The 144,179-nt window shown below is 43.7% G+C and overlaps 2 protein-coding genes and 1 pseudogene across 2 annotated transcripts; 1 reads left to right on the forward strand and 2 right to left on the reverse strand.

The window, feature by feature from the left end:
* Positions 1-2,322: 2,322 nt before the first annotated feature.
* On the forward strand, positions 2,323-69,465 carry LOC147431362 (3-oxoacyl-[acyl-carrier-protein] synthase I, chloroplastic-like). Its single transcript, XM_086493966.1, has 8 exons — positions 2,323-2,525; positions 56,128-56,474; positions 67,472-67,903; positions 68,050-68,223; positions 68,304-68,417; positions 68,537-68,638; positions 68,898-68,964; positions 69,036-69,465. Exons 1-8 carry the CDS (start codon positions 2,411-2,413, stop codon positions 69,101-69,103), a joined length of 1,419 nt encoding a protein of 472 aa, XP_086350092.1. The 5' UTR covers positions 2,323-2,410; the 3' UTR covers positions 69,104-69,465.
* A 7,019-nt stretch (positions 69,466-76,484) lies between these two features.
* Positions 76,485-77,875, reverse strand: LOC147431363 (polyubiquitin-like). Its single transcript, XM_086493967.1, has one exon. It carries the CDS (start codon positions 77,777-77,779, stop codon positions 76,634-76,636), a length of 1,146 nt encoding a protein of 381 aa, XP_086350093.1. The 5' UTR covers positions 77,780-77,875; the 3' UTR covers positions 76,485-76,633.
* Positions 77,876-144,099: 66,224 nt separating this feature from the next.
* LOC147431364 (uncharacterized) overlaps positions 144,100-144,179 on the reverse strand; it is a 1,743-nt pseudogene continuing 1,663 nt past the window's right edge.

Raw genomic sequence — 144,179 nt, forward strand, 5'->3', positions numbered from 1 at the left:
CTCTTGATGGGAGAAACTATAATACAAATGCCTATTGGAGGGGGGACCGGCTCCGTATGAATTCGGTCCTCAACTATTGTCATGTTCTCTAAACTCTCTCTCTTGAAAAAGTATTGTTCATGCCAAGTAAACTAAGTACCATGTTTATGTTGCTACTATCAATTAAGTTCACTCGCTATGCTCACAAAGTAATCTCACAAAAGCGCTTTATCTAAATTCCTAATTCCGCTACTCTCAAAGTTCATAGGCCATTTCCATTACAATCTCCTTCTCCAAGCTTGTTGAGAAGTGGAGAGCTTACACCAATACTCTTGGAATGCAAATCCAACCAAGAGCCTTGCTTCAATGCTTAAGCTTGCCATCTTCTTCATCTTCATTACTATGCTATTATGCTATGCTAAGCAAGAAGAGTGATGATAAGTGATGAACTATTTCTTTCTCCTATGAATGCTTCTTCTTCCTTCCCTACCCTCCTTCCCCGCTAGCTCTCTCCACCTTTGAAGGTATTTGAGGCCTTGGGACTGAGGCTGGGGATGGTTAATGCTTTTTGCAAAGGATTATGTTATGCTTGTGATGCATGAAGTTTCCCATCTTCATTGCATCACCTAGGTCACAAAGGAACACAAAGCTTGTATTGTACCAAGTCTCTCTCTATGGGAGAATCTATAATACACAAGCCTATTGGAGGGGGGACGGGCTCCACATAAATATGGTCCTCAACTGTTGTCATCTTCTTTAATTCTCTCTCTTGCAAAAGTATTGTTCATGCCAAGTTAATTAAGTATAATGGTTATGTTGCTACCACTAATTAAGTTCACCCTCTATGTTCTCAAAGCAGTCTCACAAAAATGCTCACTCTAATTCTCTTAATTCCGCTATTCGCAAAGTTCATAGGCCATTTCCACTCTCTTAACTTATGTCTTGGGCTATCAAGCTTCTCAGTGTCATCTTTTTGTGTAAGAGCGTGTAAGAATTTGTCTCCTATCCTTCCTTGTGTACTATTATGTGTAGGTGTGTGTGAACGTCAACATCAATCCTTCTATCTCTATCTTTTCCCTTCTTAGTCACGGCAAAGTCAATTGTACTATTTCATGGCCAAGGGTGCAAGCCCGCCCTTGCTCCCAACAATAGAGTAGAAATTGAATACGAGCAGGATTAGGACTAGAATCAAAGCATGATTGCGAGTGTAATGCACAAAGGTTTTATGAAAAAAGAGGGTAATTAGGTTTTTTAATTCTCTAAGCAAGTGTTTTGTGATTGATGTGTGCAATACAAAAGGAATTTAGATTTTATCAGCCCTTGTCTTGCCAAAAAAGGAACTTTTTGAGGCAATTTCTATGTCTCAAACCTCCTTGACATTATATACCAAGGGGTCTTAATGACTCCAGGGTGGTGGGATCAACGGTGGGGTTGAACAGTGCGGATCTCAAGGTTGGGGAACGATGTAAAAAAGTCAATGGTGTTGACTCGTAACTCAGGGATTTGAACCCATCGCCTCATAGATGGTAGCACGGTGAGCTTACCACACAGGTGCGTGTGGCTCGTTGAAACCATTGTGAGTTCATAATGAATAAAATTAATTGATGTTTACTCCTCCCCATATCTTTGTTTACTTTTTAATATGCGACGTCTACATGCGTCTCTACTTTGTTACCTGGAGTTCTCTCCCATTGATCCCACGTTGGACCTCTGGATGTAGGTTCATGTGATGTGAGTAGGCTTTGACAACAAGCCGAAGTTTTGATATATAGAAGGTGCGTATGTTTGTGCATATACCTAGACCACCACTCTAGCTTCATTCACTACACTGTGCCGAGGCTGAGCCTCATGACTAAGTGGCATAGGCATGGGAGGGTGGGATCTACGGTGGGAGCATTGTGGGTCGTAGATCCCAGTGGCGGCACCAAAAGTAATTTAGGGTACCTTAGATTACCTTAGATTACTTTTAATTATAAAAAATAATCTAAGGTACAAGTAATCTACGATACCCTAGATTACTTTCGGTTGTCGCTCTTGTGCATACATGTTTTAAGTAAATTAGGGCTCCACCTTTCACAATGCGCACATGGCGTAGTGGTTAAGGTGTACGTCTCTCATGGGTGAGGGTCATGAATTCTAAACCCACGCCCGCAAAAATGGGTACCTTAGATTACTTCAAAACTCGGATACCTTAGATTACTTCAAAACTTAGATTACTTAGATTACAAAAGTAATCTAAGATATCCACATTCCAGATCTACGGCCCACAATCCCTCCCATGCTCGTCACTTAGTCTTGAGGGAGGCCAAGACCGAGGCTAAAGGTGCTCCATAACTAGTGATTCTATCGGGCTTTTATGGGTGGTACCTTCATTTCCGGATCAACTCCTTAGCTCTTGTCCTCTTAGTTGAAGCTTCTTCTGCGTTCACCGATGGCGACCTCCTCTGCCGTCCGTCATTTTCATGGCCTTCGAGCTGCCGATTCTTCCCCCTCCACATCAAATTGTGGCTTTGCCTCTTCTGTAGCACCGGCACGTGTTAGTTCAGGTGAGCAGAGAGAGAGAGAGTGAGTGAGTGAGTGCATGCAACCATGCATGCATCATGAGTGTTGCCCGTGCCCAATTCTGCTTGCATGCAAGTGTTAATCTGTTTGCATGATAGAGGTCGACAAAAAGTTTTTTTAGAGCGCCGTTGGACACAGTTCAATTTCTGTCCATGTCATGGAAAGTTGGTGTGTGGGCAAATGCACACCCCCAAATGCAATCACTTGATTGAGCACAATCTAGGACGTCGTGACATCCTGGATTGCGATCAAAATATTGGCACTTTTCAACCAGATTCCGGCAAGCAATGAAGACACATGTTGAGCATCTATACCTTTGATTACAAGGAACATTTTCTTTGTCTAGGGTTTAATTTTCTTGACTGCATCATCAAAATGCAATAGCTACTCTATGTTGATTGCTAAATGTGGGGTTGCTCAAGGTCCTTATTTGCAAGTAATTTTTTTCTGTAAAAATACACCTGCTTCCAATGTGTCATTTGCACAGAACAGTGTGAAATAGTTTCTGTAGTGCCCTGTTATGCAACAAGACATTGCTACATTAGTATTACAATCTCAGTACTATGCATCATTTGTGAGAGGTGCAACAAGCAGGTCGAAGGGCAGTTTTCATGTTCTTTTTTTGAAATTTTACCCGTGGTAGCGCATTGAGACATTGCGACCTACATTTAATCTGACGAATGTGAAAGCGAGTATTTCACATTCATCAATTGAAGTGCAAAGCATCTATCTGTTTTGAGACATGCTGCATTGAATGTGCTGGGTAAAGCGTAAAAGTGATTTTTCAGCCACATTTCGGCTTTTTCTTCAGGCACGTTAAAAAATGGTCAGGCGTCTTAACATGCAATATATGGTACACCAAACTATGGTACATTTGTTTCTATCGAATGTGGCAATGGAAGGTGGAGTTGACACAAAAGGTGGCAATTGGTGTAAAGCCTCTCCTTCAGTAGTGGGAAATGTAGATCTTTCACAAAGGAACCTTTATAGTTCTGTCGTGGGCGCCCGCACAGAGTAGGGGCATTTTGAAAAAGTCATGGGAAGAGGTTGCTGAAGAGGCCAATGGGCTGCCAAAAAAGCTAGCAAACGTGCTCCAATCTAGCAAAGAATGAAAGAGAGAGAGGGTACTTCTATAGTGGTTTTTGGACCTAGAATTCCTCTATTCATTGTGATGAGCCGATGACATGGCACTACCAGGTGAAGCGGCTGGCAAAGGAGACAGCAAGGGATCCTCCTCTGAGCATTGGAAGCCATGAATTGCGGTGCAAAATCTACTGCAAATTGTTTTGGAAAACACGGACTGTATGGGTCCTGTTGATGTGGTAGTTCTATGGTGGGACAGTGCAAGTAATTGAAAGTAGATGACTATTCTTTTAGCACTTTTGAAAATTACTTGTGCTTTTAATTTGCTTTAAGCCCAAATATCTATAAAATAGAAATTTGAGGACAAGGCCAAGTTATAAATCAGATTTGAGTGACTGTCTCACAAAAGAATTGTTGTACCTATCCTTTCTAATTAATAAAGAAATACTACCAGGGGGCCTCGACTTGAGGGACAATCCTCTCTAGAGAGGAACTCCGCCTCTTTTATGTCGTCTACAAAGTGCAAAGAGTGATTTGATTTGCTCACTTTCAATGTCTCAATAACAGCTTGTGTGTTGAGTGAGTTGTCCAACCGGTGGGTGATTACAGTGGTATCACAGCTTAGCCTTCTTGTTGTTCTTACCGGTCACTTTCGATGGAGGCTAAACCTAACCCCAATCTGACTTCACGAGAGGCAACAAATGGCTTTTGTGATGATTCCATTTGATTGTGAATATTTGGTGGATCTGTTGGGAATTACAAACTGCTATTGCTTAAGAGCTATATACACCGTTTGTGGAAGGTGAATGTTTTCCAACTTTGTATAAAATTTTGGAATGTACTTTAACTCGGTTGGTAATTTCTTTTCAATCTCAAGCGTCGCTTGTGCATCTCTCCATTGGCAGTGCTGACGTGGTAGTCTTATTACGTTGGGAGGCGTTTGGGTGCCATGAGTTTTAAAAGGAGTTGACTTTTATGAACTTCAGTTAAAGATATCCCATGATTTTAGTGCTTTTTAGCACGCGTAAAAGTAAAAAGTGATTTTTTAGCCATGGGCCTATAAAATTATAAATTAGTTGGTAGGGCCCCAATTGTAAAAACAGATCCAAAAAGTGTGTGGGCGTGCACACAATTGTAAACTGTGATTAATTACTAAGAAATACCGGTAGGGGTGCTCCACTTGAGGGTTGAACTTCTCAAAAGAGGAACTACTCCTCTTGTCATTCACCAAGTGTGATTTATTGTGTTCAGTTTCAGTTGGCGTGTCTAAATGGATCATACATTTGGTGAGTGACTACAACGGTCAACCATTAGCTTTATGTGCACTTTGTGTTAGGAAAAGAAGCCCTTAAGTTTGGTGGATTAGCCTCGGAGCTCGAGGAAGCAGATCCATAAAGTTTGTCTCCCAAATCTGGAAGCACAGTTCAATTGACTTTTCCTTAGAGAGTTTGCACAAATGTGCATATATGCACGCACATAGTTTTAGGGTACTAGGAGGTCAACATCTCACATCTTAGTGAGGAACATGCACAGAGTTTTTGGGTACTAGGAGACAAACATCTCACATCTTAGTGAGAAAATTTGGCCTTGGAACTAGACATGCTGCATTTATCATAGGCTACACGTAGGTGTCACCAAAAGTGTAATAATGCCTATCAAACACGTACACATGATTTTTTTGAAGAGGGTTTCAAAATAAAAACTATCTAATGGACTTGTTTGGACATGCATGTCTTGTGAACAGGTTCACAAATTGTAGGTACGAAATCTGGTAGACTCAATCATAGTTATAGGAAATTTTGAAAAGAAAGCAGAATAGAAACAAAATTTTTTACAATGGAGAAATGGAAATGCTCAATTATCATGTAGAGCCTTTTGGGGGTGGTGTTTGCAAAAGGTTTGGACACACATGTAAGGTGCAGCGGAATGAATGATGAACTTTGCTCAAGCTGAGTGCTCCGAACTGTGCTCAAGGTTCCTTTTACTTATGGAAGGGAGAGCCTTCCATTCTTAGTGAGAGAGTGCAATGGACACAACTGTGCGTGAAGGTGCATGGGTTTGAGAGATGGAGAGAGAAGAGAATACGACACCAGAGACGTAAAACCCTCCTTCGAAGGCCCCACTCTCGATGGCAAGAGTGGTCTACTATTGATTGCACAATCTGGTACAAGTGTATGTGGAAGCTAACTGATGCAAGTCGAATGGGCTGTGTCGAGGTCGACGGTGATGAGATTATGGCTGAAAACTGAATGCTTGATGAATCTGCAAGGGGTCGAAGTTGTCGGGCTGATCTGCTACTGTTTTGCTTGCTAAATTGTTCGCTGGAATTGCTGCCCAAAAACAGTCTATGGCTGAAACAAAACGCTGGATTGGGCTGCTTGTAGGCGCTTTTGGGACTGTTTGAAAACACTGCTACACTGTGCACTTGCTGGCTGAAATCTCCTTGTTGAAAACATTGGATGGATTTGCAAAAACGTTGAAAGGGCTGGTTGAAAAACGCTAGGCAGCAGGGCACCCAAAACGCTAACTGAAGAGGCTTTGTGCTGCTGAATTCGCTGGCTGAAAACACTGCTTGGAATCGCCAAGGCCAGGCTGAATTTGCTGATGAAGCTTGGTGATGAAGCTTGAAGCTTGGTTCTTCTTCTTCCGAAATGTCCTTTGAAGGTGTTCTCTGAAACACTTTCAATCAAGAAACATGGAAAACGTTGTGCATTGACCATGAGTTAGGCAACTGCAATTTCATTGAAACCTCATTTATCTTTTTAATGACTGGAAATGGACCACACATTCGAAAAGACAACTTGGGACACTTCTTTCCAACTTGCTTAAGACATTGCTTCATGATTCTTAAATATACCCAATCCCCTTCCTTGATCGAAACATCTTGACGATGCTTATTAGCCTGCCGTAAATAAGATTCCTGAGCTTTGCTTAGTCAAAGCTTCACACTCTCAGAAATCTCATCCAATGATCGACTTTCAGCATTGGCATCAGACATTTGACTGACCGAACGAGTCAAAAGTGACTGGAGCCAATAAAAGAATCTTTCTATTTTTTCCAAAGTGATGTTCATTCCCGTGTGCCCACTCGTGAGAGAATCATGTGCATCACTCCAATGTGCACTAGGCATAGACTGGAGCCACTTAAGGGCTTGATGATCTGTGCGAACTATAAACTCTCTACCATGAAGAAAATGCTTCCAATGCTTAAGAGAGTGAATGACATACAAAAGTTCTTTATCATAAACTGAATAATTCTTTTTTGCACTATTGAGCTTCCGGCTAAGGAAAGCTACAGGACGACCATGTTGCTGGAGCACACCGCCTATGGCGACATTGCTCGCATCCGTCCATATCTCAAAGGGATCATCCAAAGAGGCAAGGATAAGACATGGTGCTTCTGTCACCGCAACCTTGAGAGCTGCGAAAGCCTCAATGGCTGCATCGGGGCAAGTCTACGCGTTGACGGCGAGTCTTGACCCCTTTCAAAACATCTGTCATAGGTGCAACAATGCGTGCAAAATTCTCTATGTGCGAACTATATGCTTAACATAAACCAAGAAAAGAACACACATCATACGCAGTGTTGGGCAAATCCCAATTACGTATCTGTTCCACCTTCGCGGGATCTAGCTTGACGCCTTCTGCAGAAATGATATAACCCGGATAAGTGACTTCAGTAAGAAAAAATTCAGACTTCTTAGCTGCAATGTACAATTGACACTCATCCAAACGGGTTAGTACCGTTTCGATATCCCTTTCATGTTGTTCCCACGATGCAGAAAAAATGAGAATATCATAAAGAAAGATGAACACACATACACCGACCATATTGTCGAAACGGCCTACCATGAGACGATTAAATGTACTCACGACACCTGTCAATCCAAAAGGCATAACAACATACTCCCTTTGCCCTCGCTCGGTGTGAAAAGTGGTTTTGAAGATGTCGCCTTTGAATACCTGTACCTGATGGTATCCACTCTTGAGATTGACCTTGCTGAAAACCTTTGCCCCATTGAGCCTATCAAGGATATACTCAATGCGAGGCATCAGGAACTTGTTCTTGACGGTCATCTTGTTCAAAGCCCTATAATCAACACACAAACGAGACGAACCCTCCTTCTTGCGAACAAACAAAATAGGAGCAGTAAAAGGACTTACACTAGGACGTATGAATCCTCTAGCCACCAACTTCGTGAGTTGTCGCTCTAACTCTTCCTCCTGTGTCTTGTTCAAACGGTAGGGAGCCTTACTGACATGCTGTGCCCTCTCCATAAGCTCGATGCGATGGTCCTCCGGCCGCTCGGGTGGGAGACGGGGTGGAAGACATCCTGCAAAAAGAGATGCTTAAACTTGGTAAACAAATCAGAATACTTAGTTGGAGCCTGAATGCTCTGGGAAACTGGAGCAGCATAGATGAATGCCGCTTGTGCTTCTCGTCGTAATTCACACTTTACCTGCACATGAGAAATGAGAGGCAAAGAATGGAGACCCTCCTCAGCATGAATGATGATGGGGAAGTCAGTCTTGGCATTTAATGTGAGAGTGTTAGCCTCCAAATCAATGAGAGGGTTATGCTCACAAAACCATCGAATACCCAAAAGCATATCACACCCTAAAAGAGGAGACATGAGAAATTTCCTACAAAAAGCAGCTTGTTGAACCGTAAACAACACATCAAGGAACTCTTTCGTGATGAGAGAGTCCATACCGGGAGTGAAGCCAGAAACCTTGAGAGGAGATTTCTGACTAACCTCTAGGCTGGCTCTCTCAACAAGAGAGACACTAATTACATCATGCATACTGCCTGGATCAAACGATATGATAAAACGCTGACCCTTTACATGACCATAACACTTCATGAGAGACTCATCAATGTGTGTGTCAGAGACATGAGAAGATTCAGTTTGGTTCATTAAAGTGCTTGTGGTTGCTGTGGGTGCCTTTGGTTCTATGGGTGGGGCTGTCTTAGCACAGGCCTTCTTAATGTGATCCTTGACGCGACATTGATAAGATCTACCTTCCTTAGCATAAATCACTTGTTCCTCAGCCGTGATGTATCCTCCTATAATTCCTTGTGCAGCTTTTTCATTGGGGTTAGCTTGGGTTTTGCAGGTGCTTTAGCTTTACCCTTAGATTCATTATTAGAGTTCTTTTTCGAAGAATTAGAGGAAGATGGGCTAGAATAGTTACCATTCTTACCATTCTGAGAATTCTAAGAGGTTCCTTGAGAAGTCTTGTTCTCCTTAGGCTTTCCCTTGTTGTGCTTCATCTCCTGTGCGAGAGCAATCGCTACCGCCTTGTTGAGATCGATTGGATCAAGTACCTCCACATCAAACTTGATATACTCGTCCAATCCATAAAGGAATGCCTCCTTGCGCTCTGCATCCGATTTGCGTAATTGAGTGTCGAGCTGCAAAAGACGATTAGAGAAAGATATAACGGGCATATCATTTTGCTTGAGAGCGCGCCAATCGTCCTTCAATTGTGCGAGGTACTGAGGTGGCATAAATTGCGCCTTGAGCTTGTCTTGGAAATCAGCCCAAGTGAAGGAAAGGGGCGTGAATTCGTCGGCTTCCTCTAGGTGCACGGCCAATTGTGCCTCTTGCCATGCGTGTTACCAATTTATGGCATCACCGGCAAGGTACATGGCTGCCATCAAAACTTTGCTATTTCCTGTCTTCTTAGTTGTCGCAAAATAAGCATTATATTGATGCAACCAAGAATGAATAACCGTGGCATCCATCTTACCATCATACTTACTGAAGGTCAACTTTTCTGTGACTGGGTTGTTGGAGTCCGAATCTCGGCTTGCGCCACTTAATGAACTACCAACATATTTGGCTGGCTCGGACTTTGAAGCGAGGACATGTCGGACCAACTCTTGCATGCGTTGTTCACTCTGTGCCGCATGCTCGTCGTGTCATTCTTCAGCCGCCAAGCGCACTTGATCATGCTCACGCTCAAAGGTGTCTTGTCTGAGTTGGCGTTCACGCTCCAAGGCTTCCCGTCGTTCTGCTTTTCTTTCTAGTTGTGCCATCGCAACCCGAGTCATTTCTTGTTGTTGTGCCATCATCTCCATCATTGACTTATTGACTTGACCATCGCCTCCATAGGATTTGGTACAACTCGTGGCGTAGATGGGGAAGGGGGAGGGTCGAGAAAACCTCTTGGTGGGGAAAACTCTTCTTCGCCACTCCCATGCTCACCACCTCCATGCGAAGTATCCATTCCGCTTCGGGTGATGACCATGCACTGTGATCTTTGGTTCTTAAGTTCACGAGGAACTTGGGTTCTTGTGAGTCTTGGGTTCTTGGATTCTTGGGGGTCTTGAGTTCTTGAGGTTCCCGAGGGTCGTGAGGTTTTTGAGGTTCTTGAGGGTCTTGAGGTTCTTGAGGTGCTTGAGGGTCTTCTTTCGCTTACAATCTGTGTTAGAGAAGGATCTTCTCTTCACCCGAGTTCTACTCTTTTCTGCGAGCGCACCCCTTGGCGGCCTTGCGCTCACACCAAGGTTGCTTTTTCCCACCTCACGTCGATTGGCCGGCCGCTAAGTGCATGGTCCGCTCTCAATGAGTGAAAAGAGGCACAAGGGGAGGCTCGACAAGCCCTTCTTTCTTGGGTTTCCTGTCACTCTTCAAAAACACGATTAGGACTCGACACGCCCAAGAGGTCTTGGGTTACGTGTGACCGCAACAAGCAAAACAAAATTCCGTGGCTCTTGTGGTTCTTTCCTTGAGTGATACAGAACACTGCCAAAGCTCTGATACCAATGTAAGGTGTAGTGGGATGAATGATGAACTTTGCTCAAGATGAGTGCTCCGAAGTGTGCTCAAGGTTCCTTTAACTTATGGAAGGGAGAGTGACACCGGCCTGTTAACTTCAAAAAGGGTGGTAGACTTTAGAATTAAACCTTATTTTCTTTCACCCATTTAATTTGTCGCCCACTTTACTTGTACTTTCAAGACACAACAAAGGGGAAGGGGATACAGGCTGCCAGATTGCACATGTATGAGAAGACCGACACCAGATTGGCCCCTAACTTAGGCGCCCCTTTCGGTATTTCTTTATTGTTTAAAAGAGGGCATAAACGCTGTGGTTCCCTACAAGCTGCCCCGCTCAAGCTTGGCTGAATTTCAACTGTTCCGGCCCGATTTCGGCAGCATAACTGTACTAGGACCTTTCACAGTCAGTATTCCCACGCATTGACTGACTCTCCCGACGCATACGGGCACTTTGCAAAACCTGGCGAGAATCTGCAGCACGCTGAATTCTCTGTTTTCAGCCCCGACAATGCGCCAGATCACCTATACAGCGGTCCCCTCGCGTCCCCGAACCTCCTGGGGGTATTAGGGTCCGTTCAGGGCCAAAACCCTAAACCTTCAAAAATACACAGCAGGCTGTAATTTACTGTTTCGGGCTCCGTTTCGCGTGCCGGTCGCATCCGTAGCAAGTCCTCGAGCTCTCGCACCTGTAGGGCTACTTGCCCTTTGAATCGGACGAGATTTCGGGCGTGAAACCTCTCCGAATCACCTGTACCTGTGGGGGATTAGCTGCTAGCTAATCCAGTACCTGTGCAAGAGGCTCTTGCCTCGGCAATCGCGCATGAACCCACACAACTGTACATTGGTCAATTGAAAAGCCCACTAGAGGGGCATAACATACTGCCATAGGGGAGAGAGAGGGTAGTGCGTAGCGTGCAGGGCATCACTCCTGGCAGTGCATTGTACATAAGAGGGAAAGGAAGCACTCCATAGCTCTTAACCTGTGGACAGAAGCTGCAAATGAGCCCTCCTCCCTTCAAATTCAGCGCCACTTCTTCCTTGAGGAGGCAAGTGCACAGAAATGTGCCACTTGGCCCATTTATAAGCATTTTCCCGTTTCGGGTTCGTTGCTTAAAAATATCCTGACCGGTTGCCCAGTTGACTTTGCGGCAGAGTAATAAAATGTTCCCCTTGTCATTCCGGAGGTAATGACGCGAATACATTTTTAGGTCCCAAAATAGCATTTCCCTAAATTTTAGGAGATGCTGCCATTGTATCTTTCTAGGTCATCCGACCCTCTTTGTACACTGCAGCCACATCAAAAATTGAAATGTAGCCTATGTAGCAAAGGATTCCACTTTGGCTAGTCAATGACCCCACTTTGGCTAACCATAGTCCTTGTCCAACCTTAGTGCTCTCTTGCCCTCAGGCGTGGACTCCTTTGAACAGTTCCACACTAGGTATGCAATGCAGGGCAGTTAGATTTCAGGAGGGGTGTTTCCAAAAAGTGAAAGTAAATAAATAATAAGAAAGAAATCAACAAAAAGGATAGATAGTAGTCACACGCTGGTGACATACCCCCCTCTTGAAATCTCAAACGTCCTCGTTTGCATCTATGTCGTACATGCTCACAGTCAACACTGATGTATTCAACACCTGTCGACACATGTACGACACATACATGCTCATTGTCAACCCTGGTGTATTCAACACCTCGTCGACACATGTATTGCCTGCGTGTGAACCCTGTCCCAATGACATAGTGGTAGCTTCGCACTCTGCCATTGCTTTGAGTCGCTAACTTTCCAATGACAAAATGGTAGCTACACATTTTGCCACTGTCTTATAGTACACGTTCCCAGTAACACTTTCGAGCATACCCAAACCGACAGTTTAAGAATGCAGTTACACATGTACCCTTTAATAGAAGCAATTACTGTATCCTTGACAAACTGACAAGAAATACTCACTTCTATAGCACTAACCAAACTTTTGGACATTCCTTAAGAGCAATTGCCAAACCGACAATCTGCACAGCTCTAACATTCATGTAACATGTACTTGATTTGAGCTCACTTTAAATACCATGTACATCATTTGTTTCAGAAGCCATTGTCACAATGACAATCCACGTAGCTTTGAAACTCAAGGGGTCAAGGTAGGTTGCAAATCGAAGGCTTCAAGGTAAAGTGATAACACAGTTGGTGACTCTGCAAGTTCACCTTCTTCCATCCACTTAGCATCCATTGGTGGATAGTTTCTGAACTTTACCAAGTAACGCCTAGCAACCTTGCCTTTCACTTTTCTTTCCTTATGTGCCAAAATCTGTTCCGGGACCAAGATCTCGTCAAGTTTCTCGACTTCCGGCTGCTCTTCAGCTGGCATATCCTCTGGCACATCACCCACATAGGGTCTGAGAAGACTCACATGAAACGCATTGTGAATCTTCCAACTCTCTGGCAATTTCAGCCTATATGCAACATCATCGATTATGTCGCATACTTGAAAAGGGCCATAGCAACGCATGTTGAGCTTTGGAAACAGTCTTTCCTTGCCCTTCATCATCTTTAACCTTGTCTTTTCAAAGCGTAGAAGCACCCAATCACCAAGTGAAAATACCACTTCACGACGGTGACGATCAACTGCTTTCTTTTGCTTTGTCTGAGTCTTTTCCAAGGCCACTTTGACCTTCTTGTACATTTCATCCATGTCTTGAACATACTTATCTGCTTCAAATATCTTGTCCTTTGTATGCAGTATGGGAGGAACTTTCTTGCCACCTTCAACTATCTCAAAAGGTGCCTTGCCAGTTGATGAATGCACTGTATTATTATATCCATACTCCACCAATGGCAAATACTGCTCCCACTTTCCTTTATGCTCTGACACGTAGCACTTTAGCAAATCTAGGACAATAGAATTTGCCTCTTCTGACTGCCCATCTGTTCGAGGATGAAATGACGAAGAGAATTTGAGCGTTGTGCCCATATTCTCAAACAAGTGGATCACGGTCGCTAACAATCGACTGTGGCATGCCATGATACTTGAAAATATTGCTCATAAACAAGCGTGCCATCTGATCTGGCTTTATCTTCTTCCTGACGGCCCATTAGACTTGCATCAGTTAGCTTCCATATACACTTGTACCAGATTGTGCAATCAATAGTAGACCACTCTCGCCATCGAGAGTGGGGCCTTTGGAGGAGGGTTTTACAACGTCTCTGGTGTCGTATTCTCTTCTCTCTCTATCTCTCAGTCTCATGCACCTTCATGCACAGTGTCCATTCACTTTGTTTGTGTCCATTGCACTCTCTCACTAAGAACGGAAGGCTCTCTGTCACTAGCGTGTGACTACTATCTATCCTTTTTGTTGATTTCTTTCTTATTATTTATTTACTTTCACTTTTTGGAAACACCCCTCGTGAAATCTAACTGCCTTGCATTGCATAACTAGTGTGGAATTGTTTAGAGGAGTCCACGCCTGAGGGCAAGAGAGCACTAAGGTTGGACAAGGACTATGGTTAGCCAAAGTGGGGTCATTGACTAGCCAAAGTGGAATCCTTTGCTACATAGGCTACATTTCAGTTTTTGATGTGGCTGCAGTATACAAAGAGGGTCGGATGACCTAGAAAGATACAATGGCAGCATCTCATGGCCTGCAGTTCTTTTTCATAGACTTGCATAGTCTTTTCTGGCCCTTGCAAGATTCTACTCTCATAGGCTACTACCCTCCCATCTTGCATTAGCACTGCACCAATGCTACTACCACAGGCGTCGCACTGGACCACAAATGACTTCCTAAGATTTGGCAACACAATGATTGGATCTGAAGTCATCTTTTCCTTTAAGAGATTAAAAGCTGAAATCTCTTTTTGTGTCCATCTAAAGGTGACTGCCTTCTTTTGAAGAGCATGTAAAGGTGAAGCAATCTCAGCGAAATTTCGGATAAACCTTCTGTAATAGGAGCATAGTCCCAAGAAACTTCGGACATCGTGCACCGTCTTCAAATCTGGCCATGACTTTATCGCTTCAGCTTTTGCAGGATCCATTCTGACACCATCCTTTGAGACAATGTGTCCCAGAAAGTGAATCTCTTCCAGAAAAAATTCACTTTTCTTTGCATTGATGAGCAACCTATGACTGCGTAGCTCTTTGAACACAATGGCCAAGTGATGCCTATGCTCCTCTTCATTCTTTGAGTAGACTATCATGTCATCAAAGAATGTACCAACAAACTGCTGGTGTGGACGGAAAGTTCTGTCCATCATCCTATTGAACGTAGCAGGAGCATTTGTGAGACCAAAGGGCATCACTAAAAAATTCATAAAGGCCAAAACGTTTTCTAAAAGGTCTTGTGCACATCCTCTGATCTAATGCGGATCTGATGGTACCCTCTCTTAGATCTATCCATGCTAAACATAGCTACTCCTTCTAATTTGTCCAGAATATCATCAATTCTAGGTATAGGAACCTATTCTTGATGGTATTTCTTGTTCAGTGCACGGTAGTCGATGCAGATACGCCATGAGCCATCATTTTTCTGCACCACCAACACTGGAGAACAGATGGAGATGAACTGGGCTGAATCAGCCCCCTTTCTAACAGCTCATGCACCTTGGCCCATTATCTCTTTTCTGCTGAGCCGCACTAACCCTGTACGGAGGCTTATTTGGTGGCTACTGCCTGGCACCAAATCTATCGCATGGTCCTCGGTCTCTTCTGGCGGTAATTGAGACGGTAATGATCGGAATAACAGTCACTATACTGTTGTAAAAACATTGACCTTTCCTTATCTAACACAGATAAATTTGATTCATCACAATTGTAAAAACAAGTGGCAAAAAGTATTACGCAAAAAAAGAATGAGCCGCACTAACCCTGTACGGAGGCTTATTTGGTGGGCTACTGCCTGGCACCAAATCTATCGCATGGTCCTCGGGTCTCTCTGGCGGTAATTGAGACGGTAATGAATCGGAATAACAGTCACTATACTGTTGTAAAAACATTGACCTTTCCTTATCTAACACAGATAAATTTGATTCATCACAATCTGACACTTCACGTGCAAAAACCAAGTACGCAAAAAGATGCTTTTTCATTACAGAAGTAATAGCAGAAGCTGATACAGTGGGAATAGACTCTCCTTTAAGCTTTACATCCGGAATGTGAGTCTTTCCCCTGCTCTGTACATTGATCTTTTTGTTGTAGGCATCCATGATTCCCTGTACATGAAACAACCAAGGAATACCTAGCAACACATCACATCCGTCCAATGGCATGATGTAAAATTCTTCAGCATCTACATAGGACTGGATATGTGGGTGCAACTTTCCAATGATGGGTGTCACAACCACTGTATGGCCAGCACATGCAAAACCTGCCTCTGCTATATACCCCATCTCTTCAGGTCTGATTCCCAACTTTGAAGCCAATTCTGGGGAAATGAAGTTGGCTTTGGCACATGGATCAAAGAAGATAAGCACTGTTTGATCCCTGACCTTTCCCCATGCTCTGCAAAGCTCACTTGCATCTGAATTTGGCTTGTCGCCCACCATATCTGGCACTAGACCAGCCATGTGCCTCTTTCCTTTCCTGTCCTCCTTGTCTTCAGAATCAGCTGGCCTTTTCTTTTGAGGACAATTGTAAGCAATGTGGCCAGGCTGCTCACAGATAAAGCATTTGTTCTCTGACCTCAGGACCTTCTTTTGCTCTTCCGACTTGCGAGGAAAACGTCTTTTCCATTTCTTTGCTGGTCCCTTTTCTGATTCAGCCGTAGCTTTGCCTTTCCCTGCGTTGGCTGGCTCCTGAGTCCCTTTAGGAACTTCATTGGGAACGTACTTCTTCGCTGAATTTTTCTTTGTTGATCCTTCCTTGACGCCATTATTAAATTCACAATCTTCACCCTTGAGCAAACCATTGCCAGTGTTTGCTACCTCGATGAGCTGCGTGAAAGTAGTGACTTTGGTCTTTGTGCAGTACTTTCTCAATCCTTTGGGTAGGCCACAACAGTATTTTTCAATTTGTTCTGTCAATGGCACAAACCTAGAGGAATTTACTGGAAGTAGAGCTTTCCAAAACTTCCAATTGTAGTCATCGAGATTCTTGCAAGTGGCAGCATTAAGCTGGTGCCATTCTGACATGACATCTGCTTCAATGTCATCACATAACCATGTTGCTGCAAAAATCTGCTTGAAGTAAATCCATGTGGACGAAGCTTGCCCTTGAAGCAATAAAGTTGTCCACCATTGTCCCGCATTCCCTGTCAAGAAAGTGGCTGCCTTGTGGACCTTGGAAGCCTCTGTAAAGTTTCCCCCTGCATAGGTCTTGTCAAATTGTTGCAGGAATGAGAGAGCCTTCTTCCTGTCATCGAACCCTGTAAAGGTCGTGAATGCCACACCTTTGCCACCTTCTTTGTACGGAGTTGGCTTCTCCAGCGGCGTTAAGTTGTCATATGGAAGTGACTGAAACATGGGAACATTGTTAGGGTTCATCTGTGTTCCTTGACCGCTATTAAGTTGACCTGGAAATGCCATATTTGGCTGTTGATTTGTAATTCCAGCCATACCAAAATTTGCCTGTGGCATCCCAAATTGGCCTTGAGTGCTTTGAAACCCTGGTAGCATGCCCGTGACACCATACATGGGGTTAGGCATCATTGTTTGAGCACCCCCGAACACTGTTCGTGGCGTGTAAAACTGATTTCCAGGTGCATGACCAGCCATGCTCTGGAATACTGATCCACCTCCAAAATTGCCAGGGTGTACTAAGGTGGTGGGAAGACTTGTTGCATAGCCTGTAGGTTGCTTCCGTGCCCATTAAAACCAGCTATAGGCTGCTGAAAGGTGGCTGGCTGAACTGGTACAGCTTGAAAGACTGGCATTTCAGCCACCTGTTCTTGCACCTTAGGCACAGGTTGTGGAGACTGTATGTTCTCCGTCAAGTGTACAAGTGTTTCCATTGACTCTGCAGTATGAATCACCTGTGCTTGAGCCTTAACAGGCTTTTGCATATGATCCAGTGACCCAACTTGTTGTTGAGACGGAAGAGGAGGTTGCAGAAAGGCTAAAAACCTCGGGTTTCGCATTACTTGTGTGAACATAGCCACAACAGTAGCCAACTGGGTCCTGAATATATCATCATCCGTCTGTGGTGGTCTTGAAGACTCACCCACTTCATGTGTCTGTTGACCCTGCGAAGAGGAAACCTCTTCAGTCACATCATTTGGTCTGTCAGCCATAATTGCAATTTTTTGTGTCTGGTCTATGATCCCTTGTGTCTTCAAGCCCAAACTGACCAAGGCTCACTTCTATGGGAAAAAGTGATTTAATCCGGGGATGGAACCATGAAACCGGCCTGTTAACTTCAAAAAGGGCGGTAGACTTTAGACTTAAACCTTATTTGCTTTCACCCATTTAATTTGTCGCCCACTTTACCTGTACTTTCAAGACACAACAAAGGGGAAGGGGATACAGGCTGCTAGATTGCACCTGTATGAGAAGACCGACACCAGATTGGCCCCTGACTTAGGCGTCCCTTTCGGTATTTCTTTATTGTTTAAAAGAGGGAATAAACGCTGTGCTTCCCTACAAGCTGCCCCGCACAAGCTTGGCTGAATTTCAACTATTCCGGCCCGATTTCGGCAGCATAACTGTACTAGGACCCTTCACAGTGAGTATTCCCACGCATTGACTGACTCTCCCGACGCATACGGGCACTTTGCAAAACCTGGCGAGAATCTGCAGCACGCTGAATTCTCTGTTTTCAGCCCCGACAATGCGCCAGATCACCTGTACAGCGGTCCCCTCGCGTCCCCGAACCTCCTGGGGGTATTAGGGTCCGTTCAGGGCCAAAACCCTAAACCTGAAAAAATACACAGCAGGCTGTAATTTACTGTTTCGGGCTCCGTTTCGTGTGCCGTTCGCATTTGTAGCAAGTCCTCGAGCTCCCGCACGTGTAGGGCTACTTGCCCTTTGAATCGGACGAGATTTCGGGCGTGAAACCTCTCCGAATCACCTGTACCTGCGGGGGATTAGCCGCTAGCTAATCCAGTACCTGTGCAAGAGGCTCTTGCCTCGGCAATCACTCATGAACCCACACAATTGTACATTGGTCAATTGAAAAGCCCACTAGAGGGGCATAACATACTGCCATAGGGGAGAGAGAGGGTAGTGCGTAGCGTGCAGGGCATCACTCCTGGCACCGCACTGTACATAAGAGGGAAAGGAAGCACTCCATAGCTCTTAACCTGTGACAGAAGCTGCAAATGAGCCCTCCTCCCTTCAAATTCAGTGCCACTTCTTCCTTGAGGAGGCAAGTGCATAGAAATGTGCCACTTGGCGCATTTACAAGCATTTTCCCGTTTCGGGTTCGCCGCTTAAAAATATCCTGACCGGTTGCCTAGTTGACTTTGCGGCAGCGTAATAAAATGTTCCCCTTGTCATTCCGGAGGTAATGACGCGAATACATTTTCAGGTCCCAAAATAGCAATTCCCTAAATTTTAGGAGATGTTGCCATTGTATCTTTCTAGGTCATCCGACCCTCTTTGTACACTGCAGCCACATCAAAAATTGAAATGTAGCCTATGTAGCAAAGGATTCCACTTTGGCTAGTCAATGACCCCACTTTGGCTAACCATAGTCCTTGTCCAACCTTAGTGCTCTCTTGCCCTCAGGCCTGGACTCCTCTGAACAGTTCCACACTAGGTATGCAATGCAGGGCAGTTAGATTTCTCAAGGTGTGTTTCCAAAAAGTGAAAGTAAATAAAAAATATGAAAGAAATCAACAAAAAGGATAGATAGTAGTCACACGCTTGTGACAGAGAGCCTTCCGTTCTTAGTGAGAGAGTGCACTGGACACAAACAAAGTGAATGGACACTGTGCATGAAGGTGCATGAGACTGAGAGATAGAGAGAGAAGAGAATACGACACCAGAGACGTTGTAAAACCCTCCTCCAAAGGCCCCACTCGATGCGAGAGTGGTCTACTATTGATTGCACAATCTGGTACAAGTGTATGTGGAAGCTAACTGATGCAAGTTTAATGGGCTGTGTCGAGGTCGACGGTGATGAGACTATGGTTGAAAACTGAATGCTTGATGAATCTGCAAGGGGTCGAAGTTGTCGGGCTGATCTGCTACTGTTTTGCTTGCTAAATTGTTTATTGAAACTGCTGCCTAAAAACGCTGTTTGTGGCTGAAACAAAACGCTGGATTGGGCTGTTTGTAGGCGCTTTTGGGACTGCTTGAAAACACTGCTACATTGTGCACTTGCTGGCTGAAATCGCCTTGCTGAAAACGCTGGATGGCTGTTGCAAAAACGCTAAAAGGGCTGGCTGAAAAATGCTAGGCAGCAGGGCACCCAAAGCGCTAACTGAAGAGGCTTTGTGTTGCTGAATTCACTGGCTGAAAACACTGCTTGGAATCGCCAAGGCCAGGCTGAATTTGTTGATGAAGCTTGGTGAACAAAACGTCAGCCAAGGGGGGGAAATCTTGTTGAGAGAGAGAGAGGGGGAACCTGTTGCGCTTTGGCCTGTGTTCTCCTTGCTCTTCTGCCAAATGGTGCTAGCCCTGGTTCTCTTATATATTATCTTACCCATTTTGCCCTACTCAGTTCCCAACAAAAGTCACTTAAAATAATAAGTAAAAAATGTCAAAAATAGGGAAAATATGTTTAATGCACTCGAAAATTCCCTTGATGGATTCTAGTGGTAATGCTGATGAACATGCTGTGTGCAACCAGAGGATATGCATTGACTTTAAGTGCCTGGGCATGCACGGTCTGCGAACAGACTCACAAAAGTGCCAAAACACTTCCTAAGCTAGACTGATTGGAGTGATTGAACCCTTGTCATGCTGTAGCTTGTTCACGGACACAGAGGGTGTCACGTGACACACAAGCAAGAAATCAATAGCAACTCACGAATAGAAACTTCAACAATTGAACTGGAAGAGAGAGAGAGAGAGAGAGAGAGAGAGAGAGAGAGAGAGAGAGAGAGAGAGAGAGAGAGAGAGAGAGAGAGAGAGAGAGAGAGATGATGATGTATTTACGTCCTTGGTGGGCCAAAATGACCCATGGGACCCAAAATCTCATACATGAGACTCCCCCCTTCCCATGTGAAGGAGGGGGCGTGTCATGATTCTGTGGTGATCTTGTTTGTGAGTGTGGTGTGATGTTCGAGCACTTTGGCAAGATAGATGCCTAGTGCTACTGGAGAGGGATGTGTTCTTGAAAGAAGCTCCTCAAATGTAGTACATCCTTGAATAAGTTGAGGAAAGTCGACCCGAATGTACGCATATACTGGACATTCAAGGGTTACATGTGCCTCATTTTCCAATGAATTCAAGTTGCATTGAGTGCATCTCCTTATGTTTGCATCAATATTCAGCTATCCTCCCGTTTCACTTTTGAGCACGTGTGATCTTGTCCGCATCAAGGTGATGGCCCGTCTCGCACTGTAGGACATGGGTGTCTTGATATGCATTTGGATTTCCCCGGTTTTGTAATCTTCCCAATATCGTGTGTTTATGTGCTTGCAATAGTATTCAAACTTGGACCTTTGCATTGCATTCTTCCATTTGCTATGAAGGGCCTCAAGTAATTGTAGTTCAAAATTCAGCTCGTGCTCATGCTTGGTACCTTCCTCTACATGCATGTCCACATATGCTCCCACATTCCATTTAGAGAACCATTTCCTGATATCCTCAACAAGGCTAGAGGTGAGAAACTTGCTTTTGTTTTGCGGCTTACATCCTTCCTCCCATGCTATGTGAGGCAAACGGTTATTAGGCATCAATTTCACCTTCAAGAGATATCTATGCATTCTTTGCAAAGCAAGCATTTCCAATGGTCTTTGTCTAGTCTCCAATAGCATCACTGAGTATGGTGTTGTGGTGTTTATCCCCATATGTCCCCTACCCCATACAATAGCGTTTGGACCACACACGCATTGAAAGCCATGGACTTTATTTCCCACCTTCTAATGACGCTTTGTTTACACATGTTTTCAAACTCGTAATACCTTGCTTGTCCTACCTCAATTCTTGTTTTTGCACATTGCCCCCATCTATGATTCGAAGGTATAATGATGCCCAAGTATTTAAAGCTGTCAACTGCTTGAATCTCTTGCCCATCATACATAAGGGCGGGTTGATCCTTTGATTTGTGTGTACAAGTCGCCATACATTTTGTTTTGTGACATTCACTGAGAGTCATATAGCTTCGCAGAAAGCATGTACCACATCCAAAAGTTTTTGCAAAAGAGATATGCTATGCGCTAAAAGAACCACATCATCAGCATAAATGAGGAGTAGCAAAGTAATGAGGCCTATGTTTGGTGCATCTTCATTATCTTGCGTCGTTTGGCATATAAAGTCCTCAAGCTCATCTATGCATAGCCCAAATAATGTTGGGGACAAAGGACACCCTTGTTTGACGCCTATTGTGCTAAAGAACTCTTTGGAGAAGCCTATTTGCATTTTCAGTTTACATCGAACCGCATGGTATAGGCGTGCCACCGCAACCCTCAAATTCATGGGAACCCCAATGGTCTCCATGCGGGACCATAACCCATGACGAGATACCGTATCAAACGCTTTCTTAAAGTCCACAAAACAGCAGTACATAGTTTCCCCTTTGAGTCGCGCCTCTTCCATCATAATCCGGAGTGTAATCAAGTGGTCTATGGTACTATGTTTTGCTCTAAAACCTGCTTGACTGATAGCCCTCTTTCCACTGTTTTCAGTCCATGTGCTAAAATCTTTTTCTATCAGACTCCCGAAAAGTTTTGCCATGCAAGAGCCCACCATGATGGTGCGGTAGTTCGTGAGTAGGTTACGGTCTCCTCCTTTTAAACAAAGCTTTGACCCAATTCTCTTGCCAATTTTCAAGCATATCTTGGTGAATAGCTTGATTCATCATGCAGTGTCTCCATTTATTAGCTTCATTACCCGACCATTTCAGCATTTCAGAGTTGAAGTGCAAAATGTCAAGAGGCTTTCCCAGTGGCTAGTTTTTTCAAACCTCTCAAAGCCGCTGCAAAAGTTATAGGTTCCTTAGTGTCAACGTGAATTTTAGCATTCATCATTATTTGAGCATCGGTGGGAGCATAGAGTGTTTGAGCATATACATACATTTCGTCCATGCTGAAATTTCCCAGTATATCCTCATTTTTTCCTTTCATGTTGCGCCATGCTTTCTTGGGTTCTTTCTTAAATCGAATCACCTCTTGCTCCTCCTTCAAAAGTTCATGCATCCTTCTCTTTTTCCTTTTCAACATTCTGTATTCCTTGGCTGCATTTTCCCACTCCTTCGTGGACTTATTGAAGCACTTTAGCTTGTGTTTGGCTGCTTTACACTCTTCATCAAACCATGGGTTATGAGGGAGACCCTTCACTTGTTGTTGGTCTCTTTTAGATCGCCCCATAGTGACCTCCGTTGCCTCTTCTATTGCTTGACGAAAGGTAGCCCAATTTTCTGAAATGTTTCGGGATATGCATTGTCTACTCAATAGGCTGTCCAGAAAAGTGGCGTAATCAAATTTCTTTGTAACTTGCATTTGATATGCCCAACTTGTCGCCTTTTGGAGGCGTTGTATAGGCATGTGTGGGAGGTCTAGACATACATGAATTGGAGTATGGTCCGAGTTCGGTGACCGAGCACCAATTTTAAAGTGTCCAATTAAATCCAATGCATTGTGGCTAACTAACGCATAATCATTAGTGCTAATAATCTTATTCTTCCTGTTTGGACGAGCAACGAAGTTGAGATCACATATTGTCAAGTTTGGTTCTTTGCTCTTCGTAGGTTTGTAGTAGTATTCATTTTTCGATTTCGTATTTAGCTTACCTGAGGACTTAAGAATGTGTTTCGTTAGAAGCTGTTGTGTGAAGTTTGATTTCTAGGATTAAGTTTTTAAGATGTCTTATCCTTTTTTTTTTTTCTTTTGCTTAAAGTTGAGTACTTGTTTTAAGCCAAATACGGTGCGTCAACTTATTTTACACATGCTTTTTCTAAAAACATTTTTAAGTTAATAATGTTTTGTTTTATCTAGTTTTGTTTCATAGCAAACAAAGTGATTTAGTTAGTTTGTTTGTTTGTTTTTGTTTTTCTTTTCTTTTCTTGTGTCCCTTGCTTTTATAGTTTTATGAGTGCTTTATTCCCTCTTATAATTCGTGAGTTCAGACTATTCTGAACTTATGAAGGTATATAATCATTAGTGCTTCTTCCATGGTTTGATGTATAGCATGTGTATGTTCCGGAGCTTGCAAATTTCTTGGTGCCATTCATGACTACAAGTTGCATAGAATTCATTATAGATATCAAAGCCGAACCTTGTTCATTCATGAGGTGATCGCATGAGCATCTATCCCACATTGTATCTAATACGAGATCGCCATCTTTGTCTGCGGGATGGATTGAGTAGTCAACCAATTGAACCTGTATGTTGGCTATGCGAGCATTAAGATCCCCGAGTATCATCACTGCCTCCTTTGGTGTGTAGGTTGCAATATCTGTATATAAGTTGGCAAAAGGGTCATTCTTGGAGAGATTATGCAAATCATAGAACGGGGATTCCAGATGTGGGATTTAGCATCCCGCAATGAACATCGATCTCCCAAATGTACATATCTCAGCCCATATGTATCGTTTGTGTTCATCTATCTTGCATATCTTAACCCGATTTTGCATTTCCTCCTTGTATATTATAACAACACTCCCTTGCCCGCGCATCTTGGTACCAGGCCACCAAACCGAGTGTGTAATATATCCTTGAATACTTGGCAGTCTACATGTGTCCTGTTCCCACGTTTCAAGTAGAAAAAGTATGTCTGCTTGTGGTAGAACCTCTGTCAATCCTTCCCATTTGTGCCAAGGGAAACCTCGGCAATTCCAACTTGTGACGTGTATGTTCGTGGTCCCATGGGTTTCCCCCTGTCATGCTTCTGGTGATGTTGCCCCTGTGGAGGTGGTGTTCTTTTTCATTCGTTCTTCATATGCCTATCTTCTTTCTTTTTGTTTCGCTGGTCTCCTGTCTTCACTGATGTAAATTGGGTTGTCCCTTAGATAAATGCGAGCATTTTCGAGTATGATGGCTCTTTTACGTGCATCCAACATTGTGCATACAATCGCGCGATTGTTCTCAGGCCTCTGCTTACCCACACGGTGTGCCCCATACACCACTACATCATGCATGCCAAATGTGTTTGCAAGGAGGTCCATGACCTCCGTATTCAACATGAGTACTTTCTCATTGTCAGATTCGGGTATGCCTCGGATCACAATATTCATACTGCGTTTCTCTCGCTCATTATACTCATCTACATTTCCATACGTCTCATGTGTCTGCGGCATGGCATTTGGAGTACTTACTACATGTGCCTAGGAGGTCATATTTCTTGTTGCATTATCACTCGTGTGCAAGCTTCTCATCGTGTGTAGCTAGAGTGTCTTGCACATTGGAGACCTGTTTGCTTAATGCATCTTGCAGGGCTTGAATTTTCTCATCTTGATGTTGCATTTTCATATTTTGTATTTGGATTGTGTGCTCCAATTCCTGATTCTTTAGTGCAAGATTTTTAATGTCCTCACCCTACCTCATCACCATTTCCTGTAAGGATGAGATAAAGCCCCAAATATCTTGCATCGAGCATATCACAGATTTCTCGGTTCCTGCACCTGTGTCTTTACCTATCCTTGTATTTGTACCCGTACGTGTATCCATCTTGGATGGGGTGTTTGGTTATCCTTTGCATTCGTCATGTTTCTTGTCGGTGACGATCGCACGGAAAGCCCACTTCTCGAAACCCGCAAGTTGACTGGTTCACTCATTCATATGGGTCGGGAACCTTGCTGCAATGGTGCGCACAGGGGTGACCCACAGCAGTGGCGGGGGTCCGTGTAGCTACAGCAGCTTCAATGCTTACAGTGGCCGCTTCCAGATGCACTGGCCCCAAAGATTGGTGCCCCTTTCGGTATTTTTTAATCTATTGATGATCACAAAAGTACAACTTGCCATGGATCTCTCCTTTGCAGTGCTCTCAAGCTCATCTACCAAAGAGAGGGCCCTAGACTCACTTATAAAGGTTACATGGGCCCCTAAACAGGGCGCCCTCGTAGTAGCTTTTCATCTTCAAAAGCAGTGTCAAACAACGTAGCCCAAAATCTGCGCAAATCTAGCCATAGAGCAATGTTAGCAGGGCAGTGTGATTTGCGGCGTTTTTTATGGAATTTGTCACAAGACGGGCACCACGTGCCAATAGAAAAGAACAGGCTGAACAGACTTTTAGCACTTCAATAACAATTGAACTAAGAGAGAGAGAGAGAGAGACGACACGTGACACGGAGTGGCGAAATTCCACCCCAGAGAGGATTGGCCCCAAACCTTGGAGCCACTTTCAATATTTCTTTATATTGCATCAACTCAGTACAAGCCGGTACTCCAACCTCTGCACCTTCTACTGGAAGCATGCGCGAGAATGAGCCATTGGCACATATTTAAAGGCCCTTGGCCTGAAAAGCAGTTATAGTGAAAAGCCTTCAAAACTCAAAAGCTTCTGGTCCAAAAGCAATGCCAAAAAAGCTGCCAACGTAAATCATGGAAATCCGTACATTCCTGTCACGTCAGCACTGCCAGCGTAAAAGCAAAAATCCGTACAGTTCTGCCACGTCAGCAGTGAGCGGAATTTTTGACCCATCCTTCCTTGGTGGTCTCCAATTTGTCCTTGATGCTTGCGGTGAGGGCTTTGGTGATCTCCTCTTTGAGGGTTTCCTTGGCTTCCGCTTTGATCTCTCCTTTGGGGGTGAGCGATGCGATAGAAGCACGAAGGAGTTTGATTTGCTCTTTCATCTCTTCCTTTTCTTTCCTCCGTTCCTCCTCCTCCTCTCTCTCTGCCTCTCCCACTTCTCCTTCTCCTTCTCCTTCTCCTTCTCCTACTTCCATGCTTCCTGCTCCTTGGTGAGGCTCTCCGCTTCTTTCTCGAGCTTTACAAGGCGGTTGATGATGTTGGTGATAGAGGCATTGACGATCTTCTTGTTGTCTTTGATCTTGTTGTCCAATTTGCTTGTCTCCTTCCCGACCTCTTCCTTCATCGTGGCCATCTTTCCCGTTTTTTCCTTGTTTTCGTGGTTGACCGTGGACGTGTCAATGCAGTGGAGATGCCATTGTGTGTGTGTGCGCGCGTGCGTAGATGTGTGTGTGTGTGTGGGTGTATGTGCGGCTGGTTGGGCAACAACAAAACAAAGGTGTCAAGAAGCAAGAAGGGGGGGGGTTGGACAGAGCTAGACGACGACAAGGAAGGGGGGTTGCATGGGTTGGGGGGGGGGGGGAGGGGGGGATGTGGAGCAGTAGTTAGAGGTGGGTGGGCAGCAGCCAGCGTGAGGGGGCGAGGGTGCAGGAGAGTGAGCAACAGGTAGCGTGCGCGCGCGCGCGAGAGAGAGAGAGAGAGAGAGAGAGAGAGAGAGAGAGAGAGAGAGAGAGAGAGAGAGAGAGAGAGAGAGAGAGAGAGAGAGAGAGAGAGAGAGAGAGAGAGAGCGCTAACGAACATAGCAATGAATAAGATGATTATACAATGGGGGCAGATGTGCCTTTATATAGCAATTTGGGGTACTGAATAAAGTGCCCTACCCAAAATTAACCCGAATAAGTAAGATGAATGCCTAACAATCATAATAAATAATGGGACATTGGGGCCACCCTGGGCGTTCACTTGAGGTGCATAAACTTTCTCACCTACGTTGTTCTTATCTTTGTATTAGCCTACATATGAATCATGCCATTGTCTTGAGGGAAACATATGGTGTAGTTTGCCGGTTTCCTTACGAGGGAGTGTTTTGGCAGTTTTCTACATTTGCCATGTTTCTCCCACTTATAAAGGGTTATTTCCCCCTATTTCCGGCAACTATGGACTCTATAGAGAAACCTTGGCTATTGAAGATGTAGTAGTAGTGTCACGAGCACATCTAACCCTATGTGCATGGGGACAAGCTAACTCCTACTTCTAGGACAACCTAGGAAGTGTTCTCGCACCTTTGTGAGCCTGTACTCAGGTCTAGGCACTGTAGCGTAGTTGCATACCCTCTGATTACACGTGATCACCGCTAGTGTTTGCTAGGTGTAAAAGCATCAAGTCTAAAATCATCTAGTCCCAAAAGCTAGTGCTTATAATTGCAAAAAGCTACTAGCGCAATTTGCGGAATTTTCGTACAACTACCTTGTCATTAGCCAACGCAATTTGTGAAAATTTTGTACGACAGCAAGCGCATGAACTGCGGGGTTCGTAATGTTGCCACGTCACTTGCTTGTCACATACGCCTCTCTTAAAGAAGGGTAATCATTCTTGATTACACCTCAAAACAACTAAAGAACAGAAACTTTCTGCAGTAGATTGTCACAAACTGCTGACGTGTCAAGCCACTGAAGAACGGAGCCAACCTGCAGATCCCGGCCGAGGGGCCTAAACCCTAAGAAGAAGCAGTAGAAGTTTTATCAACTTGCAAAGTCTTGCCGAGCGACCTATTTTTTAAGAGGAGTTCCCACCAACTTATGGGACCCCGTCCGATGGGACCGAAGTGACCTAAAGACATCAGAGTCAAGCAGGACCCAGAGACACACCCAATTTCCCTTGCGTAAATTGTTGATGATGTGGCAGTTGTACAACCCTGCCGAAATTTGCGTTGACTTTTTGAAGTGGCGGCCCGTACGGATTTCTGCGTTTCACATTGGTGATTGCTGATGTGGCAGCCTGTACGGAAATTTCCTTCAATTTGTGCTAATGCCTTTTGTGGCCATATGCTTTTAGAACTTGAAGCTTTTCATGTAACTGCTTTTCATGGCCAAGGGCCTTTAAATATGAGCCAAGGGCTCATTCTCTGGCACGCTCCCGTGTAGAGGATATAATATCGGCACTGTATTCAATTCAAGCAATATAAAGAAATACAAAAAGAGATGCCAATGTTTGGGCCAGTCTATCTTGGGGTAGAACTCCGCCACTCCTCTCTTGTGTCGTGTATCTCTTTCAGTTCAGTTGTTATTTGAAGTGCTTAAAGTTGTTCAGTCTGTTCTTTTCCGTTCGCACGTCGTGCGCGTTCCCGTGACAGTGCTATCAAAGCTTTAGGCATGTGCTTTTTTGACAGCATACCGGTCCTACCTCCAAAGCTTACTGGAAATTTTATTCAAGAATCTTGCGTCTCGACCTCAGACTTATTAGCCACTCCCACCCTTCGTCCATCGTGCATTGGGGGCGTTCCCTCCCGTCTTCATCGCTCGTGACTACCATGGGTCTATACCTTGCACGTTCCTTCAAGGGTGAATCTGGGCTTATCTTGGATTCATCTAGGTATATAAGCCATGAGGAATTCAAGATCACTTGCACGAGAAGGATCAATTTTATTTCGAGCCACCGTTTTTCTCAGAGGCAGTGCGCCATGAAGTGGCGGATTTCTATAGCTACCAAGCGCACACTCCAAGGACTTGGCAAGCTTTCAAGAAAATTTTTGCCCGAAGTTACATGCTTTCTGACATCTTCCTTCTGAGTATAGCTTTTGGTAAGGGAAGTATCCTGAAATGCTTGCTACGAAAACCCTAGCAGATTACAACTTGCAGTCTTTGGACAGGTGTCTCTTCTCGTGATGATAACCTTGGAGACTGGTGTGATTGCTATATCTTAGGGCTACCATCATGGCAACAGGAACAATGTTTGTTGAGGCCTGTTTTGAGTATTCAAGAGCTTATGGACCATGCTATGGTCCGACACAAATTTATGGAAAAAATCTAACCCTAATTTTGTTGTATGTTTCAAGACGGAAGTCTTATCGACTTTCGAGCTTGACTAATATCGAGAATGCTTTTCTAAGTTTGATTTAGCAGTTTTCTAAATTTTTATTTGAGAACTTGAGAACCAGCTGGAGTGGTGAGAAATTATGTTTGAGAATGCTTGCACATACTCATGGCCCGGACCCTTGTGGCTATTTGCAGGGGGAGTTTTGAATGTTTGAAAAGTACTGTTTTTACTTATGGCCCGGATCCTTGTGGTTATTTACGAGGGGAGTATTGTTGTTGTTACTCATGGCCCAGACCCTTGTGATTATTTATGGAAGGAGTATTAAGAAGTATGAGTAGTGGTTACTCTTAGCACCTCCAAATGATGCAGGCTACGGTCAGGGGGCGTTTGGTTGTAAAAGGCCTCTATATCTCATGGCCTGGACCTTTTTAGGTTTGATTGTTTCGATGATTGGTGATTTACTCCCGCGTGGAGTGGTGAGAAATTATATTTGAGAATGCTTGCACATACTCATCCTCCATCCTATTCGCATCCAATGCAAGATAGTTCTTGAATTTAACCAAGAACCGCCTTATCATTTTACCTTTTACCTTTCTATCTTTATGCGCCAAAATCTGTTATGGAACGAGTATCTCCTCGTTTTCCTCCACTTCGGGTTGCTCATCTTGCTCCCCATCATCGGGCACATCGCCTTTAAAAGGCTTCAGAAGACTCACATGAAAAGCATTGTGAATCCACCAAGTATTGGGCAACTTTAGTCTAAAGAAGACATTATTTATCTTTTCGAAAATCTGGAAAGGTCCATAGTATTCATGCTAAGCTTTGGAAAAAAAGCTGCTTGTAACAGACTTGGACACTCCAAGTCAAGAATCAACCGCGACAGCACCAAATAACCACTTCAAAACAAGTCACAGATCACAATAGATTTACACTGGCCCGGCGGAGTTCTGTGCCTAGAGATATTGGCCCCAAAGACTGGCGCCCCTTTCGGTATTTCTTTTTGTATTAATCAATCATCAAGTACAAGAGAGTGGCTCGGGGTTCACTCTCAGATACTACTGTAACAGACTTGGACACTCCAAGTCAAGAATCAACCGCGACAGCACCAAATAACCACTTCAAAACAAGTCACAGATCACAATAGATTTACACTGGCCCGGCGGAGTTCCGTGCCTAGAGATATTGGCCCCAAAGACTGGCGCCCCTTTCGGTATTTCTTTTTGTATTAATCAATCATCAAGTACAAGAGAGTGGCTCGGGGTTTACTCTCAGACTCTGCGTCCAAATGCTCTGAGAAGTGAGGCCCTCACCACTAATTTAAAGATTACAAGGGATGCCCAAAAGCAAAGCCCCAAAAGCTTTTAAAAATAAAAAGCATCGGTTCTCTCTCTCTCTTAGAGAGTCTTGCAAAATTCGCGTCGCTCATCATTTTCCAAAATTTTTTTTTCCAGCCTCCACGATTTTCGAAAATTAGGGTTTCTGGCAGAAATTAGGGTTTGCAGGAATTTTAGGGTTTCTGGCAGAAATTAGGGTTTCTGCTGTCCGCCACGTCATCACTTTGTGACATACCCCCCTCTTGAAAGCATTGTAATCGACCGCGATTACGCCTGCAAAACCGACAAAAGCCATAAACCGTCTTAGCAGACACTGACTGTTAGTACCTACGTACTAGGAACACACATCTAGCACATGTACAAAATCGACAATCACATCACACGACATCACCAGACATCACAGGACATCACATGACATTCAACATTCATTCGGATCTTAGACCATGATTTATCGGCAATGTAGCTAGCAATCACATCTAGGTCCAATCGGGACCTCATCGATGTCCGATTGACTAACCCCTATTGCAACCATGTCTATTCGAGATCAATCAGACCAAAATGCTGCATTCATTTCGTCTATCAGTTCCTGCACTCACAAGAAGTAAAGAACAAATCAGTATCATTATCAGGAATTCCATTTCATAAAGTCATCCAGCAGAATACTGTCAGCTCTCAGTATTCGTGAAGCTCAAAGAGACATCAGTGACTTTAGTATCAAAACGAGGCATCTGTTGACAAAGGAGTGGAGTAACTCCCCTCTTGTGCATCCCACTGCACCAAATCTCCGGCCAAGCTGAATTCTGGGTTCTGTTTGGAGTAGACTATGCTAAACCAAAGCATCGAGGTAAAGTTTCACAATCCGAGGAGTATCTGCTAGGTCCTCCTCCATCCACTTCGCATCAAATGCAGGAAAGTTCTTGAATTTAACCAAGAACCGCCTTCGGACTTTACCTTTCTTCGTATCTTTATGTGCCAAAATCTGTTCAAGAACAAGGATCTCCTCGTTTTCTTCCACTTCGGGTTGCTCATCAGGCTCCCCATCATCAGGCACATCACCCTTAACAGGTTTCAAGAGACTCACATGCAATGCATTGTGAATCCTCCAAGTATCTGGCAGTTTGGTGTCGTATTCTTCTCTCTATCTCTCTCTTAGTCTCAACACCTTCATTCACAGTGTCATTCACTTTGTTTGTGATCATTTGCACTCACACATTAAAGGAATGGAAGGCTCTCCCTTCTGGAAGTAAAAGGAACCCCTGAGCACAGTTCGGAACACTCATCTTGAGCAAAGTTCAACATTCACTTCTGCTGCACCTTACATTGGTATCAGAGCTTTGGCAGTGTTCTGTATCACTCAAGGAAAGAACCACAAGATTTTTTTTTTGCTTGTTGCGGTCACATGTAACCCAAGTCCACTTGGGCATGTCGATTCCTATTCGTGTTTTTGAGAAGTGACAGGTAACCCAAGAAAGAAGGGCTTGTCCGGCCTCCCCTTGTGCCTCTTTTCACTCTTTGAGAGCGGACCGTGCACCTAGCGGTCGGCCAATCGACGTGAGGTGGGAAAAAGCAACCTTGGTGTGAGCACAAGGCTGCCAAGGGGTGCGCCCGCAGGAAAGAGTAGAGCTCGGGTAAGTGAAAAGCCTTCTCTAACATTGTAACAGACTTGGACACTCCAAGTCAAGAATCAACCGCGACAGCACCAAATAACTACTTCAAAACAATTCACAGATCACAATAGATTTGCAATGGCCCGGCGGAGTTCCGTGCCTAGAGATATTGGCCCCAAAGACTGGCGTCCCTTTCAGTATTTCTTTTTATATGTATCAGTTCAAAGTACAAGAGAGTGGGTCGGGATTCACTCCCAGACTCTGCGTCCAGATGCTCTAAGAAGTGAGGCCCTCACCACTAATTTAAAGGTTACAAGGGATGCCCAAAAGAAGAGCTCCAAAAGCTTCAAATCAAAAGCAACTGCTCTCTCTCTCTCTCTCACAGAGAATCAAAACTTGAAAGCACAAGCATTCTCTCTCTCTTTCTCATTGCGTAGAGAAAAAACAAGATTCGTGTTGCTCATCATTTAAAAAAAAAAAAAAAAAAAAAGCCTCGTTGATTTTCAAAAATTAGGGTTTTTGGTAGAAATTAGGGTTTGCAGGAATTTTAGGGTTTCTGGCAGAAATTAGGGTTTTTGTTGTCCGCCACATCATCACTTTGTGACATACCCCCCTCTTGAAAGCATTGTAATCGACCGTGATTACGCCTGCAAAACCGACAAAAGCCATAAACCGTCTTAGCAGACACTGACTGTTAGTACCTACGTACTAGGAACACACATCTAGCACATGTACAAAATCGACAGTCACATCACAGGACATCACAGGACATCACATGACATTCAACATTCATTCGGATCTTAGACCACGATTTATCGGCAATGTAGCTAGCAATCACATCTAGGTCCAATCGGGACCTCATCAATGTCCGATTGACTAACCCCTATTGCAACCATGTCTATTCGAGATCAATCACACCAAAATGCTGCAGTCATTTCGGCTATCAGTACCTGCATCAAAAGAAGTCAAGAACAAATCAGTATCATTATCAGGAATTCCATTTCATAAAGTCATCCAGCAGAATACTGTCAGCTATCATCCTTGAAGCTCAAAGAGACATCAGTGACTTTAGTATCAAAATCGAGGCATTTGTTGACAAAGGAGCGGAGTAACTCTCCTCTTGTGCATCCCACTGCACCAGATCTTCGGCCAAGCTGAATTTCTGGGTTCCGTTTGGAGTAAACTATGCTAAACCAAAACATCGAGGTAAAGTTTCACAATCCGAGGAGTATCTGTTAGGTCCTCCTCCTCCATCCACTTCACATCAAATGCAGGAAAGTTCTTGAACTTAACCAAGAACCGCCTTCGGACTTTACCTTTCTTATGTGAAAACTCCGTTCAGGAACAAGGATCTCCTCATTTTCTTCTATTGCGGGTTGCTCATCAGGCTCCCTATCATCAGGCACATCACCCTTAACAGGTTTCAAGAGACTCACATGCAATGCCTCCAAGTATCTGGCAGTTTCAATCGGAAGGAGACATCATTTATCTTGTCAGTGACTTGGAAAGGTCCGTAGTATCGCATACTAAGCTTTGGAAAAAGCCTCTCCTTTCCCTTTTTCTTTCGTAGGCGTGCCTTCTCAAAACATAAGAGCACCCAATCATCCTCCTTCAATTTCAAGTCGCGACGATGGCGATCCGCTGCCTTTTTCTGTCGTTCTTGAGACTCCTACAAAGTCTCGCGAACCTTGGCAAAAGCTGTTTCCAAACCTCGCGAATATTCATCCGCTTCAAATATCTAATCTTTCGTGCTCCGGAAGGATGAAACCTTCACAGCACTTTCAACAATCTCACATGGCGTCTTCCCCGTCAAAGAGTGTATCGTGTTATTGTAGGCAAATTCCACCAAAGATAAGTTCTTTTCCCATTGAGTCTTCTGATCCGAGATACAAGACTTCAATAAATCTCAAATCACTGAATTGGCAATCTCAAATTGCCCGTCAGTCTGCAAGTGGAACGATGACGAGAACTGCAATTGCGTGCCAATGTTCTCCCAAATTGCCTTCCAAAACAAACTCATAAATCTGGGGTCTCTGCGGAGACAATCGTCTCAGACGTGCCATGTAATCGGAAAATCATCGTGATCATTCTGTGTTCTCGGGAGATTTCAATACTTTTCCAGGGGCGGGTGGGTATGAGTAAAGGCTGTAACAATTCCTGTGCCTTATGCCTGTCAAACTTGACCTTCTGGCATACTGCGCACAAACTCTTCCACATCCTTTTTGAGTATCGACCAAAAGAAGTATCTCTCTACCCCTTCATGGTGGTAGCAATGCCGCGGTGACCCGTAAAAGGTGGACCGTGGCATTCAGTCATAACCTTTTCCCGCAACGGCTGTGTAACGCACAACATAGTCTTTCTCATCAAGTAGCCTTCCTGAAGGGAGTATCCCGCTATTGTCTCCCCATCCCGTATCCGTGTGAAAATATATGCAAAATCTGTATCTGTGGCATACTGATCGAACATATCCTTGAAGCTCCTATGATGTATCGCGGAAATAGCCAGAACCAACGGTTTCCGAGACAAAGCATTTGCCACCACATTCTTCTATCCCTGCACATGGACAATCTGGAAGTGGAACTGTGACAAGATGTTCGCCCACCGCATCTGCTTTTCCGAAAGCTGCTTTTGTGACAAGAAGTAGCGCAAACTCTGATGGTCTGTAAAGACAGTAAAATCCGCTCCAAGTAGGTAATGCTGCCACTGAGTAAGAGCATGGATAACCGCCAAAAGCTCTTTCTCATAGATCTGTGTTGTCATCTCCGGCCTAGAGAACAAACGGCTCTCGTAAGCTATGACATGACCTTCTTGCATCAAGACCGCAACCAGACTACGACCACAAGCATCACAATATACTTCAAATGACTTCTGCAAGTCCGGCAAAGTCAAAATAGGTCCTGTAGTCAATTTCTCTTTCAATGTCTGAAAGGCAGTCACCTCTGTGGGTCCCCACGAAAAAGGTACTTCTTTCTGTGTCAAGGTATGCAAAGGGGAAGCAACCTCTGCAAACTTTCGTATGAACCGCCTGTAGTACGAACACAGTCCCACGAAGCTTCTAACTTCATCGACATTCCTCAAATCAAGCCAATCACGGATAGTCTCTATCTTGGCTGGGTCCATTTGCACTCCTGCTAATGTGCCCCAAAAAGTGTATCTCTGGTAGGAAAAATTCACTTTTCTTTGCATTAATCACTAACGTGTGATCTCGTAATGCCTGAAAGACTTAAAGGAGACGATCTCTGTGTTCCGCCTCATTCTTGGAGAAAACAATGATGTCGTCAAAGAAAGTGTCAACAAATAGCCTGTACTCTCGAAAAAATCCTGTCCACCATCCGGTTAAATGTCGCAGGAGCATTGGTTAAGCCAAAAGGCATCACCAAAAACTCAAATAACCCAAAAGTCGTCCGAAAAGCTGTCTTGTAGACATCTCTTGGCGCTATCCTGATCTGATGATATCCACTCTTCAAGTCAATCCCTGCTAAAGCACGAGGATCCCTGTAACCTGTCAAGTATATCATCGATCCTAGGAATCAGAAATCTGTTCTTGATGTTGATTTTGTTGAGAGCGCTATAATCGATGCACATTCTCCAAGATCCGTTTTTCTTCAAAACCAACAACACTGGAGAGCAATACGGTGAAGTACTAGACTGGACAAAACCCTTTTCCAAGAGGTCTTTCACTAGGTTCATAATCTTTTCATTCTGTACTCGGCTCACACGATAAGGTGGCCGATTCGGTGGCGTGCTTCCAGGTATCAGATCAATGGTTTGATCTTCAGGCCCTCTTAAAAGCAATCGGCATGAGTGTGGAGAAAAAATCTTGGAGTTCTTTTGTTCAGGTCAAAACATATTCAACCTTTATTCAGCGTTCAGTTCTCTCCCAAAAGAATGAGTAAGAAACTGAAGTTTATCGAGTACAACTCTAAGCCCTTCATTTATCAAAGTCGCTTTCTCGGCCCGGTAGTCAACCACGGCGTAGTTCTTGTGGTACCAAGGGATCCTGAGTAGAACGTCACTCGCGTGCCCTGAACACCCTTGTCATTGCAAACGAAGTTTGCCAATGCTCGGTGTAATGGCAACATCCCATCCGGGTGCCAGTCGAACTACCTCTGCCTATGGCCTCAATCTGTCGGGAGTAATTCCAAATCGAGCCGCCAATTCCAAGTGAGAAGAAGTTTGCCTTGGCTCCTTCAAAAGAGCTTCCTGATCCTTCACTTTGTCCCAAAAGCGGCAAAGTTTGTACTTTCATTCATTAGATTCGGTGCAGGTCCCACGCCATGTGGTACGAGTTCTGCTTTTCTATCTGCCTTTTCTGCCACGTTCCTCAGTTGCTCTCGAACTCTCAGACGTGTCGTCGTCTTTATCATTCTGTTCTTTCTGTGCCTTATTAGGGCACTTCGCGGAGATATGTCCCTGTTCCCCGCATCCAAAGCACTTCCCCTCTCTGATGAAGCGAGCTCTCTCCTCATGAGTAAGCTTTGGTCGTGCATCATTTTTCTCTGAGTTGCTCTTTTTCTTTCTACTTTCATTCCCAAAAGTCTGTTCAGCTCGTTGTGTCATGGCCTCATCTGTGGGGTAGGTCAGACTGCCAGAGTGAATGGCAAAGCCTCGCTTCGCATGACTCATCAACTCCTGAATAGAAGCCGACTTCTATTCCAAGCAATGATCTCGGATCTCTGTAGGTAGACCCAAGGTAAACTGCTCAATCTGTTCTCTGAACGAGATCTTCTTGAATGAAGAGGCGGGTAGAAAAGAGCTCCAGAATCTTTCACAATAAGCATTGATTGTATCTTTCTTGGTCATCCGAAGATGGTTCCAAGCAGCTCGTACATCTCGTTCATATTCTTGCGTCAACCACGAAGAAATAAAAAGCTTCTTAAATTTCAGCCATTTAACTGGCGCACTCTTGTTAAAAGAAGTGTGGACCACCAAGTACGAGCATTCCTCTTAAAGTAAGAGGTAGCTCTCCGAATCTTTGAGTGCTCTGAATAGCGTCCTCCCGTGAAAGCGATGTCAAACTGCTGTATAAAAGACAAAGCCTTCGAAGCATCTAAGTATCCTGAAAAGTATCAAACTTGATCGAGTGGCCACCTTCCTTAAACTCTCGGACTTTCTTGCTTTTATCTTCGAGAAAGTCATACTGGTTGGCTTTGTAAAAATTCTTCTTGTTCGCATAAAACTTTCCGTCATCGGAATCTGAGCTGTCTGTAGACGAGTCCTCCGTAGAACTGTCAGTCTCTGGGCGAGATGTAGCCTTCTTTGCCTTTTTCTTGCCCTTTCCGAAGCTTTGTTTCTTGCTTCGCTTTTTACCTTTTCTATCTTCTTCGCTCGAATCCGAGGAGCTAGAAGAACTATCAGAAGAAGAAGAAGAAGAAGAAGAAGAAGAAGAACTGGGTACTCCTTCTTCGCGAACTGTCAAAAGTCGACTGACGACCCAAATAACCTGGAAAGTCAGTGCTTTTCTTCTGCTTTTTGCCGTGCTTTTTGGCTTTCTTTTGCGCGTCAAAAAGCTGAGCAATCTGTGCATCAACCACGTTCTCCATTTCCTTCTCCGTATATTTTCTTGGAGGCAGAAGGTTTCTTGAGAGCGGGTTTCGGGAGTGGTGTTGTGGTTCTCTGCCACTCCATCTGTACCTCTTCCAAAGAGGTCTGGTTCATATATTTTGCCACCTTCGGGTCCTTGGCAAAATTGAGCATCATCTTTGTTGCATCGCCGATCAACTGGCGACGCTCCATCTCTCGCCGCTCTGCCTAAGTAGGCCAAGGCGGGCCATACTCTCTGCCGGAATCTTCGTTGTGATCCCTACCCGCATCTCCAGATGCAAAGGGAGTCAACTGATCATTGCTTGAAGCCATAGGTGCTGCGGAAAAAAAATTCGGGGATCGGATTTCCCGTAGAAGAGAAATTGGCCGTGCTCTGATACCACTTTAACAGATTTGGACACTCCAAGTCAAGAATCAACCGCGACAGCACCAAATAACCGCTTCAAACAAGTCACAGATCACAATAGATTTACACTGGCCCGGCGGACCGTGCCTAGAGATATTGGCCCCAAAGACTGGCGCCCCTTTCGGTATTTCTTTTTGTATTAATCAATCATTAAGTACAAGAGAGTGGCTCGGGGTTCACTCTCGGAGCATTTAAACGCAGAGTCTGAGAGTGAATCCCGAGCCACTCTCTTGTACTTAATGATTGATTAATACAAAAAGAAATACCGAAAGGGGCGCCAGTCTTTGGGGCCAATATCTCTAGGCACGGAACTCCGCTGGGCCAGTGTAAATCTATTGTGATCTGTGACTTGTTTTGAAGTGGTTATTTGGTGTTGTCGCGGTTGATTCTTGACTTGGAGTGTCCAAGTCTGTTACACTGCTCCTTTCCCTTTTTCTTTCTCAAGCGTGCCTTTTCAAAACGTAAGAGCACCCAATCGTTCTTCTTTAATTTCGCGACGATGTCGATCTGCTGCCTTTTTGTGTCTTTCATGAGATTTCTCCAAAGCCTCTCGGACCTTGGCAAAAGCAGTGTCCACGTCCCGTGTGTACTGGTTGGCTTCAAAAATCTTATCTTTATTGCTTAGGAAGGGTGGAACCTCCGTAGCACCTTCGATAATCTCAAATGGCGCCTTCCCCGTCGAAGAGTGAATCGTGTTATTGTAGGCAAATTCCACCAAGGGCAAATACTTTTCCCATTTGAGTCTTTTGATCTGAGATGTAAGACTTCAATAAATCCAGTACGACTGAATTTGCAATTTCCGATTGCCCATCTGTCTACGGGCGGAAAGATCATGAGAACTGCAACCGCGTGCCAATGTTCTCCCAAATAGCTTTCCAAAACAAACTCGTGGATCTGGGGTCTCTGTCGGAGACAATTGTCTCAGGCATGCCATGTAATTTGAAAATCTGGGCCACAAACAGTCTCGCTAAGTGATTCGGCTTGACTGTTTTCTTCACTCGAATGAAATGAGCTTGCTTGCTAAATCTGTCAATAACAGTCCCGATACCATCGTGCCCACTCTGTGTTCTCGGGAGATAAAAAATGAAATCCATTGCAATACTTTCCCAGAGGCGGGTGGGTATGGGTAAAGGCTGTAACTATCCCTGTGCTTTATGCTTGTCAAACTTGACCTTGTGGCATACCAAGCAACTGCGTACAAAATCGTCCATGTCCTTCTTGAGTCTCGGCCAAAAGAAGTATCTCTCTACACCTTTCAAGGTGGTAGCAATGCCGCGGTGACCCGTAAATGGTGGACAGTGGCATTCGGCTAGAACCTTTTCCCTTAACGGTTGTGTAACGCACAACATCGTCTTTTTCATCAAGTTGCTATCCCGAATGGAATATCCCGCTACTACCTCCCATTCCGTGTCTGAGTGAAAATATCCCCAAAATGTGTATCTGTGGCATACTAATCGACCATATCCTCGAAGCTCGTATGATGTATCGCAGAAATAGCCAAAACCAACGGCTTCCGGGACAAAGCATCTGCCACCAAATTCTTTTGCCCCTGCACAAGGACACTTCAAATGACTTCTGCAAGTCTAGCAAAGTCAAAACTGGTCTTGTAGTCAATTTCTCTTTCAATGGCTGAAAGGAAGTCACCTGTGTGGATCCCCACGAGAAAGTGACTCCTTTCTGTGTCAAGATATGCAAAGGGGAAGCGACCTCTGCAAACTTTCTAATGAACCGTTGGTAGTAAGAACATAAGCCCAAGAAGCTTCCAACTTCATGGACATTCTTCAAATCGGGCCAATCACGGATAGTCTCTATCTTTGCTGGGTCCATCTGCACTTCTGCTGCTGAGACGATGTGTCCCAAAAGGTGTATCTTTGGTACGAAAAAGTCACTCTTCTTTGCATTGATCACCAACTTGTGATCCCGCAATGCCTGAAAGACGTGTAGCAGATGTTCTCTATGTTCTGCCTCTTCCTTGGAGAAGACAATAATGTCATCAAAGAAACTGCCCACAAAAGATCTGTACTCTGTGAAAATCTTGTCCATCATTCGGTTAAAGGTCACTGGAGCATTGGTAAGCCCAAAAGGCATCACCAAAAACTCGAATAAACGGAAGGTCGTCCAAAAAGTTGTCTTAAAGACACCTCCCGGAGCCATTCGGATCTGATGATATTCGCTCTTCAAATCGATCCTACTGAAACAAGAGGATCCCTGTAGTCGGTCAAGAATATCATCGATCCTAGGAATTGGAAATCTGTTCTTGATGGTGATTTTGTTGAGAACTCTATAGTCAATGCACATTCTCCAAGATCCGTCTTTCTTCAAAACCAAGAACACCGGAGAGCAGTAAGGTGAAGTACTCGGCTGGATAAGACCCTTTTCCAAGAGGTCTTTCACTTGGTTCATACTCGCTTTATTTTGGGCTCGACTCACACGGTAAGGTGGCCGGATCGGTGGTGTGCTTCTAGGTATCAGATCAATGGTATGATCCTCAGGAGAAGCTGGTGGCAACTCGCCTGGCAGGCCCTCAGAAAAGCAATCGGCATGAGTGTGAAGAAAATCTTGGCGTTCTTTTTCTAGATCAGACATATTTGTCCTATGACCATCATTCAACTCTTTCAAAAAGATCGAGTAAACAAACAGACTGGATTTCATTAATTTTGAAACGACCGAAGCCGATACAATACGGACAGACTCGCCCTTAAGTTTCACATCAAGTACAATGGTTCGTCGCTTTTCTGTAGTCAAAGTCGCTTTTCTCGTCCGATAGTCGACCATGGCGTTGTTCTGATGGTAGCAGGGAATTCCGAGGAGGACATCACAACCTTCCAAGGGCATTATGTAAAAGTCCTCGTGTCCCAAATACCCCTAACAATGTAACCGAAGTTTGCCAATGACAGGTTAAATGGCTACGTCCCTACCGGATGCTGCTAGAACTGCCTCTGCTTGTGGTCCCATCCGATCGGGTGTAGTCTCGAGCCGCGCCGCCAATTCAGGTGAAATGAAGTTGGCCTTGGCTCCTTAATCAAAGAAAATCAGGGATTCTTGATCTTTCACTTTGTCCCAAGCTCGGCAAAGTTTTGTACTCTCATCAATCGTGCTTGGGTCAGCACCCATGCAATCTAGAGCCAGTCCTGCTTTCATCTTGCCTTCCCGTCCATGTTCCTCAGCTGCTTTTGAACTCTCTGGCCTTTCTTCATCTTGTTCTTTCTGTGCCTTTTTAGGGCACTTTGCGGAGATGTGTCCTTGTTCCTCGCATCCAAAACACTTCCCCTCTTTGATGTAGTTGGCTCTCTCCCAAGGAGTGAGCCAGGGTCGTGCATCCTTGTCTTTCTGATCTTGGGGGTTCTTCTTCTTCTTTCTACTTTCATTTTTAGAAGTTTGTTCGGTTTTCTGCGTCATGATCTCATCGTGGGTTAAGTCAAACTGTCTGAGTGTATGGCAAAGCCCTGTTTCGCACGTTTCATCAGTTCTTGAATAGAATCTGACTTTTGCTCTAAGCAGTGATCTCGGATCTCCGTAGGAAGTCTGCAGCTCAATCTGTTCTTTAAACAAGATCTTAAATGAAGAAGCGGGTAGAAAAGAGCTCCAAAATCTCTCGCAATAAGCGTCCAAAGTATCTTTCTTGATCATCCGGAGATGGTTCCAAGTAGTTCGTATTCGTACTCCCGAGTCAACCAAGAAGAAATAAAAAGCCTTCTAAATTTCAGCCAATTAACTGGCGCTTTCTTGTTCAATAGAAAAGTGGACCACCATGTTCGAGCATTTCCCTTGAAGTAAGATGTAGCCCTCTGAATCTTGGAGTGCTCTGAGTAATGCCCTCCAGAGAAAGCTATATCAAACTGTTGTATGAAGGCCAAAGCCCTCAAAGCATCTCGAAATCGAGAAAAAGTGTCAAATTTAATTGACTGTCCACCTTCTTTATATTTGCGAACTTTCTTGCTTTTATCTCCCATAAAGTCATATTGGTTGGCTTTATAAAAATTCTTCTTCTTTGCATAAAATCTGTGTTCATCGGAGTCCGAACTATCTGAAGACGAGTCCTCTGTAGAACTGTCAGAAATTGGACGAAACTTAGACTTCTTTGCCTTTTTCTTGCCCTTTCCGAAGCTTTGCTTTTTGCTTCGCTTTTTCCCTTTCTAGTCTTCTTCGCTCGAGTCAGAAGAGCTAGAAGAACTGTCAGAAGAAGTGGATACTCCTTCAAATTAGACATGCTTCTTCTACTTTCTTGCCGAGGCAAAAGTAGATTGACGACCCAAATAACCAGAGAAGTCAGTTCCTTTCTTCTGCTTTTTGTCATGCTTTTTGGCTTTGTTGGTTGGGTCAAAAAACTGGGTAATCTGTGTATCAACCACCTCTTCCAATTCTTGCTCTGTAAACATCCTCGGAGTAGAAGGTTTCTTGAGTGCCCGTTTGAGGGGTGGTTTTGTGGCCTTACGCCACTGAGAGTGCACTTCGTCGAAGGATGTCTGAGTAAAAAATTTGGCACATTTTGGGTCGTTTGCAAGATTGATCATCATCTTTATCGCATCGTCAACCAATTGTCGACGCTCCATCTCTTCAATCTCCGCTTGAGTAGGCTGAGGCAAGCCGTACTCCTCGTGAGAATCTTCTTCGTGATCTCTTCCCGCATCCCCAGATGCAGAGGAAGTCGATTGATCTTTGTTTGAATCCATAAATGTCGCGAGAAAAGGATCGGATTTCTCTATAGAAGAGAAATCGGCCGCGCTCTGATACCACTGCAACAAACTTGGACACTCCAAGTCAAGATTCTACCGTGACACAGCAGAGATTCATTTCAAAACAGTTCACAGTTCACAATTGATTCGGCACGGCCCGACGGAGTTCCGTGCCTAGAGATATTGGCCCCAAAGACTGGCGCCCCTTTCGGTATTTCTTTTTGTATTAATCTATGCTCAAAGTACAAGGGAGTGGGAGGGGTCTCACTCTCAGACTCTGCGTCCAGATGCTCTGCAGAGTGGGAGCCAACCACTTATTTAAAGGTTTACAAGGGATGCTAAAAGCAGAGCCCCAAAAGCTGCCATCTTTTTTTGAAAAATAGGTTTTCAAAATAAAGCAAAGCCCAAAAGCTGCCCAAAAATTGCGTAGAGCTTTAGCCTTGCTTTTCCGTACTACTGCCGTACAATCAAGCACAAAAAGCGGGGGGCTTGTACGCTCTACCACGTCAGCAACTATGAGCGGATTTTTTGGTGCAAATTCTGGAGCCTGTCGTGTTGCCACGTCAGCATTTCTGTTGTGGAACTTCCTGTCAATCGGGGTGCCTGTGTGTCTCTGTTGCCTATGGAGAATGTATCCAGACCATGCCACGTCACCAGTTTGTGACAGTGATGGCTAATTTTGTGGGAATTAGGGTTGCAAGAAGAGACACATAGCTTGGAGAAGACGAAGGAAGCTCAAGGCACACAATAGAGAGTGTATTACTTAGTGTGCAATGGAAGGATGAGTTAGCCCTAGAGTGAAGGGCGTAAATACATTGCACGGGGGAAAAAACCTCCTAGTGAGGGAAAAAATGCCCTGGCAGTCCTAAGTATGTTCACACACATCACTACCACATGTATATCCCCCCTAGGAGTGATGCGGTGAATGAGAGCTAGCACATAGAGTATAGGGAAGTGCCATGCCATGAGGACATGATCAATCCACAAAGGGGAGTAAGCCCAAAGCTTTGCAGAAAGCTTAAAACTTCTCACGAGACAATGCCTTTGCGAAAAGATCTGTAAGGTTGTCCTGTGTTGGTATATAAGCCAAGTTGATCTCTCCTACCGAGAGCCTCTCCCTGACATAGTGGTAATGCACCTCAATGTGCTTTGTGCGAGCATGAAAAACTGGGTTCCTCGCAACTGCTAATGCGCTGTGACTGTCAGTGTAGATACTGTTGGCAGTGTCCTATCCAACACCCAAATCAGCCATAAGGCGTCTGAGCCATACACACTCAATCGTAGCTGTGAAGACTGCCCTATACTCAGCCTCACAATTGGTAGTGGCTATAGTAGGTTGTTTCTTGCTCAACCATGATATGCATGAGTTGCCAAGCATGAAACAAAAACCACTTGTGGACACTCGTGTGTCAAAACAACAAACCCAGTTTGAGTCTAAAAAGCATGTAAGTCTGCCGGCAATGATCCCCCCTTGGGATAAAACAAGTCAAGATGTAAAGTGCCACTCAAGTAGCAAAAGATCCTATTGACAGCCTGCCAATGCTTAGACCCTGGGCTACAGCCTGCCAATGCTCAGACCCTGGTCTATTATAACAGACTTGGACACTCCAAGTCAAGAATCTATCGCGACTTGACAGGAATTCACTTCAAAACACTTCACAATTTGATTCGACACCGGCCCGGCTTCCGTGCCAAGACGTAATTGCCCCAAAGACTGGCGCCCCTTTCGGTATTTCTTTTTGTGTTAAAATCTGTGCTCAAAGTACAAGGGAGTGGGAGGGTCTCACTCTCAGACTCTGCGTCCAGATGCTCTACAGAGTGAGAGCCCTGCCCACACTTATAAAGGTTTACAAGGGATGCCAAAAGCAGAGTCTGAAAAGTTGTCAATTAAAAGCATTCATCTCTCAAGTCATTGCTTGGTAAATAAAGCAACTCAAAAATAAAACAATTATTCCCAAAAGCTGCTTTTAACTTTGCGTAGAATTCAGCCCTGATTTGCGTAGGCAAAAAGCGTTCGTACAGCTGTCGTAAAACGTGGAATTCCGTACAGCCATGCCACGTCAGCATTTCGGGTTTTTCGTCGGATTTTGCGGACCTACCACGTCAGCATTTCAGCATGCCTCTTTTTCCGGGACTGTCCACGCCAAGGGGAGGGTATGTGTATACAGGCTGCCACGTCACTAGTTTGTGACATACCCCCCTCTTGAAAGCATTGTAATCGCCCTCGATTACGCCCGCAAAACAGACAGAGGCCATAAACTGTCTTAGCAGACACTGACTGTTAGTATCGATGCACTAGGAACACACATCTAGCACATGTACCAATCGATAGTCACATCACAGGATATCACAGGACGTCACTTGACATCACAGGACATCACATGACAAATCACATTCAAAATTCATTCGGATCTCAGACAATGATGAATCGACAACATATATAGCAATGCATCTAGATCCCCACTCGGGACCTCATAGATGCCCAATTAACTAATCCTTATTGCAATCACGTCTATCGAGATCTTTTAGACCGAAATGCTACAATCATTTCGTCTATAAGTTCTTGCACTTGGTTTAAGTCAAGAACAAATTAATATCATATTATCGGGAATTCCAGTTCATAAAGTCATTACAGCAGAATATTGTCCGCTCACAGTATTCCTAAAACTCAGAAGAGACATCAGTGACTTTAGTATAAAAAATGAGGGCAATCTGTTGACAAAGGAGTGGAGTGGACTCCCCTCTTGTGCATACCCATTGCACCAAATTCCGCCCAAGTTGAGTTCGGGGTTCCATTTAGAATAGACTATGCTAATCCAAATGCTTGAAGGTAAAGATTCACAATCTGAGGAGTATCTGCTAGGTCCTCCTTATCCATCCAGTTCGCATCCAATGCAGGATAGTTCTTGAATTTAACCAAGAACTACCTCATTGCTTTACCCTTAATATTTTCGTCTTTATGTGCCAATATCTGTTTTGGAACAAGGATCTCCTCGTTTTCTTCCACTTCGGGCTACTCATTAGGCTCCCCATCTTCGGGCGCATCGCCTTTAAAAGGCTTCAAGAGACTCACATGAAAAGCATTGTGAATTCTCCAAGTATCGGGTAGCTTCAATCTAAAGGAGACATCATTTATCTTTTCGGAAATCTGGAAAGGTCCGTAGTATCGCATACTAAGCTTTGGAAAAAGCCTCTCCTTTCCCTTTTTCTTTCTCAGGCGTGCCTTCTCAAAACATAAGAGCACCCAATAGTTCTCCTTCAATTTCAAATCGCGACGATGGCAATCTGTTGCCTTTTTCTGTCTTTCTTGAGATTTCTGCAAAGCCTCGCGGACCTTGGCAAAAGCCGGTCCAAGTCACGCGTGTACTCATCGGCTTCAAAAATCTTATCTTTCGTGCTTAGGAAGGGTGGAACCTTAGTAGCACCTTTAATAATCTCATATGGCGTCTTCCCCATCGAAGAGTGTATCGTGTTATTGCAGGCAAATTCCACCAAAGGTAAATCCCATTGAGTCTTCTGATCCGAGATGTAAGACTTCAATAAATCTAGTACCATTGAATTAGCAATCTCTGATTGCCCGTCAGTTTGTGGGTGGAACGATGACGAGAACTGCAACCGCGTACCAATGTTCTCCCAAATAGCCTTTCAAAACAAACTCATAAATCTGGCGTCCCTGTCTGAGACAATCGTCTCAGGCATGCCATGTAATCTGAAGACCTGGGCCACAAACAGTCTCGCTAAGTGATCTGGCTTGACTGTTTTCTTCACTGGAATGAAATGAGCTTGCTTGCTAAATCTGTCAATGACAGTCCAGATACCATCGTCACCACTTTGTGTTCTCGGGAGATCAAAAATGAAATCTATTGCAAAACTTTCCCAGGGGCGGGTGGGTATTTGTGGCATACTGATCGACCATATCCTCGAAGCTCCTATGATGTATCGCGGAAATAGCCAGAACCAACGGCTTTCGGGACAAAGCATCTGGCACCAAATTCTTCTGCTTGCACATGGACAATTTGGAAGTGAAACTGTGACAAGATGTTCGCCCACCGCATCTGCTTTTTCGAAAGCTACTTCTGTGACAAGAAGTAGCGTAAACTCTGGTGATCTGTGAAGACCGTAAAATCGGCTCAGAGTATGTAATGTCGCCACTCAGTAAGAGCATGGATAACCGCCAAAATCTCTTTCTCATATATCTGTGCTGTCAATTCCGGCCTTGAAAACAATCGGCTTTTGTAGGCAATGACATGGCCTTCTTGCATTAAGACCGCACCCAGACTACGACCACAGGCATCACAATATACTTCAAATGACTTCTGCAAGTCCGACAAAGTTAAAACTGGTTTTGTAGTCAATTTCTCTTTCAATGTCTGAAAGGCAGTCACCTCTGTGGATCCCCACGAGAAAGGGACTCCTTTTTGCGTCAACATATGCAAAGGGGAAGCAACCTCTGCAAACTTTCTAATGAACCGCCTGTAGTACGAACACAAGCCCAAGAAGCTTCTAACTTCATGGACATTCTTCAAATTAGGCCAATCATGGATTGTCCACGCCAAGGGGAGGGTGTGTGTGTCTATACAGGCTGCCACGTCACTAGTTTGTGACAGCTATACATGAATCTGCTGACTTGTGAGATTGTAAACTGAATATCCGGCCTCGTGTTGCATACATAAATGAGGCAGCCAACAGCAGTTTGGTAAGTGTGACATCGGCAGGATCACCAGCATCATGAAGACTCAATCTTCAAACCTGTTACCATGGGAGTGGCAATAGGTTTGCAATCTTCAAGTCCAAACTTACATAGCAATGTCTCTATGTAACTTTTAGGACACAAGGAAATACCACCATCACACTGCTTAAACTGTATACCCAAGTAATGATGCAATAGCCCCAAATCTTTCATCTTGAAAGTAGCATTCAAATCAGCCTTAAATTCAGTAATATGTCTCCCATTTAGTCCAGTGATCAGCGTCCACATAGAGAACGATAATGAGAAGTACATCACCCTCACGCTTTATATACAATGTGCTTTCTGTTGGATTGTTACGAAAGACTCGTTTGACCAAATGAGTGTCAGCCTTCTCATACCAAGCACAAGGATGTAGCTTCAACCCATACAAAGCTTTCTTACATTTGTACACTTTATCTTTCTGCCCTTTAATGACAAAACCGTGAGGCTGCGTTACATAAACTTCCTCAAATATGTCACCATTCAAGAAAGCAGTAACAATGTCTGATTGATGTACATTCCAACCAAAATGAGATGCCAATGCACATAGAAAACGCACAGTAGTCATACGACAAGTGGGAGCAAAAGTCTCTTCATAATCTATGCCTCTTTGTTGTGCATAACCTTTTGCAACAAGTCGAGCCTTATAGCGATCAATCTCACCATCTGGCTTGCGTTTCAACTCGTAAACCCACTTTGTACCAATGGCCTTTTTGCCAGGAGGCAAATCACGTAAAGTCCATGTGTCATTTTCTATAAGTGCATCATATTTTGATTGCATGGTAGCCATCCAATTTTCTGAGTTCTGTGATTTATCAAAAGACAGAGGTTCCTCAATATCAGATAAATTAGACACAGCCAAAGCATAACAATCTGATGCATAAGATGCATGGCAAGAACCTGAACGAGTACCGCAAATACCTGTAGCCTGCTCATTCTCAACCCTTTCCTCATCAAGTACATCATGTACATCTACGCCAGTAATAGGCTGATCTGTAACATTTTCAGAAACCCCCATAGGCTGTACATTTGCCTCATTGGAATTTACATTCGAAATTCCACCACTGAAAAGAGGCAACAAAGTGTCATAAATGTCCTGTGAGCTTATATTTTTTGTCTCTAGTACACGACAACAAGGACTTAACAGAATCTTCCACAAACACATCCCATGAGACCAAGATACGCTTTGTTTGTGGATTATACAACCTGTAACCTTTGCTTTCAGCACTATAACCAACAAAAATACATTTGACAGCCTTATCATCCAATTTCCTGCGTTGTGTTTGTGGCTCCAAAGCATATGCCAAACAGTCAAAAACACGCATGTGCTCAATAGAAGGCTTTCTATCATGCAATGCTTCTAATGGAGTCATAGACTGCAAAGCTTTCGTAGGACACCTGTTTAGTACATAAGTGGCACACATGATGGCCTCAAGCCAAAACGAATGCGGCAAAGCTTGACTCTTGACCATACGTCGTGTCATTGCTGTAAGTGACCTATTTTTCCTCTTAGCAACACCATTTTGCTGAGGCGTATAAGGCACTGTACATTGGTGTTTTACCCCACAACTAGCCAGGAATCCATTAAACTCAAGAGACATATATTCCCTCCCTCGATCGGGACAGAGGGTGCCCATAGTACATTTTGAGACATTTTCAGCCATAGCCAAAAATTGTTTGAAGCACATAAATACTTCGGACTTGTCTTTAAGCGGATATATCCATGCATGCCTGGAGTAATCATCAGTGAAAGTCACAAAGTAAAGGTAATTTCCCAAGGACGGAGTTTGCATGGGCCCACAAACATCACTATGTACAAGCTGCAACCTGCATGTGGCCCTAAGTGAACCATCCTTTGGAAACTTCGAATGCTGTATCTTACCCAAAATACAGCCTTCACAAACATGTTTGATAGGGGCTTCAATAGGCGGCAAAGAAGCAACCGTATCATATTTCTGCAAACGTAGCAAACTGATAAAATTCAGATGCCCAAAATGTGCATGCCAAAGTTTTGCATCTGAAATAGCCTTAGAATCCCCAACTGCATTTGCAAAATTCTGCCCACACTTGTCATATAAAGTGAGCTTATATAGCCCACGTCATAAAATGCCAGATGCAACAATTTCATCACCGAAACTGAGATCATGTACTGTACATGTGTCATCTACAAATTCTAGCAAGCGCAGATACAGACAAAAGATTCTTCTTGATCCCAGGTACATACAATGCATCAACAAGTGTGAAAGAGCTACCATTTGCAGCAGTAAGCACAATCTTTTCAATTCCCTTGACCGGACAAGAGGCATTGTTGGCACAAGTGATTGCATTCCCATGAGGGACATCCTTGAGAGAGGTAAACAAGTCACGGATGAGATGTAATGTGCTTTGTAGCACCACTATCAAAGTACCACACTTCAACATCTGCAGCAACTGACAAACATGCATCATGGACAGAAGGATCATAAATGCACTCTGCACTAAAAGCCCATTGTGCTTCAACATCAGCATCACAGTTTCCTTTCACAAAAGACTCAACAATAGCTACATTTGTAGTGGAACCTTCTTCTTAGCCTCTTTGGCCTTCAACTTAGGACATTGCTTGATCAAATGATCATTAGCTTTACATTAATGGCAACGCATCTTCTTTTTGCCCTTATCATCAGAATTTCCACACAAATTGCTGCCAAGAACATGCAATTTACCACTTGCAAAAAAACCATGAGACGTGGCTACATTGCTAATACCACCTTTTCTTTGAGCAACAATAAAGGCATGTTCAACTGCACGTTGTTTAGTCCTGTTTTTTTTGGAAAGTGACTTTTGCAACAACAATGTGCATAATGCATTAAACTGGACAACTTTAGGATTTCCTTGGGTCACAAGTCTCCAAGTACTGGCAAGGCATCAAGAACAATTTGCATAAGGGAACTGTCTGAAATGACTTCACCTACAGAAATAAGTTGCTCATTGATATCCTTGACACCAGCAAGGAAAGTGTCCATGTCATCTTCCTCGTGCATAATCTTCGACTCTAGCTCTTTACGCAGCAATGTAATTTTTGCCTCATTGCGACTTGCATAAAGACCCGCTAGAATATCCCAAGCTTGTTTTGCAGATTTTGTTGAACGAATGTGAGGAGTAATAGTGCGCTTCAAAGACGACGCAATCAATGCATAAGTCCGTGCATCTGTTTTGCTCAGCCGTAGGCAAAACAGCTCTGATAGCAACAATCCTGCCACCAAAACCTACAACATCCTCAACATCGCCTTTATCCTGAGAACCAAGACGTACATCAATGCCCTGTACAATGTTCCAAACGCCCTTTGACAGAAGGACATGTTGCATCATTTAAGCCCACATAAGGTAATTGTCCCCATCCAACCTATCCTCAGCAGCAAACATCTTGAACACATCTGTGTTGTTGTCAGCCATGGCAAATGCTTCACCTAATGTGAAAATTGTTTGAAAAGAGGAGAAACAGAGTGGGAACAACATGTGCTATATAGCACAAACCGTAGAAGACTGTACAGGACCTGTTATGTAGAAAACAACACTGACAGATATTTTGCACAAAATGACGAAATAGCCTGTGCAATACTGCCTGTAGTGGAAACGGAGGCCGAAATGAGCCCAAATCAAAAATCGACCTGTGAACGCTCGTCAAAGTTCACAAAATCGGAGAAAGTGAGTAGGCGTGTGTTGGAGCTGTTGGCGACTAAGCCCGGGAGGATGCAACCTGCATTGATACCAATTGTTGGAATTAGGGTTGCAAGAAAACACAGCTTGGAGAAGATGAAGGAAGCTCAAGGCACACAACTGAGAGTGTATTACTTAGTGTGCAATGGAAAGACGAGTTAGCCCTAGAGTGATGGACATATATACAATGCATGGGGGAAAAAACCTCCTAGTGAGGGAAGAAATGCCTCGACGGTCCTAAGTGTGTTCACGCACATCACTGCCACATGTATATTGTAACAAATTTTACTACGCAAGAATATCAAGAGCTCCGATCTAGAATGAGACTCCTTGGATGAGAGTTTTCTGGGAAGCCAACGACCTAGGATATCAAGAGCTCCAATTTGGAATGAGAAATTGTCCCTCGGAATGACCCTCGGAAATTTTTGAGCCAACTTGAGTTGTTTTGCAGGTATATTGTAATCGCGGACGGTTACTTTCTTTCAAGATGGGGAGATGTCACAAATTGCTGACGTGCCAAGCCATTGAAGAATGGAGCCAACCTGCAGATCCTGACGGAGGGGCCTAAACCCTAAGAAGCAGCAGTAGAAGTTTTACCAACTTGCAAGTCGTGCCGAGCGGCCTATTTTTAAAGAGGAGTTTCCACCACCCCGTCTGATGGGGCCCAAGTGACCTAAAGACATCAAAGTCAAGCAGGACCCACAGACACACATAATTTTCCCTTGCTAAATCGTCGATGACGTAGCAGTTGTACGACAATCCTGAAATTTGTGCTGACTTGTTGACGTGGTAGCCTGTATGGAATTCACGTTGGTGACTGCTGACGTGGCAACCTATACATAAATTTTCCTTAATTTGCGTTGATGCCTTTTGGGGCCAGATGCTTTTAGAACTTGAAGCTTTTCATGGCAAAGGGCCTTTAAATATGAGCCAAGGGCTCATTCTCTAGCATGCTCCCCCGTAGGGGTGCAGAGGATGGAGTACCGCGTTGTACTGAGTTCAAGCATTATAAAGAAATACTGAAAGAGGCGCCAGCGTTTGGGGCATGTGCTCTCTTGGGGTGGAACTCCGCCACTTCCCGTCTCGTGTCGTGCATCTCTTTCAGTTCAATTGTTATTTGAAGTGCTTAAAGTTGTTCAATTTGCTCTTTTCTGTTGGCACATGATGCCCGTTCACGTGACATAGATACTGACTCTATGTACTAGAGTCCACAAGAACGTATATTCACTAAACATGCAGTTCTCAAATCTCACACTTAGTCACACTGAATACTGTGTTTCAATCATTCAATCTAGTCGTCTTATCCGTCCAGAAGTCTTGATGCACCTAGATCCCTATATAGCCATCTCATCCTGTGTAGCCATCTCATCCCTCTGGAACTTTTGATGTGCTCACCATAGTATCCAGTCATCTCATTCATATCTTGATGCACTAGAATGTTATTGCATCATTCGTCATCATTCCTTCATTCAAATTTTAAAACAAAATAGGCCCCTCGGCAGGACTTATAAGTTGGAAGGTTATTGTGCCTTCTTCTTTATTAATTTGGGCTCCTCGGCGGGTGCCCCATAAGTAGGTACCTTATCTTTTCTCTAGGGTTTAGGCTCCTCGGTTGGAATGTGCAAAACACGGTCAAGTTAGCCCACGACCCCAAGATCACCTAGATGTCCTAGTGCCACACAGATGATACAGATACAAATACCACATAGAGAGAATTGTTCACGACACAGGATTATGGCTTTGACCAAGAGATTGGCATGGACCACCTTCCTAGGGAGAGTGAATTTGTGACTGGCCAAACAAACGCATCGATCAGATGCGTCTATGACCTTGATGCAAAAACCCTAACCCTATAACCTGTCACATACCGCCTTTTAAATCCAAAACGATCGTCCTCAATTGCAAGGTGCAAGAAAATGCTACATTTATTCAACTTAAAATCTCACAATTGATCATTCAGTCATGCATTCTTGTGTCATCATGGTGTGCACAAAGAAGGGGCGCCAGTTTTTGGGGCAGTATCTCTGGGTGCGGAACTTCGCCGTGTTGCGTCGTCTCTCTCTCTCTCTCTCTCTCTCTCTCTCTCTCTCTCTCTCTCTCTCTCTCTCTCTCTCTCTCTCTCTCTCAATTTTGTTCAAATCTTTCAGTTTTTCTTGCGTGTGTTGCACTTGGCTTGGAGTATCCAAGTCTATGACACGTGTGGTCTATCGGTGACAACACATGGTCTAGTTTTGCGTTTTAGACTTCTCAATCTGACCTTCTTGACATTTTTGTGGATTAGCTGCTGGAGCCTGGGCCTTGATGGATTGCGGCTACTTCCTGTTTCTTTAGATGAGTGACCACGGATATTCTTTGGCACCTACGACTGTTGAGTCTTACAAAAGTTGTTTCCACACAGTTCGGGACATCGCTCTTGGGTTTTACTAAGGATCCAAGTTGATTTGAGTCACCATTTTAAATACAATGTGATGCCAAGGTGGGATGTATTATCTTTGAAGCCATATGGACCAAAGACTCGCCAGGATTTCAAGAGTGCCTTTTTATTAGGACTTTCTTGTTGATACCTTTGAGTCTCGCAGTGGGGCAAGATTTGAGATGGAGAGGCACTAATTGTTTTTAATCCAGGATCCATGGAGGATTTCTGTCCATTGTCGGTAGACAAATTGGTAATTGACAAATAAGGACATATGGGTAAGGGTGCCTTTATCCCTTCTACTCCACCTACTAAATCTTATCGAGTACATTTCAAGGATATGCAGATCCAGTGGATTTCCTCGTTATGAAATTAGAAGGTTGTGATGCAGAATTAGGAGTTCGTGATGCTCTATTTGGGCATGCCTTGGTTCTGTCAATATTTTGCTGCACTCTACGCTTGAGACCAACAGATCACCCTCAGACAGAGGAACAAAGAAGTACAACTGTATATGAAACATGTAGCAGACAACAAAGCCGAAAAGCTTCAGTTTTAGAATGAATCCTTGATTATCAGGACTGTAGACCAAGAAGAATCAACTCATACGAATGTATGGATTTTTATATGTAATTCTGAATGTATAATTGTAAGAAAGGATTGAATCATGACATAGTATGGCAGATGGCATGTGAAGCATTCCATTGTGGCTTGTTAGCAAGGCTTGGTCGATGATCCTTTTGCCAGTGACAATTTCCAACGCCCTCTAAATGGTTGTGGGTGAACGGTTGCATCCAAAGCTAGGTTGCCCCATGAACGACATGACTTTGGGTGACTTTTTAGACCCTTTGGAAATGTATTTAGCTAGCTTTATTCTGTGTCCCCCCACATAGCTTCGCATGATTGCTCGTGAGCAGTGTACATGCTTTTGTGCGTGCTGATTTTCTCTCTCTAATGTTTCTCTTTCTAGATTGTTTTCTCTCTCTGAATAAGTTTTGTATCAAACTTTGTTTTTTACTCTCTTCTAGTGGCTTAATTGTTTGGATAGGTCTAGAATGGTCTATTTGAGGCAAGAATTCTTTTTTACTCTTGAAAGAAGGAAGTTACCTATTTTAAATGTAGACACTGCTATCCTTACTATGCATGATGGAGCTTTAGTTTATATTATCTTGTACTTGATTCAAGAGTCTATAACTTGTTGTAATAGACTTGGACACTCCAAGCCGAGAATCTAATGCAACACACTTGAAAACAACTGAACAAAACTGAGAGAGAGACGACATGCCACCGCAAAGTTCCGGGCCTAGGGAGATTGGCCCCAAAGATTGGCGCTTCTTTTAGTATTTCTTTATTATTAATGCTTCACAAAGTACAATGTCCGAGGGTCCTCTTCAGCAGTGCTCCCACGCAATCTGCGGGAGAGAGGCCGTGGCAATTCTTATATAGGCCCTTGGCCTTCCCAAAAGCAGTGTGCATGAAAAGCTTCAAGTCTAAAAGCATCTTGGCTCAAAAGCTAGTGCTAGAAGCTGCCAACGCGATTTGCAAAAATTCGTACAGGTGCCACGTTAGTAGCACAAATCACGGGAGTCTGTACGTCAGCATGTCAGCACATAATCCGGGTTGTCCATACAGTAGTGCCACGTCATCAACTCCACGTAATTTTGGGTTCTTGCTTTTATTTTATAAGGTTTTAGGCCCCTCAGCCGGGTTCCATAAGTTGGGCAGGTTAGCCTAGCCCCTTTGGGCCCCTCGACAAAAACCTACAAGTTGGTAAAACTTCTTCTGCCTCTTTTGCTAGGGTTTTGACCCCTCTTGTGTCCGGAGTCCGTCCTTTAGGTTATGCTACATCATCACTTTGTGACACGTGCATTGCGCTTTGAAGTTGAATTTGCAGTACACATCTGCACATGCACGTGCACGTGTGCACACGCACCACACATACAAATGACCAGTTTGAGAATGGCTGCAAACTAGGTGTAGAACACCCTGCGGCATGTCCCTGGCATCCCTCTTCTAGTTAGCCAGTCTCATGGAACATTAAGGGTAAGCCTTCGGATGAAGAAAGACTCCTAGCTTCTCGCCCTCACCTCACTTGTTGTATTTGGGTTTGGAAGGAAACCCTGAAAATGAATTTAGAAAGGCCCACTAAGTGGCAATGAGTTCATGTATTGGTTTATCATCAGAATGGTTAACAGCTGTCATTGACTCATCATTGAGATTGGAAGTGCAAGATAACCTGCTCAAATAGATCAGAGAGAACCGAATGGTGGCCGATCTTTCGGTCTTGTGGTTGAGAAGAAGAGCTTGCATCCTTCGCATCTGCAGGTGTATCATATGCTATTTTGGGTACATTTTCTAAGATCTGAAAAATTCCTTTTTTGGTTGGTCCTGCTCTTCTATCCATCTTTCATCCATTTTTTGTTGAACCTTCTCAATTGATGTGATCTTACATTTTGAACATTTAATTTTTGTGAACTTACTTTCCAAGTATCATGGAGATATTCTTGTTTTGAAACAGCAAAATTTGTTACAAAGTTCTCATCACTTTTACTTTGGTTGCAGGTAAAAAGCATGTAGTAAGAGCTGCGATAGCAGGTGCTCCAAAAAGAGAAAAAGATCCAAAGAAGAGAGTTGTGATAACAGGAATGGGTCTTGTTTCTGTCTTTGGGAATGACATTGACATTTTCTACAACAAGTTACTGGACGGACAAAGTGGGATATCTCCCATTGACCGATTTGATGCTTCCAGTTTTCCTACTAAATTCGCAGGTCAAATTAGAGGTTTTTCTTCTGAAGGCTACATTGATGGAAAAAATGACCGCAGACTTGACGACTGCCTCCGTTATTGCCTAGTTAGTGGAAAGAAAGCGTTGGAAAATGCAAACCTTGGATCAGAAAATCTAGAAAAGGTAATTTAAGATGTATCGTTTTGTTTGGAAAAGTTTGTTTGTCTCAATCTTGAAAAACAGGCCCTATTGTTTGTTCTTGCTCCAGCCTAATGTGAGACCTTCGCTCCAGCCAAACTTAGATGTGAAGTTAGTCTTGGCAGTGTCATGTCAAAGTCCTTGTTCTCTTGGGGGGTAGTGAGACCCTTTCTGGGTTCTGAGGGGGTGTATGGGACGATTGAAGTCAAACAGGAGCAGTACCACCATTAGAGGCAGTCTGGCCTATTGCAGTACTGAAGTTCTCTAGGTTCAGTGCTTATAAAGTTTACAATTCTGTTGATTCCCACAGTCGATAGTCATCTTTCTTCTCAGAGACTGTGAGGAGAAAGGAAGGGCAACTGCAACAAGATAGCCAAGGCGGTCACTTTCAAAAGGAACGCACAGCCTTGGTCCTACTTGGTCTAAGATAGGATTATCTCATTTTGTAATAGTACAAAAACATCTCACTTGGTAATACATGAATTAAGGTGTAGAACCTAGGGCCAGTTGAATAAAAGGCCTACAAATGTATCTCCAAACAGACCGTGGCTTGATGCACTGACTATGGTGCTAGCATCACTGACTACTGCTTGATATGGCTGCCTGCACACGTACATGAAGGACCTACCAACTATTAGTTTTTACGAAAATCATCAATTACGATGAAAATTAAAAGACCGGCCCCGAAAATAGCGAAATGTGCCAAACTCAATCAGTACAGACACAAAAGCGCTCAAGACTGTTTCAAGCACCCGGTAATGTAACATTTAATGGCCTAAAATCTTATGTGTAGCGGAAATTAGCATGAATATAGTGGGCATTTCATTAGAATAGATTCCTAATGAGAATTACAAGAGTGCTTGGGTGGAGAGAGCAACAAAAAGCATAACACCTAGTTAGATAGCATCGACAATACTTTCAAAAGAGAGAGCAATTAAGCTATTGACAACAGTTGAGGACCGGATTTGCATGGAGCCGGTCCCCCCTCCAAAAGGCTTTGTATTATGGTTTCTCCCATCAAGAGAGACATTGTACAATACAATTCTTTGTGTTCCTTCAAGACTAGCTAGTGCAATGAAGATGGAAGCTTCATACACCAAGCAAAACACTTAATCAAACACAACTTGAATTATCCCCGTTCTCAGACCCAAGACCTCACACACCTTCGAAGATGGTGAGAGCTAGCAGGGTATGAGAGTAGATTGAGAAGAAAAAGAAGTATCTTACGAGAAAGATGTACATCTCCTCACATAATCACTCATATTAGCATAGCTTAGCTTAGTAATTAGCTTGGTAGAGAAGATGAGCATGCATTGAAGCTTGGCTCTTGGTTGGATTTGCATCCATATGCCAAGAGAGTGTTGATGTAGGCTTCTATCTCACAAGCTTGGAGTAGGTGATGAGCTCTCCATTAAAGCTTGGGAGGAGATAGAGTATTCTTCCTTCACACATGGTCAAGTGTGAGTGTGTGTGTGTCAATGCCAAGCAAAAATCAGCCCCCCCTCTCTCTTGGGCGAGCCCTAGCTGCTAATTAGGTATGGCTTTTGCCTCATTGGACCTCCCCAGGTCAAGCCAATAGGAATTAAGCAGCATAAGTGATAGCCTTCTGACATGTGTCCCCCTTTCCCCTTTTGTGAGAGCTTTAGGTAATTAAATAATTAAACTAAACTCTCATTGGACCCCTTTGCCTCCTGGCCAATAGGAATCAGGCAAGCCATGGGGCTCCTGAATGCTCATTGGACCCCTTGGGAGACTGCCCAATAGTCTTCTAGGAGACTTAATTCTCATTGGTTTCTTTTATTAAATGTTTTTAAATTAATTAAACTAGATTTACTCTAGCTTAATTCTCATTGGTCCACTTCAAGGGTCTTCCAATAGGAATTGGGCACACCTTGTGGGCATCTGGCCTAGGGAGCTGACATGTGTCCCTCATTCCCTTTGTGTAAAGGGAGCCTGTGTGTGTGTGTGTGGCTTTCTCTCTCATCCCCTAGCTTTGGGGCTCGCCCCCTCCCATGTAGGGATGTGCAAAGACTTTTTAGGGCACACACTAAGCATCCAATTTTCCCTAGGGTTGACCTTTGGACACAACCTTTGAATTTTGGAACCTTAGCATTTTGGAAGTCTTAATGGGCTGAACCTTAGGGTCTTTTTCGCCCATTGTTTCACATGGCTCTTTTGCAGATGGCCCCCCCTTTGGATCCCTATTGTGGCCGGTATGCTAGCTTAACCAATATTCTAGCTTTTTCTCCCTTGGCACTTCCCCACATTAAATGATCAGTTTAATATGAGAAAATCATTTAGGAGAATTAGATATTGATTATTATGACATTACCTCTCTCTTGAAATCATAGTCGTCCTCGACTATGGTGTAAAGAAGATAAAGCATATGCATGAGTCCTTTTCTTTAGCGGGTAGAGGATCCCTATGTTACCCTACGACATCATTCCATAATGGATGACTAGTCCATTTGGCGCTTGAGAGCCTGAGGCTGCCGCAAGCATGTCTGCACATTAGTCCTATCAGTCTTCCATAGTAGAGTGACAAGCTCTACTTGGTGTTCGGGAGACGTCGTCTCCGCAAACTTGATCTAAGCATGCATACTACTTCATTTTTGTGCACAAATAAAGAAAAAGAGAGTCTTATAAGACAAAAAATTTTGTTCATTTTTAACATTTTGTACATTTGCTTACTCTTGGGAAGCATTGTAAGCATTGACAAGGTTTAGGTTATCCTTTAATTGTATGCCTTGCAAAAGGATAATTCTTAAACTTAATAAGATATCGTCGGATAGTCTTACCGCCTCTTAATACCTTGTCTTCATGTCGGAGAATGGACTCGGGCTGCAGCACCTCCTCGTGGTCCTCGATCTCCGGTGGATCTTCAATAGTTGGTTCTTGAGATGGCTCTCCTTTGTAAGGCTTTAATAGGCTCACATGAAAAGCATTGTGTATGAGCCAATGATTGGGCAACTTAAGTTGATAGGCCATCTCATTGATTGGCTTAAGAATCTGGAAGGGACCATAATACCTTTTTGCTAGTTTAGCATAGTACTTTTGGTGGCCCGTAGGATTCTTGCCCGTCGTGTGCCTTAATCGAGCCTTGGGAAACTTTAACAAGACCCAATCGTTTTCTTTAAAGGCTTGGGCTCTTCTGTGCTTGTCAGCAGCAGCCTTTTGCCTTTGCTGTGAGATAGAGATAGCATCCTTAATCTTTTGGAAAGATTCTTGTAGGTCTCGGCTATACTCATCTGCAGCGAAGATCTTCCCATGTACCTTAAGTAGCAAGGGACTTTTTGATCTTCCCTCAATTACCTCGAAAGGTGCTTTTCCTGTGGAAGTATGTACAGTGTTATTGTAAGCATACTCTACTAAGGGTAAGTACTTCTCCCATTGGGATCTTTGATCTACTTCCGTTACATAGGCTTTTAGTAGATCAAGAATGGTTAGGTTAGCTATTTCACTTTGGCCATCAGTTTGTGGATGATAGGCCGAAGAGAAGTTTAGCCTTGTTCCTAAATTCTCAAAGAGACCCTTCCAGAAATTACTGGTCATTCTAGGATCTCTATCCGACACTATGGACATTGGCAAGCCATGGTACTTGAAAATTTGTGAAATGAAGAGGGTTGCCATTTGATGGGCTTTGATAGTCTTTTTGACAGGTATAAAATGAGCTTGTTTACTGAACCTGTCTACTATCGTCCATATTCCCGTATTCCCATGGATAGACTTAGGCAATCCAAAGATAAAATCCATGGATATGCTCTCCCACGGTGAATTAGGGATTGGCAAGGGTTGAAGCAATCCAAGTTGCTTCCCTCTATCAAATTTTGTCTTTTGACATACCACACATTTGGAAACATACTCGTGTATGTTCACTTTCATGGTAGGCCAATAGAAATATGTTTCAATTCCCTTTAGGGTAGACTGAATCCCTCTATGCCCCGCATATGGGGGAGCATGAGATTCATACATTACTTTCTCACGTAGTGAGTTAGTAACGCATAGTCTATTGCCATAGAGAAGATAACCATCTTGTAAAGTAAATGGTTCTTCTTTCTTCCCTAATGCAAGGGCTGAAATCACATCTCTAAAATCGGGATCAATAGCATACTCATCTATCATTGAAGATAGATCATTGTGAGTTGCTATGGAAACCGCATTCACTCTCGGTCGTCTTGAGAGTGCATCGGCTACTTGATTATGCTTGCCAGCAATGTGAGCAATATGAAAATGAAATTGCGAAAGGAAATTTGCCCACCTCATTTGTTTGTCGGAAGCTTGGTCTGCGTCATGAAGTACTTAAGACTTTGGTGATCCGTTCGCAGAATGAAAGGAGTCCCCAATAAATAGTGCTTCCATGAGTCTAAGGCATGTAGAACTGCAAGGAGTTCTTTTTCGTATATGCCTAGAGCTTGCTCAACAGGGTCGAGCCTTCGACTCTCATAGCCTATGGCGTGCCCTTCTTGGAGCAGAACAGCCCCAAGGCAATCACCACAAGCATCACATTGGACCTCAAATGGTTTTGAGAGATCCGGTAGTGTAAGCACAGGTTGAGAGATAAGCTTTTCTTTAAGCTTTTCGAAAGCATTGTTCTCTTTAGCAGACCACGTATACCTAACATTTTTCTTTGTTAGGTCATGTAATGGTCCCGCAATTTGTGAGAACTTTTCTATGAAGCGTCTATAGTATGCACACATACCTATAAAGCTTCTTAGTTCATGAAGATTCCTTGGTTTAGGCCATCCTTTTATTACCTCTAACTTAGATGGATCCATTTGGATTCCATCTTGAGAGATAATGTGACCTAAATATTGAATCTCTTGCAAGAAAAATTCACTTTTCTTTCGATTAACATAAAGTTTATTCTCTCTTAAAACTTGAAATATTACCTGGAGGTGTTGCTTGTGTTCCTCCAATGAATTAGAGTAGATGATAATATCATCAAAGAACACTCCAGTGAAGGTTCGATGAGGCCTGAACAGCTTCTCCATCAAGCGGTTAAATGTGGCTGGTGCATTAGTCAAGCCAAAAGGCATGACAATGTATTCGTAAAGACCAAATGTAGTACGAAATGCGGTCTTTACAATGTCTTGATCAACTATCCTTATTTGATGATAGCCACTTTTTAGGTCAATCCTACTGAAGTAGGTCGATCCTTGTAGCTTATCAAATAGGTCTTCTACCCGTGGAACGGGAAACCTATTCTTGATAGTGATCCTATTTAGTGCTCTATAGTCGACACACATACGATATGTGCCGTCTTTCTTTTGCACTAATAGCACAGGTGAGCAAAATGGAGATGAGCTAGGCCTAACCATGCCCTTCTCAACTAACTCATGCACTTGCCGCATAATCTCCTCTTGTTGAGCTTGAGAAACTCTATAAGGAGGTTTGTTAGGCGGTGAACTTCCTGGAAGAAGTTCAATTGCATGGTCGTCATTACCTCGTTTAGGAGGTAGCTCACAAGGGATGTCGTCAATAAAGACATCTTGAAACCCCTTGAGAAAATTGGATAACTCTAATTCCTTTTGGTTGCTTTTATTTTCTTTTGCTAAAGCATTAGGTTCATTTTGAGAATCTTTAACAAAAATCATGTACACGGAAATAGAGCTCTTTATTGACTTGTTGAAAGCTGGTGTATGTACAATGGGGATGGTGTTACCCATCTCCTTAGCATCTATATACATGTCCTTTTCCCTGAACTTAAAGGAGATTCTCCTTTCAGGAAATTTAACATGGGCAGCCAGGCGGTCAAACCATGGTGCCCCTAGGATTACATCCTCATGCTTGAGAGGAGAGATAAAGAAGTCCTCTTTGTCCACATAGCCTTGGACATGAAGCCTCAATTTCCCGATTAAGGGAGTGACTGAAGCTTCTTGCCCCTTGAAGGCACTGTCTGCGGGTAGGATATCTCCCATCTCGTAGGATTGTATGCCTAGCTTGGTGGCTAACTCCATAGATATGAAATTGTGAGTAGAACCAGGGTCAAAGAGAATAAAAGCATCATGTTCTCTTACCTTTCCCCAAGCATGGCATAGAGGAGATCCTTTGTGGTGAGTTTGGTGAATCTCCTCCTCTTGGATTTCAACCAAAGAAGCTCTAGGAGGATCTTGGCGGTTGTTCTTTTGGGGACAAGCGCGGTACGCATGCCCTTGTTCGCCGCACTTGAAACACCGGTTATCTTTACGATAACGCTCAAGCTCTTCAGGAGAGAGTTTATTCTTTCCTTTGTAAACTCCCTTCTCTTTAGCTTTGTTGGAAGTGCCCTTAGGAGACTTTTGGACATTGTCCTTCCCCTTAGGCTCATTGGAACCCTTGTTTTCCGGGGGCTTATTATTTCTTTTACCCCCCGTTTGGAAATTGATTCGCGAGGCCACCATAGTATGGTGTATTACCGCCGATATGGTACGTGGCCTTTGGGAGTTGACATACTCCGCCATTTCTTCGGTTAAGCCCGCACAAAATTGTTGCTTTTGCTCTCCAAAATCCAACTTTTTGAAGACAGTGGCTTTGAGTTGTAGGTCCCAAAACTTGTCTACATATTTGTGGATGGATTCATTGGGAGAGAGCTTTAAGCTTCGCCATTCGGTGAGTACTTTGTCTTTGGCATCGGTGGCCAAAAACTGCTTCATAATGGAAGCTCTTAAAGCCTTCCATGTTCGTGGAGCTTCACCGTTGGCTCGTAGGCTAGACCACCATTGTCTGGCGGACTTTTGAAAGTGCATAGCTACATGGCGTAGCTTAGAGGACTCCGTGAAGCCCTCATCTCCAAACGCCGCATCGAATTGCTGGATAAAGGCCAAAACTTTGTCTGTAGCACCGAAGGTGCCATCATAGGTAAGGAAAGAGATGCTCTTCCCTCCCTCTTTGAATTTCTTCAGCTTGGACGACCTCTTCCATGCGGCATAGGATTTCCTATGGCCTCTTCTTTTTGATGGTTCAAAAGTTGCACCATCACTTTCTTCAGAAGATGAAGAATTTGAAGAAGGTGGAGAAGAGGGTGACCTCTTTCTCGCCTTTTTCTTGTCTTGATCTTTGTCGTCTTCACGATAGCTTTCATAAGAGGAAGAGGATGAAGAAGATGGAGAAGAGGGTGTCCTCTTTCTCGCCTTTTTCTTCTCTTGCTTTTTATCATCCCTCTTTGAATTATGGCGTGGAGAAGAATGTGATGGTCTTCTCCGCTTTGGTGGTGATGGAGAGCGTTTAGCCCGCCGTCTTCGTGGAGCCATCTCCGCCGAGGTGGCGGGAGACTCGCTTCTTTCTCGTTCCTTCGGTGGAGGCTCTTGAGTTCTCCTTTGGGAAGGAGATGCATCATCAAGAAGTAAGTTCTTGAGCCCTTCATATGGATTCTCTTCTTCTTCCCGAATCGGAGAGAGACCTCTTTTGGTAGTCTCACAAGGAGGCTTCCTAGGTGTTCTCTCGTCATGGTGATGAGCTTGGAGAATCCCGTGAGCACGGAGCTGCCGTTGCACTTCACTTTGGAGAGATGGATTGCCCATGGCTTGTTGAAGCCTAGAAACAAGATAGTTAACAAGCATTGAAGCATCATTAGTAGCTTGCTCATGAGCAAAATCAAAGTTATCAACATTAATTTCACTCTCTTTACTATTGTCAGCCATTCTAACAACTTTTAGGTGTAAACTTTTTAGGTGTACTTTGGCACTTCAAGCCTAGTTGCTACTCCTCTTTACCCCTTTAGAAAAAGCACTCAAGCTACTGTACCCGCGGCTCGAATACCATTAATTGCAAGGAATAGAAGAGAGGGTCTTTCGACACCAAAACAGCACCGGCTCCTGTCAAGCTTCTAATAGCTCAATAGTGGTTAAGCCGTAGGCAAGCCCCGTAGGACTCCACTATTAAGACCATAGCTCTCGACGGTGATGCCCCGTTAACTGCACAAAGGCAGGCGCATTGCAAGGCTAAAAATCCCTATTCTACTTACTCACAGGCAATTAATAATACCAACCATTTGTAGCTAGCTTGAGGACCTCCCTTCTTGAGCAAGAAAAGAGAAACCTTGAGCTCTGATACCAATGTAACATTTAATGGCCTAAAATCTTATGTGTAGCGGAAATTAGCATGAATATAGTGGGCATTTCATTAGAATAGATTCCTAATGAGAATTACAAGAGTGCTTGGGTGGAGAGAGCAACAAAAAGCATAACACCTAGTTAGATAGCATCGACAATACTTTCAAAAGAGAGAGCAATTAAGCTATTGACAACAGTTGAGGACCGGATTTGCATGGAGCCGGTCCCCCCTCCAAAAGGCTTTGTATTATGGTTTCTCCCATCAAGAGAGACATTGTACAATACAATTCTTTGTGTTCCTTCAAGACTAGCTAGTGCAATGAAGATGGAAGCTTCATACACCAAGCAAAACACTTAATCAAACACAACTTGAATTATCCCCGTTCTCAGACCCAAGACCTCACACACCTTCGAAGATGGTGAGAGCTAGCAGGGTATGAGAGTAGATTGAGAAGAAAAAGAAGTATCTTACGAGAAAGATGTACATCTCCTCACATAATCACTCATATTAGCATAGCTTAGCTTAGTAATTAGCTTGGTAGAGAAGATGAGCATGCATTGAAGCTTGGCTCTTGGTTGGATTTGCATCCATATGCCAAGAGAGTGTTGATGTAGGCTTCTATCTCACAAGCTTGGAGTAGGTGATGAGCTCTCCATTAAAGCTTGGGAGGAGATAGAGTATTCTTCCTTCACACATGGTCAAGTGTGAGTGTGTGTGTGTCAATGCCAAGCAAAAATCAGCCCCCCCTCTCTCTTGGGCGAGCCCTAGCTGCTAATTAGGTATGGCTTTTGCCTCATTGGACCTCCCCAGGTCAAGCCAATAGGAATTAAGCAGCATAAGTGATAGCCTTCTGACATGTGTCCCCCTTTCCCCTTTTGTGAGAGCTTTAGGTAATTAAATAATTAAACTAAACTCTCATTGGACCCCTTTGCCTCCTGGCCAATAGGAATCAGGCAAGCCATGGGGCTCCTGAATGCTCATTGGACCCCTTGGGAGACTGCCCAATAGTCTTTTAGGAGACTTAATTCTCATTGGTTTCTTTTATTAAATGTTTTTAAATTAATTAAACTAGATTTACTCTAGCTTAATTCTCATTGGTCCACTTCAAGGGTCTTCCAATAGGAATTGGGCACACCTTGTGGGCATCTGGCCTAGGGAGCTGACATGTGTCCCTCATTCCCTTTGTGTAAAGGGAGCCTGTGTGTGTGTGTGTGGCTTTCTCTCTCATCCCCTAGCTTTGGGGCTTGCCCCCTCCCATGTAGGGATGTGCAAAGACTTTTTAGGGCACACACTAAGCATCCAATTTTCCCTAGGGTTGACCTTTGGACACAACCTTTGAATTTTGGAACCTTAGCATTTTGGAAGTCTTAATGGGCTGAACCTTAGGGTCTTTTTGGCCCATTGTTTCACATGGCTCTTTTGCAGATGGCTCCCCCTTTGGATCCCTATTGTGGCCGGTCTGCTAGCTTAACCAATATTCTAGCTTTTTCTCCCTTGGCACTTCCCCACATTAAATGATCAGTTTAATATGAGAAAATCATTTAGGAGAATTAGATATTGATTATTATGACACGGTAGTTAATCATGCACCCTGACCCTGAATCACCACTGATCTCCCCATTCCCAGGATCCACAGGTTTTCTTGTGGAGGTTCAGGTCAACCACGAACTCCTTCCAGTTGACTGTTTCTTGAGTACAACCAGGAGTCAAGTCAGTGCTAGCACCATAGGCCATTGAGTAGCTGCCTGTCTTTGTTACTAAGTCCTGGTCTACAACTTTGCCTGCCTCTATGCTGTTGTTGTGGAGCACTGGGCTGTGTATCTTCCGTGCTGAGAACTCCATACCTCTTGAGAACCTGCTCAAGTAGGACATTGGTGCCTTAAATCATATCTGATAGTATCCTAAGTGACTGTGGGATAGTCTTTCTCATGCCAATGTGTCGAGTGCCTTAATTCAACACCCGAGGTCTCGTCGAGGTTTGGGGCAGCACATCAAAAGAGAAAGATAACTCCTATCTGTGCAATCTGTGGCCTCTCTGCTTGGCCATGTCCTCAAGATGTCATCAATCTGGTCTGTTGAGGCCGCAGGTTTGGTTCCCTTGGATGGAATCTCATTAGCTTTGGGTGTGGTTCAGTGGCACTCCCGTAGTGGCACTTGTGTATTGGTTGTAAATGCAGTTAGCATGTGTCAGTTTTAGTGTATGTAGCTTGCTTCGTTGATTTCAAAGATAAAATCCAATTGAATAGCTGAAGGAAGCTCTGGTTGAGCCTCTGTTCTTAGGACGGAGGTATAACTGCTCTCTATTGTCGGTCCCCAGATGTTTGGTGTGAGTCAGTGCATAATTGTGCTGAGTGGTCCAAACCCTTTTCTGAAGAGAACCTTGAATTTTTAGTAGATTGGACAACCACTTTTATATTGTACCTTGTCTCCATGCTTAAGTGTCAATCTACATGTTTCATTCCTTTTGTGAGATCATAACTGCCCTTGCTACCTCTATCTGAATGGGTGTAGCAGATCATGTGTGGGATGTGGCCAAATGTCTCAAGCATAGGTGCATACTACTGGCAAGGAGGTGGTTGAATGTAGCATACTGTAGAAAGGAAAAATGGAAAGCCGTAACTGCTTATATTTGTCAAGTATGTCGATGATATGGTCTGCATAGGTCTTATATTACAATCAGGATTCGGCTTAGATGTAGGAACAGTGGTCCTTTGAGTGTAGATGCAATCTGATCTTTGAGTGTAGATGCAATTTGATTCTGGCAAATATGTGTATCAAATTCGAGTTTTCTTGGTTGGAGCTTAATACCGTTATTGGGCACTGATGATGTTTTGGGGGCTGGGGTTGTATTGTTTTGCAAAGCTAAGGGTGATAGTCTAGAGGATTATTATCCCTTGTTTGGGAGGTGAGCATATTTCTATTCATTAAGTTGGTTTCATTTGGTTGAAGCAGGTGGACAAACAGAGGGTGGGTGTTTTGGTTGGGTCTGGCATGGGTGGTTTGACGGTGTTTTCAGATGGAGTGCAGGCTCTCATTGAAAAGGGCTATAGGAGGATAACTCCATTTTTCATACCATATGCTATAACTAATATGGGTTCAGCTCTGTTAGCGATTGAACTGGGATTAATGGGGCCAAACTATTCCATCTCAACAGCATGCGCAACATCAAATTACTGCTTTTATGCAGCTGCAAATCATATACGAAGAGGTGAAGCAGATATAATGGTCGCTGGTGGCACAGAAGCAGCTATAATTCCTGTGGGACTTGGAGGCTTTATTGCATGTAGGGCACTATCTCAGAGGAATAGTGATCCGATGACAGCCTCTCGCCCATGGGACAAGGAACGAGATGGCTTTGTAATGGGTGAAGGTGCCGGTGTTTTGGTATGCTTTTTGCCTTACACAATTTTATTTTTTTTGGGTAGTTGATGTAATAACATGGGAATGTGCGATTGATTTTTATCAGGGCTTTTATAATGCCTTTAATAACAAAAAAGGTTGTGTCTGATTTTATAACCATTTGTACAAAGGTAATGGAGAGTTTAGAACATGCCATGAAGCGAGGGGCTCCGATTGTTGCAGAATATTTAGGGGGTGCTGTAACCTGTGATGCTTATCACATGACTGACCCAAGAGCTGATGGTTTGGGTGTATCTTCTTGCATTGAGAAGGCCCTGGAGGATGCCGGAGTTGCGGCTGAGGAGGTGAATCTGAAGGATTTCTTGTGCACTGTAGAGTAGTCTTCATACATTGTGAAATGTTCTAATACAAAGATTATCTTCAGGTGAACTACATCAATGCCCATGCCACTTCTACTCTTGTGGGCGATCTTGCTGAGGTGAATGCTCTTAAGAAGGTCTTTAAGGATCCCAAAGGCATTAAAATGAACGCTACTAAGGTGATTCTCCTCACATTCTCAACATAAGTGTGTGTATTGCCTCAACAAATTTTTTGCTGGAACTAATCGATATCTCTACATTAGGGCATGTTGTGTTGACAGCAAGTTTTTATTTGCAGTCCATGATAGGCCATTGTTTGGGTGCTGCTGGGGGGCTCGAAGCGATTGCTACCATCAAAGCACTAAACACGGGCTATGTTCACCCAACAATTAACCAGTTTGTAAGTAACCAAAACAACGTTTGCAGTAGAGTAATGCTACGTCTTCTTTTGGGCAATTCCACGTCCTTGTACAGGCTTCATAATTAAGATGTATATACATTTGTATTTATATTTATGCATAAGTACAGATGTATATGCATATAAATGCATGTATATAGGTGTATATACATATACATGTGTATGTATGTATATATAGAAGACCTCATCGTTTGGCTGTTACTTTTGAGTTGGGGAAACTTACACGAGTTGTCGTTTACAGAATCTTGAGCCAGCAGTGGAGTTTGATACGGTAGCTAATACAAAGCAGCAGCACGAGATTCATATTGGTATGTTTTATGATGCTTCCCATGCCACCATGCTTGTAAGATAGATAAATGGGTTTTGTCTTTGTCTGCAGGCATCTCCAACTCCTTTGGATTTGGTGGACACAACTCAGTCGTGGTTTTTGCACCATTCCACGAGTGAACATAGCCTTTCTGGATTTACTAACTTCAGTCAAGTCTTAGGCGGCTGTGCCATTTTGGCAAATTTTTTAAGAGCTGAGTAGATTCACAACCCTTCGTATGGATTGCAAGAAGGCATGGTTTACTGGCATTTGGCAATTTATTCCATCAATAGCAACAGTTAATTATAGTGGCATTGTTCCAGTGTGCATTCCAACTGCAACCCAAATATGGTACTGACAACATCAACTTTGTTTTTAAGGAGTGTGTGGGTGTGTATGCACGTGTGCAGATGCGGGGAGCCTAGGGACCTTGGCTTGTTCAGTTAATTTTGTGGTGTATCTTTCTTTCAGGAAATAAGCCCTCCCATGAATAGTCACTAGAGCTATGCTAAGTGTACAACAAATTGAGTGCGCGCGTACGCGTCTGATCGCATGCATGAGATCAATTTATTTATTTTTTTCGACACACCAGAGGGCCCACACAGGGAGGTGCTCACCCCTTCCAAATATCAGCCATGTTACATGTTCGGGCAAGAGCCACGTGCCATGGCCACCTAATTGATGCACCACATGCTGAGAATGATGGAGAGAACTCGTAGCAACTAGCTAGGAACCTCCTCCTCAGGATCCACCCCAGGAGGAGGATGCACTGGAGTGTCCAAGGGCAAGAGCCCTAGCAAGGTGAGCACAAGGTGTCCCTCTAGAGTGTGACCCAACAAGGGATTTGAACCCACAACCCGAGGTTAAGAGGTCAAAGCCTTACCTTTAGACCAACCCTTTGGGGATGCATGAGATCAATTTTGCCAAGGACAATGATGCCAAAAAGGATTGTCAACTTCAGGTGACATCATGTCTTGGAGGAATTTGCCTTATCTTAGATATACTGTTTTACAAAAGAAATTTGACATTAGAGATTTTATTGATGCGCCTATGGTTTTCAGAAAGGCAATTCTTATGCTTTGAAAATTTCATAGATGGTAAGCAAGGGGAAGTCAAAAAGAAATTGCAGGTAGCAAAGAGGATTGATATTGCCTTTATGGCAAGTTGCTTACGTTGTAGAGGAGACTCAGAAGTGTCATAAAACAGCATGTATATCATTGCAAGTTGGCACCGGCGACAAGATAGCACAAAGAGAAGAGAAGCTTATACGGGGATGCAATAGCATAGCCCCCAAATAATTGTGAAGACGTGGCAAGGACAAAGAGCAAGTAGCTTTGCAAAGAGGAAGATAAGATTGAGAAAGTAGAGGTGAGAATTTTGAGTTATTTGTTTTCATCCCGTTGGCCTTTTTCCAACTAAAGTATATTTTAGTTTCTTGATAGATGGAGTACACCCTCATTTGTCAATGTTCAGATAAAACCAGCTGGCTAAAATTGCAAAATCCAAGCTAGGGTCTGAGCTTGCCTTGAAGAATACCAACAAAAATTTTCAAGTTTAAGTGTGAAAATGGGCAAATTCTGATTGAAAAATTAAGAGTTTTGTCTCTCTGGTTGAAAAGAAGGTTTTTGGTGAGCTAATAGTTTGCAAGAATTATCTCTAGAGAAAACATTGCAATCATATTTCTTCATTTTCATGGGATTTTTCTGCAAACTCACAATAGTGAGTGTATATATGGTTTTGAAAAAAAAGGTAAAAAAGCTTACATAGGAAGCCATGCTCTTGCCAAGCCAACCTAGATACAACTACCAAATACATTTGCTAATATAGGATGCCACCACATCTTTTAATCACCATTCTTCTTAGGGATTATGACAACCCAAGCGACCCATTCTGAATTTTGTAACAATATTAGTTTTAATGACCTTTGAAAACATGGATATTTCAGCTTCTTGCTTCACCACCCTAAATTTTCTTGTTTGAAATTAACTTCATTTACAATAATTGCAGCAACCACGTTAATGGTTATCTATCCCTCTTTGAACAACTTTGTCTCGTGTACATAGAAGTATGTTGGAAAAGATAAGGCTTGACCGCACCCATGTGAACGAACCACCATAGAAGTTGGAACACAAAATTGTCAAAGCTAAATTGGGCTTAAAAAAATGAAAAGCTAGAAGAATTGTTGGAACTCATATGCTTCAATATTTTTAATGGGCGCCTTCCAAGCACCCATCATCGTGTGCACTAACTTTGCCTTGTAAATGCGATTGCGTGCGGGGGAGAGATGTTTGTGTTTGGATGCTTTGCAAGATTTATTCGTTTATGGGAAGACAAGTGCCTCATGGTTTTGTCCACACTCGTCTCAACTCATGGTTCTTCTTTGAGTACGTTGATGTAGTTTGATTATCTCTTGCTATCTTTGCTAAAGCTTTTTGCACGTTCTCTTTAGAAGAAAGATCACACTTTACATTGGTTTCTCCCATACTTGCATTAAAGCTCGCTATTAAACTCTTTTGCTTTTGGTGTTTGCATCATTTAAGTGGCAAGCCTCGTGATTTTATCACTTGTTTTCTTTGTACGAAGGTCGAAATTTTCATGAGTCGTCTTTAGAAGGGCTTGTTTAAAAATTGTTCTTTTGTAAGGAATGTGCATAAATTCACGTGCTCTATCCTAAAGACAACTTTTTTAAAAAAATTCCTATGTAAGGAATGTAAATAAATTAAGGTGTTCGCAAATGGGAGGGGAGTATATTGTAGAAAACTCTAGACAAGGTTTTGACCTACACATAGGCTTGAACCCTACCAACACAGTTCACCAAACACACTGCCTTCTTATATTCCTCACCAAACATGGTGCTAAGTTGTAAAAATTGACCTGTATTTTATTTATTTTTTTGTTGGTAGAAGGGAAGAATGAAAATATGCCCTTCCATAGAGAAGGGTACTACTTCTCAATGCCCGTCTTTTGAGACAGTAGGGAGCCCGTCAGAGTCGTGGATCTTTGGTGGGCAAAGTTCTTGTCCTTCAATCGTTGTGTCTTCTAGCTATTTGTGTGGTACATTGCACCTACTGAATTGAATGCCTAAATTTGATGGGCATTGGTTGGACCAAATGGCATAAGTCAGAAGGTGTCATACCTTCACACAGCGTAGCATTTAAACTTCAGTCTTCATTCTAAAAGACAAGGGGGACTCGACATTTGTATGTCCTGCCAGACAACCAATGCACAAGAGAACTAGAATAGGCTTGAGTTACCGAGAGGCGAGCCTTGTCGTAGCCTTCCCCTTACCGTTAAGCTCGGGCAAACAACACACTGATACCCATCAAGCATCACCTTCTGCTTTCTTGTCGAAAGATTAACAATGTTGATTAAAGGTCCTATCACGCTTACCATATGGCCAATAAAATCTAGCTTCTAGATTTACACTTCACTTACACTAGTGTCATTGAATTTTCATGGGAATTTGTAGCATGCACGAATTTACATACTACTATAGTACAAATTCACTTTTTGCAAGACTTGCTTAAAACATAAGGTTTTAGAAGTACTCTTGATAAATCATACGCCAAAAGATTACTTCTTGAAAGTCCATATACATATTTATTGCAAGTCATTGAAAGGATAATAAGATATTTTCAAGCATACTACCTACACCAAAAACCTACAAAGAGATGGCCACAAGGTACTCAAGTATTTTAACCATAAGCACGTTGTTGCTCATGGAGAAATCTCGCTACAATTCTCCAAGGATACTGTCCTCCAACCATTTGATAATTGCTTTAGTCACTAGTGGCCTCAAGGTCTAGAAATGAGTAGTAGAAAGTCAATTGTTCATCCAGGTATCTTACGATATCTTCAATTCACTTAAATGAATCCATCCAGTCCATAAGAATTTGTCTTTTATTTCGCATCAGCTTCATCACCAATCTCTAACGAAACACCCTTTTTCATTTGACGCACATGTTGAGGCTTATTCTCCAGAGTTGTCTCATGGTATCATAGTGGGGATTCGGGAAGATTGGTACTATGACACTTGAAGGCCAACTTAGGCTATGGTCACACAAGGCTTAGTTATCAGTTATAGTTGACTAAGCCAACTATGCCCAGAGAGAGCATTAAATGAATAACTAAGCCTCTTGCATGGCCACGTGAGGCTTAATTGTTCATTTATCCTCCCAATTAAGCCTTGAACTTCACAACTATGCCAAAATTGGCATAGTTAGAAAGGGGTGGCATAGTTATTCATTTAATGCTCCTTTTTGTGTGTGACCAAGAATGAGGCGTAGTTATGTGTTCAAATAACTGATAACTAAGCCTTGCATGACCATAGCCTTAAACACCAAAGGGGTCTACTAGCCATCAACAAGGGTATTGTCAGTAGGGAGTACGGTTTCGAGAAACAAAAGCTATGCAAACTGGAGTTTTGTAGTTAGATTTTGTCCAGTTTATTTGCAAGCATCCATGAGAGATGTGGCGCAAAACAAAAACAGACAAGAAACAAGATAAACAAATCAAACAACCTCAACGGACTTGAATGTAGGAGCTTTACAGCATTTGAGAGGTACTTGGCTGAATATTTTGTTATGGACTCCTTGCATGCCTGTAGTATTAAACTCTACAAGATTAAAACATTGTCCGGGAAGATATGCAGTATCCTCTACCCGTAGAGCACAAATCTACAATGCCAAGTACAACTATAGTCAGGTCTGCATGCAAGGAGTCCATAGCAAAATGGGGCTTATTTGGCCTCAGTTTTGCCATCAAGACAACTAAATCAATAATAACGAAGGCATTTTACTTGCGAGCCAAACCCCTAGCTGCTCAACATTGTTCTCCGCCAAATCAAGGTGCAAACAAATGTAGATACTTGCCAGCCCAGATGCTTTGATTTTTCTTTGATTGAAGGTATAATTACTCTACGAACCAGATGCTTTGATTTTTCTTTGATTTTTTGGAAAATACCCTCTCGCAAGTAATCTTTGGACAGTGGAGCAGTGGGCTAGGCAGCACTAGCAGAGCTATAGCTTAGAGGATCAAAGAATAGTTGGGGATGCTGGTTGGGGGGCGTGGTGGACGAGCATACTGGCTTTCCATAAACTGCTCTTCCTTTCTTGTAGTGAGTAGCATAGTGTAGCGGCTGTGGACCAGGGGTTGATCAAAAGAGAAGCACCGTTGTAGGAAGGGCGTTAACAATAGAGCAGTCATAAAGGGGCTGCATGGCTGGTGGACAGTAGAGTGGTGGGTGTATAGACACAGGATCTAAAGACACTGAGGCACAACGCAGGCCAGGAAGCGGGCGCAGCAGAAGGCAAAGCATCCTGTAGTAGGTCTGACAGAGCCGATAAACTGCACGAGGAGCTGGGCATGCAGGTCGCATGGAGTGCCTCTCTCTGCTCACGCAAACTATCATTCATTTGCCATCATACCCAGAGTTGGTTGCCACTGTGGAAAGGGGCTTTATCTCTATAGACCAAAACTTAGGACTAGCCTTTAAATTTCTTACCATCACATATACCATCATTCTTTTCTCCATAAATAATTAGCACTATCTCTTATAACCTCCACTTTTTCAATAAGAAAAAGGGAAAGCATCACTTAGGTAGACCTCACAGGCCAAAAATGACTAAGGACAAACGGGTGTCTTATTCTTGCACGGGGTTTGCTTCACCTTGAGTTATGCCATTTGGCCCAGCCAATGCCCACCATTCAATTCAGTTGGAGTTGCGCACCGTGAGTATAGGACAAAAAGCTCTCTTTGCCCACCAAATATCACACCCAAGAGGAGAACCGTTGCATTGACACCACTCTGAAACCCAAGATATGTATGGATAGCAGCCCACATTCAAACGTATATGTAACACCGACATAGATCTTTTCGCGAAAGTCAACTCGGGTACAAAAGTAAATTCGGGTAGCCGAGTTTACTTTTCCTTGTTGCGATGTGTTTGCACATCACAACGTGAGTGGGACGTCCACATTTCACAAGCAACATATGCAACTCAGTTAGGGCTAATGGTTCTAACCCCGGCATGGGTACAATCCTCAGCCATCAGCCTTGGGAGAAGGGCAAGGCATCAAACGTTTGATCGTGATGGGCCTTCAACATGGGCCTTCAACCTTCAGCTCCAAAAAACCCAACATTTGTGAGATTGAGGTTTCATCTCACCGCAGATCCCATATCCATGCCCATGTGAAATAAAGAACCAACCGCAATGTCTCTTGTACAGAATTTGGTGAGTTCCTTACACCGCAAGTACTCTGCCTTATTTTCTGTCACTGTCGGAAGGAAGTCGAAGGCAGTAGATTTTGGCCGTCTTATCTATTCACCAGAACCAATTATGGCCATCTCAGCTCTTGTAATCCCCTGCAATAATCAAGCACCAACTCAGAACATGTAATCAGCGCCTTATCAGTCAGGACAAGGAACACACTAATTGCTCATTTGTGCTTCTAGCAGGTCAGACCACAAAGGCCCCTCCTGTGGTGCTGATAAATCAGCACCTAGAGGAGAATTTTGGTAAGCCAAAAATCTGGGACTTTCTTTTCAAACACCTACTCGGCAATTTTCACTAATACATTGATAATTCTTCATTAGCAATCTCTTCACATGAATATCCTGACATCTACCTTCCAACTCTCCAGTCCAAACAACAGGCTTCAGAAAATACCAAATGACGGCCCTCGGGAGAAGAGGAAGCATCAAAAACCTCTGATCAAGTAGCAACCATTTGCTCCTGTGAATCCACTCTTCTTAGATGCATCATAAAAGCTGGGGTTTTACAACCACCCATATCCTGAATAGTTGGCATCAGTTGATGAAATTTTGACAGACTCAATAGATGATGCAATAGATGGCATCAATTAAATAACTTTACTGGAAAAAGTACATTTGAAGGGCTCTTTTCCTCTTGCTGAAGCACAGCTAGCCTACTAGTACAGCTACTTTAGAGTTATCATCTAATCGCAGAAAGCTGTTTGCAAGATTACAGACACTGCCACACCAGGAGAATATACAGTGGCTCATCTGCTGTACTAGAAATGGCAAAACATTGACAAATCGGGCACAATTGATCTTGCAACATTCCATTGAAGTGTATACGCATAACCTTAATTCACAGATATTGCTCATTATTTGTCGGATCTAAGAACCAAGAGAGTCAGACAGAAAATTGACCAGAGCTGCGTTGGCAGTTTAGCAAACAACAGACAAAGTCACATAATCATGACCTACACAATCGGAAAAAACATTACACATTTTCTTTACACCGAAGACAGCACGTGAATTAACATAAATCATGACTTATGTACGCAGAGACAACTTGCACACATTCTCATTACATTGAAGACCGAGTAGGACTTGGGCACAGTTCAACCAGCTGTAATTCAAACAACTTCCCTTTATTCACAACGCTCACAGAACAAGAACCAATCACAACTGCAGCAATATTCCTTCCAAATAAAAAAGTTTCACAAACCGAGGGACAGATTTGAATATTAATTGCCACAAACTTGCAAATCGTATCTTAAAATAAAGAACTCAATTAATTACCTTCAAATATTTCCATTACAAACCGGCCAGTACCCAAATACCAAACCACAAGAAAGTAAACCATACATCAGAAAAAGGCATAACACCAAACAGAAGCCCCCCACATCCAGAGCCCTATTCATTAATTTCCTCCTCTGAGCCGAAGCACAAGGTGAAGAGTAGATTCCTTCTGTATATTGTAGTCAGCCAGGGTACGCCCATCCTCCAGCTGCTTCCCAGCAAAGATAAGACGCTGTTGGTCCGGGGGAATACCCTCTTTATCCTGAATCTTGGTCTTCACATTGTCAATAGTGTCAGAGCTCTCAACCTCCAGGGTGATGGTTTTGCCCGTAAGGGTCTTCACAAAGATCTGCATGCCACCACGCAAACGCAGAACAAGGTGGAGGGTGGACTCCTTTTGGATGTTGTAATCAGCAAGAGTCCTCCCATCTTCAAGCTGCTTCCCGGCAAATATAAGGCGCTGCTGGTCAGGAGGAATGCCCTCCTTATCCTGGATCTTAGTCTTCACATTGTCAATTGTATCAGAACTCTCCACTTCCAAGGTAATAGTTTTCCCAGTCAGGGTCTTCACAAAGATCTGCATTCCACCACGCAAACGCAAGACCAGATGGAGGGTAGACTCCTTCTGTATGTTGTAATCCGCAAGAGTGCGGCCATACTCAAGCTGCTTACCAGCAAAAATGAGGCGCTGCTGGTCAGGAGGGATACCCTCCTTGTCCTGAATCTTTGTCTTCACATTGTCAATAGTATCAGAGCTTTCAACCTCGAGAGTAATAGTCTTACCCGTAAGGGTTTTCACAAAGATCTGCATGCCACCTCGCAAACGAAGAACAAGGTGGAGGGTTGACTCTTTCTGGATGTTATAGTCAGCAAGAGTACGGCCATCTTCAAGTTGCTTGCCAGCAAAGATGAGGCGCTGCTGGTCGGGAGGGATGCCCTCCTTGTCCTGAATCTTCGTCTTCACATTGTCAATAGTATCAGAAGCTTCAACTTCAAGAGTGATGGTCTTACCGGTGAGAGTTTTCACAAAGATCTGCATGCCACCACGCAGACGAAGGACAAGATGGAGGGTGGACTCCTTCTGAATGTTATAATCGGCAAGGGTACGGCCATCTTCAAGCTGCTTACCAGCAAAGATGAGGCGTTGCTGGTCAGGGGGGATGCCCTCCTTGTCTTGAATCTTGGTCTTCACGTTGTCGATAGTGTCGGAACTTTCGACCTCCAAGGTGATGGTTTTGCCAGTGAGCGTCTTCACAAAGATCTGCATGATCACGGGCTAGGGGTTACGAGGCGAAGATGACGATAGGTATGAGACAGAAAAACGCAAACGAAAAACCCTAACGAAGGAAATGATAAAAGGAGGGCGAAGGGGCGTCTTAAAAATGGAACGATCCACGTTCTGGAATCTTCTATGCTTCAACACTATGGGCGTGAGGGGCGGCGCCTTGAACGGTCGACGGTCGCATGTGTGTACGATTCTACGATGGGCGAGTTGCTTTGAATGTACATTGTAATCTTTCTACTATGTTGCCCCGATTTTCGCAGCAGATCTCATTAACGGGAATATCGCTAAATGCTCTTATGCGTTCGATGGCAAAAACGTTGGAGCCAGCACGTGGAGGGGAGAGGGGATACAGAAGAGAGAGGGATTCCGCATGGCAAGACGAATGGGTAGATATTTCTTTGGTTAACGTCGTTGGAGTTTCTACTTTGTAAAGCCAGAGAGCGAGACCGCATGCAGGAGGACAATGGTGACGCGCTAGAGGTGAGGAGCACAGCAAGGGAACTCAAGAGATTGAGCGTTCTCTCTCTCTCTCTCTCTCTCTCTCTCTCTCTCTCTCTCTCTCTCTCTCTCTCTCTCTCTCTCTTTGCCCCTCGCTGCCTGCACCCGCTGCCTCTCGCGCCCACGCTGCCTGTGCCCGCTGCCCTGCACCCGCGCTGCACCCCCGTCTCCCTCGTGTCCTCGCTGCCTCTCCATTAACCTCTCTCTCTCTCTCTCTCTCTCTCTCTCTCTCTCTCTCTCTCTCTCTCTCTCTCTGTGCCTACACCCACTGCCCCTCGCGCCCACGCTGCCTGCGCCCGCGCTGCACCCCCGTCCCCCTCGCTGCCCCTCGCGCCCACGCTACCTGGACTGCCTGCACCCGCGCGCCCTTTGCCCTGCCCTGCTCGCGCACTGCACCATCGTGGCGCCCTACTGAGCACCCCCCCCCCCCCCCTTCGCGCGTTGCACGTTGCCCTAGCCCCTATTCTCTACGCGTAGTATGTGCCATCATTCTCTACGCGTAGTATGTCTCCCCCTCCCCTCTCCTACCGTAGATTGTCTCTCCCCCCACCTGCCCCCCCTTTTTCTTTCACGCGTAGGATGTCTATCCTCTACGTGTAGGGATTTTTTTCTTTTTTTTCGCCCGCCCCCCTTCCCCCCACTCTATCTACCATACTTCCCCCCCCCCCCCCCCCCCCCCCCCCCCCCCCCCCTCTCTCTCTCTCTCTCTCTCTCTCTCTCTCTCTCTCCAATTTGTAACTACCGCTATCTCCCCCGGGCCATACCGCCTCGCGCTCCACCACTCTCCGAGACCGCCGCTAGGGTGGGTGCACACGTGCATCTAGCGACTCCCTTGCGACTGACTCCCCCCCACACGCCCAACGACCGCGCCCGTTGCTAGGGTGGGTGCACACGTACATCTAACCCCCCCCCCCCCCTTGCGGACGGCGATCAAGCATGAGGAAGACGAACAATAAAGCCGACCCCCTAGAGAATGCCATTCAAAAATGTAAAGAGGAAATGACAGAGACCGTTACCAAAATGAACCGCAGTCTTTGGGGCACAATAAACATGCTCGAAGGACATGTGCTGATCCAAGAGAGCAAAATAAGCACGTTGGAAGACCGAGTGACGACCCAAGAGGAAGAGATCGCGTCACTCAAGAAAGAACTCGCCGCAGCCCGATCAAGAAACACACTAGAAGAGGGCGAACTGCAACCCTCAGTAATCGAAGAAATCAACAAGATCAAGGAACAAGTACGGGCCATCAAAGAGGGAGAAGAACAGCACAAAGAAATGACTTCTTGGGTGGATTTTCTTACCAAAACCCAACAGAAGGCGGACGAAGCCGAGAAATGGATCAAGGTGGCCAAGAAAGGAAAAGACAAGGAGATAACGCCCACGTCCACACCCAACAACATCATTAACCAGACACTAGAGGAGGAGCAGAGGAGAAGGGTGCGTGCTTTACATGTGAGAATTTGCGGTCTTAAAGACAAAGGCAATGTGGACGAAGAAGTAAAAGAACTCACAGCCCTGATGGGGATTCATGACCCGACACACACAAGGGCATGGAGAGTGGGCAACATAAAGAAAAATGAAGGCAGTGGAGAAACCTCAAAAGAAAGAGCACTCATCCTCCGTTTTCCCTCCATGGAAGCAAAGAAGTCATTCTTGAAGAAAAGACCAACTCTTAAAGAGACTGGCATCTTTCTCGGGGATGATCTCACCCTCTCACAGATCGCTCATATGTAGGAAGTAATGCCGGAGATTAGAGCGGCAAGGGGAAAGGCAAGATCGCTTTTTACCGAGACGGAAAAGTGGTAATACTTGAGCGACGCTCCACATGACGGTGCGAGACTTATGGGACCACACTCAAAGTAGCTGCCTGGAACTGCAATGGATCTATGCGTCTTGATGTGGGTGCTTTTGAGGACAGCTTTACTGGAAGAGACATCATCTTCTACTCTGAGACACACCAGGCCCCTGGGCAATCCATGCCTCACATCAGTGGATACAGGTGGGAGACAGCGTACAGACAGGAGACACGCTCAGAGCACAGAGGGCGGGGCTCGGGAGGAGTGGCAGTGTTATTTAGAGAGGATCTGCAGCCACTAATACATATAGCTCGCAGGGACGAGCAGGCTAGGTACATTTGGGTGAGACTGAAAGGAGAGACAGGCAGATACCTCTATCTAGCTATTTGTTACTTCCCCCGAGTACATCAGTTTATGCACCACCCAGAGGACAGTCCCCTTTCTCTATTTTGGATGATGACATATGGGAGTTCTCTAAGGACGGTGACATTATCATCCTCGGGGACTTCAATGCTAGGATGCCCATCACCAGGCAGTGTTTTATGATACTTCATAGGAGATGCTAAGAGAGATAGATGTGGCAGAAACGGGCCTTTCCAGACTATCACACGATATGGAATATACTGAGTATGGGCGACACCTAATAGATATGGGCACTGCACATGGATTGGCCATCTTGAACGGCCTACAGAGATTTCCTGCTGTGCGGGAGGTTTTACATGCTTCCCACAGAGACATGGAGCCAGCACGGTGGACTATGTCATGGCACAATCAAATCTCATCTCTAGTATCCAAGATCTCACAGTTGGGCCGAGACCGGTCGGGGTGGCAGTGGATCATGCTCTGGTGTCAATGACCATCTCCTTCCAGTTCAATGTAGCACACAGGCCACGAGTAGCAGCCCCTACTCTCTACACATTCACAAGGGAGACGGACTTTGTATACATAGACGGAATCTACAGACGCCTATGCACTGAGGACCCGGGGCGACCTCTGGAGGAGCTAACTACTATACTAACACAGACACTACATGAGGCAGCAGCAAAAGCATACCCACACACCCAGCCTGAGCAGAGCCGCCGATCTGGGAGCATGCCTCAGAATAGCTGGTACGATGAGGAGTGCCGCCAGACTAGAGCCAGACTTCAGAGGGAGGTGTTGTTGGGGGATGTCACTCATAGACAGTCAAAGATGGATTTCTGACGCCTGGTGCGGCGAAAGAAGAGGGCTTTTTTGGCTCAACTCAAGCAGGATCTATATCATATATTCTTGAGTCAGGACTCACGTGAGGCGTGGCGGCTCTTTCATGAGCAGTCCCCCCCCCCCCCTGCTATTTCCTCCACAGAGACCTGGGGTCAGTACGCATCATCTTTGTACACAGTACCTGGACAGCCGCCCATCCCCAACCCCGCTGACCCATGCCCACACACATGTGTCTTTTTCACCGCTGAGATGGTGAAGAAAGCTATTGACAGGATGAAGACTGGGAGAGCATATGATCATGAGGGCCTACTCGCTAAGCATTTCATGCATGCCAAAGACTTACTAGCAAAGCTTCTAGCATTTATGTTTAACCGTGCCATGTGTGAGGGCCTACTGGACACTTGGAGCCTATCTACGATCGTACCTATCTTCAAATCAGGAGACCCCATGGAGCCTAGGAATTATCGCACTATTATGATTGGGCACACACTGGCAAGATTGTATGCATCCATTCTTGAGCAACAATTGAGTAGATGGGCAGAGAGGGAAGGACTGCGTGCAACTGGGCAGGCAGGGTTCAGGAGAGGCTTCTCTACTCTTGACCACATCTTGACACTCAGGGCCATCATCGAGGAAGGCAGATCTCATGGGAGACGGATCTATTGTAGCTTTGTGGACTTCCGCAAAGCTTTTGACACAGAACCCAGAGCTAGATTGATACGCAGATTACAGGAAATGGGAGTACCCACAGAGCTCATTTGGGGGATCATGGCATTATACAGATCAGTAGTAGGGCATGTACGCACCCCGGAGGGACTCTCAATACCGGTTCACTCCACTATTGGGGTGAAGCAGGGTTGCCCGCTCTCTCCTACTCTTTTCGGTATGTATGTGGATGAGGTTTCTAACTACATTGGGAGGGACGAGGATAAAGGTGCACAGTTGGCAGGGACATGGATTCCACTTTTGTTATATGCGGACGATATTGTGTTGATCTCCGAATCCCCATAGGGAATGCAACTCCAATTGGATGCTTTGCATACGTTTGCCCACGAAAACGGTTTGTCTGTCAACCTTGGCAAAACCAAGGTTATGGTGTTTAATACCACTCCACAGTGGATCAGGAGATCAGCACGTACATTCACATACAGCCAGGAGACTGTGGAGTACATAGACGCTTACACATACCTTGGAGTGGTTTTTACTGGACCCACGTTCTCACTCAGAAGAGCAGCAGAGACCAGACTGACTAGAGCCCACGCAACATTGGGTAGATTGGAGAGGATGTGTTCGCAGGTTCAGTTTCAAGAACCCCGGACGAAGCTCTAGCTCTTTGACACCTTGGTGGCCTCAGCATTGCTCTATGGGGCTGAGATATGGGGACCTTCATTGGATCGCCACGGGAGGCCGGGTCGCATAGACGGATGGGGGAACATGGAGAAACCTCTCGTCTCTATGATCTCGCGGCTCATTAGAGCCAAGGCATCAGTACCACGGGCCATTATCCAAGCAGAGCTAGCAGCCCCCCCACTAGTAGTAGAGGTGCTCACCAAATCAGTCTCCTTCATAAACCGCACATGGGAACTTCCCAGAGACAGATATACTCGCATAGCACTTGAGTCCTCTTGACAGTTAGCCATACAAGGAGATACAACATGCTGGTATGGGGAGATGACATCATGGTTTCAGGCGCATGGGTTCAACATAGACAGGCTGCCACCATTCCAGTACTCATTGGATGCATCATCTCTCATTCTTACACAGCTGGAGATCACCAAGCTCATCCGCCAAGACCTGACCCAGCTAGACACCAGGAGGACATGGATACAACCAACACAAGAACTGGGTACGAAGATGGCTTTCTATAGAGACCACCTCCTCCAGCTTACGGAAGATGGTTTTGTGATGAGACCCAGATACATGGATACCCACCTGTCTCATGGGATATGGTGTGCTATTGGCCAGTTATGCACATCGTCTCACCAGCTGCGGATTGAAACCGGGAGATACAGCGGAGTACCAACAGAGGCCAGGACATGCCCCTTGTGTGACATGGAACCTAAGTCAGAGCTACATTATACATGCCGCTGCCCCGTCTACTACGAGATACGAGGCCACTTCCATTGCTTGTTCAGAGAGGGTTTTGGACCACTCTCAAGAGTAATGGGATATGAAGATCAAAGATGCCTGGGTTTGTTCTTGCTCGAGCTGCGCAGACACAGAGAGAGCCTGATGAATGGCGAGGCTAACCAGTCTCAAAGACGGATTATAGACTTCTTCAGAGCAGACACGGGACAGCCGCAAGAGACACTCCCACAACAGAGCTCCCCCCCGTCTCACACTAGAGGCACACTGATTGACCGAGCGATTGAACTAGGGAAATCCAGGCACCCACGACTGCGCAGGACTACACAGCATCGACGGAGGCTACGTCAAAAGATTTAGAGCACGCTGGCCAGGCATGAACGACGCCCAGTCAGACTACTAACCATGGAGGAAATTGATGAGATTCGCCAACGACCGATGCTAAATCTTTTGTGATTCAGCTATCCCAACTAGCCGCCCTTTTTTGCTTAGTTTTCAGCTTAGCTCACATCGACCAATCTAGAATCCCATAATATATATCTTTGTTTTGTACTGTTGTTAGGTTATTTTGTTACTCTGACTTTGTATCAGATCCACCACCTTGTAACTTTCTGGTCTCATAGGTCACTATGGCCTTTTGAAGACATTAATATAACATTTCATTTCTCTCTCTCTCGTGGAGAGCAGGCTCTGGATGGGCCGTATCTGTTGTGTCTAGCTCTTCACTATGGCACGGTAGGCTCCGAGGATACTCAGGGTGTAGTAAGTGTGTTGACCAAGCATGCAATAACATGAGGTTGCACATCAGAGAGGCAACTACGATGGAGCTGAAAGGGATGCAGGTTCTGCAGCAAAGAGGCAAGTGCGATGGAGCTGAAAGGATGCAGGAGAGGAGGTGGACAGCGGGCAGAACAGGACGGCGTGCTGGAGGAGAGCAGGTGGGGGAGTGCTGCGTGTGCATCGCCTCCACGTTGTCGTGAAATGCATTATGCTTTTAGTATGGTGGGAATCCTGAGAATCTCCAGTGTTAATTAATTAATGGATCGACATTAGACCCAGTATAGTATGTCTGACCGATTCTAAGAAAATGGAGGGGAAGGGAGAATCTATGGAAGATGCTGGTTTTTTAATGGAAGGTAGGCAACGTGGGGGCGTCACTGTTGGTAGCACAAGCCAGTCAGCTATGGGGCAAGAAAAACCGGCATGACGCCTGGATATCTCTCCGCACAACATGTGGGCGGCATGCCCCTCTCTACACACTTGGCGAAACCTCTCTCTCTCTCTCTCTCTCTCTCTCTCTCTCTCTCTCTCTCTCTCTCTCTCTCTCTGTTAACCCTCGTGGCTCACGGACACCCTATCACCTACGACGGACACTGTAACCGTATTATTTATTTAAGTAGAGTCAGGCACCGGGCTTGTCGGCCCAATAGGGAAAGGTAGAGTGATCGCCGATGAGAGGCGCACTCTAACACGAACATTCTAGGGTTAGTTGGCTAAGCATGGGCGCCCAAGTGTGAATGGGGTGAGCTCACATAAAAGCCAATTAAACCTAAAATTGAGTCATTCTCTCATTGTGCAATAGAAGCTGCTCTTGCTCCATCTCCACCTTCTCCTTCACCATCTCCTTGTGTGTGTGCGTGTGAGAGAGAGAGTGTGTGTGCGATCGAGCATTGCGGCGGCACGACGGCGGCGAGGCGGTTGAGCGCGGCGTAGCGGCGTCTCCCTCTTCTTCGCGGCGTGGAATCCTCTACGGCAGGAGCATAAGGCGGTGAGTGACACACCATTGCCTTCTTGAGCTTACTAGTTAAACTAGTTGTGTGCTTGGAGCTGTCTGCGGCTCGTACACGGTGTATCGGCAAGTCCCTTGCTTCGACAGTGCGGCAAGGAGCGCACATTTTTGGCGCCGCTGCCGGGGAATACCCTGCACTAAACCCAAGAGGCACTTTGTGCTTCTTGTATGAGTGGTTTGCAGTAGGAAAGAAGAGGGAGAGGAAGGCGTATTTTTTCTGCAAGTTGTTAATTCTGTTTTTCTGTTGCGCACAGTTTGCATTTTCTGTTTTTCTGCTACGTACATTTAGTATTAGTTAGACAGTTAGCAAAATTCTGTTTTTCTGTTTGCACACAGTTAGCATTAGTCACACAGTTAGCATTTCTTGCGTTTTTTGCATTTTCTGTGTTTTCACTGCACAGTTCTGTCAAGTTTCAATTTTTGCATTTTCTGTGTTTTCTGTGTTTTCTGGTTTGTGCACAGTTAGGCGCACAGTTAGTTAATTAAGTAGGTTAGTAATTAGGTGAACCACTGATTAGCAGGTCAGTAGGTAGGTGGGACAGTAAATAGTTAGGTGAGGTCAACGCGCACAAAAACGCGTACCAAATAATATCTCCAAAAAAAAATTTTAAAAAAAAATAAAAATATTGGAAAAAAAATCCGAAAAAAAAAACATGAGCGAGGGGGAGGGTAGATTTTCGGAAATAAAAAACGTGAGTTATAAAAACGGACGAGTTGGTTTGTATAAAAGTTAGATCGGGATCGGGATCATTTCCCCAAGCCCAAGCCCAAGCCCAAGCCCAGGCCCAAGCCTCAAGCCTCAGTCCTATGATATATACTAGACTCACTCTTATATATATACCCTACCTCCTCAAGAGGGAATGAGAGCATGTGGGACAAGTCCTCCACTCTCCTCCCTTCTCTTCCCACTTGCACCTTTAGACTTGCTATTTGGAGCCTAGTTCCCCAGCTAGGAAAAGACTGTTTCGAGCTTTTCTGGAGCAAAATAGAACCAAACGGTGGGCTGTAAAGCACAGTGCATCCCTCCTAACGATACGCTCGTTTCGAGCTATCACACGGCCCATTCCACGACACGCTCTAAAAAATCTAGCAAAAAAACAAACAAAAAACACGCTAAAAACTAGTCACAAGGCCTCCTAGAGCAGCTTTTTGACACCTTAGGGTATCAAAAGCACATGCACTTACGCTCTGGGCGGGTGCTAGAACACGAGCATATTGAGGGTGCCTCTGTTCATACGGACACCCATTACCCATCCACGATAGGCTCTAGACCCTCAGCGGGGACACAAGGTAGCACCACCCAAGACCCTAAAATAGCCGCTAGTGATTCCTCCTCCGACTCAGAAATCATGGAAGCATACCCTCACTGAGAGAGAAGGCCATGCACCTCCCGAAGCTCCACAGCCTAGTACTAGTATGTTTAGCCGTTTCATGGAAACATTAGGTAGAGCTACTCGCTCGGAACCTGATGCAAATGAAGCACACGAAGGGGGTGTGGAAGTGGACTCTCCTTTCACATCGCACGTGGACCCCACACCCCCAAAGAGTGTCCATGTGGATATCCTGCCAACTTCTTACCAAGAAGGCCCTGTTGAGCTGCCTCCTTCAGAAGTTCCCTCTAGAGTACCGTTAGTGACAAGTAAAACCACGGGGAGCAACATTGCTTCTACCTCACAAGAAACCGTTAACACGTAGACTCTAGAAGGATTGTTCATTAATGATCATTGGACATACGACCTCCACACTGAGGTGTTGACGGATCTACACTCTGGCCACGCTTACCATGTAGGATGGATAGAGATTGTACAATCCACCTCTAGTGCCACGAGCATCGAAGATCAACAGAAAATGATCTGTAATGTTATCCATGGCATTATTCAATCAGAAAGGCAAAACCGAGGGGTAAATATACTCTCAACTGGCCCCATGAGATTTCTGGATACGAGCAAGGCTCAACAGCCTACTCTATCACAAATGGAGACTCCTCTAATGAGCCCCATGGACCCATCTTACGTCATTTCACCTGGGCTCTCTATGCAATCTGAGCCTCCGAGCGACAACTTTAGCTTCCCTAACTTGGCTCAACCCTCTATTAAGGAAAACACAGTGCTCACTCCAGGGATAAGCCTGACAGAGAATGTACCGATGACATCTACGGTTAGCGCAGTGCCACTACCTAGTGTCGTAGTACCTAATATGGGGCCTCGATCGTATGTACCTCTAGCCCCTTATGCACACATGGCCCCCACACCTCCAATTGTACCACTTGTTTATGCTCCTCGAGTGCCGCTCCCTAGCCCTTATCCGAGTGGACCTATGCCCGGTTATGTTCCATATCCTGCATCATCCACACATATGCCAAGACCGGTACCCGTCCCTCTCCCACATATGATTCCAAGAGTACCTCCACCGGCCCTGCCTCCTCACATAGGTGACTTGGCAGCGTTTGCTCAAACCATAGGTCGATCTATCGCGGAAAATATGCGTCACGCATCTGATAGAGAGCCTAGAAGTAAGGCAGTACAAATTGCCAAACTCATGCAAAAATTCAATTGGGACGAAGATGCTAGAAAACACATTGAAGTGTTTGAACAAGTATGTGATTCCTTAGGGGAATGCAACGAACTACATAAGTGCAATGCCTTAACCTTGACATTAAGTGGGAAGGCTGGAGATTGGTATAGAACCCTAAGGGTGGACGAGAAAACAATCTACCCTACCCTTCGAAGGTTGTTTCTAAAGGAGTACATACGAGAAGGTGTGCTTTGGGGTGTAGCATCTCAGCTACAGAAGGCCGAACGTAAGGAAGGAGAGTCAGTAAGGGACTTCATTAGTCGTCTAAAGCACTTAAACTCTCGCTGCCCTGTAAATGAGCGCTTCAACAATAACCAACTGCTTGATCGATTCATTCGAGGGTTGAGGAATGAAGGAATCTATAATGGACTAGTGATTAGAGGTATCACAACCTGGGAAGATGTCACTGCCAATGCAATCCAATTAGAGGACAACTTGATGATAGCAGGCATGAGGGTGTCTACTGACACAAGATCCACTAGCTCACAAGCCATTGAGTATGAACCCATGACTGCAAAGCCCATTGCCAATGAGCCAAAGGTATTTGAGACATTCTTGACAGACCTCACCAAGGCAATCCAAGAGTCTCTTAAGGAGAATCGACCCCCTCAAAATAGTCACATGTATCCAAGAAGGGAGCAACAATGGTGTTCCATTTGCTTAGGTCCACATAGCACCAGTGAGTGCCCTACGTTTAGAGTAAAATTTAATGGAACTTGCAACGCATGTGGTAGGTATGGTCACCAAGCTAAGGATTGTTTAATGATCAAACGTATGATGGCAAATAGACCACCTGTAGCCTGGACGGATGCACCTCGAGCTCCTGTATTGATGCCTGCTCCACCTGTTGAGCAACTACAGCAACACATGGTCCCTAGATCTCAAAATGTTGTACAAGCTACACCGCTACCACCTCCTGTGCTAGGACCGCAGCCCCCGCATCCAAGATTCGCCCCTATGAACCAAGTGGGTTGCGAGCCATCAAATGCTTATGCAGATGGCTGTGAGGAGGAAATAGACACTAGTATTGCCTACGGACTTGATACATTGGAAGAGTGTCCTATATACTACATGGAAGATTGTTGGGGGCAAGTCAAGCCGGTTTATCAAGCTGCTGCTGTCGCATCCAGAGGTCAAAATATCAACACCCAGGCTAGGAGGCCACCTCTTCAATGCTACGAGTGTGGTGGACCACATCGGGCAGCGGAGTGCCCTATTAGGCTGCAAAAGAATGCTGCACAGATGCAAATGAATCAAGGGGGCACGTCTGCAATGCCAATACTCACATGTAATCGTTGTGGCATAGATCACTTGATTGCCCAATGCCCCTATAACCCAAATGCGCCTAAAATCACACCCCTAAATTTGGTCGAAATTGCTAGTGTGACATCGCCAATACCACCCGTCGCACCCGCTTATGTGATTACACGGTCCATGCTTCAAGGTCCAGGCCATATCCTCGAAGAGAGAGATACCGCGTCAATTATCCAAGCAAAGAAAAAGAAGACACGAAGGAAGAGGTCGCAGAATACGGGAAATTCAAAGCCAAGTTCCAAAACAAACATAGGAACAGGAGATGACCCCGTGTATATGAATGACCTCGAGGATGATTCAGATTCAATCGAGACAATGGAGACTAGAACCAATACCACAAAGGGAAAGACCGACAAAGAAAACCGTAACATGGAACCAAATGAAAACCGAATAAGAGAAAACCATAAAGAGCCTCTGAAAACACCACAAGTGTTTCCAAATCCAATCCAAGACCCCCAAGATAAACCGCAGGGGCAAAAAGGGAAGAATCGTAAAAAGAAGATTGGGACGTACCCAAACCCAGTAGACGAGATTGAGCAGGTGAAACATCTAAGAGGTTTAGTGGAGGAGACTCAAAGGAAACTAGAACCAGAACCCATGCCTGTCAAAATTCATGACGCAGTGTTTCCCACGCAAGTTCATCCACCCCACATGAACCATAGACCGTTAGCCATATCTAGTATCATCCAAGAAGGGAGTGAGGACGGGACATCAGAAAGTGAGCATACACCTTTCTTGTTGGAAAGGATGTTTAACAAAGGAATACCTGATCCCATTGAGGAATATGAGATTCCATCCTCACCAGTTCCTAGTCAAGGACCTACACCCTACAAAATGCCAATGAATGTTGCCAAACTAGTGGACTTCATGTCTTCTGAGGTCCGAACCACGATCATAGCAAAGCTGTATGGAGATCCTGAGTTATTCCTTGCACTTCGAGCATTCCTTAATGGAGAGCTACGAACGGGATTACCGCAGTTTGCGCAACCAAATAGGCCTGACTCGATTATGATTGATGAGGAAAATCATGTGCAATCACTTGACTTAGATGGACACGAGTCTGTGATCGAGGTACCCATTAACGAATTAGGGCAGTATTTTGAAGGCGACGAGTCTAATGCGACCCTACCCATCACTACCAAGGGATTAACTATAAAGGGAATTCTTGATGGTGGTGCGGGAGTTAGCATCGTTACAAAAGATTGTTGGGAATCCATGGAAAAACCCCGCCTCAGTGTTACTAACATTGTGGTAAAGATGGCAAATGGTACCATAGCCAAACCTATGGGGATGCTCAAGGATCTTAAGATCAAAGTTCTAGGACACAAGGTACGACATACGTTCATTGTAATGGATTTCTCTAAACACCTTATGTCATATGAAATGATTTTAGGACGACCATTCATGAGGGAAGCACAAATGGTTCATGATTGGTCTAAAAATCATGTCTATTTGCAATTCCAAGACTCTGTCCTTAGAGTGGATTTGGTGACTGGTAAGGTACACCCCTTAGGGAGTAAAACCATTATTGATCATCGCTCTGACACCACAGTTCACTCGGCCCCACTACAATATTGTTACACTTGTAAGAAGGATACAGACATTGGCCAAGATTCTCCTTACATGGATGTGTTACCGGGTATGACGGAATCAGACAACGTAGACTGGGTTCACCTAGCTGCAACCATAGATACCTGGGGAAATAGAGGAACCACTTGGGTCACACCAGAGGGGGAAGAGGTACCACAAATTGCACCTCTGAACATGATAAGTGCCATACATGCATCTTCTAAGGGCAAGGCAATTGTGGACCAATCTGACAGTGACACCGATAGCTCAATAGAAGACTTTGACCAACACGACTTGGACACTGACTCCCAGAGTGAAACGGATTCTGAATCTCATGAATTAGAGAGTGGAGCAAGTTCAGAGTCAAAACATTCGGAAGGACCGATCACATCAACCGATGATAGCTCCCCCGAGAGTGAAGAGGACACCAACGAGGACTCCTTTAGTGAGCCAGATCTAAATGCAAATCAAAAGCAGGTCTCAAATAAGAAAAAGAAAAACCTTAAGAGGCGTCGATATCGAGCCAATGTACGTGCTAGGATAAAAAAGAAGAGATCCTCAGCAGAATGGCTCAGTTATATAGGAGCATGTGATGCTCATCGAAAATTGGTAGACAATTGGGGTGAATATCTCCAAAATGTTATGTGGTGTAGACCACGACCCCATGACATAGCCCAATTAGAGATCATAGACAAGCCAAAGTTGAGCCGCACTGCAAGGAGGCGTCAAAACCAAGAGTTAGCTCGACAACACAAGAAAGCAGAAATGGAAGCACAAACCAAAGCACAACCAGAATCCACAGACTTGCATCCTGCACCAGAACATTTCAAATCTTACACCACAGGGGAAGCAAAGGTTGTGTACACAAAAGCCCAAAGAATACCTATCGATGGGAATAATGGAATTTATGATGGTCCGGCAATAGTTAAAGAAATAGAATTAGCTGACCCCGGTGAAGAATCAAAACCTGTTTTTATTGCCCAAGACCTCACAGAAGTTGAAGAGGCGGTCCTCAAAGAGCTTCTCAAGGAATTCAAGGACGTATTCGCTTGGACATACCATGATATGAAAGGTGTTCCACCTTCTGTGGTCCAACATACAATCCCTATGATTAGCACTGCGAAGCCCGTACAACAAAGACCCTACCCGATGAATCCTAAGTACGCAAAGATCATTTAAGAAGAACTAGAAAAGCTTATCAAATGTGGGTTCATATATCCTATTGAACACTCTGAATGGGTGTCTCCAATAGTTATCGTGCCAAAAAAGAATGGGAAACTTAGGGTGTGCGTGGACCTCAAAAAAGTTAATGCAGCTACTAGAAGAGACCATTACCCCCTACCATATTCCGAACATGTACTCGAAAGAGTTGCAGGCAAGGAAGCTTATAGCTTTCTAGATGGCTACTCAGGCTACAACCAAATCACGATAGCGCTAGAGGACCAAGCTAAAACTGCCTTCATCACAGAATTTGGCGTGTTTGCATTTGATGGCTTTTGGCTTAACAAATGCCCCTGCTACATTCCAACGATTAATAAACACTGCTTTTAAAGAATATTTGAGAGAGTTTTGTGAAGCTTTCTTAGACGACCTTTGTGTTTACTCTTCTTGGAAAGAACATCTATCATGTTTGCGGAAGGTGTTTGAAAAGTGTAGGTTATATCGTATCTCATTGAACTCGTTCAAATGCCAATTTTGGGTCAAGCATGGAGTTATTTTAGGGCATATAGTATCCAAGAATGGTATCTCAACCGATGAGAGCAAAATTAAAGTGATTCTAGAGTTACCACCACCAACCAATTACAAGGGAGTTCAAAGGTTCATGGGACACGTGGGTTATTATCGACGGTTTATTTTATTTTTCGCTGAGATAGCACGTCCTTTGTACAAGCTTCTCATTGAATTTAAATGGACTGAAGAGTGTGACCAGGCCTATGAACAATTGAAGAAAACACTAGCAAGTGCTCCGATTTTAAGGACACCTAACTGGGATGTCATTTTCCATGTGCATATTGATGCATCAAACTTTGTTATTGGGTGTGTTCTCACTCAACTAGGAGAACATAAATTGGACTATCCCATTAGCTTTGCAAGCCGTCAATTGAACGATGCTGAAAGGAACTACACCACTACACAGCGAGAAGGTTTGGCAATGGTTTATGCAGTAAAGAAATTTCGCTACTACCTTCTGGCAAACAAGTTTGTATTTTATGTGGACCATCAAGCGTTGCTGTATCTGGTAAACAAGCCATGCTCCACAGTAAGAATCACACGATGGTTGTTAATTCTTCTGGAGTTTGATTTCACGATTGTAGTGAGACCCGGTAAAAGGCACGTCATGGCTGATCATTTGTCTCGCATACCCAATGGTGAAGCCCCTACAGGAGTTGATGATGAATTACCCGATACTTCCCTATTCATAGTTGAGACTATGCCTGAATGGAGTGAGAACATTGTTAACTTTTTAGTTAATGGTTTTCCACCCAAGGAACTTCGTAAGGATATCGCTCGAAGGCTAGTAAAAGAATGTGAACCCTATTGTTTGATTGCCGGAACTCTGTATAGATTAGGCAAGGATGATATTCTTAGGCGTTGTGCCCGCGAGGATGAATATTTGTATATCTTGCAAGAAGCACATATGGGCATAGCAGGAGGACATTTTTCAGGAGACCTGACTGCTAGAAAGGTGCTTCAATCAGGCTATTGGTGGCCAACTTTATTTAAGGATGCATCACTTTTTACAAAAGGGTGTGATGAGTGCCAACGTTACAAGACCACACAGCGCAAAGACAGAATGCCCTTACATCCTATTAAAGTAACCCAACCATTTGAAAAATGGGGCTTAGACTTTGTAGGTCCAATTAGTCCCGCAGCTCGCAACACTCAATCTCGGTATATTCTAGTTGCTACGGACTATGTAACAAAGTGGGCTAAAGCTAAGGCTTCACAAAAAGCTGACGCGAGGACAACAGCTAAGTTTCTTTTTGAGAACATTATCACAAGATTTGGTTGCCCTTTTGAAATTGTTAGTGATAATGGTACCCATTTTATAAATGAGGTAATAAGAGAGCTTACCACGACCTTTATGATATCCCACCATAAGTCTACACCTTATTACCCGCAAGCTAATGGACAAGCCGAGAGCACCAACAAGACTCTAATCTCTATTTTAACCAAGACGGTAGAAGATCATCGCACTGATTGGGATTTGAAGTTGACATCTGCTCTATGGGCTTATTGTACTGCTTATAAAGTGGCTATTAATTGTACGCCATTCAAAATGGTATACGGCCAAGAAGCGGTTATGCCTTGGGAGTTTGTCATTCCTAGTCTTAGGGTAGCTTCGCAAGAAGCATGGAATGGTAACCCCTTAACCGAGCGTTTGTATATCTTAGAAAAACTAGACGAAGAGAGATAGTTGGCTGTGCAAAATGCTCTTGTGGAAAAGGATAGGAGAAAGAAGTGGTTTGATCGCCATGTGAAGGACAAGGACATCAAAGTTGGTGATAAAGTCCTTATGTATGGAGTACGTAAAGAGAAGAAAAAGTTGAAATATGCTGGTAAAGGACCATATAGAGTATGTGAAATTACCCCACAAGGTACCCTTCGTGTGGAAACTCTTGATGGAGTTGAAACCATTGGATTCCTCAATGGGAGTAAATTCAAAAGATATTATGATCCTTTAAGCCAAGAAGAACTACGAGCCATTCATCAAAAGAAGGCCGCCAAAGCACAAACCGAGTTAAACAAGATACAAGCTCAAGCTGAGGCTAAGGAGCGACAACAACGTATAAGACAAAAACGAGAGGCTAACCTTGGAGTCACAAATGCATTCCACGTGGAAATCGAAGAGGATGGGTTGGACTCTGACACACCTCTACGATACCCTATTGAGTTAAATAGTGCCTATGGAAAAGTGCTATATAACGCCTTATTGGACACGGGTGCTAAATATAATCTGCTATCCTATGGGGTGTGGTGTCAGTTAGGGAAGCCACCTCTATCTGAGAGTATTATCCAAGTCAAGGGTGTCAACAAGAAAAAAACTACGGTTTTTGGAATCTGGCACACTTCTGTCAGTTATGACAATGGAATTGTAGCTCAAGACTTTTTGGTCATGCCTACTGGAACTATGGAGGGTAATATAAACCTAGGCCGCACGTGGATGATAGCCACCAAATGCACTATTGATTGGGGGACTGGGGGTGTTACAACGCAAAAACCAACTCTTAGCCCTACCACTCAAGCCATAGTCCCTGAGATATTGCCTAAGGAAATAAAACCCAAGACATTGCATGTCCAGGAGGTTGAACCATACGTCCCCATAGCCCAACTCTCTAGAGCTTCAACTGATGTAGTTGAAAGAAAGATTGAGACACACAAGAACCATCCTAATATAACAGAGAAAACATACAAGTGGGTCCCTAAAGCCTCTGTAGTGAGCATGGTTGATGCAAAAAAACGGAAACCTAGTAAGAACCGTCCCACTCACTCCAAGAAATGTAAAGAAACGTTGCGTTGGATTCCTAAACGACTATTGGAAGCCCAAGGATACTATGAAGGAAATGATCAAATCTGGGTGCCCAAACGTAAAGTGTACTCTTACCTGTCACCTGGCCCATGTAAACCCAATCCTATGGCTCCAAAACAAATTGAAAATCGCGGAAAAGAAAAAATCATGGAATGTTACACACCCGATCTAGAGCTAGTTTGGGTACCAAAGAAAGAACGATTTGTTCCACCTAGCTCAGGAACAGGGAAATCAAATGAAGCTTCTTGCTCTTCATGTAGTTCCTATACACAAATAGAAGCTTCGACACAACCTCCACCTACCACTGTACATATCCATACAAGCACGAAAGAGTTTGCACCTCACGGGGTAAGTTCACCACCTACAACAACGTTGCAAATAAAATCATGGGAGAGTACCTTACCACCCTTGCAACTAGATGAAACGCATAGGGCGGTCGAAAACTATTGGTTAAAACCTTCACCCATAACAACTTGGAACAATTGGTTTCAAAAGGTGACGACCTCATTCCAAAAGGTATGATCTACCCAAGGAAGGGGGGAGTGTTTGCTAACATCAATCATTCACTCGCTCCCCTCTCAACCTTCCTCCCTAACCTCTCAATTCCAATCTTAGGGAATGTATATATATAGCCTTATACTCACAAAAAACAAAAATAGTAAAGAGCAAGAGCGACTAGCAACAAGAGAGCACCCTATCAGATCTTACATATAAGTCCAAATTCACCGTGTCAATTCAAGCAACACACAAAAACAACTCTTATGTTTTAAAGGCCTAACCAAATCTATCTGTCTTGTCAAAAATGGCTACTTCACCAGAGGCATGCACTTCTATTTTTTATGAAAGGTACCCTTTGTCTTTTCCTCAAGTGTTCTACGTATGCTACCCTATACTTTCTTGCGAATGGGATTTGATAGAGAGCCTTGCATGTGAGAGAAATTTTGAGGAGTTAGAATGGTTGATACGTCTATGGCTAACTAGTGATCCCTACCCAGTAGCGAATGTGTCTCCAATGGCACATGCTTATTCTTTTGCACAAGATGAGTATCCACGCATCGCGAGGTTCTTGATTAGCATGCTTGCACAAGAGGATGATGAAGAGGAACTAATAGAGACGGAGGAAGACTATGGCCTCACGAACAACGATTTTATTTATCTAGATGATGAGGATAGAGGCCTAGCCTTAGGGTGGCCACCCGGTTTATATAATATCCTCTTTCCTTGATTCTAAAAGGGGTGACAGATAGGTAGGTTAGGGGTCTAGATTGTGTTTTGAGTTTGTTTTTTAGGAGTTTTAATTTTTCACACTGACATGCCTCCTAGAGGTATAGTGCCTGTTTTTGGATGTGTTAGGTACGACTTATATGGATCTCCATCCACATGGCTGAGGACATCTGCTTCAACGAAATGAGCCACTCCATACCTCCAGGTGTACTACTTTCCATGATTCATGTTGGTGGATATGTGTAATTGCTAATAATGATTTTTCATTCTTTGTTTGAGTGCAATAGTTATGATTGTTATCTGCCATTATAGATGTATAAATTTGTCTTTGCTTAAGTTGATTGAACTCCAGTTTAATCTTATGGATGAGCATGGAGATTAGGAGACCGTGACTTTAGGTTAACTCATTTACTTGACCACTAGGCCTAGCTAATAAAATTATCCGAGTATTTGAGACCTTAGGAATGTTTTAGGCAGAGAAAGGCTTGCTCACTCAAACAACAAAAAACACTAGTGCGAATACCAAGGAAATGGAAGCAAAAAAAAAAAAAAAAACATAAGTGCCACAAATGAAAAATCTTACGCTGGAGGAGAAATCCTGGCTTGAATTGGTACTTCACTCACATGTATTGTTTATGGTACTAAAGCCCTGGAGGTTCCCAGTGTGGGCGCTTTTCCTTGAGAAGCAAAAAACCCCGGACATACAAAATAAGCACACACGTCACATGATTGTGACCCAAAGTAAAAAAGTATTAAAAAAATAAAAATAAAAATAAAAATTAAAAGACTTCCATTGAGCTTACAGTTAACATTTCAAGCTTTTGTTTGCAGTTGTGAGAGCGAGTTGGCTAATCAAAGCTGAAAAGCATAATTAGGGAATCTTGCATTTAGATAATCTTCTTAGCTTAGCTAGTACTAGAGTAGTTGTTTTAACCTTAGTCATAGCTAACTAATTGATAGACTCACCCATAAGCTCAAAACTCTTGATTAATTAATTTACTCAAAGTGCAATTTATTTGTCCTTAATGGCAGTCTAACATTTCATAAATCTTGCATTTACTCATTTCCACATGTACTTTACATTCCCCTCATGATTTATGGCAATATAATTCCGCTTGCTAAAACAGTGACTTTGCCTTGCAGATTCAAATCTAGATGCTCTACAACATGGACATACCAAGCTTCAACTCAATAGCTTCCGAGGACGGAATCTACATCAGGAAGGGGGGCAATGTTAACCCTCGTGGCTCACGGACACCCTATCGCCTACGACGGACACTGTAACCGTATTATTTATTTAAGTAGAGTCAGGCACCGGGCTTGTCGGTCCAATAGGGAAAGGTAGAGTGATCGCCGATGAGAGGCGCACTCTAACACGAACATGCTAGGGTTAGTTGGCTAAGCATGGGCGCCCAAGTGTGAATGGGGTGAGCTCACATAAAAGCCAATTAAACCTAAAATTGAGTCATTCTCTCATTGTGCAATAGAAGCTGCTCTTTCTCCATCTCCACCTTCTCCTTCACCATCTCCTTGTGTGTGTGCGTGTGAGAGAGTGTGAGAGAGAGAGTGTGAGAGTGTGTGTGCGATCGAGCGTTGCGGCGGCACGACGGCGGCGAGGCGGTTGAGCGCGGCGTAGCGGCGTCTCCCTCTTCTTCGCGGCGAGGAATCCTCTACGGCAGGAGCATAAGGCGGTGAGTGACACACCATTGCCCTCTTGAGCTTACTAGTTAAACTAGTTGTGTGCTTGGAGCCGTCTGCGGCTCGTACATGGTGTATCGGCAAGTCCCTTGCTTCGACAGTGCGGCAAGGAGCGCACTCTCTCTCTCTCTCTCTCTCTCTCTCTCTCTCTCTCTCTCTCTCTCTCTCATGCTCTCGATGCAGGGTGTCAATCGAACATCTCTCCCGTAAGAGGCTCTGTTCGTCGATTCCTGAAGGGGTGGAGGGAGGAGGAGCAAACGGAGGGAATAGCAGAGTCTCTCTCTCTCTCTCTCTCTCTCTCTCTCTCTCTCTCTCTCTCTCTCTCTCTCTCTCTCTCTCTCTCTCTCTCTCTCTCTCTCTCTCTCTCCGCGATGTAGCACAGTCAGGGGTTGGGGCGGGAGCAGGCTGCAGACGACAGGTTGCAGGAAGGGGGGAGTTGGCGAACCCCCCGCGGGGGGGGGGAAGGATATATTCATAGGGGTTCTCTGTCTCTCTCGCTATTTTCTTGGCCTCCACGTTATCTCGCACGGGATGCATATTTGGTAAATTCGGGAAGAAAATTAAATTCGGGTAGGCTTGTAAATTCGGGTCGATCCGCGCCCCATGTCTCGAACTCCCGACCTCCCCACCACAAGCCATGTGCACTAACCACTACGCCCTCATGCGTACGTTGAAATATAGGCAATTCGAGTATGTAAATGTGGGCCAATTAGTAAATTCGAGCAAATTGGTAAATTCGGCGCAACCTCATATTTGACGGTTCGCGTCGCCTTTTTCTCCTCAACCATTGATCCCATTTGACCATGCCCGTGTGATATAGTGATGAGGTTTTCTTGGTTGCAATTGTGTTTACTTGAGTGATTGACCATTTTGAATTTGCTTGTTTGTATTGTTGTATGATCACAATGTATCGTATTAATTTATTAATTGTCATCATGTCAATGAAAGAAAAATTATCATTCATTGCTTACTTATTTCGAATATTTGATTATGTAGAGGCGCAGATTTTATGTAAGTAATATATACATCGTGGCTGACAACCTCAAAATACTAGAGCGCTAATTTATAGGGGAGTTCATGTGCCTATAGCTTCATTCAACTTGAAGTAATACATACATCGTGACCGACAACCTCATACTAGAGCGCTAATTTATAGGGGAGTTCACGTGCCTATAGCTTCATTCAACTCGAGGAAAAAATCTCTGGAGCTTGTTTGAAGATTCAACATTCAAGCCCTTTTTGGACGCTTTATGTCAACATGCGTACAATGCTCTGGTTAGAAAAATGGAAAAACATCTCACGGCATTAGAATTTTGATTGGGGGCACCTAGAAAATGAGACCTCATGGAGCTTGATGTGGAGTCCAAGGGGATCTAGGATCAGCCTCTTACCTACAATAAGTGCAAGAAGTTTTGCCATAAATGGTGGGTCAAGGCCACTCTTTTTAGAGTTTCTAGACATGCAAAGATAAACCCACCACATTGAAGTTTTCAAACCTATAGCACAAGGGTTTGGCAAGGTGGTTGTTGGTGCGCTTCATCCAAAGAGAGTGTAAAATGCCAAACTTTAATGGTAGAATGCAATGTACCTCATACTATCGAATTTTATTCATGATATCTTGGGATGAAGGGTGAATTAGGTAGACCACTCACACAATGCAAGTGTGGGCTTTGAAAGGCCCAAAGAAAGGTTCCAATAGAAAAGAGAAGATAAAGCCCCTCACAAAGAAAGAGGCCTATTGTGCTCTTGCCATAAGAGTGAGAGCATGACCAAATGTTGGAGGTTGCAACCTACTCGGGGGGGGGGGGGGGGGGGGGACCTTAATAATTACGAGCACTGTCGGTCGCCTTCGGCGGCCTCTTTCTCTCTGTCTCTCTCTCTCTCTTTCGCTCCCTTTCATCTCACTTGGCGTTTAGCCTTCATCTCGCAGAGAGAGACACGTGTAAAGGGTTATGTACTCCGCCATATTATGTTACTAGATGTGACTATCATGTGGCCTAAGGGGCTACTATATTGTGTTTTTTTCACATTTTCACATATGGAAGGGTCCCATAAAATGGAATTGGGAAAAAAAATTATAGATTGAATAGGAAAAGGGTGTAGTCATCCGTAAGACACAGTGCATAGTGCATAGGAGTGACCAAATACTAGGACAACCCCACTAACCTTGTTTATATAAATTCTCCCATAAGAAGCATGCAAGCCATTTTAAATCATGCTCACAAAAACCAATGAGTATATAATCACATTGGATGAATTGATAGTGCCCCCCCCTCCCCAACACGAGCACAAAATTGCAGATGATGCAGGTTAATCCCAGGTTGCTCAGATAGCAAGCATCAATGCATGTTGCCATATACATGTGGTAGTGATATGTGTGAACACACTAGGACCGTCGGGGCATTTTTTCCCCCTTTAGGAGGTTTTTTCCTCCGAGCATTGTATATACGTCCATCACTCTAGGGCTATCTATCTTTCCATTTCACACTAAGTAACACACTCTCTATTGTGTGCCTTGAGCTTCCTTCGTCTTCTCCAAGCTGTGTGCATTTCTCTGCAACCCTAATTCCAACAATTGGTATCAGAGCAGGTTACATCCTCCCGAGCTTAGTCGCCAACTGTTCCAGCACACGCCTGCTCACTTTCTCCGATTACAGTGAGGTTTGGCGAGCGTTCGCAGCTCGATAAATATTTCGGGAGAACTCATAGAGCTTAGTCTGCTCAGATTTCTGATTCGGGCTCATTTCGGCCTCCGTTTCCACTCAAGGCAGGTCTGCACCGGCAATTTTGTCATTTTGTGCAAATTTTTTGTCAGTGCCGTTTTTTGCATAACAAGTGCCTTACAGTCTTTTTCTACGGTTTGTGCTATATAGCATGTGTTTTTCCCGCTCCGTTTCTTCTATTTTCGGGCAGTTTTCACATCAGGTGCAACATTTACCATGGCTGACAACAACACAGATGTCTTCAAGATGTTTGCTGCTGTTGAGGACAGGTTGGATGGGGACAATTACCCTATGTGGGCTTATATGATGCAACACGTTCTTGTGTCAAAGGGCGTATGGAATATTGTGCAGGGCATTGATGTACGTCCTGGTTCTGAGGATGTAGGCGATGTTGAGGATGTTGCAGGGCTTGCTGCAAGGATTGTTGCTATTAGAGTTGTTTTGCCTACGATAGAACAAGCTCGTTGGGATGTAAAGGATGTGCAGGCTCATGCATTGATTGCGTTGTCTGTGAAGCACACCATTGTTCCTCACATCCGTTCAATAAAATTTGCAAAACAGGCTTGGGATATTTTGGCTGGTCTTCATGTAAGTCGCAATGAGGCTAAAATTGCTTTGTTGCGTAAAGAGCTAGAGTCAAAGATTATGCATGAGGAAGATGATATGGACACTTTCCTTGCTAGTGGCAAGGATATCAATGAGTAACTTATTTCTGCAGGTGAAGTCATTTTTGACAGTTCCCTTGTGCAGACTGTTCTTGATGCCTTACCAGATTCTTACCAGACTTTTGCTAGTACTTGGAGACTTATGACCCAAGGAAATCCAAAAGTTGTCAAGTTTGATGCATTATGCACATTGTTGTTGCAAGCGTCACTTTCTAGAAAAAACAGGACTAGACAACGTGCAATTGAACAGGCTTTTATTGCTTCTCAAAGAAAGGGTGGTAACAGTAATGCAGCCACTTCTTATGGTTCTGCTGCGAGTGGCAAAACTTCTGTTCCTAATGCTTCTGCTGGCAGCAATTTGTCTGGAAATTCTGGTGATAAGGGCAAAAAGAAGATGCATTGCCATTATTGTAAAGCTAATGATCACTTGATCAAGCAGTGTCCTAAGTTGAAGGCAAAAGAGGCTAAGAAGAAAGAAGGTGGTTCCACTGCAAATGTTGGTTCCACTACAAATGCAGCCATTGTTGAGTCTTCTGTGAAAGGAGACTGTGTTGCTGATGTTGATGCAGAATGGGCTTTGAGTGCAGAGTGCACTTACAATCCTGCTGTCCATGATGCATGCTTGTCAGTTGCTGCAGATTCACATGTGTGGTATTTCGACAGTGGTGCTACAAAGCACATTACCTCACATCGTGAATTGTTCACCTCTCTCGAGTCTGTCCCTCATGGGAATTCAGTCACTTGTGCCAACAATGCCTCTTATCCAGTTCAGGGAGTTGGAAAGATTGTGCTTATTGCTGCTAATGGCAGTTCTTTCACACTTGTTGATGCACTTTATGTACCTGGGATCAAGAAGAAGCTTTTATCTGTATCTACACTTGCTAGACTTGGACTTGTAGTCAAATTTGTGGATGACAGATGTAATCGTTGCATCTGGGCTTTTGTGTCGTGGGCTGTATAAGCTCTTTTTGTATGACAAGTGTGGATAAAATTTTGCAAATGCAGTTGCAGATTCAAGGGCTATTTCAGATGCAAAACTTTGGCATGCATATTTTGGTCATCTGAATTTTGCCAGTTTGCTGCGTTTGCAGAAATCTGATATGGTTGCTTCTTTGCCGCCTCTTGAAGCACCTGTCAAACATGTTTGTGAAGGCTGTATTTTGGGTAAGATGTAGCGTTCTAATTTTCCGAAGGATGGTTCAGTTAGGGCCACATGCAGGTTGCAGCTTGTGCATAGTGATGTTTGTGGGCCCATGCAAACTCCTTCAAACAATTTCTGGCTATGGCTGAAAATGTCTCAAAATGTACTATGGGCACCCTCCGTTCCGATCGAGGGGGGGAGTGTATGTCTCATGAATTCAATGCATTTCTGGCTAGTCGTGGGATAAAACACCAATGTACAATGCCTTATACACCTCAGTAAAATGGTGTTGCTGAGAGGAAAAACAAGTCACTTACGGAAATGGCACGATGTATGGTAAAAGTCAAGCTTTGCCACATTCTTTTTGGCTTGAGGCCATCATGTGTGCCAGTTATGTACTAAACAGGTGTCCTACAAAAGCTTTGCAGTCTATTACTCCATATGAAGCATGGCATGATAGAAAACCTTCTATTGAGCACATGCGTGTTTTTGGTTGTTTGGCATATGCTTTGGTGCCACAAACACAGCGCAGAAAATTGGATGATAAGGCTGTCAAATGTATTTTTGTTGGTTATAGTGCTGAAAGCAAAGGTTACAAGTTGTATTATCCGCAAACAAAACGTATTCTGGTTTCACGGGATGTAGTGTTTGTGGAAGATTCTGTTCAACCCTTGCTGTCATGTACTAGAGACAGTAATGTAAGCTCACATGACATTTATGACACTTTGTTGCCTCTTTTCACTGGTGAAAATACGAAGGTAAGTTCCAATGAGGCAAATGTACAACCTATGGGGGTTTCTGAAAATGTTACAGATCAGCATATTACTGATGCAGATGTACATGATGTACTTGATGAGGAAAGGGCTGAAAATGAGCAGGCTAGAGGTATGCCAAAATGGCTGGTGCACACTTTGCATGATAGTAAATTGGATGCACCTTTGTCTAGTCGTACTCATTCAGGCTCTCGCCATGCATCTTATACGTCAAATTGTTATGCTTTGGATGTGTCTAGCTTACATGATGTTGAGGAACCTCTGTCTTTTGATGAAGCACAAAGTTCAAAAAATTGGATGGCTGCCATGCAATCAGAATATGATGCACTTATAGAAAATGACACATGGACTTTATGTGATTTGCCTCCTAGCAAAAAGGCCATTGGTACGAAGTGGGTTTACAAGTTGAAACGCAAGCCGGATGGTGAGATCAATCGCCATAAGGCTCGACTTGTTGCAAAGGGTTATGCAAAGCAAAAAGGCATAGATTATGAAAAGACTTTTGCTCCCACTTGTCGTATGACTACTATGCGTTTTCTATGTGCATTGGCAGCTCATTTTGGTTGGGATGTACATCAATCAGACATTGTTAATGCTTTCTTGAATGGTGACATATTTGAGGAAGTCTATGTAATGCAGCCTCGCGGTTTTGTCAAGAAAGGACAAGAGGACAAAGTGTGCAAATGTAACAAGGCTTTATATGGGGTGAAGCAATCTCCTCGTGCTTGGTATGAGAAAGCTGACACTCATTTGGTCAAACAAGGCTTTCATAACAGTCCAACAGAAAGCACATTGTATGTAAAGCGTGAGGGTGATGTACTTCTCATTGTGGTTCTTTATGTAGATGATTTGTTGATCACTGGACGAAATGAGAGACATATTGCTGAATTTAAGGCTGATTTGAATGCTACTTTCAAGATGAAAGATTTGGGGTTGTTGCATCATTATTTGGGCATACAATTTAAGCAGTGTGATGGTGGTATTGCCTTGTGTCAGAAAAGTTACATAGAGACATTGCTATGTAAGTTTGGACTTGAGGATTGCAAACCCATTGCCACTCCCATGGAAACAGGTTTGAAGTTGAGTTTACATAATGCTGGCAATCCTGCTGATGTCACTCTTTATCAAACTGTTGTTGGCTGCCTCATTTATGTATGCAACACGAGGCCAGATATTCAGTTTGCAGTCTCACGGTTAGCAGATTTATGTATAGCCCATGATCTAAGCATTGGTAGGCTTTCAAGAGGATTTTCCACTACCTTAGTGGCGCTTTACATCTTGGCTTCTTTTATCCCAAGGGGGGATCATTGCCGCCATACTTACATGCTTTTTCGGACTCAGATTGGGCTGGTTGTTTTGACACGCGAGTGTCCACAAGTGGTTTTTGTTTCATGCTTGGAAGTTCATGTGTATCATGGTTGAGCAAGAAGCAACCTACTGTGGCCACTTTGAGTTGTGAGGCTGAGTAGAGGGCAGTCTTCACAGCTATAGTTGAGTGTGTATGGCTCAGACTCCTTATGGTTGATTTGGGTGTTGGACAGGACACTACCAACACTATCTACACTGACAGTCAGAGCGCATTGGCAGTTGCGAGGAACCCAGTTTTTCATGCTCTCACAAAGCACATTGAGGTTCATTTTCACTATGTCAGGGAGAGGCTCTCAGCAGGAGAGATCAACTTGGCTTATGTGCCAACACAGGACAACCTTGCAGATCTTTTCACAAAGGCATTGTCTCGTGAGAAGCTTGAAGCTTTCCGCAAAGCTTTGGGCTTACTCCCCTTTGTGGACTGATCATGTCCTCAGGGCATGGCACTTCCCTTTACTCATGTGCCAGCTCTCGTTCACCGCATCACTCCAGGGGGGATTTGTTACCATATACATGTGGTAGTGATGTGTGTGAACATACTAGGACCACCGGGGCATTTTTTCCCTCTTTAGGAGGTTTTCCCCCCCGAGCATTGTATATATGCCCATCACTTTAGGGCTATCTATCTTTCCATTGCACACTAAGTAACACACTCTCTATTGTGTGCCTTGAACGTCCTTCATCTTCTCCAAACTGTGTGTGTTTCTCTACAACCCTAATTGTGTTCCCCCGAGCATTGTATATACGCCCATCACTCTAGGGCTATCTATCTTTCCATTGCACACTAAGTAACACACTCTCTATTGTGTGCCTTGAGCTTCCTTCGTCTTCTCCAAGTTGTGTGCGTTTCTCTGCAACCCTAATTCCAACAATGCAACCACTAGCTTATCGCTGGTTGGTTGCAGTGGGTAGCTCGTCACTTAACTCTAAATCGCTACCTCCTTCTCTTGTAAAAAGCTGCATGGAAGTAGTCAACGAGCAAGCGGGTTTCCACCACACTCATTTGAACCCAGCCTCACATCCATGATTCCAGATGGACTAAGAGCCCTGTCCCGCCTAGTGCTTGGAGGGCTCGTTGCTTTGCGACCACCGATGTGGTCCCACACGATGCTTGTAGTGTTTTGAGGGGATCATTGCTTTGCAACCACCAATCAATGTGTTCCCACATGATGCTTGTAGCGTTTAGAGGGGCTCGACCAATTCACTGCAGACTCTACAAGTTTGCGAGTCAAAATAAGCTTTTACAATGCATAGCCTCAGCAGGTTGTGTTGCAGGTTTTGGGAGCTTGTGTGACTTGTGCGTTGCTTCCTGATGAAAAAAATAGTATGTAGTTAACTGGTGCACTCAATAAAAATTCCTTCATTTCTACAAACTTTGTGTGACAGCAATCAACACCTATAATGCATGACTCGCACACCCCTCCCCAACCCCCACAAGTGCTGGGTGGGAGCTAGTTGCACACATTCCATGTCACACGCAGCCAAACAACATACATATTAAAATGGTGGGTATTGGTTATTGCTCAGGGTCGGTCACACACAATTGTGGGCTCAAGACCTTTGAGTAACTTTTGAGCGCTATTTATATTGTATGTCGGTTGTGTGACTATGATTGGCAAGGGAGTAATCTCAAATTGCTCCACCTACCAATAGATTTCTATCACGTAATTTGCACAAACGCCCAAGAAAACATGAGACACAAACCTAAGGCAAAGTTCAAACAAGAGCAGAGGCAAGGAGAGTATGCAGCTCTACCCGCACCCAGCTTGTTCACACGATAGCGACGATGAGGGAAGAAAATTGCAATCCTCTCATTGGTGGATGCCTTAGGGGAGTAGGTTTGTTGGCACCCACCTTTTTCACGCAATAGCAACAAGGGAAGAAAATTGCACTCCTCTAATTGGTGGATGGCTTGGCCCCGCATCGCTCAGCCAATCCTAGAAAGACACAGGTGGTAGAGCTTTTCATTAAAGGAGGGTGGGTCGCAAGAAGTGTGGCCTTCCCAGAGAAGGAAGGGCGTTGTTTTTTGCAAATCACTCTTGCTGCTAACTCAAAAGTTGAGCGTGTTGGGTACTTTGTTTGCGCTTCATCTGAACCCGTCCTAATTGACACACCCCTTTATAGTTGGGATCAGGGATGTGCGATGTCATAGATCCTTTTTGGGAATTAAATAAAAAGTGTCCTTGGTTTCACCCCAAGGGGTTGAGCCCACTCTATCCCACTCACAAGCTTAGTGTCTTACCTTAAGTTATCGTGTTGTCATCTGAAATGTAGGCGTGAACTAACATTCATAGAAGAAACAAGGTGAATGGTCAACCTTCTAAAATAAAGAAATAAAAGGAAACATGTGAGGTTCTTAAATCAAATCGGCCAGTATGTCCCCTACAATTATGGGAAAATAAAAATTAGTGGAAATTTGTGGAAATGCTCTCTCTCTCTCTCTCTCTCTCTCATATGCAAGAAGTTGAAGTAGTTCTGACGCGCAGGGGCAACAAGTTCAAGTAGCAGTAGGTCGCTTGCAGATTAGGTTTGGCAATCTGCTCACATCAAGAAGGATCGTACTACAAACAATAATTTACGGGAAAGCACACTTCACATGCAGACATATGCATTAGAGTTTGCGTGCGGGAAGATGAGCGCACATGCAAATGTATTAGGGTTCACATAGGGGTATTAGGGTTTGCGCTCAACACAAACCTTGCAGCCCGTAACCTCTCTTTCAAATTCAGGTTTTGTAGGAAAATCTCAAAAATTCAGGATTGGGGAAATTTAGGTCTGCAAGAAAATTTTGCAAAATTTCAGAATTCCCAAATTTGCAGACTGTATTTGGGTGTGGAACAAAATGTATGCATGATGTGGGAGCACATATACACGGAGTATGGTTCAGAGTTACAGAGAATGTAAACAAAGGTGAAATAGACATGTATGAGTAGTGTAGAAAGACCTATACATAGGGTGGATTTCTCTCTATCTCAAGAACTTCTCTCTTCTCTCTCTTCCTTCCTCTCCCTCTCCTATTGATGTTCTCCAACATGTAATTGCAACCTTCTAGGCACAATAAAGGCATTTGAAGAACGCGTGTCGGCCCAGAAAGCACTATTTATCCTTTGTTCCTCCTCCATGGAAGCGAAGATGGACTTTTTGAAGAAGAGACCAACTCTTAAGAAGACGGGAATCTTTCTTGGAGATGACCTCACTCTCTCGCAGATTGCTCATATGCAAGATGTAATGCCAGATATCAGAGTGACAAGGGACAAATGTAAGATTGCTTTTACCAAGTTGGAAGGGTGGTGATATTGGAGCGACGCTTCACATGACGGTGCGAGACCTATGGGACCACACTAAAGATGGCAGCATGGAATTGTAATGGGTCACTTCATCTTGATGTAGGGGCATTTTAGGATAACTTTATGGGGAGATACATCATCTTTCACTCAGAGACACCAGACACCGGGACAGCTTATGCCACATGTGATTGGATATAGGTGAGAGACTACGTGCTGAGCAGAGACAAGATCGGAGCACAAGGACAGAGGATTAGGAGGAGCAGGAGTTCTTTTCAGAGAGGAGTTACAACCGCTTGTGCACATTGTTTGGAGAGATGATCAAGCAAGATACATGTGGGTGAGATTGAGGGTTGAGACGGGCATATTTTTGTACATTGCTATATGTTACTTTGCCCCTAGAACATCAGTGTATGCCACACCTAGAGGACAATCCCCTTTCTCGATATTAGACGAGGACATATGGGAGTCTTCCAAAAATGGTTGATCATTCTTTTGGGGAACTTTAATGCCCGCACGAGAAACCATCAGACAATTTTTTATGGTACTTCAGATGAGATACTGAGAGAGCTAGATACTAGTGATATGGGGCTTGACAAACGCTCACAAGATGAGGAGTACACTAAGTACAGGAAATATATGATGGAAATGGGTGCCTCACATGGATTGGCCATACTTAATGGCCTAGAGCTATTTCCCACATATGATGGGTTTATTTGTTTCCCGCATAGGCATGGGGCCAGCACAATGAACTATGTCATGGCACATCTGAGCTTCATCCCTTGCATGCAAGATCTCACACTAGGACTGAGACCAGTGGCTATAGTGGTGGACTATGCTCTCTTGACATTTTCAGTCTCCTTTTAGTACATTATAGCTCAAATTTCAAGAGGGAGGACACATACCTGCTATACATTTACATGAGAGACTAACAATAGCCAGGCCACGACTCTCAATGGAGGAGATCACCACTCTACTGATTGAGACATTGCATGATGCGCAATAGAGGCATATTTCAGTACACGTACCTCTTGAGCACTTTGAGCCGCAGTAACATCAAGCATAAAGGAAAGGATATGTCTTGCAATCTAATTCAGCTCATTTATGAAAGCAATCAAGAGAAGGCCTATCGATGCTCCTCAAACTATATTTTCTTCTTCATATATAGACCACATGGTTGTAGAACACACATACCTGATGGTCATGAGTGTAAGTTTCCCTAATTATTAGTGCATCACCGTCTTCATGTGTACTTAAGGTGATGATAATGAGCATATTCACTTGTAATGTCAACGACATTGATATATATGTATTGGTCATGCCCATAATTGTTTTCTTTAAACGTGGGTAGGTATGGAGAGGGACATGGGTATGCTTGGATCTATGTCCAATATGGCGTATTGTCATGTAGTTCATGCATTTTTGGGCTTTTTAGTAGCAAAAGGCGGAACAACATACTTCTTTCGGCAATATGTCACTACTAATGGGTGCTGACAACAATCAATCACTAATGAACGAGGAACTTGTGAAGCAAGCTAGTTGGCTGCCATTTGTGGTGGTGGGGGGGGGGGGGCTAAGGATTTTCCCGAGTTTAGTCTTTCTTATGTGGTATGGTCCCTTCTCGAAACAACAGATAAGTAGGTGTCTTCCCTCCATCTTGTGTGGGCTCAAAACGGTTGTTGCTTTTTTTTGGGAAAATGTGGCATGTTGCCCTCTGCTTTGTTCCCTGATGTGCGCCCTCATCGATGGTGTTTCCAATCTTTTTGGCCTACCACGGGGAGGTCTTTGTGAAATGTTCATTTTTTTGCAAGCGACATGGAAAACTGCATGACCGCTTTTAGAAATAAGGCACAAGTAAGGTAGAGGAGCCAATAAGGAGCTCCGATGTTGAGCTAGTTTTTTCGACAATAAAAGAGATGTTGTTGCTCCCATATGAAGATAATGGTGTTAGTGTAGTGGTCAAAAAATCAATGATACATCACATCTCCATTGGACTAGACTAGGGCTTCATCCCTGCTATCGTGCATTGCTCTAAACATTCCCTATGCTAGATTCCTCAAGGCTCACATTTATTGTTACATACAAATGCAAAGATACGATTTTTGCTTCCCGTCTGAGCACCGTCCTCCTCGACGAGAGTTGCTCTCTTTTCCAAATTCCCACCTGCAAATGTAAATTTTAGAGCCAAATTTGAAATTTCAATGTTAGAGGTAACTTTCAAAGTTTGTTGGCGGGATAGAGGTATCTTTGGACTATTGACTTTAGTCTTAGCCCGTGTCACACTAGGGCAGGCATACCACGACTGTGTTGAGATAGTGTGTGGTAATTCGACGAGGTAGTAGTGAAAGTTTGTTGCTTGGAGGGGTGACCCAGCAAGCCTGATGATCTTTTCATGACCTGGCCAACCTTCAAAAAGTAAAATGCGGGAAGCATTTTGATAGGCTTCAAATGGTGTTAGCTCTTAGCTATGCGGCACTGTAACAGGGGACGAGAACCCTAGTGTGATAGTGTAATACGGGCATTAGTGTTCATTTGAGTGTGAAGTGAACCCAGCTAGGGTTTTACTTCTGCATGAGATTGTATGGCGGGGCTATAGAGCGCATGATAGGATGCAGTTTGTGTCCAATTTTTGACATGCTCACCCTCGACAATACTCTCAAGGCATGGTGAAGGCAGACAAAAAATCTCTATCTCTCTCTCTCCCCCTCCATTTTAAAAAAAGTGGCTCTCCATTGCGACTCTCGTCACCACAATTTTGGAGCATTGAGAGTCACTCATCAGCCATACACATACTACATCACATGTAACTTTGGTCCTATAGGTCATATTTGACCTCCGAGGACGATAATAAAATCTCTCTCTCTCTCTCTCTCTCTCTCTCTCTCTCTCTCTTTTTCTCAGCGAGAGATCTTAGGGAAGCGTCTCTCTCTCTCTCTCTCTCTCTCTCTCTCTCTCTGATTTTCGTTGATGCAACAACTTGAGAAGACATACGCTCTTTCATCAAGGCATTGAATTGTGGACTTTCTATTCTAAATTTTGGCGTTGTAGGTAGGCCTGGCCGCTGTGCTGATCACGATGTTTTTTGGGGGAGCTGGAGCTTGTCATTAGTTACCAGTAGGTGTTTGCACTTCATTCTTAGGCATGTACACTCAGGCAAAGTGATAATTTGATAGGCCCTAAGGGTATAGGTCATGAGTTCGAAGGCTACTCATTGAAAGCACTTTGACGCTTTTGGTCTATAGTCGCTTGCATTTTATTGACAATCGACTATGGGTGCTTGGCCATGATTATAAGCTGGACGATATTTAACGTAAACAAAAGCAAGTAGGCGTGCTCTCAAAGAGGCATCTTACAACATGTTGAGGTAGTCATGGAGGAGTTGTTGCCAATAATCAAGTGAGTATTGGGATATTCACAACACAAAACCCATATCAATGTGCGCTACGTCCGTGTCCATGTGTGATGTAAGTCTAAGAGCTCAAGTTCCAAAGTTGCATGAGAATTCAATAGTAGCTGCCCCAAAAAAATGGTGCGTGAGTTGAACATGCTCTATTTTGAGTTGTGAAGAGAGAGAGAGAGAGAGAGAGAGAGAGAGGGCGGGAGGCGGGGCTTTCAGGAATGGAGAACAATTGAAGCTCGATTGCAACACTAGGAGATTTCAGGTACACGCACCTTCCCTTTTTTTTTTGCGTTTGGCTTGACTCGAATTATGACTTGCTTGCTAAGCATGTAGAGAGTTACTCTAATCTGCCATAGACTTCTGCTGTAATGCTGTGAGGAAAGCTGAGCTTTATCAAGCATCGAATAGGGTACGTCGATAATCGAATAGGGTACGTCGATAAGCAACAGAATAGGGTACACCTGGACATTTTTTTTTCTTTGTGTTGTGCCTAGGCGTTTGGCAGACGCCCTCAGAAAGTTTGATATCTCTCTCTCTCTCTCTCTCTCTGGGGGTTTAACCTACTTGGTTGCATGGTGAGCGGCAGATACATCACAGACTGCATGACTTATGCGCAGTGTGGCCTCTTAAGTATGGAGCTCGTTACTGAGTCGACGGACAATGCAGAGCACCACATCTCCCACTCTCTTTCTGCAAAGACCCACATCTCGGACTCCCTAAGCTCTCTTAATCAGATTCCTGATAGTGCACGTCCTTCTGGAAAAAAGGCCTCGAATAGAAAACCTTGCATGCTTGCCGAGTACTCCCATATGCAGCGGAAAGGGCCCTATCTCCCTGCAGATTTTCTTCAACCTTTAGCAGGTGTTGGGCAAGCAGCGCTCGGCCACTCGCTAGAGTTTCGGCTCTCTCTTCTGCCCAACTGATGGATCCCCACTTGAACACATTGGCACCTAAATTAGGCACAGCCATCAGAGGTTGCAGGTGGCGAGGACTGTATGTGTGAAAAGAACGCATACTTAGGCTACACATTAGTCAATATCTGAGAACGTCATTTGTATGTCTAGAAAGTCGTCTCTGAGAACACACTATAGCATATATGCTCGGCAGGGGCAGGGCCTAGAAGCTCTGGGCTGTTTTCAGCGAATGAGAAGTGAGGACTCTCGGTTCGTTTAGTTAGAGCTTGCAAGCGGCCATGGCTCAGCCTAAGCTCCCTCTGTCATGTGTGGACACATCTTCAGATGCAGTCACCTGCATATAGAGAGAAAAGTAGTTGCAGAACACGTAAGCCCCTTGTGTTTCTCTAGACGCTTAGAGTCTCCTGCCTCTAGCTCCTCTATCTCGCACTTCGTTGCATAGATAAAACTTTGTTTCCATGTTGCTGCAGTCTCGGAGCATTGTGTGTCTCGGAGCATGCAAAGGCAAGTGGGAGGATTTAAAATGCACGCAAGGGCAGGTGATCGTCCTTCAGCTTGTCATGAAAGGGCTTGGTGGTGTGTTGTTTGCACAAGTCGGCCAACTTCTTGCCCTCCGCAAGCTTTATTTGCATTGTAACAACATTAGCGGTGCTATTCCATCCTCCCTTAATTCTTTGTCTAGCTTAAGAGGCTTGAACAAAAATCGTTTCTCGAGCACACACTCATGAGTTGATAGGTGGCATACCTCAGCCAATATTGTCTCTCTCAACCAGTGCAGGGGCCTACATGACGAGGCGATCTCTCTCTCTCTCTCTCTCTCTCTCTCTCTCTCTCTCTCTCTCTCTGGGCAAAAATGGATGAGTGGATTCATGTTGATGTTGGCATTAGCTCCATGGGCAGTAGACTCCAGGAGGGATCGAGATGATGTAAACCCTCGCTCTTCAAAAGGGTATCAACCAGATGAACCTGATCTATTCAATATTTACCGACATAGGGTTTTACGTTTCATGGAACAACTGCTTTGTGCATGGGCTTTTGTGATCAAAGGAAGGGATTGTGCATGTGTCACAAATTGCCACATCTATGATTTCTTGAAGAGGGTTGAGTGGGGTTTGGAGGCCACGGACCCTGGGTGCACTAGAGACAGTGCAAAGAGTAGGCGCTTGGCAGGATTCACGAGAGCTGAGCGTGAGTGTGGAGTGTAGCCGGACCAGGGGTGGCAACTTCTATGGCTGGGTAGGAGGAAGTTGAGGACAATATGAGGAAGCATCACTCCAACAAGGCATGTGTAGGGTGTGTTTGGGGCGGGCTTGGGCTACGATGGCACTAGAGACACTACAAAGAGCGGGCGTGACTGAGCATCCAAAGCAAACAAACACACTCATGTCCTCGCTAACTCAAAGCCAGCATGCAATAGTTTTTTTATTCTCTCAATGTTTATTTCCAAAATTATGCCTTTAATTATGTTAAGAGCTTGCTCACATGTAATTTTAATGTGATGTAAATCATGAAAATGATGTCCGATGATGATGATGCTATTGATTTTAAACCTCGTCGCATAGATCTTTGAGGTCTTCTGGGATAGCTTCCTACGGCGTTGAAATTTTCCTCTTCTTCTTCTTCTTCCATGTTGGGACATATCAAAGCTGCTAACTTCATTATTGCATCAATCACCTCCTCGTAACTATGACCCCAAGCTCCTTGCACATCTCCAGTGTCAAAGCAAGCGAATGAATGTATAGAATTCATGTCATGTCCAGCTGTTGTCAAAGCCCCTGCATAAGTCTTACTTGCATGTTGAACTCGCAAAGTTTGTAGCTCATGTAGCCACAATTTCAATGCCTCCCAATCCGCAAGAGCAACGTAGCTCTCTATGATACATGCAATAAGAAATTGAACCCCATCGGCAACCAAAGAACTAAGGGAATTGTCTATCTGCAGGATCCTTGAGAAAGCAATAGCAACACTCTCATACTGTCCTTGGCTCTCATCAACCATAATGGGAAGATTCCCTTCAAGTATCCTAGTATCAAACATCCCCCTTCTCCACATCATCTCTAGGCTCACTAGCTCTTCCTTATCCTTCTGTAGTTGTTGCCCTGTGATCTTAAAAGTGGGAGAGGCCTCCTTTGATGTCACGTTATGTTGCGTTGATTGTTTGCTATGTGTTGTGCTCACTTTAAAGCTTCTTTCAAAACTAGCAGGACTCATTTCCTTGACATTGCCTGCATCATAGGCCTCAATGCTGCTTGGCTCTTACCTTCCACGAAAATAGTGCGACCTATATAAGTCAAAGGTTGCTGCGGTTGTTGTTATGCTTGCAGATGTTATTTAAGATGAATTTTATGCAATTTGAGAAGAATTTGTTGTATACAAGGTAATAAAATCATGTTTGTTTGGTTATGTAGGTACTTGTTCTCGACCATCAAAACATTGATAGCTTCTCGCAAAATGTTAGCAACATAAGAGGTGAGGACTCATTCCTCACTCAGGATTTGGCTTCATCTTTAAAGTTTTCATAGCTTTCAAGCTTTTAATATGTAGTCTTTGTGGTAGTTGATTTGCTCTTGGATTGTACATGCGACAAAATGAGAGGATGTTACCCGTGTTTGTTCTAGCTAATTTGCACCCTTAGTAACATTTTTTTTTTTGGTTTTCTTGTTTATTAATTTGGCTTGAAGCATGAAGTGAGCCTGAAGTTTGAACGTCTAGAAAAAATTATCACCCAAAAACAGTAGACTGTCCATCAATAACACTGTAAATAATACAAGTGAAAAAAATGCTCATGGTTCCTCAAGTACAAAGCATGCTATTTGTTTGCATCTTTTTTTTTCAACAAGCAGTCATTCGGTACTTCTTTAGCCTCTTTTGTAATTTTTCCATGATTCCTCGTACAAGAAAGGTAAAAATTTCGTAGAGATTATTTTTTCTAGGTTTGTCACAGAAATAGAGAAAATGATTGTTTGTTGGTCAAATCATATCCAAATCAAGTGAGACTTGATAGGTAGGTTGAAAACATCATAACCAAGCTGTTAAAACCTAAGCAGACAAAAATTTGGTGGCATGGAATGAACTCATTTGTCTAGGTCTCTTATGAATCCCTGGTTCAAATTGAGAGCGCACTTGCGAATAAGGCTTCCTAGCACTCTCTCTCACATTCATAAGTCACACAAAACAAGATGAAGGGATCTATTTCCATGTGGATCTACAGGATGCCATCACAAAAATGCTAATGGCTTTGTGTTAAGGATGCTAATATTTTGATTGTTAAAGATGCAAATATTCTAATTTCGTACTATTTTTTTCATTGTTTTTTGGTTGCTAGTTCAAATCAATGGATAGTTATACTTATATATTGCTTTTTATATGTGGATAGCATAGTAAAAATATTTTGACTAGTGTACCTAATTAAGGAAAGAAATACTTACAAAATGTCTCTTCAAAATCACTTGTCCACTGGGATCCAAAAAGATGAAGAACGAGCTTTATTTTAATGAACATTTTCTCGTGGACTGCGAGAAGATGCAGCATCACAATATTGCCAAGATCTTCTACAATGCTCATAGATAAAAGTGTTATGGCTAGATTTAAGATATAACTTATTTTCTAAGGGGAAAAAAGTTTGGAATATACAAAAGATTTTTCTTGACGATCTGGTTGATTGGGATGGAAATTTAAAATTAGTGTTGGCCAAAGAGAAGTTGGGCCTAATCAAATATCACAAAATGACCCAGTATGGAGGTGGAAACATGCTTTTATCATTGATGCGCTATAGAATGAGTATGATAATCCGACTCTTGGCTTGGTCAAGCGTATGGACTTGGGCTTTGTTTGAAAATATATCTATGTATAGCTTATGGAGATGGAAACATGTCTTTATCATTGATGCGCTACATAATGAATATGATAATCCATCTCGTTCTAGCAAAATGGATTTGTACTTATGAAGAGCCCTAGTAGATTTGAACTAAGTTACATAGCGACTCTTGACTTCGTGAGGGCTTGGTTTTGAAGATATGTCTATGTGTATAAATTGAATGGAGGTTTAGGGTTTAAGATATGAAATCTTTGAGTTTCTTTTTAGTTTCGACATCCACTAATGCAAATAAAAGAGTTCTCTTTCACGTCAAAATTATATACATAAGTTTTAGGGTGTGCTTGAACTTTTGTTAAAAAAGTACTACATAAGGGTACACAAGCATATAAATACACAAGCATGCCATTTATGTGATGTGCCATAAAAAGTTCAGTACTTAGATCCTAGAAGCAGCCAGAACTGTAATCCTCCTTAAGACAACCCGGCATTAAGTTAGAGATCCACAAAAACTAGAAGTTACATGTTGTACTGAGTTAAAAAATGTCTCTTTTATGCATAGTGTGAATGTTTTTATGAAAACCAGGTAGATAATAAGAGCCAGAGAATCCATATGTATTTTTTCATGTAGAGTCCCAGATATGTAGCTTTATATGGTGTTTATGAAAACCGGGTAGACAATAAGAGCCAAAAAACCCGTTTGTATTTTTTCATGTAGAGTCCTAGATGATGCCAAAATCACATGTAGAATCCAGATGTTGTAGAATCACATGTACTACATGTGCTAATTTTAACAAGGATACCCACTTTGCCCAGTAGCTATCCACTATGGAGAAGCCAAGTGAAAGTGTAAGGTAGGCACTCAATACCAATAGCTATATTAAGTTTTGAGGAAAAGGTAGTCCAGCTACATATCGACCAAAGTAATCCATCTATATATCCAAGGTTATCTTTAAGTGAATTACAAAGCCAGTAGGAATACCATTTTAGGTATGACAAAAAACATTTTAGGTATACCTTAAATAATCAAAGCTATATTAAGTTGGAGACAACTTGCACAAAGGTAAGCCAGCTAAGTATCCAAAATCATCTCAGGCAAGTGACAAACCGAGTAGGGAAAATTGATCTAGGGATGCAATATATATCATTAGTCAACAGATTAACAATGTACCAGTGGAAAATGAGATCAAACGATATCACTATGCTGTGTGGTTGGGATAAACGTGGAAGAGAAGTTCCACTGTCTCATGTTTAAATGTGTGTGTGTGTGTGTGTGTGAGATAGTATCATGAAATAGTGAATGTTTAGGTTTTAGGGTGTGCTTGAAATTTTGTTAAAAATGTACTACAAATTTTTAAAAGGAGTAACTTGTTTATTTTTTTGTTTTGTTTTGTTTATTTAGATATATCTACTCCAGGATACTTTGAGCTACCCATGGCAAGAAAGGAGATTGTCGTGCATTTGAATGAGGGTAGTTTAGACCAAGACACAACTTTGGGCTTTGTTCTTCTAAAGTTCGAAGGTACTTACAAAGACTTGAGAGCAGAAATTTCTTGTGACAAGATATTTTGTGATGACTTTGTGTTTTTGGGAGGGTCCAAAATGCTTCCTTTAGCACCATCACAAGAGGAGAGGTGGGAAGTTGAAGTGGAGGAGGTGACATTTCGGGAAAAAGAGGAAAGTAATGCATGCAAGCGTCCATAAGTGGATTCCATGGGTTTAAGCAATGATCCACCTACCTTGAGCTCTAGCAATAATTTGACAATGTTTTTAATTAAAGCAAACAAGGGCTTGCTCCCACACAACCTTTCTTCTATGGGCAATGTTGGAGCAGCCGGTAAAGGGACAACTAATTGACGATATTGAAGGTGGCAAAGGTACCGACGGCATAGGTTTGATAGGCAATGGCAACACACAATGGTTATCTCAAGACGCGAGACGACGTCTACAAGGCAAAATAGTTCAACTGCTATTTTTGGAGTTCAAATAGAAAGCAAGTTACTTATTTAATTTTGGGTGCAAACACACGAGAAGAAGCACTCTCAAAATCTCATATCACATGTGTAACTTTTTTGATAGCAGTCACGCTCAAGAGACTCGTTCAAGAAGATGAGTAGTTCAAAAGTAGCTTCAACAAGAAACATGTAGTTTTACTCCCCTTTTATAGCCAACAAAGCGCTCATAAGTTCCATCAAAGCAAACATTTCATTAGGTTGTTTCATTAAACTAACTGAATCCACTTTTTCATATGAAAGCTTTAAAATTGTTTTTTTTATAAAAAAAACCTATTGGTGTTAGGGGGCCTTTGTGCCTTGCCTGGACGCTCCAGCTATGGGCGCCCGCCCACTGTACATATACAAAGAATAAGGGGCGGCTCATCTTGAGGTTGCTCCACCCACACACCTTGCACTCTCTCTCCTTCTCCCCTTCCCGCATGCACACACCGCATCGCACACACGCATTCTGTGCACTGCACTCACAACTGGTATTAGAGCGATGTTGACGATCACTGCGCATGCAACGATTTTCTGGAGATCGGCACGAAAGCGATGAGCTCGTCGGCTATGGTGGAGCTTGGAGCTTGAACTCAAGCTTGGCGGCGGTAGATTTGACGCAGAGGAGTCTAATTGGAAGAGATTCGAACAGACCTCGGAGCTCGAAGGTCCCGACACGAGCAGCCCCTCTCAAGACGAGGGAATCTTTAAGCAATTTGAGGATCTCTGTAGGAATCGAGAATGAAAATCCTGTAGGGCAAGGGAGCATTGGACATTCAACAAACTTAAGGATCTGCAAGGCAGATCCGAGCAAGTCTACAGAGGTAGGGGATCGAGAGTAAAGCAGGGAGAATTGAAGCCTTTTGAGCATCAGTATCCATGAATGCATGTGGGCAATGGGCAGCCATGGAAAAATCTGAAGCCAAAATTGTGAGTGGGCTTTGAAGCTGCAAATTGAAGCTAAGTCGAGGCTTTTGAATCCTTAAAGAGCACATCTTATGTAGCGCTAGGAAGTGTGCACATCCCACAAGCAACAAGTGTGTGTATGGTTGTGTGCACACACAACCACACACACACATTGGACAAAGGCAAGGAAATTAAACAGCAATGCTATTAAAAGCAAGGGAAAATTAAGCAAGCATTGGGGAATTGGGGGAAAATTGTAGCTCATGAGGGAATTGGATAGGCAAGGGAAATTGGGGTGTGTGTGGGTTGTGTGCATACACACACACACACACAAGTACTTATTTAGCTAACATTTTTTCTATGATACCTATCAACTATGTTCAAAAAAATCCTAGGCTTACTGACATATGGCTTGGCATTATAAAACCCCCCCAAAAATAATCCTATTTTTCCCCCTATGGGCACCCACCCATGCTAAAACCGGGGTTAGTGACATCCTACATGTGGACAACTAGCTAATCAAGATAGGTGAGGTTATTTGCATGTTTCCCTCTTGGCTACCCTAAGATACTCCCATCATGGGATGGTATCCCTATGGAAGAAACTTAATAAGCTTAAACGTGGGCATAAACTCTCTCGTGTAACGAGGTCGGCTTCACGCTCTGTATCTTAGCCTCAGTCTCTCCTCCTTATCGTGTTACTGGCGTGTAGGTGGCTCTGTACACCATGACCTAGCCCCGAGGCGGCTACATTTGGTTCCTTGATGGGAATGGCACCCAGCCAAATCAAGCATAGAATGATGGAAGTTACTGCTCACAACACGCCATGATTGTTCAAGCTCGACCTGCTTCTATTTAAACAGGTGAGGGTGCATTTTGCCTCTCACTTAGCCTTGAGTGTGTTTGATAGTGTGAGAGTTTAAAGAGAATATTGTGTGCATTGCTGCTTGCTGTGGTGGTATGGAGCTCATAGTGCAGCCCACACAGGTTTGTACCTGGCTTTAATTCATTCTTGTACTATAATATGGTAAGCTCTATATGAAATGGTTGTTTTGAGGTGATGTAAGCACCTTTGCTCGTACCTCAGTAAGACACACTAAAGGAACATTTGTGGTAACTGCTTGATAGTTTGTTAAAATAGGCTTGATAAGGCCCATATATTAGTTAAGAATAGGCTGTGAATGGGTTTAACTTCACCTTATAAAAGCTACTAACAGTAATTTTTGATGGTGTTAATAAAGATTTAAAAGTGAATGGCACTGTCTTGAGATGGCTATCTTTGGCTCTGTATATGTATGATAACACTTGGAGTGGTTGATTGCTATGATATATTGGTTGATTCAATAGCGCATGGGGTGGTTCCTTGCCTAAAAATGGCATTGGGTAGGAGGAAAAACTGGGTGTAGGGTTGTTTTGTTCCAACCCTGCTTTTTGACATTACTGTGCATTATGGTCTATATTGCACTATATCTTGGTATTGAGCCCTGCATAAATGAAACTCATTGCATATTCTAAGTTATACTTGGAACCCTTCTTACCCTAGTGAAGGAACCACACAAGGAGGGGAGTGTTTCACTACTCTTGACTGGTAAGTTCTGCCATGATCTGTTCATACTATAGACGGGACCTCTTCATATTACTTTGGACTCTAGTAGTACTGTACACAACTATGGTACTTGGTAACTGGTAGCATCACCTACCTTTTAGGACTAAAAAACAATGGTGTTGTGCTTTCTCTCTGTTCTCTGGACTCTTTATCTGACGGGTAGTAACCTCTGCGTATTACCGCGTAATCTAATGGGATTTGCTTCCCTGGTGCCATTTTGGGAATGTTGCACTTGCCAAAATTCTTTTTAGGTGGCATGACATCCGAAATGGTTGATACATTGTCAGGACTGTAAATAAGTATGGTTATTTTTTTTTAAAAATTGCTAAACGAGCTGTAAAAGGATTTTTTCACATATGATTCATTAACATCTTAGTTCTGTCTCTTTTCTGACACGGAAGGATAGGTTACTACGTTGTTTTTTGTTTTTTGGAAGGTTTGGTAACTCGTTCACTAGTTTGGTGGAATATACTTGGTGGAAAGATTGGTATAAATATACAAAATGACTTGGGACATACAAACTGAAGTAGGGTGATTCAGTTAGCCCAAGTGGACTTATATATTGGTTGAGTTCGATAAACATGGCCGAGTCAGATATCTTTTACTAAAAAATAGAATTTTGTGTTGATAAGAGGTATTTAAAGGTTTTTTTTGTTATTTTATAGCTTCATGGTACTTAAAAAACTAGAGGAATTAGTGCTTGACAAATCTGGTAAAATCTGGTATTGACTGATGAGATGCTATAGAAACTAAGACACTTGGATAGGAAGGGGTGGTGGCCTTCTGATAAAAAATGATATGATTTTTAATATATATTTAAGGTATAAATAAAAGGTGGGGACCATACTTATAATATAATTATAGGGTTAAATAAAACTTTTTTACAAAAAATCTAGAATACCTTGAAAACTTTGGACATTGGTTTTAAGTTAAAAAAATTATAAGTTGGACATGGATAACAACTGATAGTCCATTGACACCTGTGAAACACATCCAAGGCTAACGTATGTGTTGTCTTGTTTGGATGGATGCAGGTGAGGTCTCTATCCTTTCTTGGAATTTTTTTGGCTTAAAGGCAAATGTCTATCCATGATTATACTAGTTTATACTGGAATGAGGCTTCATTCTCATAAGCCATGTACAAAGGTAATTCTAAGACCGAGTTGTTTCTGTACTTATCATTGCCTTTTCTCTAAAGCCATATGTCTTTTGAATGTTAAAGTTCAATTATGTCTTATTATTTAAGTAAAAATAGCTACACACAAAGAGGTTTTCGACAAGGAGCTGCAGAGAAGTCAAATTCAATTCCCCCCCCCCCCCCTCTTAGAGTGTGTGTAAGGAAATATGCACCGTAATGGAATTGGCCTATTAACTTGAGAGTAGCGGAAATTAATGAGAGTATTATTGAGAGATTACTTTGTGAGAATAGCGGGTGAACATAATTGAAGATATCAACATAGACATAGCAATTAGTTAACTTGGCATGAACAATACTTTTGCAAGAGAGAGAATTTAGAGAACATGACAACAGTTGAGGACCGGATTTATGTGGAGGCGGTCCCCCTTCCAATAGGCATTTGTATTATGATTTCTCCATTAAGAGAGACTTGTTACAATACAATCTTCGTGTTCCTTGTGACCTAGGTGATGCAATGAAGATGGAAAGCTTCATGCATCACAAGCATAACATAAAATTTGAAGAAAGCTTTAGCTATCCAAGCCTCAGTCCCAAGACCTCAAACACCTTCGAAAATGGAGAGAGCTAGCAGGAAATGAGGGTAGGAAAGATGAAGGAGAAACATTTCATAGGAGAAAGAATTAGTTCCTCACTTTTCATAACTCTTCTAGCTAGCATACATAATAGCATAGTAATGAAGATGGAGAACATGAAAAGCTTAAGCATTGAAGCATGGCTCTTGGTTGAATTTGCACTCCATAGCCAAGATTGTTGGTGTAGGCTCTCAACCTCTACTTGCTTGGAGAAGGTGAGGGGGCTCTTGCACTTTGCACTATGCATAATGAGTGTGTGTGTGTGTGTGTGTGTGTGTGTGTGTGAGTGTGGGAGAGTATACCCCCTAAGCAACCCCCTAGATTGCTTTGGTCGACCCCCCCTTGTAGCTCATGCGTGAAGCTCATTGGACCCCTCCAGTCCTCGCCAATCACAAGCAAGAGGCATTACAAGAAACAAGGGTAGCCTTGGGACAAGCGTCCCCCTTTCCCCTTCGAGAGAGAGGACTTGATAAATGCAAAGACAATTAATTAAATCTCCTAAATTATCATTAAACCCCTTGGGTGGCCAACCAATAGGCTTCAGGCACACCATGAGGGCAACATGAGGAGGAACTTGACAAGTGTCCCTTTTGCTTTTTTTGTACTAGGCATGCCTTGTGTGAGTGTGTGTGTGTGTGTTCTCTCACATCCCCCCTCATGTAGGGCTCGCCCCCTCCTTGTAGGTATTGACATTGACCTTTTGCACACCTCAATCCACTCAACTTGGGTTTGGTTCCCACCACTTGGTTCCCACCACAAGCTTGGGCCGAGTTCCCACCTCAAGTACAACCCTAGCATCTCAAGCATGACAAGCACCTCAAGCATCCCAATCATCAAGCACCTCAAGCATCTCAATCATCAAGCACCTCAAGTACATTAGTCATCAAGCATGACAAGCACCTCAAGCTTGGGCCGGGTTCCCACCTCAAACACAACCCTAGCTTACCTAAGGTCAAAGGACTTTTACACTCATTATTGGAGGTCTTCAATGAAGCTAACCCTAAGGTCTTATGCTCCATTGGCTAGCCTTGCGATAGACCATATCTCATTTGGTCCCCTTTACCATTGGCCCCGTGTTGAGATAGATCTATAAGCACATGTCTATGTCTTAACCGTTGTTCCCGTTTATTCTCCCACATTAAATGATCAATTTAATATGAGAAAATCATTTGGTTTGGTTAGATATTAGATTTTATGACACTACCTCTCTGTTGAAATCATAGTCGTTCTTGACTATGAGGTAGAAGAGGTAAAGCCTTAGTCATCAGTCAATTTTACTTAGCGGGTAGAGGATCCATTTTTACCCTACGACATCTTTCCAAGATGGATGACTAATCCATTTGGTGCTTGGGAGACATAGCTGTTGCAAGCATGTCTGCTCTTTAGTCCATTTCATTCTCCCAAAGTAGAGTGACAAATTCTACTTGGTGTTTGAGAGACATTGTCATCACAAACATGATTTTAAGCATGCGTACTATTTAAATTTGTGCACAATTAAAAAGAGAACTAGTCTTATAAGACAAAAACATGGGTCATTTAAAAGAAATTTGTACATTTGCTTACTTTAATGTAGCATATTCCTTGCATCCATCTAGCATCTTCAAAAGGATAATTTTTGAACTTAATAAGATATCGTCGGATAATCTTACCATGTCATAGTACCTTGTCTTCATGCCGAAGGATAGCTTCGGGTTGTAGCACCTCTTTTTGGCCTTCAACTTCGGGAGGGTCTTCAATTATTGGTTCACTTGGTGGCTCTCCTTTGTAGGACTTAAGTAGGCTCACATGAAAAGCATTGTGTATGAGCCAATGGTTGGGCAACTTGAATTGGTAGGCCGTCTCATTGATAAGCTTCAAAAATTGGAAAGGACCATAGTATCTTTTTGCTAACTTAACATAATACTTTTGATGGCCCGTAGGATTTTTGCCCGTTGTTTGCCTTAATCAAGCCTTAGGAAACTTAAGTAAGACCCTTTCTTTGAATGGCAAGGCCCTTCTGTGCTTGTCAGCAACAGCTTTTTTCCTTTGTTGAGAGATGGATATAGCCTCCTTAATCTTTTAAAAAGATTCTTGTAGGTCACGGCTATACTCATCGGTAACAAAGATCTTCCCATGTACTTTGAGTAGCAAGGGACTTTTAGGTCTTCCCTCAGTGATCTCAAAAGGTGCTTTTCCTGTAGAAGTATGTACATTATTATTGTAGGCATACTCTACAAGAGGTAACTACTTTTCCCATTGTGAGCGTTGATTTACTTCGATAACATAAGTCTTGAGTAGATCGAGTATCGTAAGTTTGGTTATCTCACTTTGGCCATCCGTTTCTGGGAGATAGGCCGAAGAGAAATTCAATCTTGTTCCTAGATTTTCAAAGAGACCTTTCTTGAAATTACTGGTCATTCTAGGATCTCTATTGGACATGATGGATGTTGGTAATCCATGGTGTTTGAAAATATGAGATATGAAGAGAGTTGCCATTTGGTGTGCCTTAATAGTCTTTTTGACAGGAATAAAGTGTGCTTGCTTGCTAAACCTATCGACTATTGTTCATATTCCTGTATTCCTATGGATAGACTTGGGTAATCCAAAGATGAAATCCATGGATATACTCTCCCATGGTGAATTTGGGATTGGCAATGACTGGAGTAATCCAGGTTGCTTCCCTCTATTATATTTTATCTTTTGGCATACTACACATTTTGAAACATACTCTTGTATGTCCACTTTCATGGTAGGCCAATAGAAGTACGTCTCTACTCCTCGGAGAGTAGGTTGAATACCTCTACGCCCTGCACAAGGAGGTGCATGGGATTCATACATAACTTTCTCACAAAGGGAATGGGTAACACATAGCCTATTGCCATGGAGAAGATAACCATCCTGCAAGGTGAATGGTTCCTCTTTATTCCCCAAAGCAAGGGCTGACATTATGTCTTTAAAATCAGGGTCAGTAGCATACTCATCTATCATAGAGGATAAATCATTGTGAGTAGCTATGGACACCGCATTAAATTTTGGTCATCGTGAAAGTGCATCGGCCACTTGGTTGTGCTTACCAGAAATGTGAGCAATATGGAAATTAAATTGCGAAAGAAAATTTGCCCACCTCATTTGTTTGTTAGAGAGCTTGGTTTGCGTCATGAAATACTTGAGACTTTGGTGATTTGTTTGTAGAATGAATGGAGTCCCCAAAAAGTAATGCTTCCATGTGTCTAGGGCATGTAAAATAGCTAAAATCTCTTTCTCATAAATGCCTAAGACACGTTCATCAGTATTGAGCCTTTGGCTCTCATATGCTATGGCATGCCCTTCTTGAAGCAAAACTGCTCCAAGGCAATCACCACAAGCATCACATTGGACCTCAAATGGTTTTGAGAGATCGGGAAGCATGGGGACTGGTTGAGAGGTAAGCTTCTCCTTGAGCTTATCAAAAGCATTTTGCTCCTTAGCAGTCCATACATACTTAACGTTCTTCTTAGTTAAGTCATGTAGTGGTCCTGCTACTTGAGAGAATTTTGCTATGAAGTGTCTATAGTATGCGCACATACCAATAAGGCTTCTTAGCTCATGTCGATTCCTTGGATTAGGCCATGCTTTTATTACCTCTAACTTTGACGGATCCATACGGATACCATCTTGTGAGATAATATGACCTAGGTATTGAATGTCTTCAAGGAAAAATTCATTTTTTCTTTTGGTTGAGAAAATGCATGTTTTCCCTCCAAAGACTTGAAGTATATGATGATATCATCAAAGAACACTCCAGTGAATTTACGGTAAGGTCTAAAATTTTCTCCATGAGACGATTGAACGTAGCTGGTACATTAGTCAAACCAAAAGGCACGGTCTTTAGAATATCTTCATCCACTATCCTTATTTGATGGTAGCCACTTTAAGGTCAATCCTATTGAAGTAGGTAGAGCCTTGTAGCTTATCAAACAGATCTTCTACCAGAGGCACGGGAAATCTGTTTTTGATAGTGATATGTTTTTAGTGCTTGATAGTCCACACACATACGGTATGTACCTTCTTTCTTTTGCAATAAAAGGACTGGAGAACAAAAGGGAGAGGAACTAGGCCTCACCATCCTTTTGTCTACCAATTCCTATACTTGCCTCATGGTCTCTTCTTGTTGAGCTTGTGAGACTCGATAAGGAGGCTTGTTAGGCGGTGAGCTTCCTGGAAGGAGCTCAATGCGATGGTCATCATCCCTTAGTTTTGGAGGTAAGTCCATAGGGATATCATCGATGAAAACATCTTGGAATCCTTTTTAGAAAATTAGACAAGTCTAACTCTTCTTGATTCCTACCATTTACATTTGATGCAACATTAGGATCTTTTAGAGTCTCTTTGACAAAAATCATGTAAGCAGAAATTGAGCTCTTCATTGATTTATCAAAAGCAGGAGAATTTACAAGTGGAATGGTGCAACCACGCTCACTAGCATTTATATACATGTTCTTCCCCTGCAGGTGAAGTAGATTCTCCTTTCAGGGAACTTCATTTTGGCAGCCATGCAATCAAACCATGGCGCCCCTAGGATAGCATCCTCATGTTGGAGAGGAGAGATGAAAAAGTTTTCTTTATTGACATAGCTTTGGACATGAAGCCTCAACTTCCCTATCAAGGGAGTAAAGGAGGCTTGCTGACCCTTGAAAGCTGTGTCAGCCATTACCATATCTCCCATCTCAAAAGCTTGAATGCCCAACTTGGTGGCTAACTCCTATGATATGAAGTTGTGAGTAGAGCCAGGGTCAAACAAGATGAAGGCATCATGCTCTCTTACCCTTCCCCAAGCATAGGACAGTGATGATCCTTTGCAATGAGCATCCTCTTTTGGAGCTTCGATGGTGGATGCCATTAAATATCTAATATCTAACCAACGCAAATGATTTTCTCATATTAAACTGATCATTTAATATGGATAATAAACAGGAACAAGGGTTAGAATATAGACATGTGCTTACGAATCTATCTCAACGTGGGGCCAATGGTAAAGGGGCCCAAATGAGAGATGGTTTGTCAAAGAGCAAGGTTAACTAAGGAAGTTTAAAAGATCTTAGGGTTAGCTTCATTAAAGACCTCCAATGGTTAGTGTTAAAAGTCCTTTTGACCTTAAGCAAGCTAGGGTTGTGCTTGAGGTGGGAACCCGACCTAAACTTAGGCAAGCTAGGGCTGTGCTTGAGGTGGGAAACCGGCCTAAACTTAGGCAAGCTAGGGATGTGCTTGAGGTGGGAACCCGACCTAAACTTAGGCAAGCTAGGGTTGTGCTTGAGGTGGGAACTCCATTTAAGGTGCTTGTCATGCTTGATGACTAAGGTACTTGAGGTACTTGTCACATTTAATGAGGAAGTTGCTTGAGAAGCTTTCTATGCATGGGGTGTAAGATGCTTGAGTCAAAAAGAGAACCTACTCACTTAATGAGGAAGTTGCTTGAGAAACTTCCTATGCATAAAAATCTTAAAGTTAGGGGAATTCTAAAAGAGCACATGGGACACATGTCAGACTCTCACTAAGCTTAACCACATGGTGTGCTTGAATGCTATTGGTTGGGCTAAAGAGGGGTCCAATGAGCTTTTACTTCCATCTAACAAATATCTAGATATTTTCAAGCTCTCTCTCTCTCTAAGGGGTAAGGAGGACACTTGTCAAAAGACTACCCATGTACTTGACTGCATGCCACATGTGATTGGCCTGGGGGAGAGGGGTCCAATGAGCCTGCAGCATGTGGAAAAGTTTCCACTCGCCCAAAGCAAGGAGGGGGGGTGCTAGGGGGATATACACCATCACACACACTCATTTGACACACCATTCTCACTTGGTGAAAGTTGAGGAACACCACCTTCTTCTCCAAGCTTGTGAGAGTGAAAGCCTACACCAACACTCTTGGCTATGGAATGCAAATCCAACCAAGAGCCATGCTTCAATGCTTAAGCTTGCCATCTTCTCCATCTCCATTACTATGCTATTATGTATGCTAGCAAGAAGAGTAATGATAAGTGAGGAAATACTTCTTTCTCCTATGGAATGTTTCTTCGTCCTCTTCCCTATCCTCATTTCCCACTAGCTCTCTCCACCTTCGAAGGTGTTTGAGGCCTTGGGACTAAGGCTTGGGATAGTTAATGCTTTCTTCAAGTTTATGTTATGTTTGTGATGCACCAGGGGCGGTCACTTTTTAGAATGTGTATGATATCACGTGAGTTAACCGGAGAGGATTAATAAAAGACCAAAATGTATAAAAATGTATACATACAGAGGGGGGTGGGGGTTTTTAAATAGGCTCACACTGTAATTATAGTATGTATATTGGGGTATTATTAATTACCTCTTGAACGCACGTGATATAAGGGTCTTTTAATAAGTGACTGCCCCGGGGTGATGCATGAGGCTTTCCATCTTCATTGCATCACCTAGGTCACAAGGAACACAAAGATTGTATTGTACCAAGTCTCTCTTGATGGGAGAAACTATAATATAAATGTCTATTGGAGGGGGGACCGGCTCCATATGAATTGGGTCCTCAACTATTGTCATGTTCTCTAAACTCTCTCTCTCTCTCTTGCAAAAGTATTGTTCATGCCAAGTTAACTAAGTACCATGTTTATGTTGCTACCATCAACTAAGTTCACCCGCTATGCTCACAAAGTAATCTCTTAAAAGTGCTTCACCTAATTTCCTAATTCCGCTACTTCCAAAGTTCATAGGCAATTTCCATCACAGTGGAAGTCCTAGGAGTCACACTGCGAGCATTCTTTTTGGGGCAAGAATGATAGCCACGTCCTTGCTCCCCACACTTGAAACAATTATGGTCCTTGCGAGGAGCTTAAGCTCTTCACGAGAGAGTTTGTTTTTGCCTTTGTAAACTCCCTTCTCCTTGGACCGATTGTTGTTGGAAGTGCCTTGGGAAGAATTTTGAGCATTGGTTTTTCCCTTTGCATCATTTTTGTCTTTGTTTTCCATGGGCTTGACATTCCGTCTAGCCCCTTGATGGAAATTGATGCGTGAAGCAACCATGGTGTGATGGATTACTTCGCTTATAGAACCCGGCCATTGAGAGTTGATGTATTCGGCCATCTCTTCAAGTAATCCCGCACAGAATTGCTGCCTTTTCTTGACAAAGTCTATCTTTTGAAAGACAGTAGCCTTGAGATGTAAATTGTCTACATACTTGTGGATGGACTCATTAGAGAGAAGCTTCAAGCTGCACCATTCGGTAAGCACTTTGTCCTTTGCATCGCTTGCAAGGAATTGCTTCATGATGGAAACTCATAGAGTTTTCCATGTCTTTGGGGCTTCACCGTTGCCATGAAGGCTAGCCCACCATTGACGAGCTGAATTTTGGAAGTGCATAGCTACATAGCGTCGCTTGGAGGACTCTGTGAAGCCCTCATCTCCAAAGGCCGCATCAAATTTTTGGATGAAGGCCAACACCTTGTCTGTAGCACCAAAGGTGCCATCATAGGTGAGAAAAGAGATACTCTTTCCTCCCTCCTTGAACTTCTTTAGCTATTGTGACCTTCGCCATGCATGGTATGATTTGCGATGTCCTCCCCTCCTATATTCTCTAGGAGAATAGCCATAGCTTTCGTCAGAAGAGGAGGAAGGTGAAGAAGAAGGAGAAAAGGGTGGCCTCTTTCTTGCCCTTTTCTTCCTTTTTTTCCTTTCGTCCCTTTCGGAGTGACGAGGAGAAGGATTGTGTGTTGATATTTTCCTCTTGGGAGGAGTGGGCGATCGTCTAGACCATCACTTAGTGGAGCCACATCTTCAGAGGAACTTAAACTTTCATTGCTTTCTTGCTCTTTGGATTCCTCCTCTCATATGGGAGAGAGTCTTCTTTTGGGGGTCTCTTCAAGAGGCCTCCTAAACTCTCTCTCCTCTTGGAGAGGAAGGTAAATCCCATAAGTGTGAAGTTGTTGAGTAACTTCGGCTTGCAAAGCAGGGTTGCCCATAGCTTGCTGCAACCTAGTTACGAGATAATTCACAAACATGGGGGCATCATCATTAGCACCTTCATGTGCAAAATCAAAGCTATCAATGTTCATTCTACTCTCTTGGTTATTGTCAGCCATGTTAACAAAATTTTATGTATGTACTTAGTGTATGCTTTGGCAATTCAAAACCTTAGTTGCCACTCCTCTTAGCCTTTGAAAATCGGCTCTTAAGTATCTACACCCATGGCTCAAAGTGGTTAATTATAGAGAGTAGTGGAGTAAGTCTAACATAGCAGAGTTTCCGACAGCTAGCTCCTTTTGGACTTTTTATGGCTCAATATTGGTAAAGTCGTAGGCAAGTCTAAAAAGACTCATTATTAAGTCCAAAGCTCCCGAGGTGTGCAGCTCATTGGACCCCTCCTGGCCTAGCCAATCACAAGCAGGAGGCATTACAAGCACAAGGGTAGCCTTGGGACAAGTGTCCCCCTTTCCCCTTCGAGAGAGAGGACTTGATAAATGCAAAGATAATTAATTGAATCTCCTAAATTATCATTGGACCCCTTGGGTGGGAAACCAATAGGCTTCAGGCACACCATGAGGGCAACATGAGGAGGAACTTGACAAGTGTCCCCTTTGCTTTCTTTGTACTAGGCATGCCTTGTGTGAGTGTGTGTGTGTATTCTCTCACATCCCCCCTCATGTAGGGCTCGCCCCCTCCTTGTAGGGATTGACGTTGACCTTTTGCAACCTCAATCCACTCAACTTAGGTTTGGTTCCCACCACAAGCTTGGCCCTTAAGCCCCTCGAGCTTGGGCCGGATTCCCACCTCAAGTACAACCCTAACATCTCAAGCATGAAAAGCACCTCAAGCATCTCAATCATCAAGCACCTCAAGTACATTAGTCATCAAGCACAACAAGCACCTCAAGCTTGGGCGGGGTTCCCACCTCAAGTACATTAGTCATCAAGCACGACAAGCATCTCAAGCACCTCAAGCTTGGACCGGGTTCCCACCTCAAGCACAACCCTAGCTTACCTAAGGTCAAAGGACTTTTACACTCATTATTGGAGGTCTTCAATGAAGCTAACCCTAAGGTCTTATGCTCCATTGGCTAGCCTTGCTATTTGATAGACCATATCTCATTTGGGCCCCTTTACCATTGGCCTCGTGTTGAAATAGATCTATAAGCACATGTCTATATCTTAACCCTTGTTCCCGTTTATTCTCCCACATTAAATGATCAGTTTAATATGAGAAAATCATTTGGGTTGGTTAGATATTAGATTTTATGACATACATACACAAACACACACTCTCGGGAGAGAGCGAAGAGCCAGCTTCAAAGCTAGCAAAGCTTTGAGAGCTCAACGCGAAAGCAGAAAGAAAGAGAAAGACAAAGAGCTTCAGAAATCTCTTGGCCACGGAGAAGAGCGAAATGGCACATGCACTCTCGACACGTGTGCGTACACACACACACACACACACGTGTATGCAAGCGTGGGCGAGTAAGATCGGGTTTTTTCCTAGCATCGACACGATCCTGCAGCGGCAATTTCTTCTTGACATCGGCTTTCAGCCGTTTTTCTTCTATGGCTTGGCATAAACTCAATCAATATGGCGGCTATTCGGCTAGCATACTTCCGTCGCGGACCATTTTGGAGCAGTTTTTTTCTCGAGCGCACTCGGCTCTCGGACGACGTTTATGACCATAGGTGGCTGGTTTTACTTTGCGTTTGGTTTTTGATCGATGTGTTTTTTGACCGATGAGGTAGTGTGCTAGATTCTAGGCAGTTTTGCTCTCCAGAGAGTGATTTTAACACGATTTTGTGTAGTTTATGCTATGTATGCATTTGCGAATAGTGCTTGAGCTAGGTGTAGCTCGCAGGTACTAGGTTCACAGGTTTACAACATTTTTGGACATGTGCACGTCCATAGAGACGCTCGTTCAGGAGTGAGCTTATTAGCCAAGGTTTTGGCAGTTGATGTATACCAGATTGTGGATTTTGTTACTGAGACACTGAGTGTATGTTCTCATGCGGTTTTGATGAGATTTTTGAGTTTTTACTTTGTTTTTAGGGGAAACTTTGTTGAATTTTTCTCAGATTCTCACCATGTTTCATGCATATTTGTAGTTTTACTCTCTGACGGTTTAGTGGTCGAGTTTTGAATCTCACTTTGACAAGTTTTGTCAGCTTGGACACACTTTAGTGTTCTTGTATCCACTCTCACAGGAGTGAGGATAGTGTATGCTCGTGTGGCTAAAGATGACAGGCAATCACACGTTCTACAGGTTTTTTGTAATTTTTTTGCAGGCAGTTACTTGTGGGATGCGTGTTGAGCATGTTTGCTCACTAGTTGTGAATATGGTTATGCACTTTACGCTCGGTTGAGGTGTTTGTCCCAAACTTGGCTCACTTGGTTTAGTGATGTTGTTTATGCTTACAGATTGTGGACCTTTGTAGAATTGTTTTATGCATATGTGAGCATCGATTTTGATGCGATTGATCATGAGTTTCATGATTGTGTAGTGGTTGAGTGATCTCCTACTTTGTTGCCAATTTGGCATGATCTATGGTTGATATTTTGCTTGAGGTTTTTGCTCAGTTTATAGGGAAGACTGCTAGTTTTCTCCTAGGATTTCTCACCATACTTTGGTTTCTTGGCATCTAGTTAGCAGACATGTGTGACAATTTAGAGTCTATACTGATGACTTGTCAGAGACGGCGGTCTTGTTCTTGCCGATATATGCGATGTTGGCATTGTGGTCACACATGATACATTGAGCGCCACTATTTTAGACATATGAGGCAGCAACGGAGATCTATGCATGGTGTTTGGGTGTCTTATGTACAACCTACTAGTGTCAAGGCATGAGCTAGCAGTGGCAGTGGGAGCATTTGTAGTAGGGATTGTCAGTCGTGCGATGGTTGACAATAGCATGATGCATAATAGTGGAGTTTTACAGACCATAGAGAGTTGTCTGCCTACATGCATGCTCTAGCATGGAAACGCACCCTCGTTCACTAGAGTCGATACGACTGCATGTAGATTGACTAAGCGAGCCACTGAACATAGGTTGAGAGAGTTTCTCACCGTTTTCTTGTACATACTAGTAGTTTATCTAGTAGGATCCACTTATCGGCACATTCGCCTTTAAGTGGGAGATTGTTGGGGTAAAGGCCTTTGTGCCTTGCTCGGCCGTCCAGGCTATGGACGCCTACCCACTAACCACCTTATTGCTTTGTACATCAAAGAATAAGGGGGTAGTTCATATTAAGTGTTGCTCCACCCACACACCTTGCACTCTCTCTCCTTCTCCCCTTCTTGCATGCACACACCGTACCGCAGGCACACAGTCCGCGCACTGCACTCACAATTCTCTTGTCTTTATTTCAATTGGAAAAATCTTTGCAAATTCGCTCCACTCCTCTACCAATCCGTGTATGGGTGCCAACCAAAACTCTCTAGAAGGTTTCAATCTCGCGTGGGGGAGTTCTGTACCCTATTAGCGCTGCGGCAACCACCTCACCCAATGCACTTCGGTGCCTACATTGTGCCCACATTAATACAAAAAAAGTAAGTTTTTGCAACTTCCCAACATCGTCAATGCTCTTCAGCAGCTATCTCTCTTGTGCACAACCCTTATCCCCTCCCCGAAACATTGTGCCCCTTCTTCATCTGCTCTTCGCCTTGCCTGACGCCTCTGCCTCCGCTTGCATCACACTACAACATAACCCAAAGTTATCGACGCCCTATATATCGACGCCCGTACTTTTCCACGTCCATATCGACGTTCTTACACACTGTCGATATGTGCGTCGATAACTACGTCGATATGGCCGTGGATATTAGCGTAGAAAGGTAAAGTTTTCCACGCGTATATCGACGCGTATATCGATGCTAAAAATTTGGGGGGGAAAAAGCCGAACGCGCGCGCAGGGGCCATTTTCGCCATCAATGCGCGCGTTCTCAGATCTTGGCCGAAACCTGTGCAACAAGTATTATGGCACTCTTCCCCCCCCAACCCCTCTCTCTCTCTCTCTCTCTCTCTCTCCACATCGTGTGTGTGTGTGTGTGTGTGTAGGAAAGAGATAGAGAGAGAGAGCGGTGTGTGTGTGTGTGTGTATATATGTAGGAAAGAGAGAGAGAGAGAGAGAGAGAGAGAGAGAGAGAGAGAGAGAGGTGTGTGTGTGTAGGAAAGAGAGAGAGAGAGAGAGAGAGAGAGAGAGAGAGAGAGAGAGAGAGCGGTGTGTGTGTGTGTAGGAGGGAGAGAGAGAGAGAGAGAGAGAGAGAGAGAGAAAGAGAGAAGTGTGTGTGCGTGTAGGAAATTAAAGAGAGAGATAGAGAGAGAAAAATGTGCGTAGGAAATTAAAACGAGAGAGAGAGAGAGAGAGAGAGAGAGAGAGAGAGAGAGAGAGAGAGAGAATTATGGTTTGCGTAAAAAATTAAAATTAAAGAAAGAAATGAAATGAAATGTTATATTAACTCTTCAAAAGGCCAAAGTGACCTATGAGACCAGAAAGTTACAATATGGTAGATTGATACAAAGTCAGAATAACAAGATGACAAAATGACAAAATAAAATATTATGAAATCCTAAACTACTGGGTGTGGACTAAGCAGCTAAAACAGCTAGCTGGGATAGGTAGATCATAGGAGATCTAGCATCTGTTCGCTGGCGAACCTCATCAATCTCCTCCATGGTCAGTAGTCTGACCGGGCGTTGTGCATGTCGAGCCAAAGTGACCTGGATCGTCTGATGCAGCCTCTGTCGATGTTGTGTAGTCTGGCCTCCGCAGTCGTGGGCATTCATTTTCTCCCTGGCTCAGTCGCTCGTTCGATCAGTACGTAGAGAGATAGGGAAGTAGAGAGAGAGAGAGAGAGAGAGAGAGAGAGAGAGAGAGAGAGAGAGAGAGAGAGAGAGAGAGGGATCGAGAGAAAATAGAGAGAGAGAGAAATTAAGAGATAGAAAAGAGAGAGAGAGAGAGAGAGAGAGAGAGAGAGAGAGAGAGAGAGAGAGAGAGAGGGATCGAGAGAAAATAGAGAGAGAGAGAAATTAAGAGATAGAAAAGAGAGAGAGAGAGAGAGAGAGAGAGAGAGAGAGAGAGAGAGAGAGAGAGAGAGAGAGAGGGAAATAGGGAGAGAGAAAAAGATAGGGAATAGAGAGAGAGAGATAGATAGATAGATAGATAGTTCTATTATCGTCCTGAGAGGTCAAATATGACCTATGGGACCAAATGAACATGTCACGTGGTGTGAGTGGAGTTCATAAGTGACTCTCGATGCTCAAAAATGGCTGAAATGAGCGTCGCAATAGAGAGTCCACATCGTGGTTGGGAGAGGAAGGTATGTAGGGAGAGATCATGGCTGAATATATGGGGAAAAGAGGACCTAATGTGGTCAAAAGCTGAGCACTCAAGTAGTGTGTGGTACTCACTCTCTCGCACTTGACGAGGGTATAAGGTGCAAAGTCGATGACACTCCTCGCCAGTGCCCCAACGTCCTGTCTCGCAGCGTAGAGAATGGGAGCTAAGACGAATGGAGGCAATGGTGCGGATCGCACTCAATGGGATGGGCTCAAGGATGTAGGAATGGGTTCGGTTACCTCGTTCCGAGAAGAAGAGAGATTTGTAGTTTGGGGCAACGTGTGTGGTGTAATGGCTGAAGCGAGAACCTCCGGATTTCTCCCAAGCCGTGATACATTGGCATTGTAAGAAGGCCTCATTAACTTGGGAGTCAATCGACGCATCCTTGACCAAGTGACATGCATCCCATCTTCCAAACCATTTCTTGATATCAAGCATCCACCCCGAACTTAGTATTTTGCTCTTGCATGTCTTTTGAACCATTTGACTTGCTTCATATGCGATTCTAGGAAGTCGATGCAAAGGGCTACGTTGTGTCTTACGCATGTACTCCACAACCCTTTGCATGCCCAAGACCTCAATGGGAAGCAATCCGGACTCAAGAAGTAAGAGCATGTAGGGTGTTTGTGTCTTGACTTGGAGAAAGTTGGTGAGAAAACGCTTTTGGACATTCTCAAACTCTTTCCAAGTAGACTTCCCGATGCTTCCACCCCACACCTCCACTCCATAAAGAAGCACCGGTGTCACCAATGTGTCAAAGAGGTACTTTTTGAGAGCCCAACACTTGATCTCTCCTGCATTGCACATGTTCTCAAATGCATAATAGGCCCTCTTTCCGGCCCCCAAGCGACGCATTGCACAATCCTTCCATTTATGATTGGATGGAACCTCAAGGCCAAGGTACTTGAAGTGATCTACCACTTCAAGTTTCTCATTGTTATATACAATGCATGGATTTTCATCATTGAGGGTCTTTACAAGCATAACCTTGGTTTTGGATCCATTCACGATCAGCCTGCTATGCAGGCAAAAGTGTTCCAAGACACTCATAAGCTTTTGTGCATCTTCTAAGGTATGTGCCAAGAGCACTACATCATCGGCATAAAGCAAAAGCATGATCACCGCATTTTCGATCTTAACCTCTTCTATGCCTTCTTGCTGCATAAAGTCATGAACCATGCATTCCAATTCATCAATGAGTAGCCCAAAGAGGGTTGGGGAAAGTGGGCATCCTTGTTTGACACCAATAGTGCTTGCAAAAAATTCTGAAATTCCATCTCCCATACTTAATTGACATATCACTTTTTGGTACATGCGAAAGACTGCATGCATAAATTCTCTCAGCACTTGAAGGCTTTGCATACGTCTCCAAAGATTTCCTCGCGGTACCATGTCAAAAGCTTTCTTGAAATCCACAAAGCAACAATACAACTTTTTTCCTTTCAATCGATACGCTTCCATAAGAACTCGAAGAGTGACAAGGTGATCAATAGTGCTATGATGCTTTCGAAAACCTGCTTGGCCAAGTGCACGTTTGCCATTATTTTCAGTCCATTCACTTATCTTCATCTCCATGATAGATCCAAATAACTTTGCCATTAAAGAACCAACCATTATAGTGCGATAGTTGTTCACATTGTTTACATCTCCTCCTTTGTGCAAAGGTTTGATCCAATTTGCACTCCAATCATGAAGCATGCTATACTGAAGTGCAAGGTTAAACATATCGCATATCCAATATCGTGTTTTCTTGCTTGTCCATTTAATCATTTCAGCCTTGACACCTTGAAGGTCACCTGCCTTGCGAGTAGCAAGTTTCTCAAGCGCGCGGCATACATCTTCAATGGTAAAGAAGGGAGACATAAACGGAAGGGAGCTACAACACTCCATCTTATCAACATTGGGTTTCTCATAGAGGTTCTTACAATGCATATACATATCCTCAAGAGTCAAGTCACCAAAGCTCTCAACGCGCTTGCCTTTTAGATTTTGTCAAAACTTGCCACATGCATGTAATTTCTCTTGTGCTAAAAGAAGTTGTTTTTCGACTTCCCACCTTCTCCTCTTCTTTTGAACAAGTGCTTTGTATGCGTGTGAACATTCCAAGTAAACTTCCTTGTCTTTGATTGCATCCAATCTTAGCAAGTGTTTTCGGGCTTGACTACATTCCATGTCAAACCATTTCTTCTTGGTGCTACCCTTCTTAGACCTTTTGTAAGACATGTGTTTCACCGAAAAGCATTCCTTCACACAAGAGAAAATTACTTCTTTGAAAACTTTCCACTTGCATTCTAATGTTGGGCTCTCTTGATGCTCTATCATGCTTAACATTTGGTCCACCATATCAGCATATATAAGTGCTCGTTTGAAGTCTAGACGTAGGTACAAATGATTCACATCATGATTGGAGGCTACATGCTCGGGCCGTTTACCACACTTGAAATCAATACATAACATCCTATGATCCGATTCTGGATTCCATTCACCAAGTGTAAAGCTTTGTATGCATTCTAGAGTGGCTTTTGAGAACAACATATAGTCAATCACGCTAGCACTGTTGTGCTTTCTACATGTAAAGTCATTGGTGCCTTGCCATAGAGATAAACCATTTGCAATGAGCATTCCGGTACTATTGCACATATGTAGAAGTGACTTTCCATAGTGATCCACTTCTTTTGTATCATTAGAACTTCGATTATACATGTATGAGTCATCCATTCTTCTTGAGACATGCGGCATGTCTACTTGTTGTGTGTCGTGTTGTAACATATTTGTGCGAACATTCATGTCTCCAAAAACAATGACTTCACCTTGATCCTTGTAATGAGCAATGTCTTCCTCTAGTTCAACAAAGGGCTGATCTCTATCCATATTCAAGCAAGCATAAAAGTTGGAGTTATAGTAGGAATGTAGCAACCGGCCATAAACATGACTTGACCATTTGGTGGGATGATTTTCAGCCATAAGTAGCGTTTATACTTATCTTCTTTGACAATGGAAACATCTTTCAAACCCTTTTTGGTCATACATGCTACGCCTCCTTGGCCTCTTCGTTGCTTTGCATTTTTGGCCCACATCAAAGAATGCTCATCGTATTTGTCAAATCCAAGAATTCGTTGCGCATCATGCTCCCATGTTTCGACAAGAAGTATCACATCAGAGTCATTGGTAAGCTCATCAATGCCAATTCCCGCATTCCATGGATACCCGTTACAATTCCAAAAGCTTATTCGTAAGCGTGAGTTGGTCTCATAGATCATGTGTCCCTATTTGTTGGGTAGACTTGCATCCTCCTTAAGTGGCTTTTCTTCTTAAGGTGATACCTTAACCTTCTTGCTTTCTTTCCTCATATGCTTTGCGACGTACATTTTGTTGCATAAGAGTGCGATCCTCATATACATTACAACCTGTTCCTTTGAGGTAGAGAGAGAGAGAGAGAGAGAGAGAGAGAGAGAGAGAGAAAGAGAGTGATATATATATATATATATATATATATATATATATATATATATATATATATATATATATATATATATATATATATATATATATATATATATATATATAGAGAGAGAGAGAGAGAGAGAGAGAGCGAGATCGAGAGAGAGAGAAAGGGAGATAGAGAGAGCGAGATCGAGAGAGAGATAGGGAAATAGGAAAATAGCGAGAGAAAGAGAGATAGCGAGAGCGAGATCGAGAGAGAGAGAGAGAGAGAGAGTAAGGGAGATAGCGAGAGCAAGATCGAGAGAGAAAAAAGCAACTATTGACCTCAGCTGGCTTGGACTACAACAAGATCCATGCATGTCCATTTGATTGCATTCTTTTTCGCAATGAATTCGCAGATTGTCTGTCGTGTCCTAAGTGCGAAACAAACAAGATGCAGTTGGCGAGACAGTGCTAGCTAAAGTGTTGCGGCATTTCCCTATTATTCCTAGGATAAAAAGCATGTTTCGTTGTGGTTCCATTGCAAAGTTAAAAGGGTGATTTCAAAGTTCAAGACGCCAACAGGACATATGCGATGTCTCAAGACAACATTCACCCATGTCGATCAACTGTCAGGACTGAAATCGCACGACTGTCATAAGTTCTTGCAATGCATTCTTCCAATTGCGATCAAGGGGTGTTTAACGGAGGAAGTGCGGACCTGCATATACAAGATTTCAGAGCTAGTGTGGTGGATCTCTTCCAAGGAGATACGGGAGGAATCTATTGAAGTCGCAAGGGCTAACTCCATTGAGGCAGTTTGCATGATTGAGAAGTATCTACCCACGAGCTGCCTAACTATCCAAATGCACTTGCTCGTCCATGTAGTAGATGAGGTTGTAGTGGCAGGTACAGTCCACAGCCGTTGGATGTTCTTTCTAGAGCGGTTCATGAAAAAACTTAAGGGTTTTGTTCGCCAAAAAGCGCGTCCAGAGGGGAGCATGGCAGAAGGATAGCTGGTGCAAGAGTCTCTTGTATTGACGATCAAATTTCTATCTGTTTCTGACCCAGAAATGCCTCGTCTATGGAGCGATGAGGAGGATGCAAGACTGGTGGGAGAGGAGCCGCAAGGACAAGGGGTGCCGAAGAAAATGAACGACGCCATGCGAGAAAAGATCATGAAGTTCTGTATACTAAATTCAGCGCCGATGCAAAAATGGCTTGAAAGGTACGAAGAAGAGAGAGAGAGACGCAATAGGGAGCGACAGGATTTTAGGCGAAGCCGAACGACTAGAGGTTTACCCTTGCCAAACTATCTCGCTCCTCTACCTGAATTCCCTACAATGGCATGGTTGGACAAGACAGTGAGAGCAGCTCGACATATCGAAGAACCCATATCTCTAGAAGAGGAAGAGCTGGCTATTGGATGTGACTGGAAGTATCATACATACATGGCACTGTGGTCGCATGGAAAGCATTTCAGAACACAACAAATTGACAGCAGAAGAAACACGTTTGACAATGGGGTAATGGTTAGTTTCATGCAAAAGAGCAGGGCCAATGCCAAAGACACGAATGAGAGCACTAGCAACCTAGATTATTGTGGTCTGGTGTCAGATATCCTGAAAGTAAGCTTCAAACGGTTTGAGATGTTTTTGTTGGATGTGAAGTGGTTCAAGGTGATTACTTCTGGTCGCAATGCAACGGTACGCAGAGATGGAAACAAACTTGTGCAAATAGATCTACAAAGGTTTGGACAGATGCGAGCGACACATTTGCTCTCCCCGAACATTGCGAGCAAGTGGTCTTTGTACCGGACCCTCGAGAGCGACAATGGTGGTTTGTGGTTCAGGTTGCTCCAAGAAATAAACAAGTATTTGAAGGGCTAGATCTCCTGGAGGAAAGTCAGTCAGACGACGTCCATACTACTGTGACATTAGATGAGATGGACGAAGGTATGGTAGAGGAAGCTGACAGATATACGAGGGATGACGCAGACGAGCCATAATTGACACTTGTAGATGAAGATGCAATGGATGAAGATAATCTGCCAGAACGAGTTGGGGCAGAGTTATGTTTGCAATTAGAGATAGACGATGATACGGTGCAAGATCTTATCGATGATGCCTCACTCGTCGAGGCCTAGGCTTGTAAGTGTTTGTGTGAAGACGTTGATTTAAAATTAAGCTTAAAGTTAATTTAAACAACTGTGTTCTGACGCTTTATTTTACTTTCTTTGTGCAGGACTTTTGGTATGGCAGACCGGTTTCCAGATCCCGCTTCTATGAGTGCAGATGCATTCATGGGATTCGTTACACGGATGACGTCTGCTCAGATGGCAGAGGCTTCTTAGTACTGGCTAGCCAAAGGCACGGGTACTACGCCTCTGGGCTTCACACCCGAGGGTCTGACGCCTAGGGGGGGACACCTATGGGTACGACGCCTGCTTCTCCCATCACGGCCGCTTCGACACTTAGGGGTGGGACAGAGGCGGGTACGTCCTCATCTCCGCAGCACAGGCGCACTCGTGGATCTCGGCGATCGTCAGGTGGAGGTGGTGGTTGTTGTGGAGGAGGGTCCACAGATGCTTCGATCCCTCCTCGCTCACGACCCCCGGCCTACCCAGGCACACCTCTCGACACACCTCTTGGCACACCTCGGACACCTTGGGGGGCACACGATCCTAGTGCCTCCAAGCTCTATAGTGTACGGGCAGATGGTTCTGTTGACATGGATAGAGTCGGGACTAAGATGAGACAACGGATTCGCCAGCTCGCGGAGCTACAGTTTTCAACTAGCATTCTGACGTCTTGGGGTGAGCAGGAAAAGGACAAAGTCAATTACATAGTGGAGACCATCCTGAGAGAGTACCAGCCTACTCCGGGTTCAAACGTTGTTCCGAGGAGGTGGATCAAGGCTGTTGCATGGGACACCGTGAAACATCGACAAGATGCAGCTCCGAAGGCTTTCAGGACCGGCTCGCCGAAGCCTTCGGGCATCCCACATGAGACGTGGCTGCAGATCAGGGAGGGTGAGTGGACAGTGGACACGCGGTTCAGACAGCAGCGTGAGACCGCGTAGATACGATACATGACCAGGGGGACATCTCATCTTGGCAGCGGAGGCTTCGACACCTTTCGCTAAGTTTGTGAGTTTCTAATCCAATCTTAACTATGGCGTTTTTTAAAAACACGATGAATCATGTATTCTTATTACTTTGATTTTTGTATAAACACAGAATCTTGCGATGCATCGAGCCCCGACACGTCAGGAGGAGTCAGATGGATATCGCAGAGGTATCTATGAAGTATCGAATGATCTTGATGTTTCAGGAGAGCCTGTAACTGGAAGGCCTTACAGTTTCGCTGATCGCTTGAGGTGAGACGTTAATATGTGTGAGTTGATTTAATTAAGTAAGTATATGTGAAGTAATATCAATACTAATTTTGTGAGTTGTCCTATGTGCAGGTTGTGACGCCTAGTCATCACTGGACCGGATTTCATATATATGCTTTGTGAGACACAGACACGCTTCTGTGTCTCTTTTTTGTATAGACATATATATATGGTTATGATTATTGTTCAGACAGTTATTGTTTTCCTTATGGTTATGGTTATTGTCATTATCATTGTATAGACATGGTTATCTCTCCTATTCTTGTATAGACATAGTTATGGTTCAGGTTTTGTTTATGGTTATGTTTAACTTTCTGGTTATGCTTATGGTTATTGTTAATTTTGTTTATGGTTATGGTTATCTGCATTATGGTTTTGATCAAAGTGGTTATGACCGGTTATGGTTTTAAGTTATGGTTATGGTTCGTTACGGTCATTGGCTTTAAATCTCATGTGAGATCTTACATGGATAGCATGTAGGAGGCGTATACATGATATGGTTTTTTTTTAAAAGTTTATGTAAAAACGAAGGAAACTCTGTCGAAATTTCTGTGGGAGCACGATTGATTTTGGTGCTGCTCGCTTTTTTGGTCAGAAGGCAGGAAGTCTGGCTGTGGTGGCTGTGTGCATCTTTTCACTGGGCATAGGCCAGGCTACCTGCCCTCTGCCCAAGATTTTTTTTTCCTGTTATGGTCCTCGATATTCGCGTCGCTATCTGCATCTATAAATGCTTCTATATACGCGTCGCTATCTGCGTTGCCAATAAACCCTTTCCACGCTTATATCGACGCTCTTTGCGACAGTTTTACAGGGACGCATATAGCGACGTTAAGCGTCGCTATTTACGTCGATAACACCTTTTTTTGTTGTAGTGTTATTTTCATTCTATCTCGCGTGACACCTCTGCCTCTGCTCGCATCAACTGAGATTCTCAGCTTTTTTCGAACACATTCCAGCTGGTACACCCTACTCGGTCCCTTCCTTAGCCTTTTAGTTTTATCGTTGTAGAATGCCAATCAGGCCTGAAAATGGGAGGCCACCCTTGAGTTTCTTTCAGAAGGCCAAAATCAAAGTTGGCCTTCGAGCTGAAAACCAACAATCAATGCAACCCTTCAATTGCAATCCTAAAGTCCATGTGAGACTTCCCATCAAAACTACTGAGTAATCTTAAGCTTCACAATGCATTCTAAGAATAGCATCAACTTTTGAATCCTTTGATAGTTAAGTGAAGCTCATGACTTACAAAACACTTTAATCATCTCTCTCTCTCTCCCCCCCCTCTCTCTCTCTCTCTCTCTCTCTCTCTCAAATCAAGCATGGTTCTATTGCATAGATCGGCTCAAAATTGAAATAACTTTTTGTTAGGCTAATCCAAAATGAAATTGGTAATAAGTAGCATAAAACCTTTGTTGTCCAAGCCAAAAAAAAACTCTCAAAAGTCCAACCAACCACACCACTTCATAGGCAAGAAAAAAATCATTTTTTTGCATCTAACAATATGCAAGAAAGGCATTTGATAGTTTCATGAAAGCATCAAACCCAAGAAAAAGCTATGTATCCACATGTCTGACTCTCCGAAACTTCATGTTGGCCCAAATCTCATAGATTGCATCCCACTCCACTTTGTCTA

This window comes from Adiantum capillus-veneris, chromosome 21, assembly GCF_014529385.1.
Source record: "Adiantum capillus-veneris isolate H3 chromosome 21, ASM1452938v2, whole genome shotgun sequence".
Lineage (NCBI taxonomy): Eukaryota > Viridiplantae > Streptophyta > Polypodiopsida > Polypodiales > Pteridaceae > Adiantum > Adiantum capillus-veneris.

Bases quoted from the DNA above. Each gene is read 5' to 3' on its own strand.
- LOC147431362 (XM_086493966.1), top strand. From the start codon at position 2,411: ATGGCGACCTCCTCTGCCGTCCGTCATTTTCATGGCCTTCGAGCTGCC. The intron at 68,639-68,897 runs GTAAGTAACCAA...TGTCGTTTACAG, and splicing joins ACCCAACAATTAACCAGTTT to AATCTTGAGCCAGCAGTGGA. The intron at 68,965-69,035 runs GTATGTTTTATG...CTTTGTCTGCAG, and splicing joins GCAGCACGAGATTCATATTG to GCATCTCCAACTCCTTTGGA.
- LOC147431363 (XM_086493967.1), bottom strand. From the start codon at position 77,779: ATGCAGATCTTTGTGAAGACGCTCACTGGCAAAACCATCACCTTGGAG.